The sequence below is a fragment of the Heptranchias perlo genome, chromosome X (genome assembly GCF_035084215.1).
Source record: "Heptranchias perlo isolate sHepPer1 chromosome X, sHepPer1.hap1, whole genome shotgun sequence".
Lineage (NCBI taxonomy): Eukaryota > Metazoa > Chordata > Chondrichthyes > Hexanchiformes > Hexanchidae > Heptranchias > Heptranchias perlo.
Window position 1 is genome coordinate 23,693,415 of NC_090370.1, and position 119,273 is coordinate 23,812,687.

General features: G+C 44.0%; 2 protein-coding genes, 1 long non-coding RNA gene, 1 other non-coding gene and 1 pseudogene across 4 annotated transcripts; 4 read left to right on the forward strand and 1 right to left on the reverse strand.

Moving 5' to 3' along the window:
• The first annotated feature begins 9,819 nt into the window (after positions 1 to 9,819).
• LOC137307075 (uncharacterized) lies at positions 9,820 to 60,419 on the forward strand. The gene is made up of 3 exons (XR_010959018.1): positions 9,820 to 10,056; positions 10,432 to 10,517; positions 58,195 to 60,419. It is a non-coding gene; the product is annotated as an uncharacterized lncRNA (long non-coding RNA).
• Positions 60,420 to 64,916: 4,497 nt separating this feature from the next.
• On the forward strand, positions 64,917 to 65,306 carry LOC137307082 (histone H2A.J-like). Its single transcript, XM_067976415.1, has one exon. It carries the CDS (start codon positions 64,917 to 64,919, stop codon positions 65,304 to 65,306), a length of 390 nt encoding a protein of 129 aa, XP_067832516.1.
• Positions 65,307 to 75,760: 10,454 nt separating this feature from the next.
• On the forward strand, positions 75,761 to 76,130 carry LOC137307077 (histone H4). Its single transcript, XM_067976412.1, has one exon. It carries the CDS (start codon positions 75,763 to 75,765, stop codon positions 76,072 to 76,074), a length of 312 nt encoding a protein of 103 aa, XP_067832513.1. The 5' UTR covers positions 75,761 to 75,762; the 3' UTR covers positions 76,075 to 76,130.
• Positions 76,131 to 90,471: 14,341 nt separating this feature from the next.
• LOC137306974 (protein FAM200A-like) lies at positions 90,472 to 93,890 on the forward strand (annotated as a pseudogene).
• Positions 93,891 to 99,873: 5,983 nt separating this feature from the next.
• On the reverse strand, positions 99,874 to 99,963 carry trnar-ucg (transfer RNA arginine (anticodon UCG)). The gene is given in 2 exon segments: positions 99,874 to 99,909; positions 99,927 to 99,963. It is a non-coding gene; the product is annotated as a tRNA-Arg (tRNA).
• Between the last annotated feature and the right edge of the window lie 19,310 nt (positions 99,964 to 119,273).

A 119,273-nucleotide genomic window follows, 5' to 3' on the forward strand; every position in this document is an offset into this window, starting at 1 on the left:
GAAGAAATATTCCCTAATACACTCTATGAACTCCTCTTCAAGGTTATTTTTGCCAATTTGATTTGTCCAATCTATATGAAAGTTAAAATCGCCCATGATTATTGCATTACCTTTTTTTAAAAAAAGGTATGAAACATTTCATTTCATTTCCTTTTTCTTCTTTGATGCTGTTCTCCTCAATGTGTTGTAACAGTGTTGGGAACATGGAATAGCTCGGGTGATTAATTTTCAGTCGGGCTTGCCACAGTTCTAATGACTTTTTGAATGCTTGTATCTGTTCACAAGGTCGAAACAAATCATTGCCTCTTCCTTGTAACTTCAAATTTAGTTCGTTTAAAATTGAGAACATGTCAGCCAGGTATGACAACTTCATTAACCAGCTGCCATCGTAAAACAAATTTGTCATATTAGACTCTTTCTCTACCAGGAAAAAATGTGAATCTCTTCCTGAGGTCGGACACAGATCTAAGCACTCTGCCCCGTGACAGCCATCGTACTTCAATGTGAAACAGTAAATGAGTAAGCTCAGCTCCTGATTTCTGAGCATAACACTTCAAAAAGCCTGCAGTTCAGTGTGCTTAATTTTAAAAAATTTACAATTTTCACTACTTCCTTCAGTATTGCCATAAGATCAGGGAGAATACACTTGGACGGCAAAGCTTCGTGGTGAATGAAACAGTGATTCCAAACATCATGATCAGCTGCCTCAGATATTCTTCTCATGACTCCACTATTTCTACCTGTCATATTTGCTGCTCCATCACTTGGAATTCCTTTGAAATTAGCCCAGTCCAATTTGTATTTTCCATCTACACAGTCATGCAGTGATTCGAATATTGTGCTCCTGTATTTGTTGGTAAAGTTAGACAATACAGCCAACCTTCCGACCTATCTCACATAAACTCACAGTGTTGCACAATTTGAAATATCAGCACTATCGTGAAGTTGGATAGTAAAATCCCCGGCTGACTGTAACCGAGTAATAAGCTTGGATTCTAAATGCTCAGCAATAGAACATATTCGCCGAGACATATAACTGCGAGAAATGCTTCTCAATTTTTCAGTCGGCTTCTCGTCGAAGATTGTACGCACAATATCCAGAGATGCTGGAAAAATAAGTTTTTCGGCAACTGTAAGGGCCATTTTCTCTTTTGCCACACGGTTTGCGACCAAATATGACACCAGTTGCGCCTTATCATTCAGAGCAGTTGACCGATTAAGAACTGGTGCTGATAACTTTAATCCCCGTTGCTTCCTTTGAAAATATTCAAGCGGGTGATCAACGAGATCCCCATGTTTTGTTTCTAAATGTCTATTTGATTTTGACGGTTTTAAACTCTCGTTTACAAGCACCTCGCTACAAATAACACACTGGGGCTTTGGATCATGGTTTGCATTTGCACAATTGATGAAACCACATTTCAAAAAAGCCTCACTATACTGCCTCGTCTCCGATTTGGTTTTCTTCTTAGTGGACGGTTCAGGCCTGGTCCACATGGCAGAAGTTTGTCCCTCATTACTCGAACTTCCTGTTGCAGACGACGTGCTCACACATGTTGGTTTTATTGTCGGATGTGGATGGGCTTGAGAACTGTGTTTTCGAACTTCTTTGTTTTATTACAAAATTATCAATTTTGGGAATTAAGGTTTGGTCATTAAGCCGCCCCTGACTCCTTTCCCCGTGATACTGGGCCCAGACCAGCACCACTCACCATGGCTTTGGTGGCGAGGAAGAGCGCGTCCTGGGTGATGCTGAGAAACACTAAACGGAACAGAATGACCATTCCACTGGAACAAGTCATCGCTCCACAGAATGAAATGACTGCCTGTCATCCGCCCAACGGGAATTACCGAATAAAAATGTGAATGTAAACTTCAGTCCAACATTCAACCAATCAATGTCACGCAATCACGACTTCTGACCACAAAACTGCCCGTGACATTTTATCTCTTTATGAAATATATATTTGCCATTTTCTTATTTAATGTCCAGTTATGGTTCATTTGATTTTCTTGGGTTTGTATTGTGACCGTACCCATCTAATGGCAGTGAGCTGATATTGCCAATCCGGCTCGGCATTCTCTGGCGAGCAGTTACCTGCCCTATAAGAACATAAGAACAGAAGAAATAGGAGCAGAAGTAGGCCAATCGGCCCCTCGAGCCTGCTCCGCCATTCAATAAGATCATGGCTGATCTGATCCGAACCTCAAATCTAAATTCATGTCCAATTTCCTGCCCACTCCCCGTAACCCCGAATTCCCTTTACTTCAAGGAAACTGTCTATTTCTGTTTTAAATTTATTTCATGATGTAGCTTCCACAGCTTCCTGGGGCAGCAAATTCCACAGACCTACTATCCTCTGAGTGAAGAAGTTTCTCCTCATCTCAGTTTTGAAAGAGCAGCCCCTTATTCTAAGATTATGCCCCCTTGTTCTCGTATCACCCATCCTTACTCGTTACACATAAGCTCCGCTAATAACCTGATATCTGACGAATTTCCTCTCCATGTTCCATTACATTTATGCTTTTCTTTTTAGGGTTCAAACGAGGGGGCACAAAGTTAAACACAAAGCAATTTGGCAACATGCAGGTCTCCGTATCAATGCAAGAGCACGCAGAAGGAATCCCAATGGACCAAACCCCTTCTCATTCACTGCCACTGGAAAAAAATCCAAACAGACCAAACCCTTTCCTATTCCCTCCCATCACAGAGAATCACAAAGAGAAAAACCCCTTCTCATTCCAAGCCATTATCGAGAGTGCGGTGCCCAGAACTGAACACAGTTCTCGAAATGAGGTCTAACCAGAGCTCTGTATAACTGTGACATAACTTCCACTCCTTTTTATTCCAGTTCCCTTGAGATAAAGATCAAAATTTAATCTCCATTTCACCTTATATTGTTAGTGAATTCTGTACTTGGACCCCTAAATCTCTCTCCTCCCCCACAGTTCCTATCTTCTTGCCATTTAGAAAATACTCGGATCTATCTTTTTAAGGTCCCAAGTGGATGACCTCACACTTTCCCACGTTGAAATCCATCTGCCACTGTTTTGCCCACTCACTTATTCTATCAATGTCCCTTTGCAACTTTCTGCTCCCATCTATAATGCTTACTGTGCCACCTAACTTAGTTTCGTCAGCACACTGGGATAGAAGGTTCTCTACATAAGAATAGAACAGATAGAAGCAGGAGTCGGCCCGACGGCCCCTCGAGCATGTTCCGCCATTCAATCAGACCATGGCTGATCTTCGACCTCAACTCCACTTTCCCGCCATCCCCATATCCCTTGATTCCCCTAAAATCCAAAACTCGATCGATCTCAGACTTGAATATACTCAACGACTGAGCGTCCAAAGTCCTGTGGGTGAGAGATGTCCGAAGATTCACAACACTTTGAGTGAAGAATTTTTTCCTCATGTCGGTCCTAAATGGCCGACCCCTTATCTTGAGAATATGACCTCTCGTTCTTGACATTCCAGCCAGGGGAATCAGCCTCTCAGCATCTACACTGTCAAGCCGGCTAAGAATTTTATACATTGCAATGTGATCACCTCTCTTTCTTCTAAACTCCAGCGAATGTCGGCCAATTTTACACACGATCTCCTCACAGTAAAATTGCAGCAAGTCCTCCTTATTCTTATATTCCAACACCCTTGCAATAAAGACTAACATTTCATTTGCCTTCCTCACTCTCATTAGACCCTTGGCAACTCACGATTTCCAGTATGTTTTTCCTCCATTCATTCTATAGGGAAAATAAATCATCGTTGAAAACATTTCTCTCTAATTATACCCGTTTGTGATTGGGGAACAAAATCCAGCTGAACGGCAACACATTTGGAGGTTCTGAAGAAAGTAGATTAATTGCAATCGCCGGGGATCGAACCCGGGGCAGCTATACTCACCACTATACCACCATCGCTAAAAATAGCCATCAACAAAATAGTTCCCAACCATCAGATCCTGAACAGGCACTGCAGGCTGTTGCATTTTGTACTTCATTTAAACTGGTTTCTGACGGATCCTTTCTCGCTCTGCTGCAGTTCCCATTTCCGTCCAGTCGATGACGCCAAGCCCCAATCAATGGAAATTACACAACAGCCAGTAATTGTTCACCTGATATCGGACTGAAGAGATCGTCGATCCCTGCAATACTTGACCAGTGGAAATACACTTTGCCGCAATTCACATCAGCCATCAAGTAAAGTTAAATAATTTCATTAAATTATTACGGAGACCTGACTGCCAACTGGGCACAAATGGCAGCTTAATATTCAAGTTTATAAGATCTTTAGAAAGGACAGAGAAGTAGGGAAAGGAGGAGGAGTAGCAATATTGCTAAAGGACAATATTACAGCAGTTGAAAGATAGAGTACCAGGGAGGGTGAGGGGGCAGTGTAAACAGTCTGAGAGAGACCCATCAAAAGTGGCCCCACTGTATTCCTCCAGAAGGTATAAGAAGGCGAGTTAGGGAAGATTTCTTCATTCTTTGTGAAAGTGTTTGTGAGATTGTGGAAATGCCTGGAAGAGGAAAATCCGGCGGTAAAGATCGGGCCAAGACCAAGTTTCGCTCATCCTGGGCAGGACTGCAGTTCCATGTGCGCCGTGTTCACAGGTCCTGCGAAAGGGGAACTATGCTGAACTCTGAAGTCCTGTCACATCCAGTCGTGAATGGTGGTGGATAATTAAACACATAACGGGAGGTGGAGGCTCTGTAAACATCCCCATCCTCAACGATGGCGGAGTCCAGCACGTGAGTGCAAAAGACAAGGCTGAAGCGTTTGCAACCAGCTTCAGCCAGAAGTGCTGAATGGATGATCCATCTCGGCCTCCTCCCGATATCCCCACCATCAGAAAAGCGAGTCTTCAGCTAATTCGATTCACTCCACGTGATATCAAGAAACGGCTGAGTGCACTGAATACAGCAAAGGCTATGGGCCACGACAACAACCCGGCTGTAGTGCTGATGAATTGTGCTCCAGAACTAGTTGCGCCTCCAGCCAAGCTGTTCCAGTCCAGCGACAACACTGGCATCTACCCGACAATGTGGAAAATTGCCCAGGTATGTCCTGTTCACAAAAAGCAGGACAAATCCAATCCGGCCAATTACCGCCCCATCAGTCTACTCTCAATCATCAGCAAAGTGATGGAAGGTGTCTTCGACAGTGCTATCAAGTGGCACTTACTCACCAATAACCTGCTCACCGATGCTCAGTTTGGGTTCCGCCAGGATCACTCGGCTCCAGACCTCATTACAGCCTTGGTCCAAACATGGACAAAAGAGCTGAATTCCAGAGGTGAGGTGAGAGTGACTGCCCTTGACATCAAGGCAGCATTTGACCGAGTGCGGCAGCAAGGAGTCCTCGTAAAATTGATGTCAATGGGAATCAGGGGGAAAACTCTCCAGTGGCTGGAGTCATACCTAGCAAAAAGGAAGATCGAAGTGGTTGTTGGTGGCCAATCATCTCAGCCCCAGGACATTGCTGCAGGAATTCCTCAAGGCAGTGTCCGAGGCCCAACCATCTTCAGCTGCTCCATCAATTACCTTCCCTCCATCATACGGTCAGAAATGGGGATGTTCGCTGATGACTGCACAGTGTTCAGTTCCATTCGCAGTCTGAGCACGCATGCAGCAAGACCTGAACAACATCCAGGCTTGGGCTCATAAGTGGCAAGTAAAATTCGCGCCAGACAAATGCCAGGCAATGACCATCTCCAAAAAGAGAGAGTCTAACCACCTCCCCTTGACATTCAACGGCATTACCATCGCCACCATCAGCATCCTGGGGGTCACCATTGACCAGAAACTTAACTGGACCAGCCATATAAATACTGTGGCTACAAGAGCAGGTCAGAGGCTGGGTATTCTGCGGCGAGTGACTCACCTCTTGACTCCCCAAAGCCTTTCCACCATCTGCAAGGCACAAGTCAGGAGTGTGATGGAATAATCTCCACTTGCCTGGATGAGTGCAGCTCCAACAACACTCAAGAAGCTCGACAACATCCAGGACAAAGCAGCCCGCTTGATTGGCACCCCATCCACCACCCTAAACCTTCACTCCCTTCACCACCGGCACACTGTGGCTGCAGTGTGTACCATCCACAGGATGCACTGCAGCAACTCGCCAAGGCTTCTTCGACAGCACCTCCCAAACCCGCGACCTCGACCACCTAGAAGGACAAGAGCAGCAGGTACATGGGAACAACACCACCTGCACGTTCTGCTCCAAGTCAAACACCATCTCGACTTGTAAATATATCGCCGTTCCTTCATCGTCGCTGGGTTAAAATCCTGGAACTCCCTTCCTAACAGCACTGTGGGAGAACCTTCACCACACAGACTGCAGCGGTTCAAGAAGGCGGCTCACCACCACCTTCTCAAGGGCAATTAGGGATGGGGATGAAATGCCGGCCTCACCAGCGACGCCCACATCCCATGAACACATAAAACAAAGATTTAATCTCATAACAGGACCAAACTTATTAAATCATTTGAAGAAGGAACAGATAGACTAGGTTCATGTTGTAGATGTGATATATTTGGATTTTCCGAAGGCCTTCGATAATGTACCGCATTGTAGACTCATGGCGAAGTTCAGAGCACGTGGACAGGTTTTAGAATGGATCGGAAGCTGGCTACAAAACAGAAAACCGAGAATAGAGGTCCAGGGTCGGTACTCTGACTGGCAATAGTTGGGAAGTGGAGTTCCACAGGAATCGGTGCTGGGAACACTGTTCTTCACAATTTACAATAATGATTTGGATTCCGGAATCGGATGTACAATTTCAAAATTTGCCGATGACATCAAATTGGGGGATGTCTTTAATACAAAGGAAGAATGTGTCAAAATTCAAGAGGACATTAATAAACTTGCAGAATGAAGAATAAGGAGATCACATACTGTTTGGATAATAAGAGTCTAAACGGGATAGAGGAGCAAAGGGATCTCATGGTGCAGATGAACAAATTACTGAAAGTAGCGACGCTGGTGATAAAAAGGCAAATCAAACACTAGGATTCATTTCTAGAGGGATAGTATTGAAAAGCTAAGAAGTTATGTTAAACGAGTATGGAATCTTGGTTCGACCACATTTGGAATAGTGCGAACAGTTCTGGTCTCCATATTATAGACATAGGGGCATTGGAGAAGATGCAAATAAGATTCACAAGGATGATACCAGAAATGAAAGGATATTCTTATCAGGAAAGGCTGAGCAGACTGGGTCTCGTTTCAGTAGAAAAGTGAAGGCTGACGGTTGACCTGATAAAATTTTTAAAGATAATGATAGGGTTTCTCAGGATAGCTGAGGCCAATAGTATTGATGCATTTAAGGGGAAGATAGATCAGCACATGAGAGAGAAAGGAATAGAAGGATATGCCGATAGGGTTAGATGAAGTAAGGAAGGAGGAGGCGCGTGAGCAGCAGAAACGCCGGCATCAGAGCAATTGGGCCGAATGGCCTGTTTCTGTGCCGTAGTTTCGATGTAACTCGATGTAAAGGCTCTTTTCAGAGCCACCCACTGTATCTGTGAAAGGACTGGTTACTGTCTGAAGGGAGACGCTGATATCATGCTACCAGTGTTGCTTTGAGCTGCTTTTGTCTCGTTGTGGACGAGATGAGGTATTAATGGGACTGGAGTCGGTGCACCGACCACATTCCGGTACTTTAAACGGTAACTTATGGACCCCAGTCCACACATCACCAGATTTCTTGTATTTATTTCAACTACTTGCCATGCTGGGCTCGTAAAGCATCACCAGAACTGCTCGACTAACCTTTCAACATCTGTGGGATTCAGCGCTTCGCTCCGTTTCTGTTCTATTTTGTTGGATTATTTACATAACGCATCAAACTCACTGGGGAATCACTGAAATGTAACTCTGTACAGAAACAAATAACAGTGAACGGCCTGGTCCCCAGGAGAACAGAAATATGATTCGCCTTTCGCCTTATTGACAAATACACCGTGTTTCGAGTCCACCTCCCCGCGTTGGTTCCACATGGGGATCAAATAGAGAGGGCGGGAGGGGAGGAGACAGAGTGATGGACAGGGCGGAGAGCGGCCTCTGATCTTCCAGCTCCACCTCCAGCTTTCTCCACCGGCAATTTCGAACCGTTTATTGATAATAGAACCGAAAGACAGCGGTCCGCACAAACCCTTGCAGACTCGGGCTTCATATTCAAGGATTCCCAGGAACCCGGAGCTTTTAAATAAGCCCCGTTACAATTAACAGTCAGTAATATTCCTGCCGAAATACAGTCCCTTCTATAACGAGTCAACCCGCCTGCTTCCATTTCAGTCCCACTCCCGATTCTATCTCCCCACACATCCCCTCCCAGACGGGTTCAGCATTTCACAAACACCTTATTCCAGCTGATTTGGAGAATCTCATGTGTTGGGGTTGAGTTGTGACGCGGAGTTTCTCCGCCAGTGTTACCGTCTCACAGAGACTCTCGCCCTGAATCTGTGAAAAGAAAATGACCATGAACTGGGAGTGGAGCCGAACCCATCCCCAGTTACAGTGAGGCCCGGACACCCCATTCTCTCTGTTTTATATCAGACAGTATCCCACCTTCATGTCCAGCACCAGAGAGAGAGACACACACACATACACACTTTCAATCTTACACTTCATTGTGTTCATATCAACCCCAACAGCTGCATCCAACCTTCATATGCAGCATCAGAGCGGGAGAGAAAGAGAGACAGATACGATCACAGAGCGAGCGGAGAGGCACAGCGCCACAGTATCAGTTCCAGTCTGACCTGTAAAGTTGCGTTTTATGCAGAAAATCCCGTTGGAGAGACAGAAGATGCATTCTTATCTCTCACTGATATACCAAAGACGGACACACTATTAATCCAACAGTCAGCGACAGTGCAGAGAGTGAGAAAATCAATGTGGGCCGAATTTAACACTGTCTTGCCTGTTGTACCATATTCGGTTTTGCAAATCAGATCCGTTCGCGATTACTCTCAGTGACCGAGAGTCTCACTCTGATTATATTAACCTGGGACTGTTGCTGTCAGGTATGAATCCTGCACAGTACCAGCAAATACACCGACTCCAACGTTTCTCCCATGTTTCTCCAGGATTGGTTTGAGAAATCCTGCCTTCAGTTTCGGAGTCACACGTTACTTAATCGGTAAAGGGGCCAAGAATGAACAGAACCCATTGGCTCATTTCAAAACGTCCCACTTTATCTCTGAAAGTCTATTTACCATCAAAAGATACCGAGAGAAACAGCAGGGATGGAAACATCTCGTTCAACAGTTGGAGATTGTAAAGTCAGTCTGGATTCCAGCGTCAGGCACTGGTGGAATCCCATCTGTTTCCCATTCTGGTGCCTGTTCCTGCACTGCCTGTGGACCCCATTCCCTCTGACCTTTCCCCCACTTCCTTTGCTCAGACTCTGAAAAATTCCAATTGGGGAAAGTTTCCATCGATTTTTGTATTGGGAATTAAACCAGATATCTGCGCATGCGTAACTCAGCCCCGCCCCCAGCGCTGTTTGCTGGTGAGCAGAAGAGCGCATGCGCGCTCCCCTCCCCCAGCTCGGCCTGTGGGCGACATTCCCTCAGTGAGCGGAAGAAGATGGTTTAAAACAGCCGGGAATGGAGAGATCACGGCCCCCGGGGGAAGGGAGCAAAGAGCAGCCTCGTTACAGCAGCTCATCGCTTCGGGACCGTGTCCGCAGATGGGCTCAGAGATCGGCATTGAGTCCGGGGGAAGGTCAGGGGGAGTCCGGGGGCTGTTTGTAAGAGGCGGAGTGGATCAGGAACTGGTCCCGGAACATGGAGTGAGCGGGGAAGGGAGAGGGCATTCTCCGGCTGTGTGTGTACAGGGTGTGTCCAGGGTGAGGGAGACAGAATGGGAAGAACCTGCTGTTAAAATCATTGCTGCTTTCTCTCCCCAAACCAGGAGTGAATTGTTCCTGGTTTATTTCCAGTCTCACCCTGTTTATTGTTATTGGACAGTGAACAGTGGAAACAGAGCCGGACAGTCAGGACGTGGGGAGTGAAACAAAGAGCATCTATTGCAGGCACCAGGTGAGAAGTGTGAAGGACACATTTTAAAAAGCGGCTCTTTGCTTTCAGTTGAACGGTTAATCCCATGGGAGAGGGGATTAGAAACCTGAACGGTACAAAGGCCCCTCCCCATCGGGTAGTCCCATTCATGGATCAGTGCAGGGGTTGGGTTGTGTCTGGATATCACTAAATTGTTTTAAAATCGCCCAACACACCTGGTATACAGAAGCTGAGAGCTGCAGTACTGCAGTGGAGTCAGACACTGACACTCTTTGTATCACTGGTTTTCATTTGTGGATATTCAAAATAATTATTATCAGAGATATTAAACTGATCACTTTTGTATTTTCTACCTCACCTGTTCTTGAGTTACAAGAGATACGTTTCTTTCCACAGGCAAACCATTGAAGGATCCAGAATGAATGTGAAGTTTCCTCCACCCGAGGCAAAGGAACAGTGCAGCCAGCTCCTTCTCACACACAGTAGGTATATTATCATTCACAGAGCACAGAGACACAGACAGGTCATCAGTTCCACAGTCTCAGACAGCAGAAGTGGTCAGTCCCACACTGATCCCAGATTCCAGAGACACATTTTCAATCCAACAGTCAAACAGAGCAGGTGAGGCAGACGCTGTTTCCATTTCCCCCGAACTCAGTCCCGCTGACAGGAAGATACAAAAATCCCAGTCCAAAGTCACGCTTTCAGGTTGTCCATTTCACAAAAGGGCAACATTGGCCATGAATTAAATACCAGATACCCCGAGATTCAAATTGAATACTCGCCCAGAACTCTCACACACACTAGAGTTTAATTCATGCAGTATCCATTCGAATAGCATATGAAGAGATACAAATTGCAAGTCCAAAACTCATGTACAGTATCAGATTGAGAAATGCTGTGACAGTGTAACCTGAGAAACAAATTAGAAACCAGTTTATAATACACTCATAGTATGAGATTTAAAGATACAGCATCAATTCTATTTGCACAGACTGAGATACACATTACACATGAGTCGAAAAATGTTATAAAATAAATTTAAAGATGCAGTATCAATTAATTTAGTACAGACTCATCCACACATTATATACCAATTCAAAAATATCAGTTTTAAAGATACATTATCATTCACAATATTACTCACAGAGATACAGATTTAATAGGAGTCCAAAAAGCACACAAATTATCTGACTAAAACCTCCAGCATCAAATCCTAAAGTGTATCCATATTTACCAACTGCAAAATGAGAAAAAAATATTTCAACATTAAGGTATTAAAGTTACAGTATTGAACACCATAACATAATCTGAGCGAATAATTATATACAGATACAGAATTAATCTCACACACAGATACAGTACAGAGACACACAGACACAGAATGAATCCCACACTCAAATACCACACCAGAGACTGACAGAAGCAGAAGGAATCCCAAACTCACATCCAGCATGAGAGGTTGCCAGACATAGAATGAATCCCACACACAAGTATGGTACCAGAGATGATAGATCGAGAATGAATCCCACACAGGCATACAGCACCAAGGACTGACTGATACCGAGTTCATCCCACACTCTCATAAAGCACGAGAGACTGAGAGGTAAAGGAAGAATCGCATACTCACACATGGAATGAATCCCACACTCACACACAGTACCAGAGAATGACAGATACAGAATGAATCCCACACTCACACACAGTACCAGATACTGACAGAAACAGAATGAATCCCACTCTCACGTACAGTACCAGAGACTGACAGGTGCAGAATGAATCCCACACTCACACACAGCACCATAGACTGACAGATACAGAATGAATCCCACACTCACACACAGTCCCAAAGACTGACAGCAACAGAATGAATCCCACACTCACACACAGTATCAGAGACTGACAGATACAGAATGAATCCCACACTCATACACAGTATCAGAGACTGACAGATACAGAATGAATCCCACACTCACACACAGCACCATAGACTGACAGATACAGAATGAATCCCACACTCACACACAGTACCAGAGACTGACAGATACAGAATGAATCCCACACTCACACAAAGTACCAGATACTGACAGAAACAGAATGAATCCCACTCTCACGTACAGTACCAGAGACTGACAGGTGCAGAATGAATCCCACACTCACACACAGCACCATAGACTGACAGACACAGAATGAATCCCACACTCACACACAGTACCAAAGACTGACAGATACAGAATGAATCCCACACTCACACACAGCACCAGAGACTGACAGATCCAGAATGAATCCCACACTCACACAGAGTACCAGAGACTGACAGATACAGAATGAATCCCAAACTCACATGCAGTATCAGAGACTGACAGATACAGAATGAATCCCACACTCACACACAGTCCCAAAGACTGACAGATACAGAATGAATCCCACACTCACACACAGTATCAGAGACTGACAGATACAGAATGAATCCCACACTCATACACAGTATCAGAGACTGACAGATACAGAATGAATCCCACACACACACACAGTACCAGAGACTGACAGATACAGAATGAATCCCACACTCACACACAGTACCAGATACTGACAGAAACAGAATGAATCCCACTCTCACGTACAGTACCAGAGACTGACAGGTGCAGAATGAATCCCACACTCACACACAGCACCATAGACTGACAGATACAGAATGAATCCCACACTCACACACAGTCCCAAAGACTGACAGCAACAGAATGAATGCCACACTCACACACAGTACCAAAGACTGACAGATACAGAATGAATCCCACACTCACACACAGCACCAGAGACTGACAGTTACAGAATGAATCCCACACTCACATACAGTACCAGAGATTGACAGACACAGAATGAACCCCACACTCACACACAGTATCAGAGACTGACAGATACAGAATGAATCCCACACTCACACAGAGTACCAGAGACTGACAGATACAGAATGAATCCCAAACTCACATGCAGTATCAGAGACTGACAGATACAGAATGAATCCCACACTCACACACAGTACCAGAGACTGACAGATACAGAATGAATCCCACACTCACACACAGTATCAGAGACTGACAGATACAGAATGAATCCCACACTCACACACAGTCCCAAAGACTGACAGCAACAGAATGAATCCCACACTCACACACAGTATCAGAGACTGACAGATACAGAATGAATCCCACACTCATACACAGTATCAGAGACTGACAGATACAGAATGAATCCCACACTCACACACAGCAGCATAGACTGACAGATACAGAATGAATCCCACACTCACACACAGTACCAGAGACTGACAGATACAGAATGAATCCCACACTCACACAAAGTACCAGATACTGACAGAAACAGAATGAATCCCACTCTCACGTACAGTACCAGAGACTGACAGGTGCAGAATGAATCCCACACTCACACACAGCACCATAGACTGACAGACACAGAATGAATCCCACACTCACACACAGTACCAAAGACTGACAGATACAGAATGAATCCCACACTCACACACAGCACCAGAGACTGACAGATCCAGAATGAATCCCACACTCACACAGAGTACCAGAGACTGACAGATACAGAATGAATCCCAAACTCACATGCAGTATCAGAGACTGACAGATACAGAATGAATCCCACACTCACACACAGTCCCAAAGACTGACAGATACAGAATGAATCCCACACTCACACACAGTATCAGAGACTGACAGATACAGAATGAATCCCACACTCATACACAGTATCAGAGACTGACAGATACAGAATGAATCCCACACACACACACAGTACCAGAGACTGACAGATACAGAATGAATCCCACACACACACACAGTACCAGATACTGACAGAAACAGAATGAATCCCACTCTCACGTACAGTACCAGAGACTGACAGGTGCAGAATGAATCCCACACTCACACACAGCACCATAGACTGACAGATACAGAATGAATCCCACACTCACACACAGTCCCAAAGACTGACAGCAACAGAATGAATGCCACACTCACACACAGTACCAAAGACTGACAGATACAGAATGAATCCCACACTCACACACAGCACCAGAGACTGACAGTTACAGAATGAATCCCACACTCACATACAGTACCAGAGATTGACAGACACAGAATGAACCCCACACTCACACACAGTATCAGAGACTGACAGATACAGAATGAATCCCACACTCACACAGAGTACCAGAGACTGACAGATACAGAATGAATCCCAAACTCACATGCAGTATCAGAGACTGACAGATACAGAATGAATCCCACACTCACACACAGTACCAGAGACTGACAGATACAGAATGAATCCCACACTCACACACAGTATCAGAGAATGACAGATACAGAATGAATCCCACACTCATACACAGTACCAGAGACTGACAGATACAGAATAAATCCCACACTCACACACAGCACCAGAGACTGATAGTTACAGAATGAATCCCACACTCACACACAGTACCAGAGATTGACAGACACAGAATGAATCCCACACTCACACACAGTATCAGAGACTGACAGATACAGAATGAATCCCACACTCACATACAGTACCATAGATTGACAGACACAGAATGAATCCCACACTCACACACAGTACCAGTGACTGACAGATACAAAATGAATCCCACACTCACATACAGTACCAGAGATTGATAGACACAGAATGAATCCCACACTCACACACAGTACCAGAGAGTGACAGATACATAATGAATCCCACACTCACATACAGCACTCGAGACTGACAGATGCAAAATGAATCCCACACTCACACACAGTACCAGAGACTGACAGATACAGAATGAATCCCAAACTCACATGCAGTATCAGAGAGTGACAGATACAGAATGAATCCCAAACTCAAACACAGTATCAGAGAGTGAAAGATACAGAATGAATCCCACATTCACACCCAGTACCAGAGACTGACAGATACAGAATGAATCCCACAATAAAACACAGCACCAGAGACTGACAGATGCAGAATGAATCCCACACTCACACACAGTACCAGAGACTGACAGATACAGAATGAATCCCAGACTCATACATAGGACCAGAGACTGACAGATACAGAATGAATCCCACACTCATACACAGTACCAGTGACTGACCGATGCTGAATAAATCTCACATTCACAAACAGTACCAGAGACTGACAGATACAGAATGAATCCCACACTCACACACAGTCCCAAAGACTGACAGATACAGAATGAATCCCAAACTCACACACAGTACCAGAGACTGACAGATACAGAATGAATCCCACACTCACACACAGTATCAGAGACTGACAGACACAGAATGAATCCCACACTCACACACAGTATCAGAGACTGACAGATACAGAATGAATCCCAAACTCACACACAGTACCAGAGACTGACAGATACTGAATGAATCCCACACTCACACACAGTATCAGAGACTGACAGATACAGAATGAATCCCACACTCACATACAGTACCAGAGATTGACAAACACAGAATGAATCTCACACTCACACACAGTACCAGAGACTGACAGACACAGAATGAATCCCACACTCACACACAGTATCAGAGACTGACAGATACAGAATGAATCCCACACTCATACACAGTATCAGAGACTGACAGATACAGAATGAATCCCACACTCACACACAGTACCAGAGACTGACAGATACAGAATGAATCCCACACTCACACACAGCACCAGAGACTGACAGTTACAGAATGAATCCCACACTCACATACAGTACCAGAGATTGACAGACACAGAATGAATCCCACACTCACACACAGTATCAGAGACTGACAGATACAGAATGAATCCCACACTCACATACAGTACCAGAGATTGACAGACACAGAATGAATCCCACACTCACACACAGTACCAGAGACTGACAGATACAGAATGAATCCCAAACTCACATGCAGTGTCAGAGACTGACAGATACAGAATGAATCCCACACTCACACACAGTACGAGAGACTGACAGATGCAGAATGAATCCCACACTCACACACAGCACCAGAGACTGACAGATACAGAATGAATCTCACACTCACAAACAGTACCAGAGACTGACAGATACAGAATGAAACCCACACTCATACACAGTATCAGAGACTGACAGATACAGAATGAATCCCACACTCACACACAGCAGCAGAGAGTGACAGATACAGAATGAATCCCACACTCACACACAGTACCAGAGACTGACAGATACAGAATGAATCCCACACTCACACACAGTACCAGAGACTGACAGATACAGAATGAATCGCACACTCATACACAGTATCAGAGACTGACAGATACAGAATGAATCCCACACTCACACACAGTACCAGAGACTGACAGATACAGAATGAATCCCACACTCACACACAGCACCAGAGACTGACAGTTACAGAATGAATCCCACACTCACACACAGTACCAGAGACTGACAGATACAGAATGAATCCCACACTCACACACAGCACCAGAGACTGACAGTTACAGAATGAATCCCAAACTCACATGCAGTGTCAGGGACTGACAGATACAGAATGAATCCCACACTCACACACAGTACGAGAGACTGACAGATGCAGAATGAATCCCACACTCACACACAGCACCAGAGACTGACAGATACAGAATGAATCTCACACTCACAAACAGTACCAGAGACTGACAGATACAGAATGAAACCCACACTCATACACAGTATCAGAGACTGACAGATACAGAATGAATCCCACACTCACACACAGCAGCAGAGAGTGACAGATACAGAATGAATCCCACACTCACACACAGTGTCAGGAACAGAATGAATCTCACTCACGCACAGTACCAGAGACCGACAGATACAGAATGAATCTCACAATCACACACAGTACCAGAGACTGACAGATACAGAATGAATCCCACACTCACACAAAGTACCAGAGACTGACAGATACAGAATGAATCGCACACTCATACACAGTATCAGAGACTGACAGATACAGAATGAATCCCACACTCACACACAGTACCAGAGACTGACAGATACAGAATGAATCCCACACTCACACACAGCACCAGAGACTGACAGTTACAGAATGAATCCCACACTCACATACAGTACCAGAGATTGACAGACACAGAATGAATCCCACACTCACACACAGTATCAGAGACTGTCAGATACAGAATGAATCCCACACTCACATACAGTACCAGAGATTGACAGACACAGAATTAATCCCACACTCACACACAGTATCAGAGACTGACAGATACTGAATGAATCCCACACTCACACGCAGTATCAGAGACTGACAGACACAGAATGAATCCCACACTCACATGCAGTCTCAGAGACTGACAGATACAGAATGAATCCCAAACTCACACACAGTACCAGAGACTGACAGATACTGAATGAATCCCACACTCACACACAGTATCAGAGACTGACAGATACAGAATGAATCCCACACTCACATACAGTACCAGAGATTGACAAACACAGAATGAATCTCACACTCACACACAGTACCAGAGACTGACAGACACAGAATGAATCTCACACTCACACACAGTACCAGAGACTGACAGATACAGAATGAATCCCACACTCACACACAGTACCAGAGACTGACAGATACAGAATGAATCCCACACTCACACACAGTACCAGATACTGACAGAAACAGAATGAATCCCACTCTCACGTACAGTACCAGAGACTGACAGGTGCAGAATGAATCCCACACTCACACACAGCACCATAGACTGACAGATACAGAATGAATCCCACACTCACACACAGTCCCAAAGACTGACAGCAACAGAATGAATGCCACACTCACACACAGTACCAAAGACTGACAGATACAGAATGAATCCCACACTCACACACAGCACCAGAGACTGACAGTTACAGAATGAATCCCACACTCACATACAGTACCAGAGATTGACAGACACAGAATGAACCCCACACTCACACACAGTATCAGAGACTGACAGATACAGAATGAATCCCACACTCACACAGAGTACCAGAGACTGACAGATACAGAATGAATCCCAAACTCACATGCAGTATCAGAGACTGACAGATACAGAATGAATCCCACACTCACACACAGTACCAGAGACTGACAGATACAGAATGAATCCCACACTCACACACAGTATCAGAGAATGACAGATACAGAATGAATCCCACACTCATACACAGTACCAGAGACTGACAGATACAGAATAAATCCCACACTCACACACAGCACCAGAGACTGATAGTTACAGAATGAATCCCACACTCACACACAGTACCAGAGATTGACAGACACAGAATGAATCCCACACTCACACACAGTATCAGAGACTGACAGATACAGAATGAATCCCACACTCACATACAGTACCATAGATTGACAGACACAGAATGAATCCCACACTCACACACAGTACCAGTGACTGACAGATACAAAATGAATCCCACACTCACATACAGTACCAGAGATTGATAGACACAGAATGAATCCCACACTCACACACAGTACCAGAGAGTGACAGATACATAATGAATCCCACACTCACATACAGCACTCGAGACTGACAGATGCAAAATGAATCCCACACTCACACACAGTACCAGAGACTGACAGATACAGAATGAATCCCAAACTCACATGCAGTATCAGAGAGTGACAGATACAGAATGAATCCCAAACTCAAACACAGTATCAGAGAGTGAAAGATACAGAATGAATCCCACATTCACACCCAGTACCAGAGACTGACAGATACAGAATGAATCCCACAATAAAACACAGCACCAGAGACTGACAGATGCAGAATGAATCCCACACTCACACACAGTACCAGAGACTGACAGATACAGAATGAATCCCAGACTCATACATAGGACCAGAGACTGACAGATACAGAATGAATCCCACACTCATACACAGTACCAGTGACTGACCGATGCTGAATAAATCTCACATTCACAAACAGTACCAGAGACTGACAGATACAGAATGAATCCCACACTCACACACAGTCCCAAAGACTGACAGATACAGAATGAATCCCAAACTCACACACAGTACCAGAGACTGACAGATACAGAATGAATCCCACACTCACACACAGTATCAGAGACTGACAGACACAGAATGAATCCCACACTCACACACAGTATCAGAGACTGACAGATACAGAATGAATCCCAAACTCACACACAGTACCAGAGACTGACAGATACTGAATGAATCCCACACTCACACACAGTATCAGAGACTGACAGATACAGAATGAATCCCACACTCACATACAGTACCAGAGATTGACAAACACAGAATGAATCTCACACTCACACACAGTACCAGAGACTGACAGACACAGAATGAATCCCACACTCACACACAGTATCAGAGACTGACAGATACAGAATGAATCCCACACTCATACACAGTATCAGAGACTGACAGATACAGAATGAATCCCACACTCACACACAGTACCAGAGACTGACAGATACAGAATGAATCCCACACTCACACACAGCACCAGAGACTGACAGTTACAGAATGAATCCCACACTCACATACAGTACCAGAGATTGACAGACACAGAATGAATCCCACACTCACACACAGTATCAGAGACTGACAGATACAGAATGAATCCCACACTCACATACAGTACCAGAGATTGACAGACACAGAATGAATCCCACACTCACACACAGTACCAGAGACTGACAGATACAGAATGAATCCCAAACTCACATGCAGTGTCAGAGACTGACAGATACAGAATGAATCCCACACTCACACACAGTCCCAAAGACTGACAGCAACAGAATGAATGCCACACTCACACACAGTACCAAAGACTGACAGATACAGAATGAATCCCACACTCACACACAGCACCAGAGACTGACAGTTACAGAATGAATCCCACACTCACATACAGTACCAGAGATTGACAGACACAGAATGAACCCCACACTCACACACAGTATCAGAGACTGACAGATACAGAATGAATCCCACACTCACACAGAGTACCAGAGACTGACAGATACAGAATGAATCCCAAACTCACATGCAGTATCAGAGACTGACAGATACAGAATGAATCCCACACTCACACACAGTACCAGAGACTGACAGATACAGAATGAATCCCACACTCACACACAGTATCAGAGAATGACAGATACAGAATGAATCCCACACTCATACACAGTACCAGAGACTGACAGATACAGAATAAATCCCACACTCACACACAGCACCAGAGACTGATAGTTACAGAATGAATCCCACACTCACACACAGTACCAGAGATTGACAGACACAGAATGAATCCCACACTCACACACAGTATCAGAGACTGACAGATACAGAATGAATCCCACACTCACATACAGTACCATAGATTGACAGACACAGAATGAATCCCACACTCACACACAGTACCAGTGACTGACAGATACAAAATGAATCCCACACTCACATACAGTACCAGAGATTGATAGACACAGAATGAATCCCACACTCACACACAGTACCAGAGAGTGACAGATACATAATGAATCCCACACTCACATACAGCACTCGAGACTGACAGATGCAAAATGAATCCCACACTCACACACAGTACCAGAGACTGACAGATACAGAATGAATCCCAAACTCACATGCAGTATCAGAGAGTGACAGATACAGAATGAATCCCAAACTCAAACACAGTATCAGAGAGTGAAAGATACAGAATGAATCCCACATTCACACCCAGTACCAGAGACTGACAGATACAGAATGAATCCCACAATAAAACACAGCACCAGAGACTGACAGATGCAGAATGAATCCCACACTCACACACAGTACCAGAGACTGACAGATACAGAATGAATCCCAGACTCATACATAGGACCAGAGACTGACAGATACAGAATGAATCCCACACTCATACACAGTACCAGTGACTGACCGATGCTGAATAAATCTCACATTCACAAACAGTACCAGAGACTGACAGATACAGAATGAATCCCACACTCACACACAGTCCCAAAGACTGACAGATACAGAATGAATCCCAAACTCACACACAGTACCAGAGACTGACAGATACAGAATGAATCCCACACTCACACACAGTATCAGAGACTGACAGACACAGAATGAATCCCACACTCACACACAGTATCAGAGACTGACAGATACAGAATGAATCCCAAACTCACACACAGTACCAGAGACTGACAGATACTGAATGAATCCCACACTCACACACAGTATCAGAGACTGACAGATACAGAATGAATCCCACACTCACATACAGTACCAGAGATTGACAAACACAGAATGAATCTCACACTCACACACAGTACCAGAGACTGACAGACACAGAATGAATCCCACACTCACACACAGTATCAGAGACTGACAGATACAGAATGAATCCCACACTCATACACAGTATCAGAGACTGACAGATACAGAATGAATCCCACACTCACACACAGTACCAGAGACTGACAGATACAGAATGAATCCCACACTCACACACAGCACCAGAGACTGACAGTTACAGAATGAATCCCACACTCACATACAGTACCAGAGATTGACAGACACAGAATGAATCCCACACTCACACACAGTATCAGAGACTGACAGATACAGAATGAATCCCACACTCACATACAGTACCAGAGATTGACAGACACAGAATGAATCCCACACTCACACACAGTACCAGAGACTGACAGATACAGAATGAATCCCAAACTCACATGCAGTGTCAGAGACTGACAGATACAGAATGAATCCCACACTCACACACAGTACGAGAGACTGACAGATGCAGAATGAATCCCACACTCACACACAGCACCAGAGACTGACAGATACAGAATGAATCTCACACTCACAAACAGTACCAGAGACTGACAGATACAGAATGAAACCCACACTCATACACAGTATCAGAGACTGACAGATACAGAATGAATCCCACACTCACACACAGCAGCAGAGAGTGACAGATACAGAATGAATCCCACACTCACACACAGTACCAGAGACTGACAGATACAGAATGAATCCCACACTCACACACAGTACCAGAGACTGACAGATACAGAATGAATCGCACACTCATACACAGTATCAGAGACTGACAGATACAGAATGAATCCCACACTCACACACAGTACCAGAGACTGACAGATACAGAATGAATCCCACACTCACACACAGCACCAGAGACTGACAGTTACAGAATGAATCCCACACTCACACACAGTACCAGAGACTGACAGATACAGAATGAATCCCACACTCACACACAGCACCAGAGACTGACAGTTACAGAATGAATCCCAAACTCACATGCAGTGTCAGGGACTGACAGATACAGAATGAATCCCACACTCACACACAGTACGAGAGACTGACAGATGCAGAATGAATCCCACACTCACACACAGCACCAGAGACTGACAGATACAGAATGAATCTCACACTCACAAACAGTACCAGAGACTGACAGATACAGAATGAAACCCACACTCATACACAGTATCAGAGACTGACAGATACAGAATGAATCCCACACTCACACACAGCAGCAGAGAGTGACAGATACAGAATGAATCCCACACTCACACACAGTGTCAGGAACAGAATGAATCTCACTCACGCACAGTACCAGAGACCGACAGATACAGAATGAATCTCACAATCACACACAGTACCAGAGACTGACAGATACAGAATGAATCCCACACTCACACAAAGTACCAGAGACTGACAGATACAGAATGAATCGCACACTCATACACAGTATCAGAGACTGACAGATACAGAATGAATCCCACACTCACACACAGTACCAGAGACTGACAGATACAGAATGAATCCCACACTCACACACAGCACCAGAGACTGACAGTTACAGAATGAATCCCACACTCACATACAGTACCAGAGATTGACAGACACAGAATGAATCCCACACTCACACACAGTATCAGAGACTGTCAGATACAGAATGAATCCCACACTCACATACAGTACCAGAGATTGACAGACACAGAATTAATCCCACATTCACACACAGTATCAGAGACTGACAGATACTGAATGAATCCCACACTCACACGCAGTATCAGAGACTGACAGACACAGAATGAATCCCACACTCACATGCAGTCTCAGAGACTGACAGATACAGAATGAATCCCAAACTCACACACAGTACCAGAGACTGACAGATACTGAATGAATCCCACACTCACACACAGTATCAGAGACTGACAGATACAGAATGAATCCCACACTCACATACAGTACCAGAGATTGACAAACACAGAATGAATCTCACACTCACACACAGTACCAGAGACTGACAGACACAGAATGAATCTCACACTCACACACAGTACCAGAGACTGACAGATACAGAATGAATCCCACACTCACACACAGTACCAGAGACTGACAGATACAGAATGAATCCCACACTCACACACAGTACCAGATACTGACAGAAACAGAATGAATCCCACTCTCACGTACAGTACCAGAGACTGACAGGTGCAGAATGAATCCCACACTCACACACAGCACCATAGACTGACAGATACAGAATGAATCCCACACTCACACACAGTCCCAAAGACTGACAGCAACAGAATGAATGCCACACTCACACACAGTACCAAAGACTGACAGATACAGAATGAATCCCACACTCACACACAGCACCAGAGACTGACAGTTACAGAATGAATCCCACACTCACATACAGTACCAGAGATTGACAGACACAGAATGAACCCCACACTCACACACAGTATCAGAGACTGACAGATACAGAATGAATCCCACACTCACACAGAGTACCAGAGACTGACAGATACAGAATGAATCCCAAACTAACATGCAGTATCAGAGACTGACAGATACAGAATGAATCCCACACTCACACACAGTACCAGAGACTGACAGATACAGAATGAATCCCACACTCACACACAGTATCAGAGACTGACAGATACAGAATGAATCCCACACTCATACACAGTACCAGAGACTGACAGATACAGAATGAATCCCACACTCACACACAGCACCAGAGACTGACAGTTACAGAATGAATCCCACACTCACACACAGTACCAGAGATTGACAGACACAGAATGAATCCCACACTCACACACGGTATCAGAGACTGACAGATACAGAATGAATCCCACACTCACATACAGTACCAGAGATTGACAGACACAGAATGAATCCCACACTCACACACAGTACCAGTGACTGACAGATACAGAATGAATCCCACACTCACATACAGTACCAGAGATTGATAGACACAGAATGAATCCCACACTCACACACAGTACCAGAGAGTGACAGATACATAATGAATCCCACACTCACATACAGCACTCGAGACTGACAGATGCAGAATGAATCCCACACTCACACACAGTACCAGAGACTGACAGATACAGAATGAATCCCAAACTCACATGCAGTATCAGAGAGTGACAGAAACAGAATGAATCCCAAACTCAAACACAGTATCAGAGAGTGAAAGATACAGAATGAATCCCACATTCACACCCAGTACCAGAGACTGACAGATACAGAATGAATCCCACACTAAAACACAGCACCAGAGACTGACAGATACAGAATGAATCCCACACTCACACACAGTACCAGAGACTGACAGATACAGAATGAATCCCAGACTCATACATAGGACCAGAGACTGACAGATACAGAATGAATCCCACACTCATGTCCAGTACCAGAGACTGACAGGTGCAGAATGAATCCCACACTCACACAGAGTACCAGAGACTGACAGATACAGAATGAATCCCAAACTCACATGCAGTGTCAGAGACTGACAGATACAGAATGAATCCCACACTCACACACAGTACCAGAGACTGACAGATGCAGAATGAATCCCACACTCACACACAGCACCAGAGACTGACAGATACAGAATGAATCTCACACTCACAAACAGTACCAGAGACTGACAGATACAGAATGAATCTCACACTCACACACAGTACCAGAGACTGACAGATACAGAATGAAACCCACACTCATACACAGTATCAGAGACTGACAGATACAGAATGAATCCCACACTCACACACAGCAGCAGAGAGTGACAGATACAGAATGAATCCCACACTCACACACAGTGTCAGGAACAGAATGAATCTCACTCACGCACATTACCAGAGACCGACAGATACAGAATGAATCTCACAATCACACACAGTACCAGAGACTGACAGATACAGAATGAATCCCACACTCACACACAGTACCAGAGACTGACAGATACAGAATGAATCCCACACTCATACACAGTATCAGAGACTGACAGATACAGAATGAATCCCACACTCACACACAGCACCAGAGACTGACAGTTACAGAATGAATCCCACACTCACATACAGTACCAGAGATTGACAGACACAGAATGAATCTCACACTCACACACAGTACCAGAGACTGACAGACACAGAATGAATCTCACACTCACACACAGTACCAGAGACTGACAGATACAGAATGAATCCCACACTCACACACAGTACCAGAGACTGACAGTTACAGAATGAATCCCACACTCACATACAGTACCAGAGATTGACAGACACAGAATGAATCCCACACTCACACACAGTATCAGAGACTGACAGACACAGAATGAATCCCACACTCACACACAGTATCAGAGACTGACAGATACAGAATGAATCCCACACTCACATACAGTACCAGAGATTGACAAACACAGAATGAATCTCACACTCACACACAGTACCAGAGACTGACAGACACAGAATGAATCCCACACTCATACACAGTATCAGAGACTGACAGATACAGAATGAATCCCACACTCACACACAGTACCAGAGACTGACAGATACAGAATGAATCCCACACTCACACACAGCACCAGAGACTGACAGTTACAGAATGAATCCCACACTCACATACAGTACCAGAGATTGACAGACACAGAATGAATTCCACACTCACACACAGTATCAGAGACTGACAGATACAGAATGAATCCCACACTCACATACAGTACCAGAGATTGACAGACACAGAATGAATCCCACACTCACACACAGTACCAGAGACTGACAGATACAGAATGAATCCCAAACTCACATGCAGTGTCAGAGACTGACAGATACAGAATGAATCCCACACTCACACACAGTACGAGAGACTGACAGATGCAGAATGAATCCCACACTCACACACAGCACCAGAGACTGACAGATACAGAATGAATCTCACACTCACAAACAGTACCAGAGACTGACAGATACAGAATGAAACCCACACTCATACACAGTATCAGAGACTGACAGATACAGAATGAATCCCACACTCACACACAGCAGCAGAGAGTGACAGATACAGAATGAATCCCACACTCACACACAGTACCAGAGACTGACAGATACAGAATGAATCCCACACTCACACACAGTACCAGAGACTGACAGATACAGAATGAATCGCACACTCATACACAGTATCAGAGACTGACAGATACAGAATGAATCCCACACTCACACACAGTACCAGAGACTGACAGATACAGAATGAATCCCACACTCACACACAGCACCAGAGACTGACAGTTACAGAATGAATCCCACACTCACACACAGTACCAGAGACTGACAGATACAGAATGAATCCCACACTCACACACAGCACCAGAGACTGACAGTTACAGAATGAATCCCAAACTCACATGCAGTGTCAGGGACTGACAGATACAGAATGAATCCCACACTCACACACAGTACGAGAGACTGACAGATGCAGAATGAATCCCACACTCACACACAGCACCAGAGACTGACAGATACAGAATGAATCTCACACTCACAAACAGTACCAGAGACTGACAGATACAGAATGAAACCCACACTCATACACAGTATCAGAGACTGACAGATACAGAATGAATCCCACACTCACACACAGCAGCAGAGAGTGACAGATACAGAATGAATCCCACACTCACACACAGTGTCAGGAACAGAATGAATCTCACTCACGCACAGTACCAGAGACCGACAGATACAGAATGAATCTCACAATCACACACAGTACCAGAGACTGACAGATACAGAATGAATCCCACACTCACACACAGTACCAGAGACTGACAGATACAGAATGAATCGCACACTCATACACAGTATCAGAGACTGACAGATACAGAATGAATCCCACACTCACACACAGTACCAGAGACTGACAGATACAGAATGAATCCCACACTCACACACAGCACCAGAGACTGACAGTTACAGAATGAATCCCACACTCACATACAGTACCAGAGATTGACAGACACAGAATGAATCCCACACTCACACACAGTATCAGAGACTGTCAGATACAGAATGAATCCCACACTCACATACAGTACCAGAGATTGACAGACACAGAATTAATCCCACACTCACACACAGTATCAGAGACTGACAGATACTGAATGAATCCCACACTCACACGCAGTATCAGAGACTGACAGACACAGAATGAATCCCACACTCACATGCAGTCTCAGAGACTGACAGATACAGAATGAATCCCAAACTCACACACAGTACCAGAGACTGACAGATACTGAATGAATCCCACACTCACACACAGTATCAGAGACTGACAGATACAGAATGAATCCCACACTCACATACAGTACCAGAGATTGACAAACACAGAATGAATCTCACACTCACACACAGTACCAGAGACTGACAGACACAGAATGAATCTCACACTCACACACAGTACCAGAGACTGACAGATACAGAATGAATCCCACACTCACACACAGTACCAGAGACTGACAGATACAGAATGAATCCCACACTCACACACAGTACCAGATACTGACAGAAACAGAATGAATCCCACTCTCACGTACAGTACCAGAGACTGACAGGTGCAGAATGAATCCCACACTCACACACAGCACCATAGACTGACAGATACAGAATGAATCCCACACTCACACACAGTCCCAAAGACTGACAGCAACAGAATGAATGCCACACTCACACACAGTACCAAAGACTGACAGATACAGAATGAATCCCACACTCACACACAGCACCAGAGACTGACAGTTACAGAATGAATCCCACACTCACATACAGTACCAGAGATTGACAGACACAGAATGAACCCCACACTCACACACAGTATCAGAGACTGACAGATACAGAATGAATCCCACACTCACACAGAGTACCAGAGACTGACAGATACAGAATGAATCCCAAACTAACATGCAGTATCAGAGACTGACAGATACAGAATGAATCCCACACTCACACACAGTACCAGAGACTGACAGATACAGAATGAATCCCACACTCACACACAGTATCAGAGACTGACAGATACAGAATGAATCCCACACTCATACACAGTACCAGAGACTGACAGATACAGAATGAATCCCACACTCACACACAGCACCAGAGACTGACAGTTACAGAATGAATCCCACACTCACACACAGTACCAGAGATTGACAGACACAGAATGAATCCCACACTCACACACGGTATCAGAGACTGACAGATACAGAATGAATCCCACACTCACATACAGTACCAGAGATTGACAGACACAGAATGAATCCCACACTCACACACAGTACCAGTGACTGACAGATACAGAATGAATCCCACACTCACATACAGTACCAGAGATTGATAGACACAGAATGAATCCCACACTCACACACAGTACCAGAGAGTGACAGATACATAATGAATCCCACACTCACATACAGCACTCGAGACTGACAGATGCAGAATGAATCCCACACTCACACACAGTACCAGAGACTGACAGATACAGAATGAATCCCAAACTCACATGCAGTATCAGAGAGTGACAGAAACAGAATGAATCCCAAACTCAAACACAGTATCAGAGAGTGAAAGATACAGAATGAATCCCACATTCACACCCAGTACCAGAGACTGACAGATACAGAATGAATCCCACACTAAAACACAGCACCAGAGACTGACAGATACAGAATGAATCCCACACTCACACACAGTACCAGAGACTGACAGATACAGAATGAATCCCAGACTCATACATAGGACCAGAGACTGACAGATACAGAATGAATCCCACACTCATGTCCAGTACCAGAGACTGACAGGTGCAGAATGAATCCCACACTCACACAGAGTACCAGAGACTGACAGATACAGAATGAATCCCAAACTCACATGCAGTGTCAGAGACTGACAGATACAGAATGAATCCCACACTCACACACAGTACCAGAGACTGACAGATGCAGAATGAATCCCACACTCACACACAGCACCAGAGACTGACAGATACAGAATGAATCTCACACTCACAAACAGTACCAGAGACTGACAGATACAGAATGAATCTCACACTCACACACAGTACCAGAGACTGACAGATACAGAATGAAACCCACACTCATACACGGTATCAGAGACTGACAGATACAGAATGAATCCCACACTCACACACAGCAGCAGAGAGTGACAGATACAGAATGAATCCCACACTCACACACAGTGTCAGGAACAGAATGAATCTCACTCACGCACATTACCAGAGACCGACAGATACAGAATGAATCTCACAATCACACACAGTACCAGAGACTGACAGATACAGAATGAATCCCACACTCACACACAGTACCAGAGACTGACAGATACAGAATGAATCCCACACTCATACACAGTATCAGAGACTGACAGATACAGAATGAATCCCACACTCACACACAGCACCAGAGACTGACAGTTACAGAATGAATCCCACACTCACATACAGTACCAGAGATTGACAGACACAGAATGAATCTCACACTCACACACAGTACCAGAGACTGACAGACACAGAATGAATCTCACACTCACACACAGTACCAGAGACTGACAGATACAGAATGAATCCCACACTCACACACAGTACCAGAGACTGACAGTTACAGAATGAATCCCACACTCACATACAGTACCAGAGATTGACAGACACAGAATGAATCCCACACTCACACACAGTATCAGAGACTGTCAGATACAGAATGAATCCCACACTCACATACAGTACCAGAGATTGACAGACACAGAATTAATCCCACACTCACACACAGTATCAGAGACTGACAGATACTGAATGAATCCCACACTCACACGCAGTATCAGAGACTGACAGACACAGAATGAATCCCACACTCACATGCAGTCTCAGAGACTGACAGATACAGAATGAATCCCAAACTCACACACAGTACCAGAGACTGACAGATACTGAATGAATCCCACACTCACACACAGCACCAGAGACTGACAGATACAGAATGAATCTCACACTCACAAACAGTACCAGAGACTGACAGATGCAGAATGAATCTCACACTCACACACAGCACCAGAGACTGACAGATACAGAATGAATCTCACACTCACAAACAGTACCAGAGACTGACAGATACAGAATGAATCTCACACTCACACACAGTACCAGAGACTGACAGATACAGAATGAATCTCAGACTCACACACAGTACCAGAGACTGACAGATACAGAATGAATCTCACACTCACACACAGTACCAGAGACTGACAGATACAGAATGAATCTCACACTCACACACAGTACCAGAGACTGACAGATACAGAATGAATCCCACACTCACACACAGTACCAGAGACTGACAGATACAGAATGTCTCCCACACTCACACACAGCACCAGAGACTGACAGTTCCAGAATGAATCCCACACTCACATACAGTACCAGAGATTGACAGACACAGAATGAATCTCACACTCACACACAGTACCAGAGACTGACAGACACAGAATGAATCTCACACTCACACACAGTACCAGAGACTGACAGATACAGAATGAATCCCACACTCACACACAGTACCAGAGACTGACAGATACAGAATGAATCTCACACTCACACACAGTACCAGAGACTGACAGATACAGAATGAAACCCACACTCATACACAGTATCAGAGACTGACAGATACAGAATGAATCCCACACTCACATACAGTACCAGAGATTGACAGACACACAATGAATCCCACACTCACACACAGTCCCAGAGAGTGACAGATACAGAATGAATCCTGCACTCACACACAGTATCAGAGACTGACAGATACAGAATGAATCCTACACGCACATACATTATCAGAGACTGACAGATGCAGATTGAATCCCACACTCACACACAGTATCAGAGACTGACAGATACAGAATCAGAGATTGACAGATGCAGAATGAATCCCACACTCACACACAGCACCAGAGACTGACAGATACAGAATGAATCTCACACTCACAAACAGTACCAGAGACTGACAGATACAGAATGAATCTCACACTCACACACAGTACCAGAGACTGACAGATACAGAATGAATCTCACACTCACACACAGTACCAGAGACTGACAGATACAGAATGAATCTCACACTCACACACAGTACCAGAGACTGACAGATCCAGAATGAATCTCACACTCACACACAGTACCAGAGACTGACAGATACAGAATGAATCCCACACTCACACACAGTACCAGAGACTGACAGATACAGAATGAATCCCACACTCACACACAGCACCAGAGACTGACAGTTACAGAATGAATCCCACACTCACATACAGTACCAGAGATTGACAGACACAGAATGAATCTCACACTCACACACAGTACCAGAGACTGACAGACACAGAATGAATCTCACACTCACACACAGTACCAGAGACTGACAGATACAGAATGAATCCCACACTCACACACAGTACCAGAGACTGACAGATACAGAATGAATCTCACACTCACACACAGTACCAGAGACTGACAGATACAGAATGAAACCCACACTCATACACAGTATCAGAGACTGACAGATACAGAATGAATCCCACACTCACATACAGTACCAGAGATTGACAGACACACAATGAATCCCACACTCACACACAGTCCCAGAGAGTGACAGATGCAGAATGAATCCTGCACTCACACACAGTATCAGAGACTGACAGATACAGAATGAATCCTACACGCACATACATTATCAGAGACTGACAGATGCAGATTGAATCCCACACTCACACACAGTGTCAGAGACTGACAGATACAGAATCAGAGACTGACAGATACTGAATGAATCCCACACTCACACGCAGTTTCAGAGACTGACAGACACAGAATGAATCCCAAACTCTCACACAGCATCAGAGACTGACAGGTACAGAATGAATCCCACACTCACACACAGTAACAGGGACTGACAGATACAGAATGAATCTCACACTCACACACAGTACCAGAGACTGACAGATACAGAATGAATCCCACACTCACGCACAGTTTCAGGAACAGAATGAATCTCACTCACGCACAGTACCAGGGACTGACAGATACAGAATGAATCTCACACTCACACACAGTACCAGAGCCTGACAGATACAGAATGAATCTCACACTCACACACAGTACCAGAGACTGACAGATACAGAATGAAACCCACACTCAATCACAGGGCAAAAGGGTAACGAGGGAGAGAGTAGGGCCTCTTAAGGATCAACAAGGTCATCTATGTGCGGAACCACAAGAGATGGGTGAGATCCTGAATGAATATTTCACATCGGTATTTACGGTTGAGAAAGGCATGGATGTTAGGGAACTTGGGGAAATAAATAGTGATGTCTTGAGGAGTGTACATATTACAGAGAGGGAGGTGCTGGAAGTCTTAACGCGCATCAAGGTAGATAAATCTCCGGGACCTGATGAAATGTATCCCAGGACGTTATGGGAGGTTAGGGAGGAAATTGCGGGTCCCCTAGCAGAGATATTTGAATCATCCACCGCTACAGGTGAGGTGCCTGAAGATTGGAGGGTAGCAAATGTTGTGCCTTTGTTTAAGAAGGGCGGCAGGGAAAAGCCTGGGAACTACAGACCGGTGAGCCTGACATCTGTAGTGGGTAAGTTGTTAGAGGGTATTCTGAGGGACAGGATCTACAGGCATTTGGAGAGGCAGGGACTGATTACGAACAGTCAGCATGGTTTTGTGAGAGGAAAATCATGTCTCACGAATTTGATTGAGTTTTTTGAAGGGGTAACCAAGAAGATAGATGAGGGCTGTGCAGTAGACGTGGTCTACATGGACTTCAGCAAAGCATTTGACAAGGTACCGCATGGTAGGTTGTTACATAAGGTTAAATCTCATGGGATCCAAGGTGAGGTAGCCAATTGGATACAAAATTGGCTTGACGACAGAAGACAGAGGGTGGTTGTCGAGGGTTGTTTTTCAAACTGGATGCCTGTGTCCAGCGGTGTGCCTCAGGGATCGGTGCTGGGTCCGCTGTTATTTGTTATTTATATTAATGATTTGGATGAGAATTTAGGAGGCATGGTTCGTAAGTTTGCAGATGACACCAAGATTGGTGGCATTGTGGACAGTGAAGAAGGTTATCTAGGATTGCAACGGGATCTTGATAAATTGGGCCAGTGGGCCGATGAATGGCAGATGGAGTTTAATTTAGATAAATGTGAGGTGATGCATTTTGGTAGATCGAATCGGGCCAGGACCTACTCCGTTAATGGTAGGGCGTTGGGGAGAGTTATAGAACAAAGAGATCTGGGAGTACAGATTCATAGCTCCTTGAAAGTGGAGTCACAGGTGGATAGGGTGGTGAAGAAGGCATTCAGCATGCTTGGTTTCATTGGTCAGAACATTGAATGCAGGAGTTGGGATGTCTTGTTGAAGTTGTACAGGGCATTGGTGAGGCCACACTTGGAGTACTGTGTACAGTTCTGGTCACCCTATTACAGAAAGGATATTATTAAACTAGAAAGAGTGCAGAAAAGATTTACTAGGATGCTACCGGGACTTGATGGTTTGACTTACAGGGAGAGGTTAGACAGACTGGGACTTTTTTCCCTTGAGAGCAGGAGGTTAAGGGGTGATCTTATCGAAGTCTATAAAATAATGAGGGGCATCGATAAGGTCGATAGTCAAAATCTTTTCCCAAAGGTAGGGGAGTCTATAACGAGGGGGCATAGATTTAAGGTGAGAGGGGAGAGATACAAAAGGGTCCAGAGGGGCAATTTTTTCACTCAAAGGGTGGTGAGTGTCTGGAACGAGCTGCCAGAGGCAGTAGTAGAGGCGGGTACAATTTTGTCTTTTAAAAAGCATTTGGACAGTTACATGGGTAAGATGGGTATGGAGGGATATGGGCCAAGTGCAGGCAATTGGGACTAGCTTAGTGGTATAAACTGGGCGACATGGACATGTTGGGCCGAAGGGCCTGTTTCCATGTTGTAACTTCTATGATTCTATGATTCTATGATCAGAGACTCACAGATGCAGAATGAATCCCACACTCACACACAGCACCAGAGACTGACAGATGCAGAATGAATCCCACACTCACATACAGTACCAGAGATTGACAGACACACAATGAATCCCACACTCACACACAGGACCAGAGAGTGACAGATACAGAATGAATCCCACACTCACACACAGTACCAGAGACTGACAGATACAGAATGAATCCCACACTCACACACAGTAACAGATATTGACAGATACAGAATGAATCCCACACTCACACACAGTACCAGAGATTGACAGACACACAATGAATCCCACACTCACACACAGTACCAGAGACTGCCAGATACAGAATGAATCCCACACTCACACACAGTACCAGAGACTGACAGATACAGAATGAATCCCACACTCACACACAGTACCAGAGACTGACAGATACGGAATGAATCCCACACTCACACACAGTACCAGAGACTGACAGATACAGAATGAATCCCACACTCACATACAGTACCAGAGATTGATAGACACAGAATGAATCCCACACTCACACACAGTACCAGAGAGTGACAGATACATAATGAATCCCACACTCACATACAGCACTCGAGACTGACAGATACAGAATGAATCCCACACTCACACACAGTACCAGAGACTGACAGATACAGAATGAATCTCACACTCACACACAGTTCCAGAGACTGACAGATACAGAATGAATCCCACACTCACACACAGTAAGAGACTGACAGATACAGAATGAATCTCACACTCACACACAGTTCCAGAGACTGACAGATACAGAATGAATCCCACACTCACATGCAGTACCAGAGATTGACAGACACAGAATGAATCCCACACTCACACACAGTGCCAGAGACTGACAGATACAGAATGAATCCCACACTCACACACAGTACCAGAGACTGACACATACAGAATGAATCCCACACTCACATACAGTACCAGAGATTGACAGACAGAATGAATCCCACACTCACACACAGTATCAGAGACTGACAGATACAGAATGAATCCCACACTCACATACAGTACCAGAGATTGACAGACACAGAATGAATCCCACACTCACACACAGTATCAGAGACTGACAGATACAGAATGAATCCCACACTCACATGCAGGATCAGAGACTGACAGAGACAGAATGAATCCCACACAAACACACAGTACCAGAGACTGACAGATACAGAATGAATCCCACAGTCACACACAGTACCAGAGACTGACAGATACATAATGAATCCCACACTCACATAAAGTACCAGAGATTGACAGACACAGAATGAATCCCACACTCACATACAGTACCAGAGATTGACAGACACAGAATGAATCCCACACTCACACACAGTATCAGAGACTGACAGATACAGAATGAATCCCACACTCACATGCAGGATCAGAGACTGACAGATACAGAATCAATCCCACGCTCACACACAGTATCAGAGACTGACAGATACAGAATGAATCCCATCCTAACATGGAGTATGAGAAACTGCATATATGGAAATAATTCAACACCCACACACAGTACGAGAGAATGTGTAAACAGAATGAATCCCACAGTCAAATAGAGTACCAGGGAGTGACAGATGCAGCATGAATCCCACACTCACACACAGTACCAGAGACTGAGAGATACAAAGTGAATCTCATAGCCACCGACATTAGTGCAGGCTGAGTTACAAATTACATCCCAGAGCAAAAATCTCACAGTTGCTGATTGAAAGTTACCATCTCAATTCCATCAATGCAGGCTTAGTTACACATTCGGTACCAGTCCAAAAATCTCACAGAGTCAGATTGAAAGATACATTATCATTTCCATTCGCGCAGACTGATCTCCATCTTCGATATATTGGTAAAAACTCATGGAGTATTATGCTGAAATATACAGTCTCAATACCATTGGTACAGACTGAGCTATACATTACATACTTGCCCAAATACCTCATAAATGTTCAGACTGGAAGATACAATTTTAATTCTATTAGCTCAGCCTCAGCTGTGTATTCCACACCAGACTGAAAATCCCATAAAATATTGGACTGAAAGATACAGAATCGATTCCAAGAGAGCAGACTGAGCCACACATTATATCGCAGTCCAACAATCTCATACCATATCAGAGTCAAAGATACAAAATCAAATCCATTAACACAGACTGAGCAATATGTTGCTCACCAGTCCTAAAATCTCATGCAGTATCAGAATGAAAGATTCAGTATCACTTCCATTATTGAAGACTGAGCGACACATCACATTCCAGTCCAAAAATCTCTTACGGTATCAGACTGATAGATACAGTATCAATTCCTTTAGTGCAGGATAAGCTACATATCACATACCAGTCCAAACATCTCACACAGTGTCAGATTCAGATCGAGAATTAATCCAATTATTGCAGACTGAACGACACATTACATACCAGTCCAGTAATTTCACTGTGAACATTTTGAAAGGTACATTATCATTCACAATAGAGTTCAGAGATTAAGATGTAATACTACTCCAAAACTCACACACATTGTTTGATTAAAGAAAATCGAAAAGTAATCCCAATTTACAAATTAAATACTCAAAAAAGAACTGTATATATTTTAAGGTATTAAACACACAGTTTCAAATAAGACACTGTAAACTGAAATAAGAATATGGAATGTATTCAGACTGGCACATTGCCTCAGAGACTGAATTACAGAATGAATCCCACACTGAGATACAGTTGCAGAGAATGGCAGATACAGAATGAATCCCACACTCACAGATAGCACCAGAGACTGACAGATACAGAATGAATCCCACACTCGTGCACAGCACCAGGGACTGACAGATACAGAATTAATCCCACACTCATGCACAGTACCAGGGACTGACAGATACAGAATGAATCCCACTCTCACACACAGTACCAGAGACTGACAAATACAGAATGAATCCCACACTCACAGACAGTACCAGAGACAGACAGATACAGAATGAATCCCACACTCACACACAGTATCAGAGACTGACAGATACAGAATGAATCCCACACTCATACACAGAATCAGAGACTGACAGACACAGAATGAATCCCACACTCACGCACAGTACCAGAGACTGACAGATGCAGAATGAATCTCATACTCACAAACAGTACCAGAGATTGACAGACACACAATGAATCCCACACTCACACACAGTACCAGAGAGTGACAGATACAGAATGAATCCCACACTCACACACAGTACCAGAGACTGACAGATACAGAATGAATCCCACACTCACACACAGTACCAGAGATTGACAGACACACAATGAATCCCACACTCACACACAGTACCAGAGACTGACAGATACAGAATGAATCCCACCCTCACACACAGCAACAGAGATTGACAGACACACAATGAATCCCACACTCACACACAGTACCAGAGACTGACAGATACAGAATGAATCCCACACTCAAATGCAGGATCAGAGACTGACAGATACAGAATGAATGCCACGCTCACACACAGTATCAGAGACTGACAGATACAGAATGAATCCCATCCTAACATGGAGTATGAGAAACTGCATGTATGGAAATAATTCAACACCCACACACAGGACGAGAGAATGTGTGAACAGAATGAATCCCACAGTCAAATAGAGTACCAGGGAGTGACAGATGCAGCATGAATCCCACACTCACACACAGTACCAGAGACTGAGAGATACAAAGTGAATCTCATAGCCACCGACATTAGTGCAGGCTGAGTTACAAATTACATACCAGAGCAAAAATCTCACAGTTGCTGATTGAAAGTTACCATCTCAATTCCATCAATGCAGGCTTAGTTACACATTCGGTACCAGTCCAAAAATCTCACAGAGTCAGATTGAAAGAAACATTATCATTTCCATTCGCGCAGACTGATCTGCATATTAGTTATATTGGTAAATACACATTGAGTATTATACTGAAATAAACAGTCTCAATCCCATTGGTACAGACCGAGCTATACATTACATACTAGCCCAAAAACCTCATAAATGTTCAGACTGGAAGATACAATTTCAATTCTATTAGCTCACCCTCAGCTGTATATTACACACCAGACTGAAAATCCCATAAAATATTCGACTGAAAGATACAGAATCAATTCCAAGGGAGCAGACTGAGCCACACATTGTATCGCAGTCCAACAATCTCATACCATATCAGACTTAAAGATACAAAATCAAATCCATTAACACAGACTGAGCTGTATGTTGCTCACCAGTCCAAAAATCTCATACAGTATCAGAATGAAAGATTCAGTATCACTTCCATTATTGAAGACTGAGCGACACATCACATTCCAGTCCAAAAATCTATTACAGTATCAGACTGACAGATACAGTATCAATTCCTTTAGTGCAGGATAAGCTACATATCACATACCAGTCCAAACATCTCACACAGTGTCAGATTCAGATTGAGAATTAATCCAATTATTGCAGACTGAACTACACATTACATACCAGTCCAGTAATTTCACTGTGAACATTTTGAAAGGTACATTATCATTCACAATAGAATTCAGAGATTAAGATGTTATACTACTCGAAAACTCACACACATTGTTTGATTAAAGAAAATCGAAAAGTAATCCCGATTTACAAATTAAATACTCAAAAAAGAACTGTATATATTTTAAGGTATTAAAGACACAGTTTCAAATAAGATACTGTAAACTGAAATAAGAATAAGGAATGTATTCAGACTTGCACATTGTCTCAGAGACTGAATTACAGAATGAATCCCACACTGAGATACAGTAGCAGAGAATGGCAGATACAGAATGAATCCCACACTCACACACAGTATCAGAGACTGACAGATACAGAATGAATCCCACACTCACATACAGTATCAGAGACTGACAGATACAGAATGAATCTATTGCTTACATATCGTACCCCTGAGACTGACAAATGCAGAATATAGCCCATGCTCACAGTCAGTACCAGAGACTGACAGATACAGAATAAATCCCACACTCACGCACAGTACCGGGGACTGACAGATACAGAATGAATCCCACACTCACACAGAGTACCAGAGACTGACAGATGCAGAATGAATCCCACACTCACACACATTACCAGAGACTGACAGACAGAGAATGAATCCCACACTCACACACAGTATCAGAGTCTGACAGATACAGAATGAATCCCAAACTCAAACACAGTATGAGAGATTGACAGATACAGAATGAATCCCACACTCACACACAGTACCAGAGATTGACAGATACAGAATGAATCCCAAATTCACACACAGTGCCAGAGACTGACAGACACAGAATGAATCCCACACTCACACACATTACCAGGAACTGACAGATACAGAATGAATCCCACACCCACACACAGCACCAGAGAGTGACAGATACAGAATGTATCCCACACTCACACACAGTACCAGAGACTGACAGATACAGAATGAATCCCACACGAAAACACAGCACCAGAGAGTGACAGATACAGAATGAATCCCACACTAACACACAGTACCAGAGACTGACAGATACAGAATGAATCCCACTCTCACACATAGTACCAGAGACTGACAGATACAAAATGAATCCCACACTCACACACAGTACCAGAGACTGACAGATACAGAATGAATCCCACATTCACACATAGTACCAGAGACTGACAGATACAGAATGAATCCCACACTCACACACAGTACCAGAGACTGACAGATATAGAATGAATCCCACACTCACACACAGTACCAGAGACTGACAGATGCAAAATGAATCCCACACTCACACACAGTACCAGAGACTGACAGATACAGAATGAATCCCACATTTACCCACAGTTCCAGAGACTGACAGATGCAGAATGAATCCCACACTCACACACAGTACCAGAGACTGACAGATGCAGAATGAATCCCACACTCACACATCGTTCCAGAGACTGACAGAAACAGAATGAATCCCACACTCACACACAGTACCAGTGACAGAGAGATACAGAATGAATCACACACTCACCTGCGGTACCAGAGACTGACAGATGCAGAATGAATCCCACACTCACACACAGTACCAGAGACTGACAGATACAGAATGAATCCCAAACTCAAACACAGTATCAGAGAGTGACAGATACAGAATGAATCCCACACTCACACATCGTACCGGAGACTGACAGATACAGAATGAATCCCAAACTCACATTCAGCACCAGACGCTGAAAGATGCAGAATGAATCCCACATTCACACACATCACCAGAGACTGACAGATACAGAATGAATCCCACACTCACACACATCACCAGAGACTGACAGATACAGAATGAATCCCACACTCACACACAGGATCAGTGAGTGACAGATACAGAATGAATCCCACACTCACGTACAGTACCAGAGACTGACAGATACAGAATGAATCCCACACGCACATACAGTACCAGAGACTGACAGATACAGAATGAATCCCACACTCACACACAGCACCAGAGATTGACAGATACAGAATGAATAACACACTCACACACAGCACCAGAGACTGACAGATACAGAATGAATCCCACACTCCAAAACTGCAGCTGAGATTGACAGATGCAGAATGAATCCCACACTCACACACCGCACCAGAGACTGACAGATGCAGAATGAATCACACACTCACACACAGTACAAGGAACTGACAGATACAGAATGAATCTCACACTCACACACAGTACCAGAGACTGACAGATACAGAATGAATCCCACACTCACATGCAGCACCAGAGACTGACAGATACAGAATGAATCCCACACTCATGCACAGCACCAGAGGCTGACAGATGCAGAATGAATCCCACACTCACACACAGCACCAGAGACTGACAGATACAGAATGAATCCCACACTCACACACAGCACCAGAGACTGACAGATACAGAATGAATCCCACACTCACACACAGCACGAGAGACTGACAGATGCAGATTGAATCCCACACTCACACACAGCACCAGAGACTGACAGATGCAGAATGAATCCCACACTCACACACAGTATCAGAGACTGACAGATACAGAATGAATCCCACACTCACATGCAGCACCAGAGACTGACAGATACAGAATGAATCCCACACTCATGCACAGCACCAGAGGCTGACAGATGCAGAATGAATCCCACACTCACACACAGCACCAGAGACTGACAGATACAGAATGAATCCCACACTCACACACAGCACCAGAGACTGACAGATACAGAATGAATCCCACACTCACACACAGCACGAGAGACTGACAGATGCAGATTGAATCCCACACTCACACACAGCACCAGAGACTGACAGATGCAGAATGAATCCCACACTCACACACAGTATCAGAGACTGACAGATACAGAATGAATCCCACACTCACACACAGTACCAGAGACTGACAGATACAGTATGAATCCCACATTAACATACAGTACCAGAGACTGACAGAAACAGAATGAATCCCACACTCACACACAGTACCAGAGACTGACAGATACTGAATGAATCCCACATTCACACACAGTACCAGAGACTGACAGAAGCAGAATGAATCCCACACTCACACACAGTACCAGAGACAGAGAGATACAGAATGAATCCCACACTCACACATCGTACCAGAGACTGACAGATACAGAATGAATCCCACACTCACACACAGCACCAGAGACTGACAGATACAGAATGAATCCCACACTCACACACAGTACCAGAGACTGACAGATACAGAATGAATCACACACAGCACCAGAGTCTGACAGATACAGAATGAATCCCACACTCACACACAGTCCGAGAGACTGCCAGATACAGAATGAATCCCACACTCACACACAGCACCAGAGAGTGACAGATACAGAATGAATCCCACACTCACACACAGCACCAGAGAGTGACAGATACAGAATGAATCCCACACTCACACATCGTACCAGAGACTGACAGATACAGAATGAATCACACACAGCACCAGAGTCTGACAGATACGGAATGAATCCCAAACTCAAACACAGTATCAGAGAGTGACAGATATAGAATGAATCCCACACTCACACACAGGATCGGAGAGTGACAGATACAGAATGAATCCCACACTCACACACAGTATCAGAGACTGACAGATACAGAATGAATCCCACACTCACACACAGGATCAGAGAGTGACAGATATAGAATGAATACCACACTCACACACAGTACCAGTTTCTGACAGATACAGAATGAATCCCTCAGTCACATACAGTACCAGAGACTGACAGATATAGAATGAATCCCACACTCATACACAGGACCAGAGACGGACAGATACAGAATGAATCCCACATTCACACACAGTACCAGAGACGGACAGATACAGAATGAATCCCACACTCATACACAGGTCCAGAGACGGACAGATACAGAATGAATCCCACACTCACACACAGTACCAGAGACTGACAGATACAGAATGAATCCCACAATCACACACAGTTCCAGAGACTGACAGACACAGAATGAATTCCACACTCACACACAGCACCAGAGACTGACAGATACAGAATGAATCCCACACGAACACACAGCACCAGAGACTGACAGATACAGAATGAATCCCACACTCACACACAGTACCAGAAACTGACAGATACAGAATGAATCCCACATTCACGTACAGTACCAGAGACTGACAGATACAGAATGAATGCTACACTCACACACAGTACCAGAGACTGAAAGATGCAGAATGAATCCATCACTCACACACAGTACCAGAGACTGACAGATGCAGAATGAATCCCACATTCAAATACAGTCCCAGAGACTGACAGCTACAGAATGAATCCCACACTCACACACAGTACCTGAGACTGACAGATGCAGAATGAATCCCACACTCACACACAGGATCAGAGAGTGACAGATACAGAATGAATCCCACACTCACACAAAGTTCCAGAGACTGACAGATACAGAATGAATCACACACTCACACACAGCACCAGAGACTGACAGATACAGAATGAATCCCACACTCACACACAGTACCAGAGACTGACAGATACAGAATGAATCCCACATTCACATACAGTACCAGAGACTGACAGATACAGAATGAATCCCACACTCACATTCAGCACCAGACGCTGAAAGATGCAGAATGAATCCCACACGCACATACAGTGCCAGAGACTGACAGATACAGAATGAATCCCACACTCCAAAACTGCAGCTGAGATTGACAGATGCAGAATGAATCCCACACTCACACACAGCACCAGAGACTGACAGATGCAGAATGAATCCCACACTCACACACAGTACCAGAGTCTGATAGATACAGAATGAATCCCACACTCACACACGGTATCAGAGACTGACAGATGCAGAATGAATTCCACACTCACATACAGTACCAGAGTCTGATAGATACAGAATGAATCCCACACTCACACACGGTATCAGAGACTGTCAGATACAGAATGAATCCCACACTCACACACAGCACCAGAGACTGACAGATACAGAATGAATCCCACACTCACACACGGTATCAGAGACTGTCAGATACAGAATGAATCCCACACTCACACACAGCACCAGAGACTGACAGATACAGAATGAATCCCACACTCACACACAGCACCAGAGACTGACAGATACAGAATGAATTCCACACTCACACACAGCACCAGAGACTGACAGATACAGAATGAATCCCACATTCACATACAGTACCCGAGACTGACAGATACAGAATGAATCCCACACTCACACACAGTACCTGAGACTGACAGATAAAGAATGAAGCCCAAACTCACACACAGGCCCAGAGGCTGACAGATGCAGAATGAATCCCACACTCACACATCGTACCAGAGACTTACAGATACAGAATGAATCCCACACTCACACACAGTACCAGAGACTGACAGATACAGAATGAATCCCACACTCACATACAGTACCAGAGACTGACAGATGCAGAATGAATCCCACACTCACACACAGCACCAGAGATTGACAGCAACAGAATGAATCCCACACTCACACACAGTATCAGAGACTGACAGATACAGAATGAATCCCAAACTCACACACAGTACCAGAGACTGACAGATACAGAATGAATCCCACACTCACACACAGTACCAGAGACTGACAGATACAGAATGAATCCCACATTCACATACAGTACCAGAGACTGACAGATACAGAATGAATCCCACACTCACATACAGTACCAGAGACTGACAGATACAGAATGAATCCCACACTCACACACAGTACCTGAGACTGACAGATGCAGAATGAATCCCACACTCACACACAGGATCAGAGAGTGACAGATACAGAATGAATCCCACACTCACGTACAGTACCAGAGACTGACAGATGCAGAATGAATCCCACACTCACACACAGTACCTGAGACTGACAGATTCAGAATGAATCCCACACTCACACACAGCACCAGAGAGTGACAGATACAGAATGAATCCCACATTCACACACAGTACCAGAGACTGACAGATACAGAATGAATCACACACAGCACCAGAGACTGACAGATACAGAATGAATCCCACACTCACACACAGTACCAGAGTCTGACAGATACGGAATGAATCCCACACTCACACATTGTAACTGAGTCTGACAGATACGGAATGAATCCCAAACTCAAACACAGTATCAGAGAGTGCCAGATATGGAATGAATCCCACACTCACACACAGGATCGGAGAGTGACAGATACAGAATGAATCCCACACTCACACACAGTATCAGAGAGTGACAGATATGGAATGAATACCACACTCACACACAGTACCAGTTTCTGACAGATACAGAATGAATCCCTCAATCACATACAGTACCAGAGACTGACAGATATAGAATGAATCCCACACTCATACACAGGACCAGAGACGGACAGATACAGAATGAATCCCACATTCACACACAGTACCAGAGACGGACAGATACAGAATGAATCCCACACTCATACACAGGACCAGAGACGGACAGATACAGAATGAATCCCACATTCACACACAGTACCAGCGACTGACAGATACAGAATGAACCCCACAATCACACACAGTTCCAGAGACTGACAGATACAGAATGAATCCCACACTCACATGCAGTATCAGAGGCTGACAGATGCAGAATTAATCCCACACTCTCACATCTTACCAGTGACGGACCGACACAGAATGAATCCCATATTCACACACAGTACCAGAGACTGACAGGTACAGAATGAATCTCAAATTCACACACAGTATCAGAGACTGACAGATACAGAATGAATCCCACAATCACATGCAGCATCAGAGAGTGAAAGATACAGAATGAATCTCACACTCACACACAGTACCAGAGACTGACAGTTACAGAATGAATTCCACTCTCACACACAGTACCTGAGACTGACAGATACAGACTGAATCCCACACGCACATACAGTACCAGAGACTGACAGATGCAGAATGAATCCCACACTCACACACAGCACCAGAGATTGACAGCAACAGAATGAATCCCACACTCACACACAGTATCAGAGACTTGCAGATACAGAATGAATCCCACACTCACACACAGTACCAGAGACTGACAGGTGCAGAATGAATCCCACACTCCAAAACTGCACCAGAGACTGACAGATACAGAATGAATCCCAAACTAACACACAGCACCAGAGACTTGACAGATACAGAATGAATCCCACACTCACACACAGCACCAGAGACTGACAGATACAGAATGAATTCCACACTCACACACAGCACCAGAGACTGACAGATCCAGAATGAATCCCACACTCACACACAGTACCAGAGACTGACAGATACAGAATGAATCCCACATTCACATACAGTACCAGAGACTGACAGATACAGAATGAATCCCACATTCACACACAGTACCAGAGACTGACAGATGCAGAATGAATCCCAGACTCACACATCGTACCAGAGACTGACAGATACAGAATGAATCCCACACTCACACACAGCACCAGAGACTGACAGATACAGAATGAATCCCACACTCACACACAGTACCAGAGACTGACAGATACAGAATGAATCACACACAGCACCAGAGACTGACAGATACAGAATGAATCCCACACTCACACATAGTATCAGAGTCTGACAGATACGGAATGAATCCCAAACTCAAACACAGTATCAGAGAGTGATAGATATAGAATGAATCCCACACTCACACACAGGATCAGTGAGTGACAGATACAGAATGAATCCCACACTCACACACAGTACCAGAGACTGACAGATACAGAATGAATCCCACACTCACACACAGTATCAGAGACTGACAGAAACAGAATGAATCCCACACTCACACACAGGATCAGCGAGTGACAGATATAGAATGAATACCACACTCACACACAGTACCAGTTTCTGACAGATATAGAATGAATCCCACACTCATACACAGGACCAGAGACGGACAGATACAGAATGAATCCCACACCCACACGCAGTACCAGAGACGGACAGATACAGAATGAATTCCACACTCATACACAGGACCAGAGACGGAGAGATACAGAATGAATCCCACATTCACACACAGTACCAGAGACTGACAGAGACAGGATGAATCCCACACTCATACACAGGACCAGAGACGGACAGGTACAGAATGAATCCCACATTCACACACAGTACCAGCGACTGACAGATACAGAATGAATCCCACACTCACACACAGTACCAGAGACTGACAGATACAGAATGAATCCCACAATCACACACAGTTCCAGAGACTGACAGATACAGAATGAATCCCACACTCACACACAGCACCAGAGAGTGACAGATACAGAATGAATCCCACACTCACACATCGTACCAGAGACTGACAGATACAGAATGAATCACACACAGCACCAGAGACTGACAGATACAGAATGAATCCCACAATCACACACAGTATCAGAGAGTGACAGATATAGAATGAATCCCACACTCACACACAGGATCGGAGAGTGACAGATACAGAATGAATCCCACACTCACACACAGTATCAGAGACTGACAGATACAGAATGAATCCCACACTCACACACAGGATCAGAGAGTGACAGATATAGAATGAATACCACACTCACACACAGTACCAGTTTCTGACAGATACAGAATGAATCCCTCAGTCACATACAGTACCAGAGACTGACAGATATAGAATGAATCCCACACTCATACACAGGACCAGAGACGGACAGATACAGAATGAATCCCACATTCACACACAGTACCAGAGACGGACAGATACAGAATGAATCCCACACTCATACACAGGTCCAGAGACGGACAGATACAGAATGAATCCCACACTCACACACAGTACCAGAGACTGACAGATACAGAATGAATCCCACAATGACACACAGTTCCAGAGACTGACAGATACAGAATGAATTCCACACTCACACACAGCACCAGAGACTGATAGATACAGAATGAATCCCACACGAACACACAGCACCAGAGACTGACAGATACAGAATGAATCCCACACTCACACACAGTACCAGAAACTGACAGATACAGAATGAATCCCACATTCACGTACAGTACCAGAGACTGACAGATACAGAATGAATGCTACACTCACACACAGTACCAGAGACTGAAAGATGCAGAATGAATCCATCACTCACACACAGTACCAGAGCCTGACAGATGCAGAATGAATCCCACATTCAAATACAGTACCAGAGACTGACAGCTACAGAATGAATCCCACACTCACACACAGTACCTGAGACTGACAGATGCAGAATGAATCCCACACTCACACACAGGATCAGAGAGTGACAGATACAGAATGAATCCCACACTCACACAAAGTTCCAGAGACTGACAGATACAGAATGAATCACACACTCACACACAGCACCAGAGACTGACAGATACAGAATGAATCCCACACTCACACACAGTACCAGAGACTGACAGATACAGAATGAATCCCACATTCACATACAGTACCAGAGACTGACAGATACAGAATGAATCCCACACTCACATTCAGCACCAGACGCTGAAAGATGCAGAATGAATCCCACACGCACATACAGTGCCAGAGACTGACAGATACAGAATGAATCCCACACTCCAAAACTGCAGCTGAGATTGACAGATGCAGAATGAATCCCACACTCACACACAGCACCAGAGACTGACAGATGCAGAATGAATCCCACACTCACACACAGTACCAGAGTCTGATAGATACAGAATGAATCCCACACTCACACACGGTATCAGAGACTGACAGATGCAGAATGAATTCCACACTCACATACAGTACCAGAGTCTGATAGATACAGAATGAATCCCACACTCACACACGGTATCAGAGACTGTCAGATACAGAATGAATCCCACACTCACACACAGCACCAGAGACTGACAGATACAGAATGAATCCCACACTCACACACGGTATCAGAGACTGTCAGATACAGAATGAATCCCACACTCACACACAGCACCAGAGACTGACAGATACAGAATGAATCCCACACTCACACACAGCACCAGAGACTGACAGATACAGAATGAATTCCACACTCACACACAGCACCAGAGACTGACAGATACAGAATGAATCCCACATTCACATACAGTACCCGAGACTGACAGATACAGAATGAATCCCACACTCACACACAGTACCTGAGACTGACAGATAAAGAATGAAGCCCAAACTCACACACAGGCCCAGAGGCTGACAGATGCAGAATGAATCCCACACTCACACATCGTACCAGAGACTTACAGATACAGAATGAATCCCACACTCACACACAGTACCAGAGACTGACAGATACAGAATGAATCCCACACTCACATACAGTACCAGAGACTGACAGATGCAGAATGAATCCCACACTCACACACAGCACCAGAGATTGACAGCAACAGAATGAATCCCACACTCACACACAGTATCAGAGACTGACAGATACAGAATGAATCCCAAACTCACACACAGTACCAGAGACTGACAGATACAGAATGAATCCCACACTCACACACAGTACCAGAGACTGACAGATACAGAATGAATCCCACATTCACATACAGTACCAGAGACTGACAGATACAGAATGAATCCCACACTCACACACAGTACCTGAGACTGACAGATTCAGAATGAATCCCACACTCACACACAGTCCGAGAGACTGTCAGATACAGAATCAATCCCACACTCACACACAGCACCAGAGAGTGACAGATACAGAATGAATCCCACATTCACACACAGTACCAGAGACTGACAGATACAGAATGAATCACACACAGCACCAGAGACTGACAGATACAGAATGAATCCCACACTCACACACAGTACCAGAGTCTGACAGATACGGAATGAATCCCACACTCACACATTGTAACTGAGTCTGACAGATACGGAATGAATCCCAAACTCAAACACAGTATCAGAGAGTGCCAGATATAGAATGAATCCCACACTCACACACAGGATCGGAGAGTGACAGATACAGAATGAATCCCACACTCACACACAGTATCAGAGAGTGACAGATATGGAATGAATACCACACTCACACACAGTACCAGTTTCTGACAGATACAGAATGAATCCCTCAATCACATACAGTACCAGAGACTGACAGATATAGAATGAATCCCACACTCATACACAGGACCAGAGACGGACAGATACTGAATGAATCCCACATTCACACACAGTACCAGAGACGGACAGATACAGAATGAATCCCACACTCATACACAGGACCAGAGACGGACAGATACAGAATGAATCCCACATTCACACACAGTACCAGCGACTGACAGATACAGAATGAATCCCACAATCACACACAGTTCCAGAGACTGACAGATACAGAATGAATCCCACACTCACATGCAGTATCAGAGGCTGACAGATGCAGAATTAATCCCACACTCTCACATCTTACCAGTGACGGACCGACACAGAATGAATCCCATATTCACACACAGTACCAGAGACTGACAGGTACAGAATGAATCTCAAATTCACACACAGTATCAGAGACTGACAGATACAGAATGAATCCCACAATCACATGCAGCATCAGAGAGTGAAAGATACAGAATGAATCTCACACTCACACACAGTACCAGAGACTGACAGTTACAGAATGAATTCCACTCTCACACACAGTACCTGAGACTGACAGATACAGACTGAATCCCACACGCACATACAGTACCAGAGACTGACAGATGCAGAATGAATCCCACACTCACACACAGCACCAGAGATTGACAGCAACAGAATGAATCCCACACTCACACACAGTATCAGAGACTTGCAGATACAGAATGAATCCCACACTCACACACAGTACCAGAGACTGACAGGTGCAGAATGAATCCCACACTCCAAAACTGCACCAGAGACTGACAGATACAGAATGAATCCCAAACTAACACACAGCACCAGAGACTTGACAGATACAGAATGAATCCCACACTCACACACAGCACCAGAGACTGACAGATACAGAATGAATTCCACACTCACACACAGCACCAGAGACTGACAGATCCAGAATGAATCCCACACTCACACACAGTACCAGAGACTGACAGATACAGAATGAATCCCACATTCACATACAGTACCAGAGACTGACAGATACAGAATGAATCCCACATTCACACACAGTACCAGAGACTGACAGATGCAGAATGAATCCCAGACTCACACATCGTACCAGAGACTGACAGATACAGAATGAATCCCACACTCACACACAGCACCAGAGACTGACAGATACAGAATGAATCCCACACTCACACACAGTACCAGAGACTGACAGATACAGAATGAATCACACACAGCACCAGAGACTGACAGATACAGAATGAATCCCACACTCACACATAGTATCAGAGTCTGACAGATACGGAATGAATCCCAAACTCAAACACAGGATCAGTGAGTGACAGATACAGAATGAATCCCACACTCACACACAGTACCAGAGACTGACAGATACAGAATGAATCCCACACTCACACACAGTATCAGAGACTGACAGAAACAGAATGAATCCCACACTCACACACAGGATCAGAGAGTGACAGATATAGAATGAATACCACACTCACACACAGTACCAGTTTCTGACAGATATAGAATGAATCCCACACTCATACACAGGACCAGAGACGGACAGATACAGAATGAATCCCACACCCACACGCAGTACCAGAGACGGACAGATACAGAATGAATCCCACACTCATACACAGGACCAGAGATGGAGAGATACAGAATGAATCCCACATTCACACACAGTACCAGAGACTGACAGAGACAGGATGAATCCCACACTCATACACAGGACCAGAGACGGACAGGTACAGAATGAATCCCACATTCACACACAGTACCAGCGACTGACAGATACAGAATGAATCCCACACTCACACACAGTACCAGAGACTGACAGATACAGAATGAATCCCACAATCACACACAGTTCCAGAGACTGACAGATACAGAATGAATCCCACACTCACATGCAGTATCAGAGGCTGACAGATGCAGAATTAATCCCACACTCTCACATCTTACCAGTGACGGACCGACACAGAATGAATCCCAAATTCACACACAGTACCAGCGAATGACAGATAAAGAATGAATCCCACACTTACCGACCACACCAGTTTCTGACAGACAGAGAATGAATCCCTCAATCACGTATAGTACCAGGGACTGACAGACACAGAATGAATCCCACACTCACACACAGTACCAGTGACTGACAGATACAGAATGAATCCCACACGCACATACAGTACCAGAGACTGACAGATGCAGAATGAATCCCACACTCACACACAGCACCAGAGATTGACAGCAACAGAATGAATCCCACACTCACACACAGTATCAGAGACTTGCAGATACAGAATGAATCCCACACTCACACACAGTACCAGAGACTGACAGGTGCAGAATGAATCCCACACTCCAAAACTGCAGCTGAGATTGACAGCAACAGAATGAATCCCACACTCACACACAATACCAGAGACTGACAGATACAGAATGAATCCCACACTCACACACAGCACCAGAGACTGACAGATCCAGAATGAATCCCACACTCACACACAGTACCAGAGACTGACAGATACAGAATGAATCCCACATTCACATACAGTACCAGAGACTGACAGATACAGAATGAATCCCACATTCACACACAGTACCAGAGACTGACAGATGCAGAATGAATCCCAGACTCACACATCGTACCAGAGACTGACAGATACAGAATGAATCCCACACTCACACACAGCACCAGAGACTGACAGATACAGAATGAATCCCACACTCACACACAGTACCAGAGACTGACAGATAAAGAATGAATCCCACACTCACACATAGTATCAGAGTCTGACAGATACGGAATGAATCCCAAACTCAAACACAGTATCAGAGAGTGATAGATATAGAATGAATCCCACACTCACACACAGGATCAGTGAGTGACAGATACAGAATGAATCCCACACTCACACACAGTACCAGAGACTGACAGATACAGAATGAATCCCACACTCACACACAGTATCAGAGACTGACAGAAACAGAATGAATCCCACACTCACACACAGGATCAGAGAGTGACAGATATAGAATGAATACCACACTCACACACAGTACCAGTTTCTGACAGATACAGAATGAATCCCACACTCATACACAGGACCAGAGACGGAGAGATACAGAATGAATCCCACATTCACACACAGTACCAGAGACTGACAGAGACAGGATGAATCCCACACTCATACACAGGACCAGAGACGGACAGGTACAGAATGAATCCCACATTCACACACAGTACCAGCGACTGACAGATACAGAATGAATCCCACACTCACACACAGTACCAGAGACTGACAGATACAGAATGAATCCCACAATCACACACAGTTCCAGAGACTGACAGATACAGAATGAATCCCACACTCACATGCAGGATCAGAGGCTGACAGATGCAGAATTAATCCCACACTCTCACATCTTACCAGTGACGGACCGACACAGAATGAATCCCATATTCACACAAAGTACCAGCGAATGACAGATAAAGAATGAATCCCACACTTACCGACCACACCAGTTTCTGACAGACAGAGAATGAATCCCTCAATCACGTATGGTACCAGGGACTGACAGATACAGAATGAATCCCACACTCACATCCAGGACCAGAGGCTGACAGATGCAGAATTGATCCCACACTCACACATCGTACCAATGAATGACAGACACAGAATGAATCCCATACGCACACACAGTACCAGAGACTGACAGGTGCAGAATGAATCTCAAATTCACACACAGTATCAGAGACTGACAGATACAGAATGAATCCCACAATCACATGCAGCATCAGAGAGTGAAAGATACAGAATGAATCTCACACTCACACACAGTACCAGAGACTGACAGTTGCAGAATGCATCCCACACTCTCGCACAGTACCTGAGACTGACAGATACAGAATGAATCCCACACTCACACACAGTATCAGAGACTGTCAGATACAGAATGAATCCCACATTCTCACACAGTACCAGTGACTGACAGACACTGAATGAATCCCACACTCACACAAAGTACCAGCGACTGACAGATACAGAATGAATCCCACACTCACACACAGTACCAGTGACTGACAGATACAGAATGAATCCCACACTCACACACAGTACCAGGAACTGACAGATACAGAATGAATCCCACATTCACACACATTACCAGAGACAGAGAGATACAGAATGAATCCCACACTCACACTCAGTCCCAGGGACTGACAGACACAGAATGAATCCCACACTCACACACAGTACCAGAGACAGACAGATACAGAATGAATCCCACACTCACACAAAGTACCAGCGACTGACAGATACAGAATGAATCTCACACTCACACACAGTAGCAGTGACTGACAGATACAGAATGAATCCTACACTCAGACACATTACCAGAGACTGACAGACACAGAATGAATCCATCACTTTTTATAGTACTCCTGAGACTGACAGATGCAGAATATACCTCATGCTCACAGACAGCACCAGAGACTGACAAATACAAAATTAATCCTACACTCACATATTGCACCAGAGACTGACAGATACAGAATGAATCTTGCAATCACAAACAGTACCAGAGACTGACAGATCCAGAATGAATCCCACACTCATATTACTGCAGAATTAGCTGCACATTACTTACCAGTCCAAAAATCTCATCGTGTCAGATTGAAAGATAAAGTATCAATTCCATTCGTGCAGACTGAGCTGCACATTATAAACCACTACAAAAAAACTGATACAGATTCAGACTGAAATATACAGTATTCTATTCATGCAGACTGAGCTCCACATTATATACAAGTTCAAAAATGTCACCATATCAGTTTGGAAGACGCACAAATTCACAATTGTGTTCCCGTCGAGACAGATGTAATAGAAGTCTAAAAATAGATGCCCACATTATCTGAATATATTCTGCAGCATTACATCTTAAAATATATCATTATCTTCCAATTAAAGACAGTGAAAAATAGTCATACATTAATGTATTAAAGATACAGTTTTGAATGCCATACTGTAAACGGAGATACAAATTAGATACAGATAAAGAATGAATCTCACACTTCGATAGAGTGCCAGAGACTGACATATAGAATGAATCCCAAACACATATAATGTACCAGCGACTGACAGATTCAAAATGATTCCCACACTCACACACTGTCGCTCAGACTGACAGATACAGAATTTATATCACTCATACAGCATCAGAAATTGATAGATACAGAATGAATGTCTCACCCACACACAATACCAGAGACTGACAGATACAGAATGAATCCCACACTCACACACAGTACCAGAGACTGATAGATACAGAAAGAATCCCACACACATATACAGTACCAGAGACCGACAGATACAGAATGAATCGAACACTCACACACAAAACTACAGACTGACAGATACAGAATGAATCCCACACTCACACACAGTACCAGAGACTGACAGATACAGAATGAATCCCACACTCACACACAGTATCAGAGACTGACAGATACAGAATGAATCCCACACTCACACACAGTACCAGAGACTGACAGATACAGAATGAATCCCACACTCACACACAGTATCAGAGACTGACAGATACAGAATGAATCCCACACTCACACACAGTACCAGAGACTGACAGATACAGAATGAATCTAACACTCACACACAGTACTCCAGACTGACAGATACAGAATGAATCCCACACCCACATTGATTAAAGAAAATCGACAAGTGTATCCATAATAACAAATTAAATACTCGACGAAGAACTGTATGTATTTTAAAGTATTAAAGGTACAGTTTCAAATAAGATACTTAAAACTGAAATAAGAATATGGAATGAATTCAGACTTGCACATTGTCTCAGAGACTGAATTACAGAATGAATCCCTCACTGAGATAAAGTAGCAGAAAATAGCAGATACAGAATGAATCCCACACTCACATTTTGCACCAGAGACTGACAGATACAGAATGTATCTCACACTCACAAACAGTACAAGAGACTGACAGATACAGAATGAATCCCACACTCGCATTACTGCAGACTGAGCTACACATTACATACCAGTCCAAAAATCTCATCGGGTCAGATTGAAAGATACAGTATCAATTCCATTGGTGCAGACTGAGCTACATATCCGATATATTGGTAAATACTTGTGTTATACTGAGAGAAACATCATCAATACCATTGGTACAGACTGAGCTACACATTACATACGAGTCCAAAAATCAAATAAATGATCAGACTGGAAGATATAGTTTAAATTCTATTCGCACCGCCTGAGCTAAACATTATATAACAGTCCAACAATCTCATACAATATTAGACTGAAAGATAGAGTGTCAATTCCATGAGCACAGACTGAGCTATGTGTTACTCACCAGTCCAAAAACCTCATACAGTGTTAGACTCAGATACAGAATTAATCCCATTATTGCAGACTGAGCAACACATTACATACCAGTCCAGTAATGTCACCGTGAACAGATTGAAAGGTACATTATCATTCCCAATAGAGTTCAGAGATTAAGATATAATACTACTCCAAAACTCACACACGTTGATTGAAGAACTGTATTTCATTTGAAATGGTAAAGACACAGTACCAGAGACAGACAGATACACAATAAACCCCACTCTCATATACAGTACCTGAGACTGACCTCTCATGGACGTAAGCGAGAACTGTAAAAGAGCGGAACAAATTCACATTATCTGTCGTGGTGAGAGAAACAGGACAATGTGCATTGTGAGGAAAGTTTCTGTCTGTAACTTTTACTCTCGAATTTTTGCACTTTTTAACCGTGAAAAATGAAGACAATTTATTCGTAATAACGTTTTTGTTTCACTCATTCAATAGTTGTGAATTTGCCCCATTATATTTCACTGTACATTGCGCAGTATTTGTCTCTGATTTCTCAGGACACGATTTACATTGTTCCTCTATCCCATTTAGACTCTTACTTTCCAAGCAGTATGTGGCCTCCTTATTTCCCCGAGCGAAATGCAGCACCGCAAACCTTTCGATATTGAAATTCACGGCCGTTCAGCAAGTTTATTTTGCCGTTGTCTTCCTCAGTATTGACTATATCTCCTAAATCAACTACAAGAATTTAACACTGCGTTACAACTAATGTTTGGTCTAACAAAATGTGCTTGCAGCTCGTCTCCGTTCCCAGTTTTTCTAAATCCCACTCGTGCAATATAATGTGAAGAATTAGTTTCTGTTCTGTCCCTCTCTCATCTGCAAACTTCACTGTCCCGGGGTTTGGGGACATCTACTGGCCGGAAGCAGAACTGCAACAGTTCGGAACAAATTGCTGAAACCGGACAATGTGCAGTGTGAGCGTGTTTGTGATTGGTGGCAGATACTAAATCTGATTTTTTAAACCTGCCCATTAACCTTTAGTGTTTGTTATTGAACAGTAAACAGAGCCGGACAGTAAGGATATGGGGAGTTATACAAAGAGCATCTATGGCAGACAACAGGTGAGAAGGTTGAAGGACACATTTTAAACAGCGTCTGTTTTGTTTTGGTTCAATGGTTTGTCCCAAGGGAATGGGAAACAGAAATCTGATATGTTCAAAGTTCCCCGCCCCATCGGGTAGTCCCATTCTTGGATCAGGTTGTGTCTGGATGTCACTAAATTGTTGCAAAACAGCCCAACACACCTGGTGTGCAGAAGCTGAGAGCTGCAGTACTGCAGTGGAGTCAGACACTGACACTGTTTGTATGGCTGGTTTTCATTTGTGGACATTACAATGATTATTAACAGAGAGATTCAATTGATCACTTTTGTATTTTCTACTTCACCTGTTCTTGAGTTACAAGAGATACTTTTTCTTCCTGCAGTCAAAACCTTGAAGGACCCAGAATCAGTGTGATGTTTACTCCACCCGAGCCACAAGGAACAGTCAGTGCAGCCAGCTCCTTCTCACACACAGTAAGTACATTATCACTCACAGAGCACAGAGACACAGACAGGTCATCAGTGCCACAGTCTCAGACAGCAGAAATAGTCAGTCCCACACTGATCCCAATCCAACAGTGAAACAGAGCAGGAGAGACAGATGTAATTTCCATTTCACAACGACTCAGTACTGCTGACCGGCAGATAAATAATTCCCAGTCCAAAATCACACCCAGTATCAGATTGAATGGCACTGTGTCAATCTCACATTAGTTCAGCCTTAGCTACAAATTAAACACCAGATAGAACTGACACATGGTATCGATTGATAGGTACAGAATGAATCAGAATAGTTTACTCCCAAGATTTAAATTAAATACCAGCCCACAAGATGCAGTATTCATGCCACTATTGTACACTGAGATACAAATTAGATACCAGTTCAAATGTTAAACATATTTGACTCACATATATGTCCAAAGCCTCAGTGTCAGAATGAAATGTACAGTTTCAATTCCTTTACTGCAGACTGAGGTACACATTAGATACCAGTCCAAAAATCTCATACAGTATGAGACTGAAAGACACAGTCCCAACCCCATTCGTGCAGACTGAGCAACACATCACATACCAGTCCAAAAATCTCAGTCTCAGATTGAAAGATACAGTATAAATTCCTTAGTGCAGATTGAGCTACACATTATATACCAGTCCAAAATTCACAAAAAGTATCATACTGGAAGATACAGTATCCGTCCCATTAGTGCAGACTGAGATGCACATTAGTTACCTGTCCAAAAATCACATTTTGTCAAACTGAAATGCACAGTATCAATTCCATTACTGCAGATAGAGGTTTACATTAGATACCTGTCCAAAAATCGGCTATAATATCAGACTGAAAGATATGGTATCGATTTGATTAGTACAGACTGACCTACACGTTACATACCAGTATAAAATCTCACACAGTATCAGACGGGAAGATACATTATCAATCCCATTAGTGCAGACTGAGGTGTACATTAGATACCAGTCCAAAAATCACATCCAGTGTCAAATTGAAAGATACAGTATCAATTCCATTAGTGCAGACTGAACTACACCTTATAAACCAGTCTAATCATATTACACCGTATCTGACTGAAAGGTACATCATGAATTCCATTCGTGCAGACTGAGCTACGCATTATATACCATCCAAAAATCTCATACATTACCATAATGAAACATACAGTATGAATCCTATCTGTGCAGACCCAGCTAAACATTAGAAACCAGTCCAAAAATCTCTCACAGTGTCTGACTGAAAGATGCAGTATCAATTCCATTAGCCCAGACTGAGCTACACAACAAATACCAGTCCAATAATTTCACAGTAAAAGTTTGAAGTATACATTATCTTCACAGAGATTAAGATATAATCCGACAACAAAACTCACACACGTAGTTTGATTAAAACAAAATCCAAAAGTGTATCCATATTTACAAATTAATGCCAGACAAAAGATTTGCATACATTAATGAATTAAAGATACAGTTTCAAGCACCATATTATAACCTGAAATAAGAATACAGAACGAATCCAGACTTGCACTTTACCCAGAGACTGAGTTACAGAATGAATGCCAAACTGAGATAAAATACCAGAGATTGACAGATACAGAATGAATCCCACACTCACACACAGCACCAGAGATTGACAGATAGAGAATGAATCCCACACTCACACACAGCACCAGAGACTGACAGATACAGTATGAATCCCACACTCATACACAGTACCAGAGACTGACAGATATAGAATGAATCCCACACTCACACACAGTGTCAGAGACTGACAGATACAGAATGAATCACACACTCACACACAGTGTCAGAGACTGACAGATACAGAATGAATCCCACACTCACAGACTGAACTGGCGACTGACGGATACAGAATTAATCCCACGCTCACATACAGTACCAGAAACTGACAGACTGAGAATTAATCTCACACTCACATACAATCTGACACCTACTGGCCATAAGTGAGAACTGTAACAAAGTGGAATAAATTCACATTATCTGTCGTTGTTCCAGATTCAGGACAATGTGCAATGTGAGGAAATAGTTTCTCTCTGTAACTTCTACTCTCGTATTTTTTCATATTTTGTCAGTGAAAAATGAGACAATTGATTCATAATAAAGTTTTTGTTTTGCTCATTCGAAAGTTGCCCCATTGTATTTCACTCTACATTGCGCAATATTTCTGTCTGATTTCTCAGGACACGATTTATATTAATTCAAATAAACCGAACTGAAACACAAATAAAAACTGAGCGCAAAGTTTCAACGGCGACCGTCAAAAGTGAAAGGGATAAAATATAGAAAAAATTTAAACCGAAAATGCTGGAAAGACTCTGCAGGTCCGGCAGCATCTGTGGAGAAGAGAAGCTCGTGTTAATGGTTCAGGTCAATGACCTTTCTATAGATCAGAAAGGTTAATCAGACATAATTTAAAAAAGGAACGGGAATCATCCGAGGAAAAACTTCCGAAAATCAATTAATTTCACTGAATCCGGGCAATTTTGTCCCGTATCCACCGTACAGATCAGGGCAAATAATAATACAAAGGAACAGAGTTAAATTCAACTTTATGGGGGAAATAAATGAATTTTAGAAGTGTTTTTTATATAAATTAGACACGTTTGTGTTTTGGAAACACTGTCCCTCTGAACATCATCAAATTCAGTTCCAGTCTTGGTGTTTCTGAATTCAGCGTGCTGGGATTCAAACCTGTTGGAATTAACTGCTTGGAAGGCAGCTATACTCACCATTATAGCGCCTTATTTCACCAGGAGGGAGAAGTCGAGTGTTTCTGTGGAGTTTCGGACTGAATTGCACGCTTTGGGTTTCTGGCACTTTAATCATAGACAATAAATAGTTCCCAAACATCAGTCCCTGAACAGACACAACAAGCTGGTGGAATTTCTCATTCATAGATATTAAATAAGAGGATGGCAAAAGCGAATAGGAAGAGGCTCGGAAGAAGTCACCAAAACAATTAGGGAAGCAAACAGGAACCAGGAAATCAAATTATCAAGGAATATAAAAATAAATAGTAAATTATTCCACAGATACAAAAATAACAAAAGGAAAATCAGAATTGCTTGAGTGATGCACAAGATAAACTCACAGGTAACGTCAGCGAAATGACAGCAATATTGAATTATTACTTTGCCTCAGTATTTACCCGAGAGATTAACAGGGTGAATATGATATTGGAGGAAGAGATCAATAAAGATATCAAGACATTTAAGTTCGAAAGGGCGGTTAAACTCCCGGTCCAGATGGATTGCACCCGCACATATATTAAATGAAGCAAAGGAAGAGATAACAGAGGCAATGTTACATGTATAGGAAAAATCATCACAAGAAGGAATAGTGACAGAGGACTGGATGACAGCTAATGTAATTCTTATATTTTAATACAGGAGATAGAACAAGTCCAGGGAACTATAGACCAGTTAACTAAAGGTCGGTGGTTGGATTGATCATGGAATCTTTTACTCAATGATGCAATAGAAAAACATCTCGAAACCGAAAATATAATAAAGAATAGTCAGCACGGATTTCAGAAAGGGAAGGTTTAACAGTTTGGCCAAAGGTTTGACAGTTTAAATTACAGTTCAACATAACTTATTTGCTTTTCATTTCTATTCCTCTGGAAATAAACCACAGTGCTGTGTTTGCTTTTTTATGGCCTCATCATCCTGTGCTGCTACTTTTAATGATTTGTCAATCTGTACCCCGAAATCCCTTTGCTCTTTTACCCCATTTAGACTCTTATTTTCCAAGCAGTATGTGGCCTCCTTATTCCCCCAAGCAAAATGCACCAGCTCACACCTTTCGACATGGAAATTCAATGGCCATTTACACCGCCTTTCAGCAAGCTTATTAAAGTCGTCTTGTATTTTGTTGCAATCTTCCTCGGTATCGACAATACCCCCTAAATTAATTACAAGAATTTAACACACCATTACAACGAAGGTTTCGTCTAACAAAATGTACTTGCAGCTCGTCTTCATTCCCAGTTTTTCTAAATCCCACTCGTGCAATATAATGTGAAGAATTAGTTTCTGTTCTCTCCCTCTCTCATCTTCAAACTTCACTGTCCCGGGGTTCGGGCTGCTCCAGCACACTCTCCAATTCCTCGCCCTCGTCTCTCGCCCGGACACGCCCTGGCGTACCATCCTGCCGTCCGGCGGAGGCGGGGGTCCCCAGTGGAGGGCTCTCTACTCAGGGATCCTCCCGTGTTACATCGGGGATCTGGGGTGGAGGGTGTTGCACGGAGCAGTCGCGTCCAATAGGCGTTTACGCCATTTCACGGACGCCCAGGCCGCCTGCAATTTCTGCGGCCTGGAGGAGTCCGTGTTTCACTTGTTCACCGGGTGTGGGAGACTGCAGCCCCTGTTTGATTATTTGGAGGGGCTGCTCCTGAAGTTCTGGCTGCACTTCAGTCCCACGCTCCTGATCTTTGGCCGCCCGGTGAGGAGGGGGGCGGGCAGGTCGGTGGACGTCCTCGTGGGCCTGCTCCTGGGCCTGTCCAAGGTGGCCATCCACAGGTCCAGGTTGCTCGGGGCCCGTGGGGGCGGTCGCTCGGCCTGTCTGCCTCTCTTCCGCGGAATGCTCCGTGCCCGGGTGGCCCTGGAGATGGAGCACGCGGTGTCTGCCGGTACGCTTGAGGCTTTCCGCCACCGGTGGGCACCGCAGGAGCTGGAGTGTATCCTGGACGAGGGAAATAAAATTTTAATTTGACACTTGGTTTTTGGTTTAAAAAAATAATTTAAAAAATGTCCCGGGGTTTGGGGACATCTACTGGCCGGAAGCAGAACTGCAACAGTTCGGAACAAATTGCTGAAACCGGACAATGTGCAGTGTGAGCGTGTTTGTGATTGGTGGCGGATACTAAATCTGATTGGTTTCTTCAGATATCCAATCAGAGAGTGAAAAGAAAAGGTGACGTTGCATCTCTCCCAATGACCCAATCACAATCATTGCCTTCACCCATCCCTCATTACCATAGGGCTGTGGGGCTGCCGATTTAATCCGAGCTCGGAGCGGATTTGGGTCATTTCTGGGTCTGAAATTGAGTTTGAAAATGCCTGAGGACAAGAAAGCAGCTCCCAAGAAGGGCGCCAAGAAAACCTTGAATAAAGCACCGGGCAAGGGCGGCAAGAAGCGGAGAAAGTCGAGGAAGGAGAGTTACTCCATCTACATCTACAAAGTGATGAAGCAGGTTCACCCCGACACCGGCATCTCGTCCAAGGCCATGAGCATCATGAACTCCTTTGTGACCGACATATTCGAGCGCATCGCAGGTGAGGCTTCCCGCCTGGCCCATTACAACAAGCGGGCGACCATCAGCTCCCGGGAGATCCAGACCGCCGTGCGCCTGCTGCTGCCCGGGGAACTGGCCAAGCACGCCGTGTCAGAAGGGACAAAGGCGGTGACCAAATACACCAGCTCCAAGTAAAAAACTCCACAATGAACTGAAAAAAATAAACACAAAGGCCCTTTTAAGAGCCACCCACAGTCTCTCTGAAGACGCTGTACCGACACCTCTATATTTCAATTGCTAAATTTAAATCTGAGAGAGATAGCTTTTTGGCAACCAAAGGTATTAAGGGATATGGGCCAAAGGCGGGTATATGGAGTGAGATCACAGATCAGCCATGATCTTATCAAATGGCGGAGCAGGAAAGAGGGGCTGAATGGCCGACTCCCTGTTCCTATGTTCTTTTTCTTTTGTAATTTCTCTTGAAATCTGGAAGTTTCTCGTATTCACTGCGCGGTATAATCTATGTGTCGCTTTTTTATTTAATCCCAATAACCAAAAACGTGTCCTTGATCCTCTTATTCCCGCTAATATTCCGCCCTTTCCCCCGCATCTGCCCCGTCAGAGCCGTTTCAAGGCGGTGGATTACACTTCAGTCATTTCTTTCTCCTTTTCACCTTTGTTCATTATTCGGGAATATCACTTTCAGAACCGCAATCCTTTGTAAAGCAGCAATCCCGAAAGGGTGTTCACACCGAGTGCAGAACAGTCTAAAGACTCTGTCACTGTTCGACTTCTGACACCAGGAGTCTCGGCTCCGGTTTCGATCGCGCTGCAGCTCCTGTGAACAGGGATCAATCCACAATCTGTGGTTTGTTACTTTTACAAAGATTGAGCTGGAATCTGTCCCGTTACAAAATGGGGCTTTATTCCCGCCCGATTGAAAGCGAACGGTGGATGAAGCCGGATTTTAACCGGATTGTAAAAGATTCTGGAAGTTGTGACGGGAAATGAGGAATAACAGAGTAAAAGGAGAGAGATTTTTAAATCTTTGTCTTTACGCGACATTGTTTCCTAAATCCGCTTCTTGTGTTGGAAATATATTGGCGGGCTTTTCAAATTTCATCAACTGTTCAGTTCGGTATTTTCCGCCCTTTTCTCATTGCCGGCTATTGATTGGTGAATAAAGCAGCTCTCTGATTGGTTCAACGAACAGCCCAATGAGATTGCGAACAGCCGGACCAATCACAAGTGCCCCCACTGTATTCCTCCAGAAGGTATAAGAAGGGCGAGTTCGGGAGGATTTCTTCATTCTTTGTGAAAGTGTTTGAGATTGTGGAAATGTCTGGAAGAGGAAAAACCGGCGGTAAAGCTCGGGCCAAGGCCAAGTCTCGCTCATCCCGGGCCGGACTGCAGTTCCCTGTGGGCCGTGTTCACAGGCACCTGCGAAAGGGGAACTACGCTGAACGTGTGGGTGCCGGAGCCCCGGTCTATCTGGCTGCTGTGCTCGAGTATCTGACGGCTGAAATTCTCGAGCTGGCCGGCAACGCGGCCCGGGACAACAAGAAGACCCGCATCATCCCCAGACACCTGCAACTCGCCATCCGCAACGACGAGGAGCTCAACAAGCTCCTGGGACGGGTGACCATCGCTCAGGGCGGGGTGCTGCCTAATATCCAGGCCGTGCTGCTGCCGAAGAAAACCAGCCATTTGAGCACCAAGAGCAAGTAAAGCGGCCAAGGTTTAATCTGATAACCCAAAGGCTCTTTTCAGAGCCACCCACTGTATCTATGAAAGGGCTGGTTACTGACTGAAGAGAGTCAGGGATCAATTTAATAAGGACTTGATTCCGATCCTAGAACTAACAATAACTTGTTGATGACAAATGATCCAGATCGGTCTGTTGAAGTACTCGCTTCCGGACAGCAGATGTCGCCAACCTCCAATAGATTGATATTTGCAGTTTGTGTGCTGAATGTGACAAAATATCAGAATTGTCATTAAACTGGGCGGGTGGGACACAGAAATACCAGGGACGTTTGATCATCGGCATCAAGAGGCATTCTGTTGTGTTCCACCCAATATTATTTACAGTCTCATCCTCCGACAACACTTGTTCGCTCTTTATTATTTTACCCAGATTTGTAAAGCAGAAGCTGACTGATGTGTTGATTATTGTGTCAGCGATTACTGAATCAGTGAATGACATTTGTCTGTTATTGGATGTGAGCGAGGGAATTATTCTGTTCCTGTGTCAGTTGCGACTTCGTGCGGCTGTTGGCTGGTGCTTTACTGAAGGATTTCTTGGCGCCCTTCTTGGGAGCTGTTTTCTTGTCCTCAGGCATTTTCAAATTGAATTTCTGAACCAGAAATGAGACAAATCCGCTCCGAGCTCGGATGAAATAGGCAGCCCCACAGCCCTATGGTAATGAGGGGTGTGTGAAGGCAATGATTGTGATTGGACGGATGGGAGTGATGCCACCTGACATAGAAAATATGAGTAAGAGTCGGCCATTCCGGCCTTCGGGTCTGCTCCGCCATTCGAAATGATCATAGCTGATCGTCGAACTCAGTACCCTGTTCCTGCTTTTTCCCCATATAGAAACATAGGAACAGGAGCAGGCCATTCAGCCCCTCCTGCCTGCTCTGCCATTTGATAAGATCATGGCTGATCTGTGATCGAACGCCATGTATTCGCCTTTGGCCCATATCCCTTAATACCTTTGGTTGCCAAAAAGCTATCCATCTCAGATTTAAATTTAGCAATTGAGCTGGTATCAATTGCCGTTTGCGGAAGAGAGTTCCAAACTTCGACCACCCTTTGTGTGGAGAAATGTTTTTTAATCTCGCTCCTGAAAGGTCTGACTCTAATATCCCTTGATCCCTTTAGCAGTAAGAAATATATCTATCTCATTCTTGAATACATCTAATGACTTGGCCTCAACTGCCTTCTGTGGTAGAGAATTCCACAGGTTCACCACCCTCTGAGTGAAGAATTTTCTCCTCATCTCGGTTCCAAATTGCATACCCCGTATCCTGAGACTGTGACCCCTGGTTCTGGACTCGCCAGCCATCGGGAACATCCTCCCTGCATCTGGTCTGTCTCGTCCTGTTAGAATTTTATATGTTTTGAAGAGATCACCTCTCATTCTTTTAACTCTAGTGAATACTGGCCGAGTCGAACCAATCTCTCCTCATACGTCAGTTCTGCCATCCCAGGAATCAGTCTGGTAAACCTTCGTTGCACTCCCTCCATGGCAAGGACATCCTTCCTCAGATAAGGAGACCAGAACTGCACACAATACTCCAGATGTGGTCTCACCAAGGCCCTGTATAACAGCAGTAAGACATCCCCAAAGACATCCCTGTTTCTTTCACTCTCTGATTGGATATCTGAAGGAATCAATCAGATTTAGTACCTGCCACCAATCACAAACACGCTCACACTGCACATTGTCCGGTTTCAGCAATTTGTTCCGAACTGTTGCAGTTCTGCTTCCGGCCAGTAGATGTCCCCAAACCCCGGGACAGTGAAGTTTGCAGATGAGAGAGGGACAGAACAGAAACTAATTCTTCACATTATATTGCACGAGTGGGATTTAGAAAAACTGGGAATGGAGACGAGCTGCAAATGCATTTTGTTTGACCAAACATTAGTTGTAATGCTGTGTTACATTCTTATAATTGATTTAGGGGGTTATAGTCAATACTGAGGAAGACTGCAACAAAGTAAGTCTGCAGAACGGCCGTGGAAATGACCATTGAATTTCAATATAGAAAGGTGTGAGCTGGTGCATTTTGCCTGGGGAACAAGTTGGCCACATACTGCTTGGAAAATAAGAGTCTAAACGGGGTAGAGGAGCAATGTAAATCGAGCTGAGAAATCAGAGAGGAATACTGCGCAATGTACAGTGAAATATAATGGGGAAAATTCACAACTATTGAATGAGTAAAACAAAACTTTATTATGAATATATTGTCCTCATTTTTTACGATCAAAATGTGGAAAAATACGAGAGTAGAAGTTGGAGACAGAAACTTTCCTCACATTGCACATTGTCCTGTTTCTGTAACCACGACAGAAAATGTGAATTTGTTCCACTCTTTTGCAGTTCTCGCTTACGTCCAGTCGATGCCAGTCTCTGGTACTGTATATGAGAGTGGGGTTAATTCTGTATTTGTTGGTATCTGGTACTGTACACGAGTGCGGGATTTATTCTGTATCTGTCTGTCTCTTTTACTGTGTGTGAGTGTGGGATTTGTTCTGTATCTGTCAGTTTCTGGTACTGTCTGTGCGTGTGGGATTCATTCTGTGCCTGTCAGTCTCTGGTACTGTACATGTTTTTGGGGTTTATTCTGTATCTTTCACTCTCTGGTACTGTAAGCCAATGTGGGCTTTATTCTGAATCTGTCTGTCTCCGGTGCTGTGTGCGAGTGTGGGTTTTATTCTGTATTTGTCACTCTCTGATACTATATATGAGTGTGGGACTAATTCTGTAACTGACATTCTCTGGTTCTTGCTGTGAGTGTGGGATTCATTCTGTATCTGTCATTCTCTGGTTGTTGCTGTGAGTGTGGAATTCATTCTGTATCAGCCATTCTCTGCTACTTTATCTCAGTGTGGGATTCATTCTGCAATTCAGTCTCTGAGCCAATGTGCAAGTCTGGATTCACTCTGTTTTCTTATTTCAGTTTACATTATTTTATTTGAAACTATATCTTTAATACTTTAAAGTACATGCTTTTTTGTCGAGTGTTTAATTTGTAAATATTGATACACTTTTGGATTTTCTTTAATCAAACAATGTGTGTGAGTTTTGGAGCAGTGTTATATCTTAATCTCTGAACTCTATTGTGAATGACAATGTACCTTTCAATCTGTTCACGGTGAAATTATTGGACTGGTATATAATGTGTAACTCAGTCTATAATAATAGAATTAATTCTGTATCTCAGTCTGATACTGTATGAGATTTTTGGACTGGTGCGTAACATGTAGCTCAGTGCATGCTAATGGAATTGATGTTGTATCTTTGAGTCTGATATGGTATGAAATTGTTCGACTGCAATGTAATGTTTTGCTCAGTCTGCACTAATCGAATTCAAACATTATCTTTCAATATGACAATATAAGATTTTTGGACTGGCTTGTTATGTGTAACTCCGTCTGCAATAATGTGACTGTGAGATTCATTCTGTATCTGTCTGACTGTGGTACTTTGTGATTCATTCTGTTACTGTCAGTCTCCGGCACGTGTTAATTTGGGATTCACTCCATATCTGTCAGTCTCTGATGCTGTATTTGAGTGAGACATTCATTCCATTTCCATCAATCTCTGATACTGTCTATGAGTGATATAAATTCTGTATCTGTCAGTCTGTGCTACTGTCTGTGAGTGTGGGATTTGTTCTGTATCTATCAATCACTGGAACATTGTGTGAGTGTGAGAATCATTCTATTTGTCAGTCACTGTCACTGGATCTGAGTATGAGATTCATTCTTTATCTGTATCTAATTTGTATCTGTGTTTAGAATATGGCGTTCAAAACTGTATCTTTCATACCTAAATGTATAAATAATTTTTCCCAGTATTTAAGTGGTAGATAATCATATACTTTAAAATGTGATGCTGCAGGTTATAATCAGAGAATGAGTGCACTTTTTGGGCTACTCTTAAATCTGCATCGATGTGAACACAACTGTGATTTAGTGCATCTTCCAAACTGATATGGTGGCACTTTTGAACTTGTATATAATGTGTAGGTCAGTCTGCATGAATGGAATACTGTATATTTCAGTCTGAATCTGCATCAGATATTTTTTGTAGTGGTTTATAATATGTAGCTCAATCTGCACTAATGGAATTGATACTGTATCTTTCAATCTGACACTGAGATTTTTGGACTGGTACGTAATTTGTAACTCAGCCTGCACAAATGGAGGTGACTGCGAGATTGACTTTGTATCTCTCACTCCGTGATACTGTGTGGGATTCATTCTGTTTCTGTCAGTTTCCAGTATTGTATGTGGGTGTTGAATTCATTTTAAATATGCAATTTCTCAAACTGTCTGCCCGTGTGGGATTGAATCAATAACCTGGTACTCTATGTTTGAGAGATTCATTCTGTATATACAATCGCTGGTACTGTGTGTGAGTGTGGGTTTCAGTCTTTTTATACAGTCTCTAATATTGTGTGTGTTGAATTCATTACATATATGCAGTTTCTCAAACTCTAAGTTTGTGATTCAGTCTGAATCTCTCAGTCTCTGGTACTGTGAGTGTGGGATTCATACTTTATCTGCCAGTATCTGGTACATTATGAGAGTGTGGGACTCATTCTGTATCTGTCAATTCTGGTACCATACATGAGTGCGGGATTCATTCTGTATCTGTCTATAATTATTCTCTCAGATTATATTATGGCATTCAATACTGTAGCTTTAATATCTTCATGTTTAGTTTTTCTCAATATTTAATTGGTAAATATGGATAAACTTTTGGATTTGTTGCTGGAGGTTTTTAATCAGATAATTTGTGTGCTTTTTGGACCACTATTAAATCTATATTTCTGTGTAATATTGTGAATGATAATATATATTTCAAACTGATAGTGATTTTTGAATTGGTACATAATGTGCAGCTCAGTCTGTACTATTGTAATCGATACTGTGTCTTTCAATCTAATATTGTATGAGAATTTTGGACTGGTATGTAATGTATATCTCAGTCTGCACTAATAGAATTGATACAGGATCTTTACATCTCATACAATGAGTGTATTATAAGCTGGTTTATAATTTGTTTCTCAGGTTACACTGTCACAGCATTTCTCAATCTGATAATGTACATGAGTTTAAGACTTGCCTGCAATTTGTCTCTCATGATAACACTATTTGAATCGATACTGCATGTATTAAACTCACATGTGAGAGTTCAGGGCGAGTATTCAATTGGAATCTCGAGGTACATTATTGGGGTTCATTCTGTACCTTTGAATCGGGTACCATGTGTGATTTCTATCTGGTATTTAATTCGGAGCTAATGTTGCCCTATTGTGAGATTGACACAGTGCCTTTCAATCTGAAAGCATGATTTTGAACTGGGATTTTTGCATCCACCTGTCAGCGGGACTGAGTTCGGGGGAAATGGTGAACAGCGTCTGCCTCACCTGCTCTGTTTGATGGTTGGATTGAAAATGTGTCTCTGGAACTTGGGATCAGTGTGGGACTGACCACTTCTGCTGTCTGAGACTGTGGAACTGATGACCTGTCTGTGTCTCTGTGTGTGATAATGTACCTACTGTTTGTGAGAAGGAGCTGGCTGTACTGTTCCTTCTGCCTCGGGTGGAGGAAACATCACATTTATTCTGGGTCCTTCAAGGATTTGCCTGTAGAAAGAAAATTTTTCTTGTTCCTCAGGAACAGGTGAGGTAGAAAATACAAAAGTGATCAATTTAATATCTCTGTTAATGATCATTTCGAATATCCACAAGTGAAAACCAGTGATACAAAGAGTGTCAGTGTCTGACTCCACTGCAGTACTGCAGCTCTCAGCTTCTGTATACCAGGTGTGTTGGGCGATTTTAAAACAATTTAGTGACATCCAGACAGAACCCAACCCCTGCACTGATCCATGAATGGGACGACCCGATGGGGCAGTGACCTTTGTACAGGTTAGGTTTCGAATCTCCTCTCCCATGGGACTAACCGTTCAACTGAAAGCAAAGAGCCGCTGTTTAAAATGTGTCCTTCACACTTCTCACCTGGTGCCGGCAGTAGATGCTTTTTGTTTCACTCCCCACATCCTTACTGTCCGGCTCTGTTTCCACTGTTCACTGTCCAATCACAATAAACAGAGTGAGACTGGAACTAAACCAGGAACAATTCACTCCTGGTTTGGGGAGTCAAAGCAGCAATGATTTTAATAGCAGGTTCTTGACATTCTGTCTCCCTTCCCCTGGACACACACAGCAGGTTCTTCCCATTCTGTCTCCCTCACTCTGGACACACCCTGGACACACACAGCCCGAGAATGCCCTCTCCCTTCCCCCGCTCACTCCATGTTCCGGGACCAGTTCCTGATCCACTCCGCCTCTTACAAACAGCCCCCGGACTCAATGCCGATCTCTGAGCCCATCTGCGGACACGGTCCCGAAGCGATGAGCTGCTGTAACGAGGCTGCTCTTTGCTCCCTTCCCCCGGGGGCCGTGATCTCTCCATTCCCGGCTGTTTTTAACCATCTTCTTCCGCTCACTGAGGGAATGGCGCCCACAGGCCGAGCTGGGGGGGGGGGGGGGGAGCGCGCATGCGCTCTTCTGCTCACCAGCAAGCAGCGCTGGGGGCGGGGCTGAATCACGCATGCGCAGATATCTGGTTTAATTCCCGATACAAAAATCGATGGAAACTTTTCCCCATTGGAATTTTTCAGAGTCTGAGCAAAGGAAGTGGGGGAAAGGTCAGAGGGAATGGGGTCCACAGGCAGTGCAGGAACAGGCACCAGAATGGGAAACAGATGGGATTCCACCGGTGCCGAACGCTGGAATCCAGACTGACTTTACAATCTCCAACTGTTAAACGAGATGTTTCCATCCCTGCTGTTTCTCTCGGTATCTTTTGATGGTAAAGGGTCTAACAGAGATAACTTGGGCGGCTGTGGAATGAGCCAATGGGTTCTGTTCATTCTTGGTTCCTCTACTGATAAAGTAACGCGTGAACCCGAAACTGGAGGGAGGATTTCTCAAACCAATCATGGAGAAACATGGGAGGAAAGTGGGACTCGGTGTATTTGCTGGGACTGTGCAGGATGAATATCTGACGGCAACAGTCCCAGTTTATTTCAATCAGAGTGAAATTCTCGGTCACTGAGAGGAATACTGAACGGCCCTCTGCTGCAAGATTACAAAGGGTACAATATGCAAGAGAGGATTAAATGTGTGACACTGTCCCTGAGAGTGGGATTAATAACGTGCCTGTCTCTGGAATAAGATCAGTTAGAGAGGAGACTGCATCTTCTGTCATTCAACCTTGGAATAGCAATTGGAATGGAATGATTCCCTATTTGTTACTGGGTGAAAACCGCTCATTACAGCTCAGTTTCTCTGTCTCTCTTGTACTTTATATGGAGGTGCGATACTGTTATTGAGCATGATACAGACACACTGATGGGAAGTGTGAGACTGATACTGTGCCTGTCTGTATCTCTCTCTCGAGCGCTGTCCATGAAGCTGGGATAATGTTTGCTGAGCGTGAAACGGACACGTTGATGGGAAGTGTGAGACTGATTCTGCGTCTGTCTGACTGTGTCTCTGTCTGACCGTTTATCAGACGGTCCGTCTCTCTCTCTCTCTCTCTTTAGTTCTGCACATGAATGCGGGGCACTGTTACTGAGCGTAATATAGACCCACTGATGGAATGTGAAAGACTGATTCTGTGTCTGTGTGCTGTTGGTGAGACGATTACTCTCCCTTCTACTGTATATGAGCCGGTCTGACGGTGCATTTATCCGCCGAAAAGTAAAGGTGGCGAGAAACAGCCTGTAACAGTCTGACTCCGGACTGTCTGTGAGTGTTGAATTTATTCAGTAACCAGCCGTCTCTGGGTGTGGAGAATGGGATGGATCGGACGCCAGTTACTATTGCCTGTCAGTCAGTTCAGCAGGAGAAGGAAACACAGAGAGACTGGAGGAGCCCAGAGCGGATAATTTGAATTTTCAAATTAACCAAACATATTTCTGTGTGCGAACAATACAATAATGTAAAAGCAGATATGGATTATCACAGCCAGAGCTGTGATTGGCTCCTGTCCCTGAATCTGGAGACCAGAGACTGTGAGGAGCGCCGGCCTCAGAGTGTTTAACAGTTCCTGAGCTGGGAAACTACAACCAACCCCGAGAATCCGCAGCACAGGCCGAGCGGGGAGGAAAGTCTGTCCCGGGAATTGTCAATGTGGCGAACAGTTTGTCCTGTGAATGTACAGATGTGAACATTGTGTCAGAGAGAGTGTGTGAAATGGGCGGGCGGGTTACATTAATGCCACTGTGTTTGTGTGGCCGGTCTCATCGCCGGATGTCCGAGTCCCTTTTGAGTAAAATTAAAAAAAAATCCCTGTCAAAGGATCGCCCTCCTCCCCTGCCGAGACCCGAAGTGAAAATATAAGGTCCGGTTTTAGTTCAATTCAAGATTTCAGCCGAAAAACAGAAATCATGTCAGCGATCGGGTGAGAGAGCGCGATCAGTGCAGCAATGAAACGGGTTTAAATCGAAACTGGTGCTTTTAATTCCGGTGAAAGTCTTTCGACAGCAAACATTCCGGTGTTGGAGATGGGAAGGGGCTAGTCTGGGACTCTGGAGTGCCCGATTATAATTAGAATCGGGTAGTTTAAGAGGAGAGAGAAACACAGAGAGGCTGGAGGTGCCGAGAGCTGACAGCAGGGTGTCTCCGCCCCGTCCGCTCTGGGCCTTGAAGTTGCTCTGTGCCGCCGCCTCTCGTTTCATTTCTGACCCAGCTCTGACTGACAGAGAGATTTTCCACAGAGTCCCGGACATGACAGATACTGCAGCCGCCGAAACGGCACCTCCCGCCGCCGCTCAAACCAATGCTCCGAAGAAGAAGAAGGCGGTTCACCGACCCAAGACAGCCGGTCCCAAATTGGGCGAACAGATCCTCAAGATTGTGGCGGATTGCAAGGATCGCAAGGGGATATCCCTGGCCGCGATAAAGAAGGTTCTGGCTACCAAAGGCCTCGATGTGGAGAAGCACCGGACCCAGATCAAATTAAGTATCAAGAGAAATGTGGAAAAAGGCTCCCTGGTGCAGATCAAGGGCACGGGCGCCTCGGGCTCCTTCAGAGTCGCTAAGAAGGAAGCCCAGGAAAAAGTGGGAAAGAAGGTGAAGAAACAAGGAACCAAGAAATCTCCCGGAAAGAAACCAGCGGCCAAGAAACCAGCGGCCAGGAAATTAACGGCCAAGAAACCAGCGGTCAAGAAAACAGCTGTCAAGAAATCGACCACAAAGAAGGCGGCGAAATCACCAATTAAGAAGAAAGCGGCTGTGAAGAAGCCCAAGACCCCCAAGCCAGTAAAGGCGAAGGCGAAGAAGGTACAAAAACCGAGCGCCAAGCCCAAACCGAAGAAAGCAGCAGGCAAAAAGAAGTAAAAAATCAAGTGCAACTTGTGACCATCTGAACCCAACGGCTCTTCTCAGAGCCACCCACGTCTCTCAGAAAAGAGCTGATCCCGGAATCAGATGATTCCTGTCCCGGGGCCGGGCTCAGATTTCAGATTGAACTCATTTAAAATAAACACAGGGTCCTGGTGACTCGCTGACATTCCCTACCCCCGCCCCACTCCCACTGTCTGATATAAAATAGAGAGAATGGGATACCCGGGCCGGGTCTCACTGTAACTGGGGGCGTGTTCACCTCCAGTCCCAGTTCATTCTTTTTCTCACAGATTCAGGGCCAGGGTCCGTGACAGGGGAAAACTGGCGGAGATCCGCCGCGATCACAATTCAAACCCCAACACATGAGATTCTCCAAATCAGCTGGAATAATGTGTTTGTAAACTGCTGAATCCGTCTGGGAGGGGATGCGTGGGAGATAGAATCGGGTCTGGGACTGAAATGGAAGCCGGCGGGTTGACTAGTGACAGAAGGGACTGTATTTAGGCAGAAATATTACTGACTGATAATTGTAACCGGGCTTATTTAAAAGCTCCGGGTTTCTGTAAATCCTTGAATATGAAGCCCGAGTCTGTAAGGGTTTGTGCGGAGCGCTGTGATTCGGTTCTATTATCGATGAACGGTTTAAAATTGGCGGGTGGAGAAAGCTGGAGTTGGAGCTGGAAGATCAGATACCGCTCTCCGCCCTGTCCATCACTCTGACTCTCTCGCCCCTCCCTGTTTAATCTCACTCTGTCTCCTCCCCTCCCTGTTTAATTTCTCACTCTGTCTCCTCCCCTCCCTGTTTAATATCTCACTCTGTCTCCTCCCCTCCCTGTTTAATTTCTCACTCTGTCTCCTCCCCTCCCTGTTTAATTTCTCACTCTGTCTCCTCCCCTCCCTGTTTAATTTCTCACTCTGTCTCCTCCCCTCCCACTTTCACTCTGTGCATGTTTCAGTCAGGTCGGGGCAGTCTGCATAAAAAAGGGAACCAGCACGAGTTCGCTGTTCATTTCAGTGAAGAATTATCATGTCTGGAAGAGGTAAAGGAGGCAAAGGACTGGGCAAAGGTGGCGCCAAGCGGCACCGAAAAGTTCTTCGTGATAACATCCAGGGGATCACCAAACCAGCCATCCGCCGCCTGGCTCGCCGTGGCGGTGTCAAGCGGATCTCGGGTCTGATCTACGAGGAAACCCGTGGGGTACTGAAGGTTTTCTTGGAGAATGTGATCAGGGACGCGGTCACTTACACTGAACACGCCAAGCGCAAGACGGTCACGGCCATGGATGTGGTGTACGCTCTGAAACGGCAGGGCCGCACCCTCTATGGATTCGGCGGCTGAACGACTCGACCCTTTCCAACCAAACACAAAACAAAGGCTCTTCTAAGAGCCACCCACCGCCTCACAGAGAGAGCAGTGACCTGGGAAGGGGGAGTGGGACGACCTCGGGGTGGGGAAGTAGTTTCCGATATTCTATTAATATGGGGAGATTTCTCCAGCACTCGTTACAGGGAGATCAGAAAAATGGCCGGGGTTCTCGGCCATCCCGAGAGAAGGAGCGGAATTCCCGGTTTCACGGTATAAATGAACAGGCGGGGATGCAGAGTCTTTCCACAGACATTACATTCTCCGCTCAGTAAAATCCCTCCTCACTCCCTCTCCCGCTGTGTTCTCTCTGCTCGGTGTTTATTTCTTGCCCTCATTCAAATATCAGTTCGATGTGAAGTTTCTGTTTGAGGAGCCGTTCACCGGGCCGGAACTGGCGGGATTTTTGAAATCGAAGCTGGACTTTGTCCCGCTTCCCACGGAAATCAATGACCGGGACTTTATTCCCGCCCGTTTACAGACAGGTCAGAGAATGAACCGGAATGTGAATCAGCCTGAGATTTGTGCTGACGAGCAGGAAATAATGGAGATTATAAAGAGAGAGATTCTTAAATTGCTGGAGGGAAATGAGATTTTCTTCAAACTGTTATTTGATGCTCTGAAATTGGCGGGCTTTTTGAAATTGATGATTAATTTCAGCTCAGCCAATTGGGGCCCAAGACCTCCCGCCGTTTCGTTCTGACTGTCAGAGCTCGGTTCAAACCTGCCAATCACAGGCCAGGGGCGGTCCCTCCCTGAATTGGGGTCGGAATACAGCCAATCACAGTCTCGGGGCGGTTCCTCACAGACACTTTAAAATGCAGCCCCAGAGCCGGCTCGCTATTAACAGTTTCTGTGTCTCAGGTTGTGTTGAGATCTGTTCAGAAAATGGCCAGGACCAAACAGACAGCGCGTAAATCGACCGGCGGGAAAGCTCCTCGCAAACAGTTGGCGACCAAAGCGGCCCGGAAGAGCGCTCCAGCCACTGGCGGAGTGAAGAAGCCTCATCGCTACAGACCCGGCACTGTGGCTCTGAGGGAGATCCGCCGCTACCAGAAATCCACCGAGCTGCTCATCCGCAAACTGCCCTTCCAGCGCCTGGTGCGAGAGATCGCTCAGGACTTCAAGACAGACCTGCGCTTCCAGAGCTCGGCCGTCATGGCCCTGCAGGAGGCCAGCGAGGCTTACCTGGTGGGGCTGTTTGAGGACACCAACCTGTGCGCTATCCACGCCAAGCGAGTCACCATCATGCCCAAAGACATCCAGCTGGCCCGCCGCATCCGCGGGGAGCGCGCTTAAACCCGACCCGCCTTCAGCACCAAGTGCAACAAAGGCTCTTTTCAGAGCCACCAAATCAGCAAAGGAAAGAGCTGTGATCTCTGGGGTTGAAATCGCAGGGCCGTGCAGTTCACAGAAATTTGATTAAATGGGAAATGCATAAAGGGGAGGGAGCGGATGTCAGACGCAAGGCCTGACAATCTGTTGGCCCATCATAACAGCAGAGAGATGGGAACAGAGCCGATCTACGTTTTATGGCAGAAACAGCTGCTGTTCATTTTGGACGAAGATTCAGCACCAGAGAGGAGTGCCAATTCCAGACTGACCAACATGAGGAATTTGAAACGGAGACAGTTTCATTTCCACACACACGCAGGACTGGAGGGAGGTGAATTCCACCAGACTGACTCTCATCACCACCAGTGCCTCATTCGGACAGAGAAAGTTCTGGCAAACAGCTGCAGAAAGTTCTGATTCCGACCCCACTCTTTCACATGAGGGACATACACCCCCAGTGTCAAACTTACTGGGACATATATGCAGAGAGGGACTCGTGGAAAGCACGAGAGATACAAGTTCTCATTTCCAATGTCGTGTCAGCTTGGCTCGGTTGGAAACACTCGAATGTCGGAGTCAGGGGTTTCAAAGTTCAAGCCTCACTCCAACACTTTACTGGACATTTGAGTCCAGCACTGAAGGACAGGTGCAATCGGACGGGACCTGAAACCCATGCTGGATGTAAGGAATCAGACTCGGATCATATAACGTTTCAGTCTATTCTCCCCCTGCAGATATAGTGGCAGAGGCTGTTTCAATGCAACTCGCACCAATAGATCGAAAGGCAGTGTGTCTTGCTCTCTATCAGCGCTAGAATCAGAAGCAGTGTAAAACATTAGTGTTACATTCACTAACACTCGTAACTGATACAGGGTCAGAATCAATCCCTCAATCACATCCAACAACACGGGCAAATTTAACTCACATTCTTGATTCAGCAATCGCTGACACAATATTCAACACATCAGTCAGCTTCTGTTGCACAAATCTGGGTAAAATAATACATAACGAGCAAGTGTTGTCGGAGGATGAGACTGTAAATAATATTGGGTGGAACACAACAGAATGCCTCTTGATGCCGATGATCAAACGTCCCTGGTATTTCTGTATCCCACCCGCCCAGTTTAATGACAATTTTGATATTTTGTCTCATTCACCACACAAACTGCAAATATCAATCTATTGGAGGTTGGCGACATCTGCTGTCCGGAAGCGAGTACTTCAACAGACCGATCTGGATCATTTGTAATTAATAAGTTATTGTGAGTTCTTGAATCGGAATAATAATTCATAGAGTTCATAGAGTTATACAGCACGGATACAGGCCCTTCGGCCCATCGTGTCCGCGCCGGCCATCAGCCCTGTCTACTCTAATTCCATATTCCAGCATTTGGTCCGTAGCCTTGTATGCTATGGCATTTCAAGTGCTCATCCAAATGCTTCTTGAATGTTGTGAGGGTTCCTGCCTCCACAACCCTTTCAGGCAGTGAGTTCCAGACTCCAACCACCCTCTGGGTGAAAAAGTTATTTCTCAAATCCCCTCTAAACCTCCCGCCTTTTACCTTGAATCTATGTCCCCTTGTTATAGTACCCTCAACGAAGGGAAAAAGCTCCTTAGTATCCATCATATCTGTGCCCCTCATAATTTTGTACACCTCAATCATGTCCCCCCTCAGCCTCCTCTGCTCCAAGGGAAACAAACCCAATCTTCCCAGTCTCTCTTCATAGCTGAAGCGCTCCAGCCCTGGTAACATCCTGGTGAATCTCCTCTGCACCCTCTCCAAAGCGATCACATCCTTCCTGTAGTCCGGCGACCAGAACTTATTAAATTGAGTCCTTATTAAATTGATTCCTGACTCTCTTCAGTCAGTAACAAGCCCTTTCAGAGATACAGTGGGTGGCTCTGAAAAGAGCCTTTGGGATATCAGATTAAATCTTGGCCGCTTTACTTGCTCTTGGTGCTCACATTGCTGGTTTTCTTCGGCAGCAGCACGGCCTGGATATTAGGCAGCACCCCGCCCTGAGCGATGGTCACCCGTCCCAGGAGCTTGTCGAGCTCCTCGTCGTTGCGGATGGCCAGTTGCAGGTGTCTGGGGATGATGCGGGTCTTCTTGTTGTCCCGGGCCGCGTTGCCGGCCAGCTCGAGAATTTCAGCCGTCAGATGCTCGAGCACAGCAGCCAGATCGACCGGGGCTCCGGCACCCACACGTTCAGCGTCGTTCCCCTTTCGCAGGTGCCTGTGAACACGGCCCACAGGGAACTGCAGTCCGGCCCAGGATGAGCGAGACTTGGCCTTGGCCCGAGCTTTACCGCCGGTTTTTCCTCTTCCAGACATTTCCACAATCTCACAAACACTTTCACAAAGAATGAAGAATGACTTCTGTATTCACCCTTCTGACAGACTGAAAGATTATCTGATTGGTTGTCCCTTGTTACACCTCATTTGCCTATTTCATTAACCAATCAGATAGCTGGAAATTAGAAGAGGGCGGGATTTACCGGCCTCAACGGTCAGACGAGGAATTTTATGAATTACAAAAAGCCCGCCAATTTCAGTGCAGTGAAGGATCGGATTTCGATCAATGTCGCCCTGAGCACAAGATTTTAAACCCGTTCTTTTTATCTTGTCTTATTCAGCGCTCCCCGTCACTAATCGCTCGCTCTGTTTTAAAATCTGCTTTAAATTATGGCTCATTCGACCATCGCTTTCAAACTGCACCGGACGGGACTAAAGCCCCATTCACAGCATTCCGTGAAAGGACACATTTGAATTTAGTGTTTAGAAAAGTTAAACGTTATAGATTGGTCCCTTCTCAGAGCCGGGAGTGCTTCTGTGAAAAGAGGGACCCGGACAGAGCTCTCATTCTGCCCCGATTCCGCTGTTACTACAAGGGGTGGGGTTACTGTTAATCTGGGGACTTTCACGTCAGTCCATAAATATTTCAGAAACTGCATTCATAGAACGGAATTGCTGAGGGGGTCATAAAGGGGATGAGAGGCCAGAATAGTGATGCTTTAAGAACAAAACAAATAGGAAGGAGCGGATGATAAACTCGTGTTCATTTTTGGGGCCAGGGATTTGAACGGGGTAGTTCGAGTCACTTTTCGATTGGAATAATAATATTGCTGCAATAAAATGATCCTTAGTAAATATACAGGAAATGCAGCTCTTTCAGAGAGGTTGTGGGTGGCTCTTAAAAGAGCCGTTGTTTTTTTTTCACTTCATTGTGGAGTTTTACTTGGAGCTGGTGTATTTGGTCACCGCCTTTGTCCCTTCTGACACGGCGTGCTTGGCCAGTTCCCCAGGCAGCAGCAGGCGCACGGCGGTCTGGATCTCCCGGGAGCTGATAGTCGCCCGCTTGTTGTAATGGGCCAGGCGGGAAGCCTCACCTGCGATGCGCTCGAAAATATCGGTCACAAAGGAGTTCATGATGCTCATGGCCTTGGAGGAGATGCCGGTGTCGGGGTGAACCTGCTTCATCACTTTGTAGATGTAGATGGAGTAACTCTCCTTCCTCGACTTTCTCCGCTTCTTGCCGCCTTTGCCTGGTGCTTTACTCAAGGTTTTCTTGGCGCCCTTCTTGGGAGCTGCTTTCTTGTCCTCAGGCATTTTCAAACTCAATTTCAGACTGAGAAATGACACAAATTCCCTCCGAGCTCGGATTAAATCGGCAGTCCCACAGCCCTATGGTAATGAAGGATGGGGGAAGCTAATAATTGTGATTGGGTCATTGGGAGTGAGGTCACAATAATTATTAACTGTAACTCTCTGATTGGTTTCTTCAAATATCCAATCAGATTTAATAACTGCCACCAATCACAAACACGCTCACACTGCACATTGTCCGGTTTCAGCAATTTGTTCCGATCTGTTGCAGTTCTGCTTCCGGCCAGTAGATGTCCCCAAACCCCGGGACAGTGAAGTTTGCAGATGAGAGAGGGACAGAACAGAAACTAATTCTTCACATTATATTGCACGAGTGGGATTTAGAAAAACTGGGAATGGAGACGAGCTGCAAGTATATTTTGTTAGATCAAACATTAGATGTAATGCTGTGTTAAATTCTTGTAATTAATTTCGGGGATGCAGCCTACACTGAGGAAGAATGCGACAAAATACAAGAAGAATTAATAAGCTTGCCGAAAGGCGGTGTAAATGGCCATTGAATTTCCATATTGAAAGGTGTGAGGTGGTGCATTTTGCTTGGGGGAATAAGGAGGCCACATACTGCTTGGAAAATAAGAGTCTAAATGGGGTAAAAGAGCAAAGGGATTTCGGGGTACAGATTGACAAATCATTAAAAGTAGCAGCACAGGATGATAATGCCATAAAAAGCGAACAAAGCACTGGGGTTTATTTCTAGCGGAATAGAATTGAAAAGCAAATAAGTTATGTTGAACTGTAATTTAAACTGTCAAACCTTCTGTCAAACTGTTTTATTATATTTTCGGTTTCTGGATGTTTTTCTGTTGCATCATTGAGTAAAAGATTCCATGATCAATCCAACCACCGACCTTTAGTTAACTGGTCTATAGTTCCCTGGACTTGTTCTACATCCTGTTTTAAAATATAAGAATCACATTAGCTGTCATCCAGTCCTCTGGCACTATTCCTTTTTGTGATGATTTTTTCCTATATATGTAACAATGCCTCTGCTATCTCTATCCTTGCTTCATTTAATATGCACAGATGCAATCTCTCTGGACCAGGAGTTTAACCATGCTTTCTAACTTAAATGCCTTGATATCTTTATTGACCTCTTCCTCTAACGTATTCACCCTGTTAATCTCCCGGGTAAATACTGAGACAAAGTAACAATTCAATATTTCTGCCATTTCGCTGACGTTATCTGTGAGTTTATCTCGTGCATCACTTTGTGGCACTCAAGATATTCTGATTTTCCTTTTGATATTTTTGTGTCAGTGGAATAATTTACTATTTCTTTTTATATTCCTTGATAATTTGATTTCCTGGTTCCTGTTTGCTTCCCTAATTGTTTTGGTGACTTCTTCCGAACACTACAGGAAGGATGTGATCGCTTTGGAGAGGGTGCAGAGGAGATTCACCAGGATGTTACCAGGGCTGGAGCGCTTCAGCTATGAAGAGAGACTGGGAAGATTGGGTTTGTTTTCCTTGGAGCAGAGGAGGCTGAGGGGGGACAAGATTGAGATGTACAAAATTATGAGGGGCACAGATAGGATGGATACTAAGGAGCTTTTTCCCTTCGTTGAGGGTTCTATAACAAGGGGACATAGATTCAAGTTAAAAGGCGGGAAGTTTAGAAGGGATTTGAGAAAGAACTTTTTCACCCAGAGGGTGGTTGGAGTCTGGAACTCACTGCCTGAAAGGGTTGTGGAGGCAGGAACCCTCACAACATTCAAGAAGCATTTGGATGAGCACTTGAAATGCCATAGCATACAAGGCTATGGACCAAATGCTGGAATATGGGATTAGAGTAGACAGGGCTGATGGCCGGCGCGGACACGATGGACCGAAGGGCCTCTATCCGTGCTGTATAACTCTATGACTATGACTCTTCCTATTCGCTTTTGCCATCCTCTTATTTAATATCTATAAATGAGAAATTCCACCAGCTTCTTGTGTCTGTTCAGGGACTGATGTTTGGGAACTATTTATTGTCTATGATTAAAGTGCCAGAAACCCAAAGGGAGCAATTCAGTCCGAAACTCCACAGAAACACTCGACTTCTCCCTCCTGGTGAAATAAGGCGCTATAATGGTGAGTATAGCTGCCTTCCAAGCAGTTAATTCCAACAGGTTTGAATCCCAGCACGCTGAATTCAGAAACACCAAGACTGGAACTGAATTTGATGATGTTCAGAGGGACAGTGTTTCCAAAACACAAACGGGTCTAATTCATGTAAAAATAATTCTAAAATTCATTTATTTCCCCCATATCGTTGAATTTAACTCTGTTCCTTTGTATTATTATTTGCCCTGATCTGAATGGTGGATACGAGACACAATTGCTCGGATTCAGTGAAATTCATTGATTTTCTGAAGGTTTTCCGTCTGCTGATTCCCGTTCCTTGTTTAAATTATATCGGATTAACCTTTCTGATCTCTGGAAGGGTCATAGCCCTGAACCTTCAACCCGAGCTTCCCTTCTCCACAGATGCTGCTGGACCTGCTGAGTCTTTCCAGCATTTTCGGTTTTAAGTTTTTCTATAATTTGTCCCTTTCACTTTTGACGGTCGCCGTTCAAACTTCCAGATTTGCGCTCGGTTTTTATTTGTGTTTCAGTTCGGTTTATTTGGATTGATATAAATCGTGTCCTGAGAAATCAGACAGAAATATTGCGCAATGTAGAGTAAAATATAATGGAGCAACTTTCGAATGAGCAAAACAAAAACTTTATTATGAATCAATTGTCCAATTTTTCACTGACAAAATATGAAAAAATACGAGAGTAGAAGTTACAGAGAGAAACTATTTCCTCACATTGCACATTGTCCTGAATCTGTGACAACGACAGATGATGTGAATTTGTTCCACTCTGTTACAGTTCTCACTTATGGCCAGTAGATGTCAGATTGTATCAGAGTGCGAGATTAATTCTCTGTCTGTCAGTCTCTGATACTGTACGTGAGAGTGGGATTCATTCTGTTTCTGTCAATCTCTGGTACTGTGTGTGAGTGTGGGATTCATTTGGTATCTGTCAATCTCTGGTGCTGTCTGTGAGTGTGGGATTCATTCGGTATCTCTCAATCTCTGGTATTTTATCTCAGTATGGGATTCATTCTGTAACTCAGTCTCTGGGAAAAGTGCAAGTCTGGATTTGTTCTGTATTCTTATTTCAGGTTACAGTATGGTGCTTGAAACTGTGTCTTTAATTCACAAATGTATGCAAATCTTTTGTCCGGCATTAATGTGTAAATATGGATACGCTTTTGGATTTTGTTTTAATCAAACAACGTGTGTGAGTTTTGCTGTGTGATTGTATCTTAATCTCTGTGAAGATAATGTTCACTTCAACCTTTTACTGTGGAATTATTGGACTGGTATTTATTGTGTAGCTCAGTCTGGGCTAGTGGAATTGATATTGTATGTTTCAGTCTGACACTGAATGAGATTTTTGGATTGGTGTGTTCGGTGTCACTCAGTCTGTACTAATGGAATTGATACTGTACGTTTCAGTCTGACACTGAATGAGATTTTTGGACTGGTGTGTGATGTGTGGTTCTCCCTGTACCAATGGAATTGACACTCTAACTTTCAGTCAGACACAGCGAGGGATTTTTGGACTGCTTTGTTATGTGTAGCTTAGACTACACTAAAAGGATTCATACTGTATGTTTCAGTATGATAATGTATGAGATTTTTGGACGATATATAATGTGCAGCTCAGTCTGCACTAATGGAATTCATACTGTACCTTTCAGTCAGATACTATGCAATATATTTAGACTGGTTTGTAAGGTGTAGTTCAGTCTACACTAATGGAGTTGATACTGTGTATTTCAATTTGACACTGAATGTGACTTTTGGACTGGTATCTAATGTATACCTCAGTCTGCACTAATGGGATTGATACTGTATCTTCCAGTCGAATACTGTGTGAGATTTTTATACTGATATGCAACGTGTAGGTCATTCTGTATTAATCACATCGACACTATATATTTCACAATAATACTGCACCAGATTTTTGGACAGGTATCTGTTGTGAACCTCTGTCTGCAATAAAGGAATTGACACTGTGCCTTTCATTTGACACAATGTGATTTTTGGACAGGTAACTAATGTGTACCTCAGTCTGCACTAATGGGATTGATACTGTATCTTCCAGTACGATACATTATGCGAATTTTGGACTGGTATATAATGTGGAGCTCAATCTGCACTTATGGAATTGATACTGTATCTTTCAACCTGACACTGAGATTTTTGGACTGGTATGTGATGTGTTGCTCAGTCTGCACTCATGGGTTTGATACTCTCTCTTTCAGTCTTATACTGTATGAGAATTTTGGACTGGTATCTAATGTGTACCTCAGTCTGCAGTGAATAAATTGAAACTGTACATTTCATTCTGACACTATGAAGTTTTTGGACATATATGTGAGTCAAAAATGGGTAACATCTGAACTGGTATCTAATTTGTATCTCAGTGTACAATAGTGGCATGAATACTGCATCTTTAAACTCATAATGTGTGTGAGTTGTGGGCTGGTATTTAATTTGAATCTTGGAGCACACTATTGTGATTCATTCTGTACCTATCAATCAGTGCCATGTGTCAGTTCTATCTGGTATTTAATTTGTAGCTAAGGCTGAACTAAAGAGAGATTGACACAGTGCCTTTCAATCTGATACTGGGTGTGATTTTGGACTGGGAATTATTTATCTGCTGGTCAGCAGTACTGAGTCGTTGTGAAATGGAAATTACGTCTGTCTCTCCTGCTCTGTTTGAGTGTTGGATTGGGGTCAGTGTGCGACTGACTATTTCCACTGTGGGACTGATGACCTGTCTGTGTCTCTGTGCTCTGTGAGTGATAATGTACTTACTGTGTGTGAGAAGGAGCTGGCTGCACTGACTGCTCCTTGTGACTCGGGTGGAATAAACATCACACTGATTCTGGGTCCTTCAAGGATTTGACTGCAGGAAGAAAAAGTATCTCTTGTAACTCAAGAACAGGTGAAGTGGAAAATACAAAAGTGATCAATTGAATCTCTCCGTTAATAATCATTGTAATATCCACAAATGAAAACCAGCGATACAAACAGTGTCAGTGTCTGACTCCACTGCAGTACTGCAGCTCTCAGCTTCTGCACACCAGGTGTGTTGGGCTGTTTGACAATAATTTGGTGACATCCAGACACAACACAACCCCTGCACTGATCCATGAATGGCACTACCCGATGGGGCAGGGACCTTTGTGCAGGTCAGGTTTCTAATACCCTCTACCATGGAACTAACCGTTCAACCGAAACATAACAGCCGCTGTTTAAAATGTGTTCACACTTGTCACCTGGTGCCTGCAATAGATGCTCTTTGGAAAACTCCCGATATCCTGACTGTCCGGCTCTGTTTCCACTGTTCACTGTCCAATCACAATAAACAGGGTGAGACTGGAACTAAACCAGGAACAATTCACCACTGGTTTTGGAGAGAAAGCAGCAATGATTTCAAACAACCTGCTCTTCCCATTCTGTCTCCCTCACCCTGGACACACCCTGGACACACACAGCCCGAGAATGCCCTCTCCCTTCCCCCGCTCACTCCATGTTCCGGGACCAGTTCCTGATCCACTCCGCCTCTTACAAACAGACCCCGGACTCCCCCTGACCTTCCCCCGGACTCAATGCCGATCTCTGAGCCCATCTGCGGAAACGGTCCCGAAGCGATGAGCTGCTGTAACGAGGCTGCTCTTTGCTCCCTTCCCCCGGGGGCCGTGATCTCTCCATTCCCGGCTGTTTTAAACCATCTTCTTCCGCTCACTGAGGGAATGTCGCCCACAGGCCGAGCTGGGGGAGGGGAGCGCGCATGCGCTCTTCTGCTCACCAGCAAGCTGCGCTGGGGGCGGGGCTGAATCACGCATGCGCAGATATCTGGTGTAATTCGCAATACCAAAATCGATGGAAACTTTCCCCAATTGGAATTTTTCAGAGTCTGAGCAAAGGAAGTGGGGGAAAGGTCAGAGGGAATGGGGTCCACAGGCAGTGCAGGAACAGGCACCAGAATGGAAAACAGATGGGATTCCACCAGTGCCGAACGCTGGAATCCAGACTGACTTTACAATCTCTCACTATTCAACTGGATGTTTCCATCCCTGCTGTTTCTCTCGGTATCTTTTTATGGTAAAGGGGCAATCAGAGATAACGTGGACGGCTGTGAAATGAGCCAATGGGTTCTGTTTATTCTTGGTCCCTTTACTGATAAAGTAACGCGTGAACCCGAAACTGGAGGGAGGATTTCTCAAACCAATCCTGGAGGAACATGGGAGGAAAGCGGGAGTCGGTGTATTTGCTGGGACCGTGTAGGATTAATATCAGACAGCAACAGTCCCAGATTAATATAATCAGAGTGAAACTCTCGGCCACTGAGATTAATCACGAACGGACCTGATCTGCAAAACCGAATATAGTACAACAGGCAAGAGAGGGTTAAATTCGGCCCACATTGTTTTGTCACTCTCTGTACTGTCCCTGAGTGTGGGATTAATAGTGTGTCCGTCTCTGGTATATCCGTGAGAGATAAGAATGCATCTTCTGTCTCTCCAACGGGATTTTCTGGATAAAACGCAACTTTACAGGTCGGTCTGGAACTGATACTGTGGCACTGTGCCTCTCCGCTCGCTCTCTCACCGTATCTGTCTCCCTTTCTCTCTCACTCTCTGGTGCTGTATTTGAAGGTTGGATACAGTTATTGAGGGTGATATGAACAAACTGATCGGAAGTGTAAGACTGAAAGTGTCTCTCTCAAGTGCTGGACATGAAGGTGGGATACTGTCTGATATAAAACAGAGAGAATGGGGTGTCCGAGCCTCACTGTAACTGGGGATGTGTTCGGCTCCACTCCCAGTTCATGGTCATTTTCTTTTCACAGATTCAGGGCGAGAGTCTCTGTGAGACGGTAACACTGGCGGAGAAACTCCGCGTCATAACTCAAACCCCAACATATGAGATTCTCCAAATGAGCTAGAATAAGGTGTTTGTAAAACGCTGAACCCGTCTGGGAGGGGATATGTGGGGAGATAGAATCGGGTGTGGGACTGAAATGGAAGGAGACGGTTTGACTTGTTATCGAAGGGACTGTATTTCGGCAGGAATATTACTGCCTGTTAATTGTAACGGGGTTTATTTAAAAGCTCCGGGTTCCTGGGAATCCTTGAATATGAAGCCCGAGTCTGCAAGGGTTTGTGCGGACCGCTGTGTTTCGGTTCTATTATCAATAAACGGTTTGAAATTGGCGGGTGGAGAAAGCTGGAGGTGGAGCTGGAAGATCAGAGGCCGCTCTCTGCTCTGTCCATCACTCTGACTCCTCCCCTCCCGCCCTCTCTATTTGATCCCCAGATGGAACCAACGCGGGTAGGTGGACTCGAAACACGGTTTACTCGTCAAGAAGGCGAAAGGCGAATAATATTTCTGATCTCCTGGGCACCAGGCCGTTCACTGTTATTTGTTTCTGTACAGAGTTACATTTCAGTGATTCCCCAGTGATTTTGATGAGTTATTTGAATAATCCAACAAAATAGAACCGAAACGGAGCGAAGCGCTGAATCCCGCAGATAAAGAAAGATTTGTCGAGCAGTTCTGGTGATGCTTTACGAGCCCAGCATGGCAAGTAGTTTAAATAAGTACAACAAATCTGGTGATGTGTGGACTGGGGTCCATAAGTTACCGTTTAAAGTATCGGAATGTGGTCGGTGCCCCGACTCCAGTCCCATTAATACCTCATCTCGTCCACAACGAGAAAAAAGCAGCTCAAAGCAACACTGGTAGCATGATATCAGCGTCTCCCTTCAGACAGTAACCAGCCCTTTCACAGATACAGTGGGTGGCTCTGAAAAGAGCATTTACATCTAATTACATCGAAATTACGACACAGAAACAGGCCTGGATATTAGGCAGCGCTCCATCCTGAGCGATGGTCACATCTCACAGCAGCTTGTTGAGCTCCTCGTCGTTGCGGACGGCCAGTTGCAGGTGTCTGGGGATGATGCGCGTCATCTTGTTGTCGCGGGCCGCATTACCAACCAGCTCGAGGATTTCAGCCGTCAGGTGCTCGAGCACAGCAGCCAGATAGACCGGAGCTCCGGCACCTTCACATTCAGCATTGTTCCCCTTTCGCAGGACCTGTGAACACGGCCCACATGGAACTGCAGTCCTGCCCAGGATGAGCGAGACTTGGCCTTGGCCCGAGTTTTTCCACCGGATTTTCCTCTTTCAGACATTTCCACAATCTCACAAACACTTTCACAAAGAATGAAGAAATCCTCCCCAACTCGCCCTTCTTATACCTTCTGGAGTTGTGCAGTGGGGCCACTTTTGATCAGTCTCTCTCAGAGTGTTTACACTGCCCCCTCATCCTCACTGATATTCTATCTTTCAACTGATGTAATATTGTCCTTTAGCAATATTGCTACTCCTCCTCCTTTCCCTACTTCTCTGTCCTTTCTAACGATCTTATAGACTTGAATATTAAGCTGCCATTTGTGCCCAGTTGGTAGTCAGGTCACCAGAATGATTTAATGAAATTACTTAATGTTACACAATGGCTGATGTGAGTTGCGGCAAAGTGTATTTCCACTGGTCAAGTATTGCAGGGATCGACTATCTCTTCAGTCCGATATCAGGTGAAGAATTATTGGCTGTTGTGTAATTTCCATTGATTGGGGCTTGGCGTCATCTACTGGGCGGAAACGGGAACTGCAACAGAGCGAGAATGGATCCGTCAGAAACCAGTGCAAATGAAGAAAAAAATGCAACAGCCTGCAGTGGATGTTCAGGATCTGATGGTTGGGAACCATTTTATTGATAACTTTTTTCGGCGATGGTGGTATAGTGGTGAGTATAGTTGCCTTCCAGCAGTTGATCCGGGTTCGATTCCCGGCCATCGCAATTCAACGTTCATCCGCTTTTTTCAGGAAACTCTAAGTTTGCAGTTCAGCTGGATTTTGTTCCCCAAACACAAACTGTTATAATTGGAGTGAAATGTTTTCAACAATGATTTATTTTCCCAGCAGAAGGAATGGAGGAAAAACATAATAGAAATAGTGAGTTACCAAGGGTCCAATGAGAGTGAGGAAGGCAAATAAAATATTCGTCTTCATTGCAAGGGTGTTGGAATATAAGAGTAAGGAGGACTTGCTGCAGTTTTACTGTGAGGAGATAGTGTGTAAAATTGGCCTACATTCGCTGGAGTTTAGAAGAAAGAGAGGTGATCACATTGCAATGTATACAATTCTTCGACGGCTTGACAGTGTAGATGCTGAGAGGCTGATTCCCCTGGCTGGAGAGTCAAGAACTAGAGGTCATAGTCTCAAGATAAGGGGTCGGCCATTTAGGACCGACATGCGGAAAAAAATCTTCACTCAAAGGGTTGTGAATCTTCGGAATTCTCTCACCCACAGGACTTTGGACGCTCAGTCGTTGAGTATATTGAAGTCTGAGATCGATCGAGTTTTGGATTTTAGGGGAATCAAGGTATATGGTGATCGGGCGGGAAAGTGGAGTTGAGGTTGAAGATCAGCCATGGTCTGATTGAATGGCGGAACAGGCTCAAGGGGCCGTTGGGCCGACTCCTGCTCCTATTTGTTCTGTTCTTGTGCAGAGAACCTTATAACCCAGTGTGCTGACGAAACTAAGTTTGGTGGCACAGTAAGCATTATAGATGGGAGCAGAAAGTTGCAAAGGGACATTGATAGTATAAGTGAGTGGGCAAGACAGTGGCAGATGGAGTTCAACGTGGCAAAGTGTGAGGTCATCCACTTTGAACCTTAAAAAGATAGATCAGAGTATTTTCTAAATGGCAAGAAGCAAGGAACTGTGGGGGAGGAGAGAGATTTAGGGGTCCAAGTACAGAAATCACAAAAAATATAAGGTAAAATGGAGATCAAATTTTGATCTTTATCTCAAGGGAACTGGAATAAAAAGGAGTGGAAGTTATGTCACAGTTATACAGAGCTCTGGTTAGACCTCATTTCGAGAACTGTGTTCAGTTCTGGGCACCGCACTCTCTTTAATGGCTTGCACTGTGAAAGGGTTTTTCTCTTTGGGATTCTATGCAATGGGAAGGAATAGGAAAGGGTTTGGTCTGTTTGGATTTTTTTCCAGTGGCAGTGAATGAGAAGGGGTTTGGTCCATTGGGATTCCTTCTGCGTGCTCTTGCATTGATACGGAGACCTGCATGTTGCCAAATTGTTTTGTGTTTAACTTTGTGCCCCCTCGTTTGAACCCAAAAAAGAAAAGCATAAATGTAATGGAACATGGAAAGGAAATTCGTCAGACATCAGGTTATCAGCGGAGCTTATAGGGCAGGTAACTGCTTGCCAGAGAATGCTGAGCCGGTTTGGCAAGATTAGCTCACTCCCATTAAATGGGTACGGTCACAAAAGAAACCCAGGAAAATCAAATGAACCATAACTGGACATTAAGTAAGAAAAGGGCAAATATTTATTTCATAACGAGATGAAATGTCACGGGCAGTTTTGTGGTCAGAACTTGTGATTGCGTGACGTTGATTGGTTGAATGTTGGACTGAAGTTTACATTCACGTTTTTATTCGGTAATTTCCGTTGGGCAGATGACAGACAGTCATTTCATTCTGTGGAGCGATGACCTTGTTCCAGTGGAATAGTCATTCTGTTAGGTTTAGTGTTTCCGAGCATCAACCAGGACGCGCCCTTCCTCGCCGCCAAAGCCACGGTGAGTGGTGCTGGTCTGGGCCCAGTATCACGGGGAAAGGAGTCAGGGGCGGCTTAATTACCAAACCTTAATTCCGCAAAATTGATCATTTTATAACAAAACGAAGAAGTTCAAAAACACAGTTCTAAAACCCATCCACATCCGACAATAAAACCAACATGTGTGAGTACGTCGTCTGCAACAGGAAGTTCGAGAAATGAGGGACATAATTCTGTCATGTCGACCAGGCCTGAACCGTCCACTAAGAAGAAAACCAAATCGTAGACGAGGCAGTATAGTGAGGCTTTTTTGAAATGTGGTTTCATCAATTGTGCAAACGCAAACCATGATCCAAAGCCCCAGTGTGTTATTTGTAGCGAGGTGCTCGTAAACGAGAGATTAAAACCGTCAAAATTAAAAAGAAATTTTGAAACAAAACATGGGGAACTCTTTGATCACCCGCTTGAATATTTTCAAAGGAAGCAACGGGGATTAAAGTTATCAGCACCAGTTCTTAATCGGTCAAATGCTCTGAATGATTAGGCACAACTGGTGTCATATTTGGTCGCATACAGTGTGGCAAAAGAGAAAATGGCCCTTACAGTTGCCGAAAAACTTATTCTTCCAGCATCTCTGGATATGGTGCGGAAATCTTCGACGAGAAGCCTGCTGAAAAATTGAGAAGCATTCCTCTCAGTGATGACACAATGTCTCGGCGAATATGTTCCATTGCTGAGGATTCAGAAGCCAAGATTATTACTCGGTTACAGTCAGCCGCGGATTTTGCGATCCAACTTGACGAGAGTGCTGATATTTCAAATTGTGGAACACTGTTAGTTTCTGTGAGATATGTCGGGCAAGATGACTTCATGGAAGTTTGGCTGTGTTGTCTAACTTTATCAACAAATGCAACAGGAGCACAAATATTCGAAGCACTACATGACTGTGTAGATGGAAAATACAAATTGGACTGGGCTAATTGCAAAGGAATTCCAAGTGATGGAGCAGCAAATATGACAGGTAGAAATAGTGGAGTCATGAGAAGAATATCTGAGGCAGCTGACCATGATGTTTGGAATCACTGTTTCATTCACCACGAAGCCTTGACGTCTAAGTGTATTCTCCCTGATCTTATGGCAATTATGAAGGAAATCATGAAAATTGTTAATTTCATTAAAGGAAGCTCACTGAAGTATAAGCTTTTTTGAAGCGTGATGCTGAGAAATGGGAGCTGAGCTCATTCATTTCCTGTTTCACACTGAAGTACGATGGCTGTCACGGGGCAGGGTGCTTACAAGGGTGTCCGACCTTAGGAAAGAGATTCACATTTTTCTGGCAGAGAAACAGTCTAACATGACAAATTTGTTTTACGATGACAGTTGGTTAATGAAGTTGTCATCCCTCGCTGACATGTTCTCAATTTTAAACGTTCTGAATTTGAAATTACAAGGAAGAGGCAATGACTTGTTTCGACATTGTGAACAAATACAAACTTTCAAAAATCATTTGAACAGTGGCAAACCGGAGTGAAAAGTAATCGCCCGAGCTATTCCCTGTTCCCAACATTGTTACAACACACTGAGGAGAACAGCATCAATGAAGAAAAAGGGAATGAAATGAAATGTGTCATACAGTTCCATCTCGCTGCTCTGTCTGATCATTTTAGTCGCTACTTCCCTGCAGAGAGGTTTGAAAATTTGAAGGCAAAGTGTTGGGTGAAAGGTCATTTTGTTTTCGAAAACCCTGAATCAATAATGAAGCGAAACTTGATGCCTGAGCAAGAAAACGAGCTGGTGCGACTCACCTGTGATTGCACACTGAAAACACGCCACAAGTGATTCAGTTTGTCATCTTTTTGGATCAGTATTTTCAAAGAACATCCTCTGTTAAGTCAGATTAGTGTTCTGTTTTTGCTGCCCTTAACAACAACCTACATGTGCGAACTTGGATTTTCGACTTTGACAAGGTTAAAAACAAGAGAAAGAAACCGACTCAACAGCGCACCTGATATGGGTGTGGAGCTTTCATCGTGTGATCCAGATTGGAACGAGATCATGAAGAAGCGACAGTCCAACCCTTCACATTAAGAAAGTGAAACTCAAACTGATCTTTTTTTACTTTATTAATACTGTATTTAAAATATTTTTCAAGTAACGTCGATGTCTAATTTTAGTTATTACTTGAAGTGAAGTGAAGTGAAGAGCGAGCATGGATTGTCCTCCATTGGGATTTGATGAAAACTCCAGTCAGAAGATATTATTGTTTTGGGTCCCTGGGGGAAGTGTTTTTCTTTCACTGGGTCACGAGAAAAATACTTTGAAAAACACTGTTCTACATTGTACGGTCAGTGTCTGTTCAGCAAACCGGCTCTGAACTCCTCAGTCTGCATTTCGAGAAACGGTTCTGTGCGCGACGCGGGCAATAAAACACTGAACGACGCCCGGCGACTAATGGCGGCCGCCGGCCCCACAATCCGCCGCGCCCCAGAAACCCCTCTATCTCTCCAAGGCGCTGCATTTCCGCTCAGACGGCGCAAGCTCCCCAGGCCCGCCCCGCATTCTGGGAGCGCCGCTGCCCTGTCTCTTGTCTCGAGTCGGACTCGGTGGAAACGGGAGAAGAAATCGGGAAGCGGCGGGTTGGACTTGTGAGGCGTTGGGTGATCGGTTTAATACATGTCCGGGGCCCCCGCCCGCCAGTCCGCCGGGTCCCCCTGCTCTGATTCGGGGCCTGAGCCGCACTCGGTGTTGCTGAGACTCCGCTCAGTGTGAATGCAGGTTATTGTTGATCTGCCACCGTTGGCCTCAGCTTTGCCGGAGAGAATCAGCCAGAGACGGCGGCTGCCGATGGTCGAAATACCGGCAGTTCACTGCATAGGCTCACAAGTGCAGAATTACCACTTGGCCTAATACTGGAGGGCAGACAGTGACTGGGGCCGAACCCCACCATCACGCTGCACCTTCAGGAGAGAAAGGCAGAAAATTAGAGCCTGCGATGAATCTGGATTTCAAACAGTGAGGACGTGTCAAGGAGGTAGAGTGTGTGTGTGGGGGATTTACAGCTTAATAGGAGCAAGGAGGGAGAGTGTGGGACGGGGGATTTACAGATTAATAGGAGCAAGGAGGGAGAGTGTGGGACGGGGGATTTACAGATTAATAGGAGCAAGGAGGGAGAGTGTGGGACGGGGGATTTACAGCTTAACAGGAGGAAGGAGGGAGAGTGTGTGGGACGGGGGATTTAGAGCTTAATAGGTGCAAGGTGGGAGACTGTGGGACGGTGGATTTGCAGATTAATAGGAACAAAGAGGGAGAGTGTGGGACGGGGGATTTGCATCTTCTTGGGACTATGGAGAAAATAATGTTCCACACAAACTAAAACTGTCTGTTCTGAATTTCTATCCTGCACTTACAGTGATCACTTATGTAAATTATGAGAATCGATGCATAGACTCGGCTTGTCTTCACTTGAATATACAAGATTAATGGGTGATCGAATTGTGGTGTTTCAGGTGATTAAAGGATTTGATAGGGTAGATACAGAGAAACTATTTTCTGTGTTGGGAGAGTCTGGAACAAGGGGTTATCACCTTAAAATTAGAGCTGGGCCGTTGAGGGGTGATGTCAGAAGGAATTCTTCACACAAAGGGTCGTGGAAATCTGGAACTCTCCTCACTCCAAAATGCTGTTGAGGCTGGGGGTCAATTAAAAATTTGAAAATTGAGATTGATAGATTTTTGTTTGGCCAGGGTATTATGATTTATGATACCAAGCCAGGCAGATAGAGTTAAGATACAGATCAGCCATGGTCTAATTGAATGACGGAACAGTCTCGTGGGGCGGTGTGGCCTGCTCCTGTTCCTATGTTTCCAGATGCAGCCACCCGCAATAAGGTTGTGGATGACAAGGGCCTTGTTCACAAGTGAACGGACATCTGGAGGGAGATGCGGAGAGAGGAAGTAACTGGTTAGGGAGTGTCTGTAAATGAAGGAAATATGTTGGCGTGTCAGGTTGCGACTGCAAATAAAGGAGAAATGGTGACTGGTCAGAGAGTGTCTTTAAATGAAGGAGAAATGGTGACTGGTCAGACAGTGTCTTTAAATGAAGGAGAAATGGTGACGGGTCAGGGAGAGTCCTTAAATGAAGGAGAAATGGTGACTGGTCAGACAGTGTCTTTAAATGAAGGAGAAATGGTGACGGGTCAGGGAGAGTCTTTAAATGAAGGAGAAATGGTGACTGGTCAGACAGTGTCTTTAAATGAAGGAGAAATGGTGACGGGTCAGGGAGAGTCCTTAAATGAAGGAGAAATGGTGACGGGTCAGGTAATGTTTGTAACTGAATGAGAAATAGTGACTCATCAGGGAGTGTCTGTAAATGAAGGAGGTCAGGGTGAATCTTCAAATGAAGGATAAATAGTGACTGGTCAGGGAGTATCTGGAATTGAAGGAAAATGGTGACGGGTTTGGGAGAATCTGCAAATGAAGTAGAATAGTGACAGATTAGGGACCGTCTTTAAATGAACGAGAAAAGGTGACTGGTCAGAGAGAGTCCGTCGCCAAAAGTGGGAGATACCACAGATGGACAGCTTACCGGCAGCAATAGGGTGGGACGTAATGTCGAAATGAGGGGGAGAGCATATATCCCCAGCCAGTCTCAGCATCTTCAGGAGAGGAGAGGGAGGGGAACCACTGAGTGTGGAACTGAACCCGGTCAGAGCCAGCACCTTCAGGGGAGGAGAGAGAGGGAGAGGGGAACCAGTGAGTGTCGAACTGAACCCAATCAGAGTCAGAACCTTCAGGGGAGGAGAGAGAGGGGAACCAGTAAGTGCAGAACTGAACCCAGCCAGAGTCAGCACCTTCAGGGGAGGAGAGAGAGAGAGATGGGAACCTTCACCGTGTCGAGCTTCTTGAATGTTGTTGGAGCTGCACTCATCCAGGCAAGTGGAGAGTATTCCATCACACTCCTGACTTGTGCCTTGTCGATGGTGGAAAGGCTTTGGGGAGTCAGGAGGTGAGTCACCCGCGAATAATGAATAAAATTAAAACTAAAGAAAAAGGCGTACGCTGAGTACTTCGACAATACCGGAGAGGATGAGAAAAGGGAACGTGAGAAGATTGGGAACAAAGTAAAAAAAACAATTCGGAAAGCAAAGAGGAACGACGAGGTTGAATTAAATTATCAAGCAGTATAAAAATAGTTAATGATTCGACAGACACATAAATAACAGAAGAAAAATCAGGATAGGGATCGGGCCACTGAGGGATACATAGGATAAACTCACAGGTAATGACAGGGAAATGGCGGGAATATTCAATAATTACTTTGCCGCAGTATTTGTGAGGTTATCCACTTTGGTTGTAAATACAGAAAAGCAGATTATTATCTGAATGGTGATGGATTGGGAAAAGGGGAGGTGCAACGTGATCTGGGTGTCCTTGTACACCAGTCGCTGAAAGCGAGCATTCAGGAGCAGCAAGCCGTTCGGAAGGCGAACGGTATGTTAGCCTTCATTGCAAGAGGATTTGAGTACAGGAGCAGGGATGTCTTACTGCAGTTGTACAGGGCCTTGGTGAGACCACATCTGGAGTATTGTGTGCAGTTTTGGTCTCCTTATCTGAGGAAGGATGTCCTTGCCATGGAAGGAGTGCAACGAAGGTTTACCAGACTGATTCCTGGGATGGCAGCACTGACGTATGAGGAGAGATTGGGTCGAGTCGGCCTATATTCACTAAAGTTTAGAAGAATGAGAGGTGATCTCATCGAAACATATAAAATTCTATCAGGACCAGACAGACTGGATGCAGGGAGGATGTTCCCGATGGCTGGGGAGTCCAGAACCAGGGGTCACAGTCTCAGGATACGGGGTATGCCATTTAGAACCGAGACGAGGAGAAATTTCTTCACTCAGAGGGTGGTGAACCTGTGGATTTCTCTCGCACAGAAGGCAGTTAGGCCAAGCCATTAGATGTATTCAAGAAGGAGATAGATATATTTCTCAATGCTAAAGGGATCAAGGGATATGGGGAAAAAGCGGGAACAGGTTACTGAGTTAGACGATCAGCCATGATCATTTTGAATGGTGGAGCAGACCCGAAGGGCCGAATGGCCTACTATTGCTCCTATTTTCGATGTTTCTATTTACCACAGAGACCAGCAAGGTGGGCAGGACATTGGAAGGAGAGATCGAAGAAGATACAAAGACATTTAAGACAGGAAGGGAATTCAGGAGAAACTTCTTCACCCAGAGAGTAGTGAGAATGTGGAATTCACTCCCACAAGGAGTGGTTGGGGCGAACAGCAGATAAAGACATGAGGGAGAAAGGAATAGAAGAATAGGGTGAGATGAAGTTGGGAGGGAGGAGGCTCGTGTGGAGCTTAAACACCGGCATGGCCTTGATGGGCCGTCCCTGTTCTGTGCTCTCAAAGTGATTCAATGTAATTCACCTTCACTGCTCTCGGGGGAACAACCCCAGCTTCTTCAGTCTTTCCCCAGAACTGGAGTCCCTCATCCCTGGCACCATTCTAATCAATTTCCTCGTCACCCACTCCTCAGTTTGAAGTGCTGCCTGGCACACTCTCTTCCTCACATGTTGTCCCCACAAACCCCCAACCCCCAACCAAGCCCGAGGGCACTGAGCCCAAGTCCAGCCGAGGTCGAACCTCAGCTGCAGGCCCGAGCTCGAGCCTGGGACTTTTGTAATCTCTGGGGCTCAGCGCTGGACGGTGCATTCGCCCAGCCGTCTGAGGGAGCTGTCCCTGGCTCTCTGAGTGGGGACCCAGGGGAAAATATTGACGTCTTTTTTTTAACCTGTGATTGGTGTCTGACTCGTCTCACCCAAAGAGTCGGGGATATTGGCTTAACGCTATGATTCCGTCAGCATGGCTATGTTAGGCTGTTATTTGACTAGTTTGTGGTACAACTCGGCCCAATTCTTTACACAAACCCCCAGATGTTATTGTGGAGAATTTTGTGAAATGTACTGCTGGTATTTGAACCCAAGATATTCGGTTTATAGAACAGGTGTTCGAACCACTGAGCCACGGCGCCCACATGTTTTGAATTATTTCCTACCGTTATGGTATTGATACATTTGCCAAGCCACTTTGTTGCGCCTTCTCCCTCAATACGTCTGCGCAATAACATCAATCTTTTGTTCATCAGTCTCTGCATGGGAAACCATGGGTATCAGTCATGATCTTCTCTTCCTTATCCCATGTCAGTACATCTTATATCGAGCTCTATTCATCCTGTTGTATTTCCACACTCTCTCCAGACTATCTGGTCTTATCCAATTACATTTCTCATCTCTTCCCACAAAATGTTGGTGAGTAATGTCTGTGATACACCAGGCCCTGACCTCCTCCTGTGGGTGACCTCCTACAAATATTGCACAATAGTCTAATGTGTGTGTGTTTTATATTCGGAAATGTGTATTAGCGCTAGTCTACCTGGTGTATATATTCTCACACAAACGGCAATATAGCTGTAGAGCATTTAAATTTTAGAAAGTCTTAATTGATAAGACAAATATAAGGAATCTTACAACATCAGGTTATAGTCCAACAGTTTTATTTGAAAATAAAACTGTTGGACTATAACCTGGTGTTGTAAGATTCCTTACATTTGTCCACCCCAGTCCATCACCGGCATCTCCACATCATGGTTGATAAGACAAGTTGTCCCTCTCCATTTCAACAAAATATAAACAATCCAGGGATACAGACTTCAAACACCGGTGTCGGATTGGTATTAATTGCTTTCAAGCCCATTTTGATTGCACAAAACTTACGCAGGGCCGTAACAAAAGTTCAATACAATAACGACACGGATGGGATTCGGACCCATACCGACAGAGCACAATGGATTCGCCGACCATTTCTGAATCCAAACAGTGGAAATAAAGTCACTTTGACACTATGTCCTGCCCGTGCACCCAGATCGACAATATTGAAAATGTGGAGTCAATTTCTGAAAGCAAAGTAATTTAGGGATTTCTGTTCCATCCGACTGTTCGAAACGGTCGGGTGCAAAACAGTTCGGGCGCACGTTGGACAACTTTTCACCCAGCGAGTAAAACGACCGCGGCAGGACTCGAACCTGCAATCTTCTGATAACAACTCGAGTTAATACCGAAGTCAGACGCCTTATCCATTAGGCCACGCAGCCGATGACGAATTGTTTCACCAAATGATCCTAAACGCTGGGCAGAGATGGTTCATACACTGCTTGTCTCTTTCTCTTCCTTTCGCTTTGTTGATGTTGTTCATTTATTGTTTTCTCTCTTGCAGCAAGTTGGCTCCACTGTTTCCGACTGATCCGGAAACTGACAACTGAACTCCCGCTGGGTCCCGAGAAACCGACAATCAGAATAAACAATGTTCAAATCTTTGATCAAAATGTTTCGCCTCCAATGCGAATCGCTTTCACACTCAGTCTGCAAAATAGAGTCAGGGGAAATGAAACAAAAGACAAATCGGTAAATTAAAAATGTACACGGAGAACAACACCGAGCGGAGAATGTGAACAGAATTTACTATCCAAGCCCGACGGGCCGAGTGGCCTCATCCTGTCCTGTAAAATACGAACAATCCCCAATTCTGCTGGGTGAGATTATTATTTTCTGATTTTTTTTTTCTAAATATAAACGCGGACGGGGTCCCGCACCACGGGGAAAAGCGCTCAGTGTTAATGTTAATATTGAGCACGGTATTCTATCCGTGTAATAATAAAATCGCCGATTTCTTGCTATATATTCGACACAGTCCCTTGCTGTGTGTTTAATCAGGGCAGGGAATATTTTGCTGGTTTCGTGATATTCATTTTTCAGGAAATTAGTGAACTCGTCTCGAAACATGAGTTTTCCAGTTTCTGTTTCGCTAAATGGAGTTGAGGTGCAGATCAGCGATGAGCTGCTGTGACTCCGCCGCGCCGGTTTAACCGGAATTAGACGTTTCAGTGAAGTGAACCGTCTCAATCCGGTTTATTTCTTTATTTCTAACATTGTTTATTTTGCGTGGTAGATTTATCGAAATTTCATTCAGAGTTCAGTTGTCAGTTTTCTGATCAGTTGGAATCTGAAGAAGATAAAAATAAGGAAATAAAAACATTACAAAGGTCCAAACTCGAACTGATACAATCACCTTGTCTTCACCTTGAAGAGTAATTCGTTCTCCCTGCTACCCTGATCAATATTTATCCCTCCAGTAACATAACTAGCACACATTATCTGGTCATTGTCACATCGCTGTGTTTGGGATCTTGCTGTGTGCAAATTGGCTGCCTCGTTTCCTACATGTCAGCAGTGACTACACTCCAAAGAGTGGTTCGTTGTCTGTAAAGCGCTTTGGGACGTCCGAGGTGGTGAAGAGCGCAATCGAAATGCAATCTTTCTTCCTGTGGCCCCATGTGCCAGGTACCATATCCGAATCCTGTCGACTGGCGCAAACAGGAAACGTTGGGGGAAAAATTGGATAAGGGCCGTTTTGGGCTTATGTCGCGTGATGCGCTGTTACTCCGCGCCCAGGTCGGTGAATGGCTGGCGAGTCTTCGGTTTTTTCCTCTGATTTGGGGAATTGGGTAAAATTGAATTAAAAGCTTGAAGTATCAAACTCCTGGAAGCTCATTAAAATTAAAGCTTAAACTACTTAACTAGAGTAAAATAAACAAAAATAACCGTAATTTGTTTTTGCTTTGTTTAAGTTAATCGAATATATTAAGGCATGGCAGGGTAGCTCAAACCTGTCGAATGCACGACCTGTGCCATGTGGGAACTCCGGGACTCATCCCGTGTCCTGGACAAGACTGTAGTGGGAGTTGTGCATGGGCCCCCTTGTCGAAGCTGTGAAGTTGCAGAATGTATAAATGCGGAGATGAGACAAGCATGCAGCAAAGGCAGAGTGGTTTTAATGGGGAATAGATTTCAACTTTCATATAGATTGGGATAAACAGACGAGCTCATGTCAGAAAGGTAATGAATTTTTTGCGTGTGTTCAGGAAAGCTTTCTGCAACAATGAGTCCGAGGGCGAACAAGGGGGCAGGCCATATTAGATTTAACAATGGGTAATGAGCCAGATTTAGTTCATATCCTAACGGTGTATGAACATTGATCTAAATTGGAAAATTGCACATGTCACTCCACTATTTAAGAAAGGTGACAGAAGGAAAATCGGGAATTATAGACCAATTAGCCAAACATCTGGTTTCGAGAAATTACCAGAGTCTATAATTAAGGATAGTGACTGAACACCTTGAACATTTTCAGCTGATCAGGAAGAGCCAGCATGGATTTGTTTTGAGGAGGTGAATAAAATGGTGGAGCGGGGATTGTCTATGGGTGTTGTTTGTATGGACTTCCGAAAGGCATTCGATAAAGTCCCTCAGAAGAGGCTGTTAGCTAAAGTTGAAGCTCTTGGAACTAAGGGGTATTTATTGATCTGGTTTACAAGTTGCAGAGCGGCAGAAGACATTGGGCCAGAAATCGCTGCGAGCGGCGAGGCAACGCTCACCACAGCTCCTGCGAATTAAATTCACAAAAATACTTACTGTCGGCTCTGTGGCGATGAATTGCTTGAATTTGAACTTTACAAAAATTGGGCACAATCAACCCAGCCTCTGAGCAGCGTGATTTGCTGCGCAGCTGGAAAGCTGTGTGAGAAAAAGACACGACCACAAAATCGGTAAGGACGAGAGTCCCGCCCACAGAATCAGGCTGCATTGCTCAAACAAGCAAGCAGACTTCATTCCTTTAAAGTTCGCATTCTGTATGTCATTGCAAATAAAAACAATAATAATAAAAAGCCAAAGAAATCATTGAATTACATTAAAGAGACAGAAGGGAAAAGTTTTAAAAAATAATATTGTAATTTTAATTCTTTTTCAACAACCAAAAACTAATATAATAAGGAATAATATGAGAGACCCCATTTTTAAAAGTTAATCTTTACTTGTATGGCAGTCATTAAAAAATACCGAGCTGTTAAAATTCAGTTTGGACCTTTTATTTAGTAGAATGATACCTGGACTTCAAGGGTTAAATTATGACGAGAGATTACACAAACTCGGGTTGTATTCTCTGGAATTTAGAAGACGAAGGGGTGATTTCATCGAAGTTTTCAAAATATTAACGGGAACTGATAGGGGAGATGGAGAGAAACTATGTCCACTGGTTGGGGAATCTCGGACTCGGGGTCAGAGCCGAACAAATCGAGCCAGAAGTTTCAGGAGTGAAGTTAGGAAACACTTCCACACGCAAAAAGTGGTCGATGTTCGGAATTCACTTCCGCAAACAGCAGTTGATGCGAGATCAATTGTTAATTTTAAATCTGAGGTTGATATATTTTTGTTAACCCTGTGTTCAGGGATTATGGGATTAAGGTGGGTATGTGAAATTAGGTCAGAGATCCGCCATGATCCCATTGAATGGCGGAACAGGCTCGAGAGGCTGAATGGCCTCCTCCTGTTCCTGTGTTCCTGGTCAATGTCATCACCTACCACAACCACCAGCAGGGGCCGCTGCTGACCAGCAGTGACAGAGCAGAGAGACAGAGAAAGAGGCAAGAGAAAGAGACGCATCCAAAAGAAGAGTGAGAAATGGGCAGGGGGAGGGAGAGAGAAAAATAAAGACAGATTCATATAGTTGGGGAGAGAGAACGAGACAGACAGACAGGGGACAAAGAGAGAGACAAACAGAGAAGAGAGAGCAAGAGATAGAGATAAATAGGGGAGGCAGAAAGAGAGACAGAGAGAGAGGGGGATAGAGGCAGAGATAATTGAGGGAATGAGAGAGAGAGACGGAGAGAGTTACGGAGAGGAGGACGGAGAGAGAGACGGAGATGGGGGGGGGGGAGAGAAAGAGATGGAGAGGGGGACAGAGAGACAGTGATAGAGAGGCAGATAATCAGTAGGGAGAGAGAGACAGAGAGGTAGAGACACACAGATGGTAAGGGAGAAAGAATGAAAGACACAAACAGAGGGAGAAACAGACAGACAGACAGAGAGGGCGGTGGGAGGAAGCGAGAGAGAGAGAGAGAGACGGGGATCGGTCAGAGAAGGAGAGTGGAGACGGAGACTGAAGAAGGAGAGTATAGAAGGAGAGTGGAAAATGAGAGACAAATTAGAGGGAGTGAGACAGGGAGAGAGATACATAGAGAGGGAGAATGAGTACATGGAGAGCGACAGAGAGACAGACAGACTGTAAGCGTCAGAATAATTGAGAGAGAGAAAAAGTGGGCGTGAGGGAGAAAGAAAGAGACAGACAGAGGGAGAAACAGACTGATAAAGAGAGAGAAACAGGGGAGACAGAGCAACAAGGAAGGGAGAGAGGGGAATGGATCTAAGAGTGTAGAGGGAAGGAGATAGAGAGACAGAGCGAGTAGAGACATGGAGAGAAGTGTAGAGGCAGAGAGACGGGGAAAGGAAGAGAGAGAGAAAGAGAGTAGAGGGTGAATGACCGGGAATGAAAGATAATCAGAGGATGTCAATGGGAGAGGGTCAGAGGCAGACAAAGTGACAGATTTAGAGAGTATCGGGAGAGTCATAAGGGAATAAAGTTGAGATCAGCAAGAGAGGGGAAGACCCAGGGGAAATCTACAATACAAATAGTACAAACAGTTGTTCAAGAACAAATGAAAGAGAAAAGCGTAGAGCAGCGGAAAGAAAGTGTACTTTAGGCACGACAGATAAAATAAAAACTAGAAGGCGTAAGGCGATTAACCCAGCATCAAAGCTGTGGCAGGGGTTTGGGAACCTGAGCATGGAGACAGAGGAAAGCGTGTCAGGAAGGGACAGAACGTATGGAGTAAAAGGTAAAGTGTTAAAAAAGGAAAAAGCAGGAACTAAGTGTCACAAAACATAATTGAAAGTTCTTTATCTGAATGCACGTAGCATTCGTAACAAAATGGACGAGTTAACGGCATAAATTACTACGTATGGGTATGATCTTGTGGCCATTACAGAAACATGGCTGCAGGGTGACAACGACTGGGAATTAAATATGCCAGGGTATTTAACAATCAGAAAGGACAGGCAGGAAGGAAGGGGAGGTGGGGTTGCTATTTTAGTAAAGGAAGGAATCACTGTAATACAGAGAAATGATATTGGGACAAAGGATCAGGATAATGAAACAGTGTGGGTAGAGATAAAGAATAATAAGGAGAAAAAAGCACTAGTGGGCGGAGTATATATGCCTCCTAATAGTTGCAACTCTGCTGGAAGAAGTATTAATCAGGAAATAGTCGGGGCATGTATGAAGGGAACAGCAGTAATTATGGGGGATTTTAACTATCATATTTACTGGACAAATCAAATTGGGCAGGGCAGCCTTGAGGAAGAGTTTATTGAGTGTATTAGGGATGGATTTCTTGAGCAGTCTGTAACTGATCATACAAGGGGGCAAGCAACTCATGTCCTAGTTAAGGATCCCCTTGGAATGAGTGACCATAACATGGTTACATTCCATAACCAATTAGAGGGTGAGAAGGTTGGTTCTCAAACAAGCGCACTGAGCTTGAATAAAGGAGATTATGATGGTATGAGAGCGGAATTGATTAACGTGGACTGGGAAAATTGGGTCAGACGGTACATGAGCAGTGGTGTTCATTTAAGGAGTTATTTTACAACTTTCAAAAAATATATATTCCACTGAGGAAAAAAGGGTGTAAAAGAAATGACAGCCATCCATGGCTAAGTAAAGAAATTAAGGATAGTATCCGACGAAAAACAAGGACATATAAGGTAGCCAAACTTAGTGGGAGGATAGAAGATTGGGAAGTCTTCAAAAGATAGCAAAAAGTAACGAAAGGATTGATTAAGAAAGGGAAGATAGATTATGAAAATAAATTCGCAAAAAATATAAAAACAGATAGCAAGAGTTTCTTTTGTTATATGAAAATAAAGGGTGACTAAGGCAAACTTAGTTCCCTTGGAGAATGAGACCGGGAAATTAATGGTGGGAAACATGGAGATGGCAAAAATGCTGAACAAATATTTTGTTTCAGTCTTTATGGTAGAGGACACTAAGAATATCGCAACACTGGACAAACAGGGGGCTCTGGGGGGGGGGGGAGGAGCTAAACACGATTAAAATCACTAAGGAATTGGTACTCAGTAAATTAATGGGACTCGCGGCGGATAAATCACCTGGACCTGATGGCTTACATCCTCGTGTCTTGAGGGAAGTGGCAGTAGGGATTTTGGATGCTTTGGTAATAATTTTCCAAAATTCTCTGGACTCGGCAAAGGTCCCGGCAGATTGGAAAACTGTTAATGTAACACCCTTATTTAAAAAGGGTAGTAGGCAGAAGGCTGGAAATTATAGACCAGTTAGCCTAACATCTGTGGTGGGTAAAATTTTGGAGTCTATTATTAAGGAGACAGTAGCGGAACATTTGGATAAACATAATTTAATAGGACAAAGTCAGCATGGCTTTATGAAGGGGAAGTCATGTCTCACAAATTTGCTTGAGTTCTTTGAGGATAGAACGTACAGGGTGGATAAAGGGGAACCAGTGGACGGAGTGTATTTCGACTTCCAGAAGGCATTCGACAAGGTACCACATAAAAGATTATTGCTCAAGATAAAGAATCACTGGATTGGGGGTAATATTCTGGCATGGGTGGAGGATTGGTTATCTGACAGGAAGCAGAGAGTTGGGATAAATGGTTCATTCTTGGACTGGTAACCAGTCGCCAGTGGTGTTCCTATATTAACGATTTGGAGGAGGGGACCGAGTGTAACATATCAAAGTTTGCAGATGATACAAAGATGGGAGGGAAAGTAGAGAGTGAGGAGGACATAAAAAACAACAAGCGGATATAGACAGGCTGGGTGAGTGGGCGGAGATTTGGCAGATGCAATACAATATTGGAAAATGTGAGGTTATGCACTTTGGCAGGAAAAATCAGAGAGCAAGTTATTATTTTAATGGGGAGAAACTGGAAAGTACTGCAGTACAAAGGGATCTGGGGGTCCTCGTGCAAGAAAATCAAAAAATTAGTATGCAGGTGCAGCAGGTGATCAAGAAGGCCAACGGAATGTTTGCTTTTATTGCTAGGGGGATAGAATATAAGAACAGGGAGGTATTGCTGCAGTTATATAAGGTATTGGTGAGACCGCACCTGGAATACTGCATACAGTTTTGGTGTCCATACTTGAGAAAAGACATACTTGCTCTCGAGGCAGTACAAAGAAGGTTCACTCGGTTAATCCCGGGGATGAGGGGGTGGACATATGAGGAGAGGTTGAGTAGATTGGGACTCTACTCATTGGAGTTCAGAAGAATGAGACGCAATCTTATTGAAATATATAAGATTTTGAAGGGGCTTGATCGGGTGGATGCGGTAAGGATGTTCCCAAGGATGAATGAGACTAGAACGAGGGGGCATAATCTTAGAATAAGGGGCTGCTCTTTCAAAACTGAGATGAGGAGAAACTTCTTCTCTCAGAGGGTAGTAGGTCTGTGGAATTTGCTGCCCCAGGAAGCTGTGGAAGCTACATCATTAAATACATTTAAAACAGAAATGGACAGTTTCCTAAAAGTAACGGGAATTCGGGGTTACGGGGAGCGGGCAGGAAATTGGACATGAATTTAGATTTGAGGTTAGGATCAGATCAGCCATGATCTTATTGAATGGCGGAGCAGGCTCGAGGGGCCGATTGGCCTGCTCCTGCTCCTATTTCTTATGTTCTTATGAGAGAGTGAGACGGGGATGGGTCAGAGGGCGAGAGACAGAGACAGAGAAAGAGGGACAGAGAGATGGGGATGGGTCAGAGAATGTAATGGCAGATATTGTAGTGGCAGAGAGTGTAGTGGCACAGAGTGTAGTGGCAAGGGCCAAGAGAATGAGTAAAGGGGAAGAGTGAAAGTGAAGGTGAGATATAGAGAAAGGGAGAGAGTCAGTGAATGAGAGAGGTGGAGAGTAGAGGTGGAGGTGGGGAAAAATGGAGAATAAAGGGAGAGAGTAAGAGGGAGAGTGAAGAACGAAAGAGGGAGATACAGTGTCGAGGGAGAGAGACACGGAGAGGGTGAATGAGGAGGGGGAGGGTGACAGAGAGACAGACAGACAGACTGTGAGAGTCTGAATATTACAGACAGAGAAATAGTGGGTGTGAGAGAGAAAGAACGGATGCTCCAACCTGTTGGTAATTTCTGTAATTACCTTTTATATAATTACAGAAATTTTATATAATTTGGAGAGGCAGGGACAGATTAGGAACAGTCAGCATGGTTTTGTGAGTGGAAAATCATGTCTCACGAATTTGATTGAGTTTTTTGAAGGGGTAACCAAGAAGATAGTTGAGGGCTGTGCAGTAGATGTGGTCGACATGGACTTCAGCAAAGCCTTTGACAAGGTACCGCATGGTAGGTTGTTACATAAGGTTAAATCTCACGGGATCCAAGGTGAGGTAGCCAATTGGATTGACGACAGAAGACAGAGAGTGGTTGTAGAGGGTTGTTTTTCAAACTGGAGGCCTGTGACCAGCGGTGTGCCTCAGGGATCGGTGCTGTGTCCGCTGTTATTTGTTATTTATATTCATGATTTGGATGAGAATTTAGGAGGCATAGTTCGTAAGTTTGCAGATGACACCAAGATTGGTGGCATTGTGGACAGTGAAGAAGGTTATCTAGGATTGCAACGGCATCTTGATAAATTGGGCCAGTGGGCCGATGAATGGCAGGTGGAGTTTCATCGATAAAAATGTGAGGTGATGCATTTTGGTGGATCGAATCGGGCCAGGACCTACTCCGTTAATGGTAGGGCGTTGGGGAGATTTATAGAACAAAGAGATCGAGGAGTACAGGTTCACAGCTCCTTGAAAGTGGAGTCACAGGTGGATAGGGTGGTGAAGAAGGCATTCAGCATGCTTGGTTTCATTGGTCAGAACATTGAATACAGGAGTTGTGATGTCTTGTTGAAGTTGTACAAGACATTAGTAAGGCCACACTTGGAATACTGTGTACAGTTCTGGTCACCCTATTATAGAAAGGATATTATTAAACTAGAAAGAGTGCAGAGAAGATTTACGAGGATGCTACCGGGACATGATGGTTTGACTTCGAGGGAGAGGTTGGATGGACTGAGACTTTTTTCCCTGGAGAGTAGGAGGTTTGGAGGTGATCTTACAGAAGTCTACAAAATAATGAGGGGCATAGATAAGGTAGATAGTCAAAATCTTATCCCAAAGGTAGGGGAGCCTATAACGAGGGGGCATAGATTTAAGGTGAGAGGGGAGAGATACAAAAGGGTCCAGAGGGGCAATCTTTTCACTCAATGGGTGGTGATTGCCTGGAACGAGCTGCCAGAGGCAGTAGTAGAGGCGGGTACAATTTTGTCTTTTAAAAAGCATTTGGACAGTTACATGGGTAAGATGGGTATAGAGGGATATGGGCCAAGTGCAGGCAATTGGGACGAGCTTAGTGGTATAAACTGGGCGACATGGACATGTTGGGCCGAAGGGCCTGTTTCCATGTTGTAAACTTCTATGATTCTTCTATGATTAGTGATGGACCCTCCTACCTCTTGGTAATTTCAGTGGTTACTTTTTATATAAAGATTAATGATGAATCCTCCTCGCTGTTTGCAATTCAGTAGTTACTTTTTATATAAAAATTATTGATGGACCCTCCAATCTGTTGGTAATTTGAATGGTTACTTTTTATATAAAGATTAGAGATGGACCCATTTGCCTATTTGTAATTTCAGTAGTTACTTTTCATACAAAGATTAGTGATGGAACTTCCTTCCTGTTGGTAATTTGTGTCGTTACTTTTTATATGAAGATTAGTGTGGACTCTTCTACCGGTTCGAAATTTGTGTCGTGACTTTTTATATAAAGATTAGTGATGGACTCTCCTACCTGGTGGTAATTTGAGTTGTTACTTTTATATCAAGATTAGTGATGGACCCTCCTGCCTGTTGGTAATTTGAGTTGTTACTTTTATATAAAGATTAGTGATGGACTCTCCTACCTTTTTGAAGTCAGTAGTTACTTTTTACATAAATATTAGTGATTTGCCCTTTTACCTTTTGGTAATTTCAGTCATTACTTTTTCGATAAATATTAGTGATGGACCGTCCTACTTGTTGGTAATTTCAGTCGCTGCTCTTTATATTAAGATTAGGGATGGATTCCACTACCTGTTGGTAATTTCAGTGGTTACTTTTTTATAAAAATTAGTGATGGACCCTCCTACCTGTTGGTAATTTCAGTATTAACTTTTTATATTAAAAACAGTAATAGACCCTCCTTGCTGTTTGTAATTCAGTCGTTATTTTTTATTTAAATTTAGTGATGGGACCCTCCTACCTGTTCGTAATTCCGTATTTACTTTTTATTTCAAGTTTAGTGATGGACACTCCTCCCTGTTTGTAATTTCAGTAGTCACTTTTTATATAAAGATTGTTGATGGACACGCCTCCCTGTTTGTAATTTCAGTAGTCACTTTTTATATAAAGATTGTTGATGGACCCTCCTCCCTGTTGGTAATTATAATATGATGTGGAGATGCAGGTGATGGACTGGGGTGGACAAATGTAAGGAGTCTTCCAACACCAGGATATAGTCCAACAGCTTTATTTGAAATCACAAACTTTCGGAGGCTTCCTCCTTCGTCAGGTGAGTTGTTGGCTGATTTGCCAGGTGCCCGGCGGAGAGCAATAATCGGCCATTGCGAATGTGTTAAGCCTTCACTGAGCTGAACTGTGTGTTCGATCAGTCTTTGATCAGTTCAATAAACGTGTACCGGGCACAAAACGGTTCAGTGAGTAAAAAGAGCCAGTATCAAAGTTATAAATAAATGCATATCCAGTGAGAAAGGCCAGTTTCCCACCCCTGTTTACTGAATATCAAATTCTAACATGGGGAGGAGGCACCGCTGGACTAAGATCGTGTAAATCTCTGGAGTTCGTGTGACTGCTTTCTGTCCCGGAACCGCTTTAAAATGTGTCTGTGGGAAGATTGGTGGGGTCTCTGAAGGGATAAGCCCTGAAATTCTCGGTGTAAAATAGCCGGCCTTCAGTCAGTGTCTGAGCGATAAATTAGTGAATTGTTCCATCCACGAGCAACAGAGAGCTCCCTACGCCGGGGAACATATCTGACCGCGGGAAATCGGCTTTACAAAAGAGGAAGAGGCAGAAAAAGTTAATTAAAAACAAATTGACACCACATTAACATTACATTGATCCCGCAACGATTGTCCGTCTCTCAATGCCCGTGTTGATTTTACACATTATATCCTTGTTATTTCATTACAGCCAATCGAGTAAAAGTTCCTTGCTTTATTTTAGCAGTTCATCACTTGGGAATTTGATCTGATCCTTGTTATGTGAGATTGAGAGCTCCGCCTCCTGTGAAAGCTGCTGCCCGACATCAGGATGGATTTCAACGCAAACATTCCTCATTTGTTTCAGAACAGGGAGCGGCCTTTCTGGTGGAATCTAATCGAACCGGGTTGACAATTCGCTGCCACGAAAACTGTGAAAAAAGTCGGTTATAAATTTTACGTTTTCTCTTCTTGTTCCAGGGAAGTTCAGTAAAACAGATACTTGGTTAGAAATAAATTGTTACATTTGCATCAGGAACATTGTTTGCTAAAAGTCCCATCGATTTCCTCATATTTGCGCTTTCAACCCTGAGGCCAAGAGCCAGTGTTTCGTCAGTGAGCTGCAGAGAGGCTGTTTCTGTAAGTGAGGACATTAACCATTTAACCACCGAATTAAACTATCGCTGAGCATCAATCACCTCAATCACTGGGGGAATGAGGACTGACTTTCCACAGTTACATTTATCATAATAAATATTCAGCAGATACACCAATTACATTGTTAAATCCGGAAAGGACCATTTCTGTGCTGTGATCGGTATAAAGTTTGGATTTCCCTCATTTTGAGCGGGTTCATAGACTGCAATAAATAGCCCCTCCCCGGGATGGAAGTGTCCGATTAGAGGAAGTGTTTGAGGACAGATTGTGGTGATAATTCCGAGGGACGGATTGTTGTGATCAATCCCAGGGACAGATTGTGGTGATAATTCCGAGGGACGGATTGTTGTACAAAGCATTTGACAAGGTACCGCATGGTAGGTTGTTACATAAGGTTAAATCTCATGGGATCCAAGGTGAGGTAGCCAATTGGATACAAAATTGGCTTGACGACAGAAGACAGAGGGTGGTTGTCGAGGGTTGTTTTTCAAACTGGATGCCTGTGTCCAGCGGTGTGCCTCAGGGATCGGTGCTGGGTCCGCTGTTATTTGTTATTTATATTAATGATTTGGATGAGAATTTAGGAGGCATGGTTAGTAAGTTTGCAGATGACACCAAGATTGGTGGCATTGTGGACAGTGAAGAAGGTTATCTAGGATTGCAACGGGATCTTGATAAATTGGGCCAGTGGGCCGATGAATGGCAGATGGAGTTTAATTTAGATAAATGTGAGGTAATGCATTTTGGTAGATCGAATCGGGCCAGGACCTACTCCGTTAATGGTAGGGCGTTGGGGAGAGTTATAGAACAAAGAGATCTGGGAGTACAGATTCATAGCTCCTTGAAAGTGGAGTCACAGGTGGATAGGGTGGTGAAGAAGGCATTCAGCATGCTTGGTTTCATTGGTCAGAACATTGAATGCAGGAGTTGGGATGTCTTGTTGAAGTTGTACAGGGCATTGGTGAGGCCACACTTGGAGTACTGTGTACAGTTCTGGTCACCCTATTATAGAAAGGATATTATTAAACTAGAAAGAGTGCAGAAAAGATTTACTAGGATGCTACCGGGACTTGATGGTTTGACTTACAGGGAGAGGTTAGACAGACTGGGACTTTATTCCCTGGAGAGTAGGAGGTTAAGGGGTGATCTTATAGAAGTCTATAAAATAATGAGGGGCATAGATAAGGTCGATAGTCAAAATCTTTTCCCAAAGGTAGGGGAGTCTATAACGAGGGGGCACAGATTTAAGGTGAGAGGGGAGAGATACAAAAGGATCCAGAGGGGCAATTTTTTCACTCAAAGGGTGGTGAGTGTCTGGAACGAGCTGCCAGAGGCAGTAGTAGAGGCTGGTACAATTTTGTCTTTTAAAAAGCATTTGGACAGTTACATGGGGAAGATGGGTATCGAGGGATATGGGCCAAGTGCAGGCAATTGGGACTAGCTTAGTGGTATAAACTGGGCGACATGGACATGTTGGGCCGAAGGGCCTGTTTCCATGTTGTAACTTCTATGATTCTATGAATCCCAGGGACAGATTGTGGTGATAATTCCGAGGGACGGATTGTTGTGATCAATCCCAGGGACAGATTGCGGTGATAATTCCGAGGGACGGATTGCTGTGATCAATCCCAGGGACAGATTGTGGTGATAATTCCGAGGGACGGATTGTTGTGATCAATCCCGACTAAAATATAATACCTCACACTCATTAGATACAGAGAAGGAATTTCCTGTCAAGGACGAGTCCAGAACAAGGGGCAAAATATTAAGATTGGCCTTCGGCCGTTCAGGAGTGAAATGTGGACGGACTTTGTTGCACAAAGTTTACTGTAAATGTGGAATTCCCTCCTCCAATAGGTTGTGAGTTCTGGTTCAACTGAAATTTTGAAGACTGATAGCTGCAGCATTTTTTACGTAAGCGTATCACGCGAAATGGATCAAGGGCAGGTAAATAGAATTCAGGTACAGAGCAGCAATGATCTAATTAAATGGGAGGACAGATTCGAGGGGCTTAATGGCCTACTCCTGTTCCGATGTTCCTCTATTTAAACATGTGCTGGACTATGAATTCCGGAATTTGGTGAATGCGAAGGTTAACCAGAGTTTCTGTACAATGACTTCAGCACTGGAGGGTTTGTACGTTCCCCTTAAATGGATGCATCGTAGTATCATAGTAGGTACAGCACAGGAGTCCATTCGGTCCATGATACCTGTGCTGGCTCTTTGAAAGAGCTATCAACTTAGTCCCTTTCCCGTGTTCTTTCCCCATATCCCTGTAAATCTTTCCTTCAAAATTTTAATCCAATTCCCCTTTGAAAGTTACTCTTGAATCTCTCTTTTTGCCCGTCTAATTCCCTCCTTTTTTAAAGATCTCCTCTGTTCTTTCTGTATTCACCCTAGTTCTCTACGTTACATTCGTCATAAGCCTCAATTTTCTGTTTCATTTTAATCTCTATCTCTTTACTCATCCAGGGAGCTCCAGCTTTGGGTGCCCTTCCTTTCCCCCTCGTCGGGATGTGTCTACACTGTACTCGAACCAAGTGGGCTCTGACTGGCTGTTTTTATGTAAGGCTGAGCTCCATCGGTTCTGTACTTCGCAGAATTCCAGGGGAGCAAAGATCAGATAATCGGTGCAAGAGAATCGAAGGTAAACTTTGTTAAATGTAGTTTAGTAAACACACCCATTGTTGCACCCTGTGTCCAGTCAGAATTAAACAGTGAAACCCTGAAACCAACCTGCGATTTTATTTCGGGGACGGTTAAAAGTTCAGCACAAGAGATTCTGCATCTGCAGATTTTAAATACTAAGGTCCTGAAATTAATGCTTTTTGTATCTGCCGAGATGCTAACCTGATGTGTCCAGGATTCTGGATCGCAATTCACCCCCCAAACAAACCCACGCTATCATAAGAATCTTATTGTTCAGTCGATAACCAGTGACACAGGTCAGAACATCGCAATCTCTGGCGCCGTTTCGGAGTCTCCGCCTCTGCCGGGCGAGTCCCAGCAGTTCTCCCGCACCTACCTGGCAGGACAAGGCAACGCTTGAACAGAAGGTTGTTTTTTTAATCTGTGAGTTTGACAGTGCAGTCGTTCGAACTGTTCTGCTTGAACCGCAGCAATGCACAAACACAGCCTGCCGGCTCCGGGCATTTTATTGGTGATGTTTTAAGTACCCCTTGTTCCCTGCTCTTGATTGTGCCGAGATTGCCTGCATTAATCCGGTCCTAGGGGGGAATATTATGGCCTGGTTGTTCCTTCCTGGCATTACTTTCCTTTCATTCCTGGCGTCACTTGTTCAATGCATTATTTCCCAACAATATCAGGAAAGATTTAACAGGCTGTGTCTCTTTTCTCTATTCAGTTGAAGACGGAGAGGTGAACTGATAGAGGTCTTTTAGATTCGGAAGGGGTTCCATAGGCTAGAACTGGAGAGGATATTTCCCCTTGAGAGCAGTCCAAAAATAAAGGCCATGAAGATAAGAAAGTTTCCAATGAAACCAAGATGGATTTCAGGGGAGACTTGTTGCTCAGAGAGTGACGAGAAAGTGCAATTCGCTACCACGTGGAATGGTTGAGGCGAAAAGTGCAGATGCATTTAAGGGGAAGGCAGAAAAATACATGAGGGGGCTAGAAATAGAAAGATAAGTTAATAGGGTGCGATGAAATGGTGTGGGAGAACGCTCGTGTGGAGCACAAATCCAGGCAAAGACCTGTTGGGCCAAATGGGCTGTTCCTGAGCTGTAAAATTCCATGTCATTCAATGAATATTTTGATTACACCAGCTCTTTCATCATCACACAGTTTCAGAATTATCAGCACTATATTTAGCAGGGATACTGTCAGTAATATCAGCCCTATATTGAGCAGGGATACTGTCAGAATTATCAGCCATATATTGAACAGGGATACAGTCAGTAAAGCAGAGCTCTATTGAGCACAGACACTGTCAGTAATATCAGCGCTATATTGAACCGAGATAAAGTCAGTAACAGCGCCATAATAGCACAGATACTGTCAGTAATATCAGCTCTATAATCAACACAGACATTGTCATTTAACAACCCTATGAGCATCACAAATACTGTCACTATTAAGCTCGATAAAATCAGCACAGATACTTTCAGTAATATCAGCTCGACAATCAATAGAAGTACTGTCAGTAATATCAGTTCATTGATAAATACAGGTACGTTCAGTAATATCAGCTCGATAATAAATACAAATACTGTCAGTAATATCAGCTCTATAATCAGTACAGGTGCGTTCAGTAATATCACCTGTATGATCAGCAGAGATACTGTCAGTAATACCAGCTCTATAATCAGTGCAGATACTGTTCATAATATCAGCTCTACAATTAATGCAGATACTCTCAGTAACATCAGCTCTTTGATCAAGACAGGTACTCTCAGAAGCATAAGCTCTATAATCAAAACTTATACTGTCAGAAGTATCAGCTCGACAATCAGTAAAGGTACTGTCAGTCCATTTAACAGTGTATTTAATGAGGTACAAACTCACAATTTACCCATATTGTCCATTTAACAGTGGATTTAATGAGATATAAACGCGCCATTTACCCACAATGTCGATTTGATAGTGTATTTAATGATGTATCAACGGAACATTTCCAAACAATGTTCATTTAACAGTGTATTTAATGATATATAAACCACCATTTACGCACACTGTCCATTTAACAGTGGAATTAAAATTTATATAAACCCACCATTTACCCACACTGTCCATTGAACAGTGTATTTAATGATATATAAACCCACCATTTACCCACACTGTCCATTGAACAGTGTATTTAATGATATATAAACCCACCATTTACCCACACTGTCCATTGAACAGTGTATTTAATGATATATAAACCCACCATTTACCCACACTGTCCATTGAACAGTGTATTTAATGATATATAAACCCACCATTTACCCACACTGTCCATTAAACAGTTTATTTAATGATATATAATCCCACCATTTACCCACACTGTCCATTGAACAGTGTATTTAATGATATATAAACACACCATTTACCCACACTGTCCATTTAACAGTGTATTTAATGATATATAAACCACCATTTACCCACACTGTCCATTTAACAGTGGAATTAAAATTTATATCAACCCACCATTTTGTCACACTGTCCATTTAACAGTTTATTTAATGATATATAAACCCACCATTTACCAACACTGTCCATTTAACAGTGTATTTAATGATATATAAACCCACCATTTACCAACACTGTCCATTTAACAGTGTATTTAATTATATATAAACCCACCATTTACCAACACTGTCCATTTAACAGTGTATTTAATGATATATAAACCCAACATTTACTCACACTGTCCATTTAACAGTGGATTTAATGATATATAAACCCACTATTTACCTACACTGTCCATTGAACATGTATTTAATGATATGTAATCCACCATTTACCAGTACTGCCTATTGAAAAGTGTATTTAATGATATATTAACTGACCATTTACCAATACTGTCAATTTAACAGTGTATTTTATGCTATATGAATTGACCATTTACCCAAACTGTCCATTTAACAGAGTATTTAATTATCACCATAATCCGTCCCTGGGATTGATCACAACAATCCGTCCCTCGGAATTATCACCACAATCTGTTCCTGGGATTGATCACAACAATCCGTCCCTCGGGATTATCACCACAATCTGTTGCTGGGATTGATCACAACAATCCGTCCCTCGGAATTATCACCACAATCTGTTGCTGGGATTGATCACAACAATTCGTCCCTCGGGATTATCACCACAATCTCCCCCTGGGATTGTTCACAACAATCCGTCCCTCGGGATTATCACCACAATCTGTCCCTGGGATTGATCACAACAATCCGTCCCTCGGAATCTGTCGTCAAAAACTTTCTCTCTTCGGACACTTCCATCCCGGGGAGGGGCTATTTATTTCTGTCTGTGAACCCCCTGAAAATAAGTGAAATCCAATCCTTATACCAATCACAGCACAGGAATGGCCCTTTCCGGATTTAACGATGTAACTGGTTTATCTGCTGAATATTTACTATGATAAATGTAACTGTGGAAAGTCAGTACTCATTCCCCCAGTGATTGAGGTGATTGATGCTCAGCGATCGTTTAATTCGGCCGTTAAATGGTTAATGTTCTCACTTGGAGAAACAGCCTCTCCTCAGTTCACTGACGAAATACTGGATTTTGGCTCCAGGGTTGAAAGCGCAAACATCAGAAAATCGATGGGACTTTGAGCAAACAACGACGCTGATGCAAATGCAACAATTTATTTCGAACCATTTAACAGTGTATTTAATGATATATAAAGCCACCATTTACTCACACTGTCCATTGAACAGTGTATTTAATGATATATAAGCCCACTATTTACCAGTACTGTCCATTGAAAAGTGTATTTAATGATATATTAACTGACCATTTCCCAATACTGTCCATTTAACAGTGTATTTTATGATATATTAATTGACCATTTACCCAAACTGTCCATTTAATAGTTTATTTAATGATATATAAACCCACCATTTACCCACACTGTCCATTTAACAGTGTATTTAATGATATATAAACCCACCATTTACCCACACTGTCCATTTAACAGTGTACTTAATGATATATGAACCCACCATTTACCCACACTGTCCATTTAAGAGTGGATTTAATGATATACAAACCCACTATTTACCTACACTGTCCATTGAACAGTGTATTTAATGATATGTAATCCAACATTTACCAGTACTGTCTATTGAAAAGTGTATTTAATGATATATTAACTGACCATTTACCAATACTGTCTATTTAACAGTGTATTTAACGATATATAAACCCACCATTTACCCACACTGTCTATTTAACAGTGTATTTAATGATATATAAACCCACCATTTACCCACACGGTCCATTTAACAGTTTATTTAATGATATATGAACCCACCATTTACTCACACTGTCCATTTTCCAGTTTATTTAATGATATATAAACCCACCATTTACCCACGCTGTCCATTTAACAGTGGATTTAATGATATATGAACCACCATTTACCCACACTGTCCATTTAACAGTGGAATTAAAATTTATATAAACCCACCATTTACTCACACTGTCCATTGAACAGTGTATTTAATGATATATAAACCCACCATTTACCCACACTGTCCATTGAACAGTTTATTTAATGATATATAAACCCACCATTTACCCACACTGTCCATTTAAGAGTGGATTTAATGATATACAAACCCACTATTTACCTACACTGTCCATTGAACAGTGTATTTAATGATATGTAATCCAACATTTACCAGTACTGTCTATTGAAAAGTGTATTTAATGATATATTAACTGACCATTTACCAATACTGTCCATTTAACAGTGTATTTTATGCTATATTAATTGACCATTTACCCAAACTGTCCATTTAACAGAGTATTTAATTATCACCATAATCCGTCCCTGGGATTGATCACAACAATCCGTCCCTCGGAATTATCATTACAATCTGTACCTGGGATGGATCACAACAATCCGTCCCTCGGAATTATCATTACAATCTGTCCCTGGGATGGATCACAACAATCTCTCCCACGGGATTATCACCACAATCTGTTCCTCGGATTGATCACAACAATCCGTCCCTCGGAATTATCATCACAATCTGTCCCTGGGATTGATCACAAAAATTCGTCCCTCGGAATCTGTCGTCAAAAACTTTCTCTCTTCGGAC

What these genes read in the sequence shown, in the direction of transcription:
- LOC137307077 (XM_067976412.1), top strand. Translation starts at nt 75,763, where the DNA reads ATGTCTGGAAGAGGTAAAGGAGGCAAAGGACTGGGCAAAGGTGGCGCC.
- LOC137307082 (XM_067976415.1), top strand. Translation starts at nt 64,917, where the DNA reads ATGTCTGGAAGAGGAAAAACCGGCGGTAAAGCTCGGGCCAAGGCCAAG.